The sequence below is a fragment of the Tenrec ecaudatus genome, chromosome 7, assembly GCF_050624435.1.
Source record: "Tenrec ecaudatus isolate mTenEca1 chromosome 7, mTenEca1.hap1, whole genome shotgun sequence".
NCBI classification, from domain to species: Eukaryota; Metazoa; Chordata; class Mammalia; order Afrosoricida; family Tenrecidae; genus Tenrec; species Tenrec ecaudatus.
The window spans coordinates 165171874-165314772 of NC_134536.1; the positions used below are offsets into that span (position 1 = coordinate 165171874).

General features: G+C 47.1%; 4 protein-coding genes across 6 annotated transcripts; 1 reads left to right on the plus strand and 3 right to left on the minus strand.

Moving 5' to 3' along the window:
* Nucleotides 1–5473: 5473 nt before the first annotated feature.
* Nucleotides 5474–13361, plus strand: HMGA1 (high mobility group AT-hook 1). Of its 2 annotated transcripts, none has more exons than XM_075555487.1 (6): nt 5474–5619; nt 5869–5979; nt 8853–9026; nt 10616–10699; nt 11230–11283; nt 12124–13361. In XM_075555487.1, exons 3-6 carry the CDS (start codon nt 8892–8894, stop codon nt 12175–12177), a joined length of 327 nt encoding a protein of 108 aa, XP_075411602.1. In that variant the 5' UTR covers nt 5474–5619; nt 5869–5979; nt 8853–8891; the 3' UTR covers nt 12178–13361. The 2 variants fall into 2 exon arrangements, with proteins under 2 accessions (XP_075411602.1, XP_075411603.1); XM_075555488.1 differs by having other exon boundaries at nt 8853–8993.
* Nucleotides 13362–13474: 113 nt separating this feature from the next.
* Nucleotides 13475–16191, minus strand: SMIM29 (small integral membrane protein 29). Of its 2 annotated transcripts, none has more exons than XM_075555490.1 (5): nt 16113–16191; nt 14872–15010; nt 14610–14635; nt 14240–14345; nt 13475–14069 (listed from the first exon to the last, which is right to left on the minus strand). In XM_075555490.1, the coding sequence occupies exons 2-5, from the start codon at nt 14920–14922 to the stop codon at nt 14004–14006; spliced, it is 249 nt and encodes an 82-aa protein (XP_075411605.1). In that variant the 5' UTR covers nt 14923–15010; nt 16113–16191; the 3' UTR covers nt 13475–14003. The 2 variants fall into 2 exon arrangements, with proteins under 2 accessions (XP_075411605.1, XP_075411604.1); XM_075555489.1 differs by having other exon boundaries at nt 14812–15010.
* A 15735-nt stretch (nt 16192–31926) lies between these two features.
* Nucleotides 31927–115417, minus strand: NUDT3 (nudix hydrolase 3). Its single transcript, XM_075555491.1, has 5 exons — nt 115040–115417; nt 64855–64965; nt 35555–35599; nt 34616–34700; nt 31927–32519 (listed from the first exon to the last, which is right to left on the minus strand). The coding sequence occupies exons 1-5, from the start codon at nt 115136–115138 to the stop codon at nt 32341–32343; spliced, it is 519 nt and encodes a 172-aa protein (XP_075411606.1). The 5' UTR covers nt 115139–115417; the 3' UTR covers nt 31927–32340.
* Nucleotides 115418–129680: 14263 nt separating this feature from the next.
* Nucleotides 129681–135043, minus strand: RPS10 (ribosomal protein S10). The gene is made up of 6 exons (XM_075555492.1): nt 134899–135043; nt 133938–134087; nt 133572–133743; nt 132239–132316; nt 130185–130240; nt 129681–129774 (listed from the first exon to the last, which is right to left on the minus strand). Exons 2-6 carry the CDS (start codon nt 134085–134087, stop codon nt 129733–129735), a joined length of 498 nt encoding a protein of 165 aa, XP_075411607.1. The 5' UTR covers nt 134899–135043; the 3' UTR covers nt 129681–129732.
* Nucleotides 135044–142899: the final 7856 nt, after the last annotated feature.

Genomic DNA, 142899 nt, shown 5'->3' on the forward strand with positions numbered 1-142899 from the left:
CACCAATGAAGAATACAGCTTTCCCCCAGATCCTGGATGCTTCCTCCCCCCAGCTACTATGATCCGAATTCTACCTTGCAGGACTGGATAGGGCAGAGGTTGTACACTGGTGCATATGGGAGCTGGAGGCACAGGGAATCCAGGGTGGATGATCCCTTCAGGACCAAGGGTGTGAGGGGCGATACTGGGAGGGTAGAGGGTGAGTGGGTTGGAAAGGGGGAACCGATTACAAGGATCTACATGTGACCTCCTCCCTGGGGGACAAACAACAGAAAAGGGGGTGAAGGGAAACACTGGATAGGGCAAGATATGACAAAATAATAATTTATAAATTATCAGGGGCTCATGAGGGAGGGGGGAGCGGGGAGGGAGGGGAAAAAGAGGACTTGATGCAAAGGGCTTAAGCGGAGAGCAAATGCTTTGAAAATGATTAGGGCAAAGAATGTACAGATGTGCTTTATACAACTGATGTATGCATATGCATGGATTGTGATAAGAGTTGTATGAGCCCCTAATAAAAAAGTTTAAAAAGATGAAAAAAATGGAAAGAGAATGAGGTTGTGTCAACTAAGTGCACACGGAAGAAATATACGAGCTGTGTGATGCAAGGACTGCAAATAATAAAGCCCAAATCTGAAGGAGGGAATCGTATCAGAACTTACATTGTGAACAATCAGTTTGCAGAGGCTATGGATGACAACAGAAACCCAAAATCCATTTCCAGGATCCACACATGGATCGAGTCTCAGGTGAACCCTCTGACCGCAGCCAACAAGAACAGCCTTCCTGTCGGACAGAGAGCCTGGGAGAGTCAGCTAGGACGGATGTCCTCAGGTGAAACGTAATGCTCCACCATCTGAGCTCCCATTTGACCCGTCTCAAAGTTGTCTGAGGTTTTAATCTTTTCCGCTTTCTCTGATGGAGGCTTTTCCGTTTTGTCTAGTTGTCCTTAGTCTTTGTTTGCTTTGCATAACGCTGTTTTGTTTTGTATGATTTTCCGCATATGAAATCCAGGTGAGGAGGCTCTTTCTGGAGAGTAACTGGAGGGGGGCAAGGCTGGGGGGGTGGGGAGCTACAACAGAATGAGAAGAACAGGTTCTAAAATTGATTGTAGTGATGACTGATTATATGATCGTAATGTGATTGAACTATTACGTTGTATGATATGTGAAGTACATGCCAATGAAACTATTAAAAAAACTCAAAAAGTTAACATTTTCTTCTCAATCATTTTACTGGGGGCTCTTACAGGTCTTATAACATTCCATACATCAGTTGTATCAAGCATATTTGTACATATGCTGCCATCACCATTTCTAAAACATTCTCTACTTGAGCCCTTGGGATCAGTTCTTTTTTGCCTGCCCTCCCACCCTTGTGAATCCTTGATCAATTATATATTATTATTATTTTGTATCTTACACTGCCATTGGCTCCCGCCATCCACATGCCTGTTATTCATTCCCTTGGGGGGGCTACATATCCAACCTTGTGATGGGCTCCCCCTTCCGTCCCTGATAATGAGCATTTCGACCGGCTCACTGGAACCCCTTTGTGGTGTCCGAGGGTCTCCTTTTGCAGTCTTCTGCAAACTGAGCGTTTGGTGGGACCACTGAGGGATGATGGGACACAGGCACAGGGGGAGAGGGGAAAGGGACCCCGAAGGAAGCCTGGGGGTGTGGGGTGCAGGGTGTCAGGACAGTTAGCAACATTTTGAAATAAGTGTGTGATCATTACCTACTTCCCTCCTTGTTCGTGTCTGTGCGAGACCCAGCATTGGACAGAGCTTGATCAGACCCGATTGGTATGTTCACTGCCTGGGAAGAGGAGAATCTTTTCTTCACTTACATCATGTATTGACCCAGTTATGAGGATTTTTCTTAACATTAAATGATATTAATAAGTATGTTAAGAGGATACAACCCTGATATATGCCTTTTCTGATCGGAAACCATGAGTACTCACTCGTTCTCTGTTGGCACAATGGTTTGGCAGTTATGTAGTTTGGCTGTTCTGTATCCTGTAATTGCCCCTGTACTTGATGGGCCCATCAGTTGCAAAGATATTACAGCCCTCATCTGACACAGGGGGAATTCTCCTGAGGCGTAGCCTGGAGCACCTATTATCTTGTAAGAGAGAAAGAGAGAACCAGCAGAGAAGGAGGGAGGAGAACAAATCCTTTGGGTTCAGAGTCCCTACACTGAAATCCTCCTAAATCCACAGGAAGGCTCTGGTGCAAAAACACATGGAGATCTCTCCAAGGGGGAGAGAGTGTTTCCCCCTAGAGCTGGTGCACTGAACTGTTTTGTAGCCTCTTCCACCGTGAGGGAATTCATTTCCGTCTGTAAATACCATCCACTCGTGTCTTTCTGTTACAGCAGCGCTTGACAACGAAGACTCTGGTCGCTCCTCCTTTTCTCAGAACTGCACTTGCCTGAGAAGAGGGAACATGATAAGGCAACTTGTTGGCTGGAAGGGATGTTGTTAAGCAGAGACAACTTGTGTCCCCAAGAGAATGCCCAGGGAGCCTGCATTTCCCAGGCGGGCACATCAGGAAGAATGTCAGAAGATTAGGTAGAAATGAGTTTAGCCTTCGGCTGTCCTGAAAAATAAAAGTGGATCTGACCTCTCAGTTTCCTGGACATTCCTGTCGGGTTCACTGATGTGTTTCTTGTGGCGAAGACTAGGTATCAGTGAGGTTCTCCAGCCCTGTCGGGGGCCTTGACCAACTTGGGTGACTTTAGGGCTAAGCGTGGTCTACAACAGCAGCTCCTTCCCCGATCCCTGCCTTTCCATCCAGGCCTGTTCAAACCTGTCTCTCCCAGAATTTCCTAATAGCCACAGGCTCCCAAGCTCTCCTTTGGCATCTACCTGGGTCTTTCTGTGAGCACCCTACCTCAGTTAGTGACTGGAGTGCAGAGAACTTGGTTTTATTATTGATCATGCACCAAGAGTTTGGGTCAGTTTCTAATACAACCTTCCTCCCTCCCCAATCTCACTGCTACTGAGTCACTTCTGACTCATCGTGACCCTCTAGAACGGGACAGAACTGCCCCTGTGGGTTTCTGAGGTGAAATCTTTATGGGAATAGGCAGCCTCATCCCTAGGTGGTTTTGAACTGTTGACTTTGCAGTTAGCAGCCTCACTCGTTCCCCACCACTCTACGGGCCCTCAAGGGAATACTGACTGATCAGTGAATGCACGAATGCGTCCTGTCTCATGACGCCTCCTGGATTAACTCCATCGCGATCTCTTGCAGTCTTGGTCAAGATTTCCCTGCACATGAAGTTTGTCTTCCTCATCGTGGTCCTACTACCGCTCAGCTGACCCCTTTGCTTATTCATACCTATTTTAAAAGACCAGGAGTAACTCCAGGACGCCTGTCATTCAGACAAGTGAGGGTTGGCGGCAGCAGGTAGAGCGTTATTTGGGTTTCAAGGTGTGGGTAACCCTGACGGAACAGCCTATTGCCCACAGGTTTATTTATACCTGCCTCCTTCCAGAGAGGGTTTAGGTGGTGTACCGAAATACACAGTGAAGCAAAAACAAAAACACCCTCAAGCCAGGGAGGAAAGAAGGATATGGGGGTTAAATATGAATAGAGAAACTATCAAGTTGGCTTGCTCAGCGTGGGCCCACAAGTTTCCTGTGTCCTATAGGCCACCGAGGGCCGAAGTTCATCTCCCGCCCCTCTGGGAAGGCACCCACGGCCAGGGGCGGGTGGCCGAGGTTGTGTGTAGAGAAGGGAGCTAACAGGACCTTCGCTAGCCTGTGACCATCCTTGCCAGAGCCTAGGTGGCTTTGGGGAAGGCAGTGTCCAGACATCCTAAGGCTGGGTGTGTGTTTGCCCCAGACGTGGGGTACTTCGTTGGTAGCAGTGGCCTGTAACCCTGGGGTACAAGGATGGGCGCTGAGACCGCGCCACCTTGGCCCTCCAGCCAACTCTTGGTGCGGCCTACTAAGCGCGCGCTCCTGACACAAGGGACAAAGATGGAGGGAGCCCGCGCTTCACCCCGCCCCACCCCCACCCACCGTCTACAGACAAAGGGGCAGGCCGCCCCTCCCCCAGCGTCTCCCTCGCTTCCTCCTCCCCTCGCCTCCCCCGCCCCTCAGGCCGCCCCACGGTGACTTCCTCTCCCTCCAGGGGCGGCCCCGGGGCTTCCCAGCCACTGCAATCCACCTGGGCGCAGGGCGGGGAGCCCGTGCGCGGGGCTCGGCCTTCCGGGGCCCACCCCCGGCCAGGCTAGGGCTAGGCCCAGGCCCGCGCCCTCCCCTCTGAACCCCGCTTTCCCGGGCCGGGCGCCTTCCCGCCTTGGCGCCCCTGCCCCCACCCGCCCGAGCACGTGTCGCTCGGGGCCCCCAGCGCCAGCCCCCTGCCCCCGGGTGGGGGCAGGGCCCACTCCGGCCCGGGCTCCCCACCCCCACCGGAAACATTCCTGAAACATTCCTGAAACCGGGAGGCCCAGCCCCTCCAGCTCCCCAGCCCGCCTCCACCGCCCGGTCGCCTCCTGAGGAGGGGGCTGGGCTGGGGCCCGGGCCGCCCGGGGAGGAAGAAAACCATGAGTCACGGCCGCCGTGTGTCACTGGGCCGCGTCGCCAGTCCCTGCCTCATGGAAGGTGCGGAAGGCCGCCGCGGGGTGCTGGGGTGGGGAGCGCGCCCCCCGAGGGCCCGGGCTCGGCCTGCTGGGCGCGCCGCTCCGACGGCGCCCTTTCTCCCGCCACCGCCATCTTCCCGCCCGGGCTTCCCACAGGTTTCTGGGCCGCCGGGCGCTGAACGCAGGCCCTGCCCTCAAAGCGCTTGTTTGCCCGCGCGGTTTCACTCAAAGGCACGTGGAAGGACCCTCAGCAGGGTGCTGGGACCCCCACGGGGGCCGGCCTGTCCCCCGGCCACCACGCAGGCCCACGCCTCGGACGGGCTGGCGAAGGAGGCGGCCGTCCGTCGCGCCGGGAAGCGGGCCCTTGACTTGACAGTGGCTCGCCCGTGGCCATGCGCCCCTTGGACTCCACCAGCGAGCCGCGCGCAGGCTGACGCGGAAGTGCACGACACCTGTGCGCCCGGGGGAGCCCTGGGAGCGGCGGGCGGGCGCGGGGCGCAGGGCCAGGCCTCGTGCTCCGCGACAGGCTCGCCGCCCTCCCTCCCGTCGGGCGTTTCGCGCGCATGGACGGCCTCCCACGCGCCGAGGGGCCACGGCCCACGTGCGCCCAAGGCCCCTGGTGGCGACTGCCGCGGGGCGCCCGGAGCAGCCCTCCCCGCCCTCGCGCCCAGCTCCTTCCGGGCTTCGCGCCGCCATCCCAGCCCTGCTGGGGGCGGCCCGACCCGCGGGCCTCGCGGTCCGCACGCAAGGCCCGCGCGCGCTCGCCCCCCGCCGTCGGGGCCGCGAGCCCCGCCCCCCGCGGCACCCACCCTCGCGGCGGCGGCGGCGGGCGGGGCGGCCGCCCTTTTAAATCCCCGGGCTCATTTGCATGGCCCCGCCCCTCGGTGACTCGGCTGGCGCGGGCGGGCCCGTCCCCCCTGCCCCTGGGTCGCTCTTTTTAAGCTCCCCTGAGCCGGGGCTGCGCTCCTCTAATTGGGACTCCGAGCCGCGGCTATTTCTGGCTCTGGCGTGGCTCCAAGAAGGCGTGAGTTCGCGGCCGCTCCGGTGGCTTCCTTTTTTCCCCTTCTTTTTGAATATCTAGAATTTAATGAAATCATTTATTTGCTCAGGCCGCGCTCGGGCCGTGCCCAGCTTCCTGCCCCTCGCCATCCTTCGGGGGAGGGGGACGACGCCCCCCCCCGCGGGATGTGACATATAAATACCCCACGGGGGCCAGGGCGGCGCGCACGCGGCGGCCGGCAGATTCCGAGCGCCTCTGCTCCCCTGCTTTCAGATCCGCATTTGCTCCCGGCGGCAGCGGCGCAGCCAGGCCGGTCCTCGGCGCCCAGCACCTTCGCTCCCGGCAGCCTCGAGCGCGCAGCACAGGCCGGCGGCCGAGCTCGCGGTGAGTGGTCCCCGGGGGTCGCGGCGGCGGCGGAGGGGGGCGCCCCCGCCCGCAGCCCCCTCTGCCCGCCGCCCGGGGCTGCAGCGCGCGCCGCCGGCTTTATTCCCAGGCCGGGGCAGCGCGAGCCGCCGGCGGGGGAGGGCCGCGCGGCGCGGGGGAGGGCGGCCGGGCCCGGCGGCGCGGGGTGGGTGCCCGCACCCCTTCCCCCGGCGCGGCGGGCGCCCGGCTGGGGGTAGGGACGCGGGAGAAGCGCGCGGTGGGGGAGGGGGCGCGCGGTGGCGGCGAGCGCGAGTTGTGCACCCGCTGCACCTCGCGCGGCGGCCGCTCTGGGCCCTGGCGGGGCGGTGGGCAGAGCGGCCAGCTGCGGCCCCGCGGGAGAGTTCGGGCGGGGGGGTTCCCGGACGCCCCCCCTCAGCCTGGGAAGTTCTGGAAGTGGGGGGGATGGGCAGACACCCCGCAACCCGTTCTTAACTCCCCGCGGCCATTCTCCTGCTCCCTCCTTCGCGGATGAGGCCGAATCGAGGGCCTGGGTCCGGGGCTTCACCCTGACCCCACTTCTGGCCCGGCCCGCGCCTCTTCAGCCCCCAGGGCCCGACCTGCCCTCCGCCCCCACAAACTGGTTTCTCTGCTTTTTCTGGGCTCTGTCGGAACTAGTCCCTCTGACGCCCCGTTTTTGGGGGGTGCGTGTTTGCTGGAGGGCGCCGAGGGAGGTGGCTTTCTTCCTCCTGCGCCCGCGCGCGCCAGGTTTCCTGCCCCAAGGCGGGCTTGGGTGCCCCCTCTGGCAGGAAATGGGGCCGGGTGCACCCGCGTGGCGGGGCGTGCGGGCCGGGTGCGCTGCTTTCCCGCGCCCGCCGAGCGGCCTGCGCCCCTCCCCCCGCCCCTGCTGCCCGCAGGTCTCGAGCCCGGCCCGGCCTGCAGTGGTCGGCTGCACACAGTGCCGAGTCACCTTGCAGAGTGGTCGTTCGCAGGCGGCGGAAGGGGATTTGTAGCCCGTTTCCAGGTGGAGGAGAAAAGTGGCGGGCTGCGGGGGCTGCGAGCTACCTACCCCTACAGCCCCGGCAACTTCCTGTGCGACCCTGGGCAACGCACTCGGCCCCTCTGGGCCACTTTTCCACCGGAAAAACATCTAGTGGGAGGCCTCCCAAGAAGAGCCCCAGTCCTTCCTGCGGACGTAGCTAAACACTGGTGGAGCGCACAGTGTATATAGAGACGTGCTTGAGGTTCTTGCAGGTTTATTCCGAATGGAGGGATTGAGGTCAGGCCTTTGTACATGTGGCTTTTCCACGCCTGCCCTGCCTGGTGCTTCAGAAGCAGGTGGAAGAGATAACCATTTCTTGGTCCCGCGAGAGAAGGCCTTAGACTTTCACGGTGCTGGGGAGTGGGGAGGAAGGGTGGGTGGGCTAAAAGCAGCTAGAGGTGCGTGTGTTGGGGGATGTACCTGTCTAAGCAGCCAGGGCCACCAGGCAGGCTGAACTCGGGCCCTGGGAGTCCTGGCTCCCCTGACGGAGCTGGATCCTCCTTCTGCGAGGGGGGCCTGGCAAACCTCATGTGAGGTCAGCCCTCATTTCGCTGATTAATTTTGATGTTTAGTTTTTAAAGGAGACCTGTGGTGTAATGTAAGATTCTAATCATTGCCTGTAATTACAGAGCAGGCCAAGCCACTAATGACGGAGCACGATAAATTACCAACCACCTTGTTTAAAAGGGTCTCCCAAGTCTGAAATATTATAAAATGGAATAATTACCAGACAAAGTCTTACCGTCTGGAGGGTCTCTTGAGGCTTGAGGATGTGGGCCTTGGGCCTCCAGAAATCACGAGTTGAAGACGGGGAGTTTTCAAATGTTGATGCTCATTTCTTTTAAAATGAAGGGTTGAGCACATCCTGCCTTCATGTAGCACCGTTGAGACAAAATTGTTAGAATGCCACTGGATGTCGGAAACTATAGTTCTGCCCCGTTTTATAAATGAGATTACAGAAGTTGAGGCCAATGGTAAATACCAGTGCGAGCCCCGGGCTTGCCAGTTTCCCTGCCAGTCACTTGGGGGAGCTGGGGAGGGGAGCTTCTCTGCTCCCAGGAAAAGGGCCTCAGCCTCGGGATGTGCTTCCTTGCACTGGGTGATCCCTGAGCACTGGCCCTCCTGGAGACCCTGGGGCTGCCTAAGTTCTGTCATCAGAAGTTTGTCTCCGCTAGAGAAATCACTGTCCTTCTGGACAGCCAGCATCAGGAAATTTCCCCCCGACTCTTGAGTGTTAGGCCCAGGAAGAAGTCCACCTCTCAGCGCTGAGCTCCTTTATCTCCTGACCCTTTGGGGGTTCAGCCCTTTCCCTGTCTTGACCCCCTGCCTTTGACGTTGCTGACATAGCCGCCAACCAGGGTCCTGTGACGGCTGTGGAGTGTCAATGGTGGACCTATTGACCTTCCTGAACGGGTTGGGGCTTCGGAAAGTTTTGTGGGCAAGTGGAAGAAAACGAGAAAGGCTTGTCAGCAGGGTAGCCCCTTGTCAGCAGGGTAGGCAAGGCTGGGTGTAAACATGGCCACCAGCTCCCTTGGCTGGCACTTGCCTTCCTTTAGTTCTTTGTCAGTAGTGCCAGGCCAGAGGAGACCGGAGGGCACCAGACCAGTGTTGTACTGCTAAAAGGACTTAATAAGGGAGGGGGCCGGCCAGTGTGTCAGACCCAGGCATTTGCCTCAGAGTGGCCTCAACCCCCACAGGCAGGCAGGCTGTGGGCTGGCCTTGCTGCACGGGCCCGGGTCCTCTGGGGGTGGAGGTGTTGGGCCACTGTTGTTGTCCATGGCCTTGCCTCAGCCGGTGCAGGCAGGCGTTCAATCTCAGGAAAATTACCGCCGCCCCACCCCACTTGCTTTTCTAGCGTCGGCCATCGCTCCATCTGCTACCTAGAGAAGAGAAGATGAGCGAATCAAGCTCAAAGTCCAGCCAGCCCTTGGCCTCCAAGCAGGAGAAGGACGGCACTGAGAAGCGAGGCCGGGGCAGGCCACGCAAGCAGCCTCCGGTGAGTCCCGGGACGGCGCTGGTAGGGAGTCAGGTGGGTGTCTGCACCTTTGCTTTACCCTTTGGGCTGGGCCAGGGGGGAGGTGCAGGTTTGTAAGAATGGGCATAGAGGTGTGCATTTCTGTCCGTATGGTTCCCCCCCCAAAAAAAACAAAACCAAACCAAACCCTTATACATTCTGACCCTGCCTGGAACCTCCTGACACCCCCGGGGACTGAGGACCACGACCACAAAATGAGTTTGTTAGAAAGTCTGATCCAGAAGGGACCAGAAGTCACCAGACCCCCCCTCCCCCAGTGTTGGTGTGCTATTGATAAAGATTAGTTGTAGATCAATGTGTGGTGAAAATAGTAAATGAATGAAACACCTGGGTAAAGCCTGGGGCTGTTGTTTATTGTTTGCTCCGGTGCATCAAAGATTGCTCTGGCCAACTTGGCGGGAATGTTTTTAACCTCCGCACGTCTCATCTTGGTCCAGGCCAAGCCCGAGTTCCCCAGGCTCTGGGCTTGTGTATGCTGGGGAGTTGGTTAGGTGCAGAAGGGCCCTCAGAGCCTTGGTCGCTCCCTTGTGAGCACCCAGGAGTGAGAAAGCTAGCATTGAAGGGGCACCACCCTAGGGAGCCATCCATTGGTGGGAGAGAGATCTTGGCTTTGCTCAGAGGTGGCCGCTGGCACTGCTTAGTTTCTGCCCTTTCCTGGGAAGAGGTGGAGAGAAGGAAGAGCAGGGCGGCTCATCCTTTGCACACTGGGCAGGTTCATCCTGTAGGCTCAGTCTTCGAGCTCCGTGTGCACCAATTTCTGCACCTTTGGGTTACAGAAGCTGGGCGGGCGCGGGGCGGGGGGTGGCTCCTGTCTTCATTGCCTGCTGCCCTACAACAGGATGCATCCCCTTGTCTGACCTTTACACTCCTTGACCTCTGGTCCTGAAGGCTTCTGCTGGCAGCCTCAGATTGGGGGTGGGTGTGCAATGGCTCAGTGAAGGTTGGGCGAGCAAACCATCCTATAACCTGTCCACAGGCAGCCACGCTGGGAGCTAGCTGGCTACCTGACTGCCCTGCTCCCCTGCATTGTGTGCAAGCTTATGACTATTTCATGGTGGGTTCCTGGGTGCTGGCTATGAATTCCTTTTCCCCTGGGAGGCACCCTGGGTGAGTGGGTGGCCCAGGCTTGCTGGCGGAGTGGACCTCCCTCTTTCCCTTCCCACATTCCCAGCAGCCTTGGGCTTATGTACCATCAGGGGCTAGGGGTGGGCAGAAAGTGGGGGCAAACCACATAATTAGTAACTTCACATTCCCTGCACTATGGAAGGTAAGCCACCATTTTAGAGATGGAGAAACTCAGGCTTGGGTATTAAAGCATCCTGCCCCAGGTAATGCTTGCAACTCAGTGACAGGTGGGTTGGGAAACTGCCTCAACAGTGCTTCTTTCCCAGAGGGTCTTGCTACCTCCTAGGGAAGCAAGGGGGAGGGGTGTGGAGCCCCTTGGGCCAAGCTGGCCCAACTGAGGCTTGCCCGCCTGGACTTGGCAGTTCTTGGCATGGCTTGACCCTGCTGGTGAGGGCACAGTCTGTATCTTCCAACGGGATTGGGGTGTGCCCATCTCACGGCCTCCTTTGCCCTTGCAGAAGGAGCCCAGTGAAGTGCCAACACCCAAGAGACCTCGGGGCCGACCAAAGGGGAGCAAGAACAAGGGCGCTGCCAAGATCCGGGTAAGGCTTGAGGCCCATCCCTCCCAGGGAGCCCCTGCTGCCGGAAGGGGCACAGCTGTGGGGAGGATAGGAAGGGACAGGCTGTCCCTGAGATTCAGAGTCCCCACTGGAGACAAGCGGTGACAATGGAAGTCTCATTTCTAAGGCCTTGAGCCACAGAGGTGGGGTGGATATCAAGTCAGAAGCTTGCTCTTGCAGCTTGTAGGGACGGGATGGGGAAGAAGGTTCCATTCTGTCCCTGGGCTCTGGTAGGCGGGTCAGAAGTCACCGGGGCACCCATCTTCTACAAACCCTTGTTTTGTTTGCTGTTTTTCGAAGACACGACTCATTTCCTCTTTGAGTCATGGGTGGAGGAGGGAGTGGGTGTGGGTGGGGGGCAAATGGCCGGTCCAGTCATTCCTAACTGGCCTGGGGTGGGCCTGCTGGCTTGCGTGTCCTGAGCTGAAGTGGGGGTTACCTGCTGCTGACCCTGGGGCATCGGGTGAGCCTTTGGGCAGGTGTGGCTGACTGTCCCTCACTTGACCCTTCAGAAAACCACCGCCACAGCTCCCGGGAGGAAGCCGAGGGGCAGACCCAAAAAGCTGGTAAGTGGAGAGGCTGAGCTGCGCAGGCACCTGAGAGGGGGGGTCTTCCTCAGGGAAGGGGGGGATGGCCACGACTGAGGGTGCCCAGGTCTAAACCAGCTGCCTGTCTGCATGAGCAGTGAAGGCGTCCAGTGTTGCTGTGCTAAAGAAATGGAGGCCGGGGGTGGGGGGAAGGGAGGTCGTCTCCACCTTGGTATTGGCTGAGGGAGCCCCTCCATCCCACCTGGTGGGCTGCAGCTGGGGCCACACTTCCGGCCTCCAAGCAACCCCCTCAGCTTCCCAAAGCGCCCACGCCCCAGGCTCAGCCACCTCGAGGGTGGGTTAGTAGGGCTCTGGCTGAGCCCCAGGAGTGAGTAACAGGAAACCAGCTGTTTTGGAGTTTGTGCCTGGCACGGGCTGGGGACCCATGCGGTGTCCCGACATTCCCGCCCAGTGAGTGAGCCCCAGGCCCCCCCGCTGCCCCTCCTGCCAGCCTGGGACCACGTAGCCCCCCTGGCTCCCACCCCTGCCTCTGCAGGTTGTCAGCCACTGCTTCCCCATAGACCACCCCTACTACCCTGAGCAGCTCTGCTGTGCTCCCCAATGGGCCTGGGGCTGCCAAGGAACTGGCTCCTGGCTCTGGGAGTTCCATGTGTGGTTCCCCCCCCCTTTAAATCCTTCCTTTTTTATGAATGAAGCCGGCCATGGAGGCTGCTGAGTCATCCACACACTCAGCCCTGACTCATTCCAGAGCCCGGCCCCAACTCCTGGGAGGGAGGAGGGAAGCACGCCTGCCCAGCCAAGGGTCCCTCCCAGGCCTGGGGGTGGAGGCTCTCCTGCTTACCACCCTCCTTCCCACAGGAGAAGGAGGAGGAAGAGGGCATGTCGCAGGAGTCCTCTGAGGAAGAGCAGTGACCGCCCACCCGTGCAGCCTGGCCGGACCCCAAGGAACCTTTTCCTTCCGGGACTGGACCGCTTCACTCCACTCCCACACCCCGCCCCTGCCCCCTGGGCCCACGCATCGTCAACCCCTCCCGGGCACAGCCCTCCCTCAGCCACACTACACAGCACACCAGCCATTGGAGGCCCTTCCCTTGGCTCAGTGGGCAAGCAGTTTTCCTTTGGCTCAGTTCCCAGCGACCGCCCCACCTGCACATACACTTGCCCTCCCCGACAAGGCTAATGGCCCACTTAGCTGCGCTCCCCCCACCCCCACAGCACCTGCTGCCTCCCTGTCCTCAAGGGTCGGGGAACATGGTTGTCTGGACCCACCTGTTCCCACTTGCCCCTCTGGCTCCCCACAAAGGGGCCTGGTGGACTCCCCTGGCCTTAAAGGGGTCCACACCCAATCTTCCCAACACCCCCATTCCACCTTACTGGCGGCAGCAGGTGTGGCCCCTGTGTGGGGGTCCTCTGCCTGAGTGTGTCCCCAACCTACAAGCCCTTCCTCCATCCCTATACTAGTGTGGCCTAGGGGCACAGGAAGGCAGGAGGGACTCAGCCACCCCCACCCCCACCCCATCCTGCATTGCTGGGGTCCCAGGTGAGCTCACAAAGGCCCAGGGTCCCTGTGGCAGCCACTTGTCTGCTTACACTCTAGGCCTCAGTTTCCCCCATCAGATGGGGCCCTAATACCAAGGAGCTCACTTTGACCCCCTCATGCCCCACCCCCAAGGTTCTGGTTCCATCCTCCCTCTGTTCACAAACTACCTCTGGACAGTTGTGTTGTTTTCTGTTCAACGTTTCATTCTTCGACACCCGTCATCATCATCATCATCATCATCGCTGCTGCTACAGTGCCAAACGGTCATCCTCCTCGCCCCCCCCCCCCCAGGTCTGCCCTCCTCCCTCCCCCAGGATGCTGCTTCTAGGGGAAGGGGGCCAGGCCCAGCAGGCTGGGTGACTGACCAGCCAGGCCCAGGCAGGGTGGGGGCTTGCCCCTAGGATGCTGCAGCAAGTGAGGAGGGGTGTGGTCCTGGGGAGGGCACAGGGCCGCCCTCTCGTTCTGTGGGGAGGGGCAGCCATTCTGTCTCACCTGGGGCCCTCCTCTGGTTTCCTATTTGCAGTTACTTGAATAAAGAAAAATATCCTTTTCTGGCTTGGCTTGGTTTGTGTTGGTGAGCGACACCCTGGGGCCTGAGGTGATAGGTAGGGCTGGGAGTGGGTCTTGCAGGGGAAGGTGTTCTCTCAAGGGGAAGGAGGCCACGCTGGGTGTGTCTCCCAGGAAGGAAGTGGGCATGGCCACAAAACGTTTTATTTACAAAATATACAGCAAGTCCTCCTGGGAGTTTACATCAAAGCCAAGTTGGGGAGAGGCAGTCTTGCCAGGGCAACGGTTCTCTTTCACAGGGGTTGCCCGACTAAGTTATAAAGTAGCAACTGAAATCATTGTATGGTTGGGGGCTCAGCACAACATGAACTATATATAAAAGGCCCTAGGAAGGTTGAGCACTGCTGCACTGGGGCAACCCCAGGTTATGTCAGTCTGAGCCTGGGGGTGTAGGTCCCCAGGCCTTCCAAGACCATTCCATCCTAGCACATTAACATCCCCTCCCCCCAAAGCTCAGCTGACAGGGCAACTGAAAGAAGGGCTGCCTGTGAAGTAGGCATGGGAATGGGGTTTTGGGGTGAATGGGAGAAGGGGTTCAGTACTGCGTTCACCCCAGCAGGGGGCTAGGTGGGTGTAGAGGGAGGGGGTGCAGCAGTTACAGGACCAGACACTGCGGGGGGCAAGGTCCAGATCAGGTCTTGACATCCAGCAAGGGCATCCTCTTGTGTTGGTAGCTGCTCTGCCAGCCATGGCCCACCTGCAGGACAGGAGACAGGGCTGGGCCTGGGGTGCCAACAGCACAGCTTTTCAAGGAATGCTCCACTAGTCACTGGGCAGACCCAGGCTCTGGTTTGAGAGGAGACTGGACGTCTGGAGCCTAAGCCACCTCCCAACGCTGCCTGGTTCTCCCCGCCCCCAAGCACTCACCTTGAGGACTCCGACGTCAGCAAGCAGCTCCTGCTCAGCCTCGTGCAGCTCTTCAGCAGGGTCGTAGCTGTACATGGGGAGCAGGTGGTGGCGAAGCCGGTCCACCCTGGGAGATAGGAGACCAGTGTGGGAGCCTGGCTGATGGCCCTGCCTCCACCCTTCCTCCCAGGGTGAGCAGTGCCCATTCCTACAGTGGCCTCTCCCCAGGAGGTAAGCTGAGGTCAAGGCAGGGAAATGTAACTTCAGTGTGGGTGGGGTGGGGGAGGGGACTTTAGGATTATGTGGAGGGCTGGGATGCTAGGGGGTGAGATTTCAGCAGGATGATGGGGAAGTTGCGCTGGGGCAACTAGCTCACCCACGGGAGACTCACCGCTTTTTCTTCTGTATGTACATTACCTGCAACAGAGAAACGGCACTGGGGAGGTGCAGGCCGGAGCCAGAGCGGAGCTCCCCTCTACACCCTCTCCCCCTGAGACAGCAGGATGGCTGAGGGGCCTTGTGCAGGTTGTACACGCCCACTCTGCACGCAGCAGAAGCATGTGGGCGTGCATGTGTATCTCATGCAGGCTTACCACAGCCACCACCACCCCGACCAGGGTGATGAGGAAGAAGGGCCCCAGCACGTAGCCCACCATGGAGTCGCTGTTGGCCTGGGGGACGGTGGGCACCGTGGTGTTACTCATGACATCAGCAGTGGCGGCCCCAGCCTGGAAGGCCAGGTAGTCAGCATGGGCAGTGTGGCGCCTCGGGAGGGCGCCTCTCCCGGGCTCCCTGCAGAGGAGGGTGAGAGGTCATTCACTTTGCAAGGCTGGCCACCCAACTTGGGACACCCCCCCAACCCCCCCTGGAACTGGAGGTCTAGAAATTGAAGATCAGACCCTGGGACTGGGAAACCCCCAGGTCATGCTGAGGGTACTTCTCCAGTAACTGAATGCTGGGGGGCGGAGAGAAGGCAGCAGGTAAAGGCCCTGCCCCAAGGCTGAGTCTAGCTCCTATCCAGCAATCAGGACAGAGCCCGGCTTTGCTGATCAAATGCTTGCCAGCTTGGGAAGAAATTAATTTGGCTCCTGGTGGTTGTCCTTGCCCTCCTGGGCCACTGGACAGGTGGTACCCACCCAGGCGGCAGCTGGGAGACACAGAAAGGCTTGGCCTGCAGCCTAAGGGTGAGGTGACAGCAGTTCACAGAATTCATCTCTGTCCAGATCTAATCAGACTTTTCAGGCCACTGGCTGGCTCTGTGACTGGGTTCTCTGCCCTCCTTGGCCCTGGTGTCACCTGAGATATTCGAGGGGACTTAAAAAAGTTCGTGGAAAATGCAATGAATGAAAAGATACGGGGCTTTCCCCACGAACATTCTGAAGGTCCCTCATGAGCTGGGATCCCTTCTCTGCCAGTATCATGTGCCCCGGGGAAGACAATGCTGTGGTTGCGTGGAACCTGCACAGTGATGTCACTTTGTGGTCCCCACCCCAGGCTCGTCCAGGTCCCTCCTCTCCTGCCTGGAGTGACAGGAGGGGTCAGCACCGAACCTCACAAACACACAAAGTCCCTGTGTGGGAGGGCTGCGCTCCGGTGCCTTCAGGCGCCATCCAGTGTGAGCTCCCTGCCCCGTGTTCGTGGGGCATCGGCTTGCCGGTACCCAATCGCATGCTCAGCGCTCCGGTCGAGGGGGTATGCCGGAGAGTGCCATGCGAGGGCGCCAGGCCGCCCCTATGATGCGAGCCAGTAGAGGTTCCCACGCGCTGGGAGGCTCAGGCCGGACAGGTGGATGCTTGGGGCCGAAGAGAGGGGCCACCCTGCGTCCGGGTATCCTGGCATCACCTGTGTCCCCGCTCAGCAGCCCTACAGCCCCGCCAAGCCGACCATGCCTTACCTCCCACCGCTGCAGCCCCGACAGGAACGCCCTCGTTGGCTCCAAGGCCCCGGAAGAGCCACGAGCCGCGTGATCAAAGGACCCGGGGAAATGGGCGGGGCCTCAGCGCCAGGGCGCAGCCAATCCGTGACGGGGGGCGGGACGGCCCGAGACCTCCGGCGCCGCCAATCCCGGGGCGGGAGGGACGGAGGGAGGGGAGGGGCGACGCAGCCCGGCGTGGCCGGGGCGCAGGGCGCAGGCCGCGGCGGCAGGGGGCAGCCGAGGGCCGCGCGGCGGGCGCGCGCCATTTCCCGGCGTCCCCCGGGGCCAGGCCCCATGCCCGGCGCGCCCAGGAGAGCCGGCCCGGCGGCGAGGGGCTTGCGCGAGTCCGCGGTCTCCCCCTCGTTCCTCCGGTGGGAGGCCCAGGACTGGGCAAGCCAAGGGCTGACGGCGACGCCGGGCGGTTGGCCTGTGCCTGCCGGGAGCCACAAGGCTGCCGTTAGTGTTTGTTGAAGCCTCTCTCCGCCCCAGTGCTGGGCCTTTCGACTGTGCCCAGGGGACAGACCCTTCATCTTTTGTGCCTCAGTCTCCACGTCTGTAAAATAGGCTCTTGGGAAGATTACATGAGGACCATGAAGTCTGGAATGTTAACTCTCTTCTCTTTCCGGTTTATGAAGCACAGACAGAGCAGGGGGACCAAGTCCCCTTGGGTCGCAAGGCAAAGTATACAAGGTTAGAGCAACGATTGTGTGATTTTAAAATTAAACATCACAATTGGGAAAATCAGTTCACAATGGCGGCTTGGTATTAATGGCAACACCTGGTTGTGACATTTAGACTTTTGGCGGAAGCCAGCAATGTCCAAGGGATTTCAATTACTTCTTCCATCTGCAAGCGAATCTGGGATCAATCCTGTCTGTCCATGGCCTTGTACCAGCCCCTATCGGACCCCCAAATCATTTTTGCCACATGGCTTTTTGAGAATGTGGCGTTTGGCTGTGTTAACAAATGCTCTCCTTAGACTCGGTGTGCGTTGTACTTTATTCCCATAATGCATAACCTACTTGGGAACACCAAAGACTAGTAGGTGATATTGAGTGACCAAGAATGGAGATGTCTGGGCACCTGACCAGGCTTAGAGGCCTTCCTGGGGCCATGGGTGGTGCTGGGGATTCAAAGGATGGATTATCTGGGTGGCCCTGTTCTAGCAGAAGAGCCTTTGGGGAGCTGGGCGCCAAGTCTTGTCCAGCAGAAGCACCCAGGGTAGAGGAATTGGGTCTGGCCAGGCAGCCCCAGTTCCCACAGGTCTTCCTCAGAGAAGGCTGGATGAGGGCAGGGCTGCTGCTGAGGACGGCCCAATCGGAAACTGGAGGGTGGGCAGGAACTCTGGCCTCTCACCTTCAGATGTTACCATCTAACTGGGGTGGGGAGTTAGGGATGGAAGGGAGGAAATGAGAAATGTCTGTGTCTAGAAGCTCCAGGTGATTTTTCCGGATGCTAGGCCTTTGGGTGTAGGTAGACTACACCCTCGGGTGGAGTGTGCCTTGCCCTGCCAGGGTCTTGGGGGACAAGCAGTGGGCATTCAGAACTGAGGATTTGTTGGCCTCCCACAAAACTAGCCTTCGCCCTCATCCGTAGGGCTTCTTACCATACCTCTCGAGGCCCTTCTGGAAGCTTATCCAGTGGTTATCGGCTGGTGTAGGGGAAGGGCTGGGTCTTGAGGTAAGAGACTCAGTGTGCATTGTACTTCTTTATTCCCAAAATGTAACAGACTGCGTACTAGGCATAGCAACTCATAAACAGGCAGGAGTTGAGGGTGGGGTGGGGGGAGCGGTTTGCGAGTGCGGGTCTGTGAAGACGTTCCCAGACCCTTGGCTTGATCAGTAGCAGGTTAGACAAGATGTCAGGTGGGCCTCTTCCTTGACAGCTCTATTGGCAGCTGTTCTAGGCCAGGTTTACATCTGAGGCCTGATTGCTTCTTATGATGAGGCTTTGGGTTCCACGAGGATCCCCCAATGTCATGGATTGAATTGTGTCCATGATTCACAACTGGGCCATGATTCAGTGGTTTTAGCAGTTATGTAATGATGTAACCATCCCCCCAGAATGTGATCAAGGCAATCAGTTGTCAGGTTGGCTGTCACTTAACTCGGGTCTGTCAAGACACGATGTTACAGGGACCGCACTGGGGGGTGGGATGGTGGGGCACATCACCTTTTACAAGAGATAAGAAGCAAGGAGAGAAGGAAGTACCAGGAAGAAAGAAGAGCTGGGAGCAGAGTGTGCCTTTGGATCTGGGTTCTCTGTGCTGAGAACCGCCGAGACCCAGGGGAAGATTGAGGCTAAGACACTTGGAGACCTCCAAGGGATGCCGAGTACACAGATGTTCAAGGGAGACAAAGACCTTCCTCCAGAGCCAGTCTCGAGAGAAAGCCTTCCCTTCAGGCTGGTGCCCTGAAGTAGGACTCCTAAGCTGAGAGACTGAGTGTCTGCTTGTTAAAGCCCTCCACTTGGGCTGCTTCTGGTTCCATTAACTAAAGTGATCCCCCTTTCCTCAAGTCCAGCGGGGGGATGCTTCAGCCCTGCCTATACAGCTAGGTGATGAGTGAAGACAGGGGTGGTGACTGGGGTTAGGCTGCCACAAGCCAAGGAATGCTTAGGACCTCCGGAAATGAGAAGACATAAAACTTTCAGAGTATGACCCTACTGGACCTCCAGCCTCCACAAAGTGTAAGAGAATAGATTTTTGCTGTTATTTTCAGCCCTTCCTCTTGTTACAGCAAGACTAGGAAAATGAACACAAATACTCACAATAAATTGACTTGACACTCCACCCAATAAGGGCAGAATACACACTCTTCCCTGATGTACACAGAGCATTGCCAAAAATAGCCATCTTAATAAATTACGAAGGACTCAAGTCCTATGTTCTTAGATGACAATGGAATTCAATGAGAAATCAGTCAGAGAGCAAGCCTTGGAAACTTCCCAAATATTTGTAAAAGGAACATCTGGATCAAAGAAGAAATTAAACAATCATTAGAAAGTATTTTGAATGAATACTGAGTAAAAAACACACCCGATTTTGTGACATGTCTCTGAAGGAGACATCTAAGAGATTTTACAGTGCTAAGTGACTCTTAGATTTTAAAGTCCCAATGATCTCCTTTTCCATCTTAAGAAACTCAAAGAGCAAATTAAAACAGAGGGAAGCAGAAGAAAGGAATTGACACAGATCAATGCAGAAGCCAGCAACATTGAAAAAGAGAAATGCAATGAAGCCACAATCTCATTCTTGAGATCAACAAAGCGGGTAAACCTCTAGCTCCACTGATCAGGAAAGGGAGGAGCCGACCCCACTACTAGAGTGGTCAGCATCACCGCAGGCGCCACAGGTGATGTGAGAGTACTGTAAGGGAAGCCCAGCAATAGCTCCGTGCTCGTAGATTTACCACCTAGATAAAATGGAGAAACGCACCAAAAGGTACACACTACCAAAGTGCATTCCAAGAACTCAATCATTGGAATGATTCTCTATCAAAGAAATGAAGCCACTTACCCTTCCCTTAGGGACAATTTTAGATCCAGATCACTTCTCTGAGAGAATCTAACAAATACTGACGAACAAAACCGTTACCAATAGACATGATACAGAAACTAGGGGTAATTAATAAAATAATACGAACAGTACAAAAATGCTTCTAAAAATTCAGGAGGGGAGGTACTTTGTGACTCATTGAGGCCTGTACTATCCCTCATAAACTTAAATACAAAAATTCTAAACAAAATTTTAGTAAATGATCTATTAGAAGGATAAATGAGCATGACCAAATGGGGCTTCTCTCAGGAATTCAGGCTAGGCTTAATATTTCTTAAAAAACAATGCAAGTCATCTTCTGAACACACTAAAAAAGAAAACCCATAAGACCATCTCAATGGGCGAAGAAAAATCCAGCATTTATTTCTTTTAAAAAAAAACCTCAGCAAACAAGGAACAGAAGAGAACGGCCTAACTTGATAAAGCGCACCTATGAAATATCTAAAGCTAGAATCATACCTACTGGTGAAAGACTTGAATACGTTCTACCTAAGATCAGGACAAGATAGGGATGTCTGCACTTCCCACCACTATTTAACATTGTGTTAGAGGCTCTAGCCAGAAAAAGAGGAGGAACCCGGGCAAGTTGGACATTGAGTAAGGAAGTCAGAAGAGGAATCGATGCATTTGAATTGCAGAGTACTGGAAGTGCCGTGGTCTGTTCATAGCACAAACCCATCTGTCCTGGAAGAGAGTACGACCTACGGCCAGAGCGCTCCTTAGAGGCAAGGATGGCGAGGCTTCATCTCACATGCTTTGGACATGTGGTCAGGAGGAACCATGCCTGGAGAGGGGCATCATGCTTGGTAAAGTGGAGGGGCAGTGAAGAGGGGCCCTTAGGGAGATGGATTGACAGCAAGTCTCAACAATGGGCTCAGGGATCGGAACAACTGTGAGGCTGGCAGTGTTCCGCATAAGGTCCTGGAAGCAGCACAGAAAAGTCCTCACCGGTGTCGATATGAAAATTCAGTAGCAGCTATTAAAACATAGAGACAACTCTGACCTTATTCTGATCAAGTTCCCCCAAGTGAAAAGAATTTCTGTGACTCCCTCATCCTTCCATCCTCAAATAGCCCTAACTGTCCCTCTTTTCCATTAATCTCAACCCAAAGGAGGCTTCCCCTGCCCACCCCAGGCCCGGGCCTGGCAATGAGCTCATGGGGCTGGGGAAGTTCTCCGCATCTTGGACGGAGTGATCACAAGAGGCACACCCAGGGGATTCTTCCACTTGAAAAACCAGAAACAGCTGGTGAAGGGGCTTTGGAAGGAAGACCCCACCCCAAGAGTATTTGTTCTGACTGGTCAATGGGTGCCACACAGACCATCAGCCTTACCTCCACCAGCTCCAAACTTTCTCCCCAGGGTCCTGGGGGTGGTGGTGGTGTGTGTGTGTAGTGCTGAGGACAGGTTGACACTGGACGCGCCTTCTCTTGTTCTGTGGCCCTAAATGCCCTTTGGGTTCCTTACGTTCTCTAACCCACATTTCCCAAGCGCCTGCTTGGCACCACTTTGCTGGCTATCACGGGGAGGGAACAGTGTTTTTCTTGATGGAGACAGATCCTGCGGGCCACACGGCCCAGTCCGGGGTGAGGGCACCTCTAGGATGGCCCTCAAGGAAGGCTGCGGCATGTGTGCTTTGGGCAGGTGTGAAGGCATGTAATGTACCTGGAGGGCTGCAGGAAGTCCTCAGAGGGCACAGGAAGAGAGAAAGCTAGAGAGGTGAGCAGGGGCCTGGTCACAGGGAACATTACATACTACTCGTAAGGAGCTGACTTGATCCTGAAAACTTCTGCTTACCTACGTGTTTAGGAAAGCTCAAAAGGACAGGGAGGAGCAGCCTCCTCAGGAGACCACAGCCAGACCCAGCCTCGAACTCCTGATAAGGCTGGAATGCCTCCTGGCCCGAACTACAGTGATGGCTGTGGGAAGAGGAGATGGGGCTGACGTGTTAAAGGCGAGGCTGACTTTGAGCCGTGAGGGGAGAGCTGGGGTAAGAGAGGAGGCTGAATGACAAAACCCATCAGCTCACAGGTCCTGTATCCTTGGAGGAGCCTATCAGGAAGAAGGTAGATATTAAGAAATGCTGTGGAACACCCCACCCAGCAGGAAGCCTGGAGGCCCACTTGGAAGACAGGGCAAAGGCTGAGCTAGGGACACCACAGAGGGAGCGGTCAGAGGAGACATCAGATGAGAACAGCTAATTGGCCTCTGGACTTGCCAATGTGGGGGCCACTGGGGACCAGTGGAGGGGCGTAGAAGCCCACAGTGACCTCAATCTGCACTCAAACAAAACCAAACTTGCTGCCATCAAGTCATTTCTGACTCATAGCAGCCCGTAAGATAGAAAAGGACTGCCGCTGAGGGTTTCTGAGATTGCTGGTCTCTGCGGGAGCAGAAAGCCTCAACTTTGTCCCACTGACTGGCTGGTGGACTCAAACTGCTGCCTTTGCAGTTGGAAGCCTAACTTTTAACCCGCTATGCCACCAGCCCCTTCTCTATGAGAGACAGATGAGGCGGCTCCTGTGAAGACCGAGTCTCGGAAGTCCACAGGGGCAGTTCTACTCTGGCCTGCCGCGTTGCTGCGTCAGCATCGACTCAATGGCAGTGAGTTATGGTGTAGGCCAAGAACCTAATTTTATTTTCCATTTGGCCCTCGCTCATCGGAGTAGCCACCTTCCCTCACCCAGGTGCACGTCTCCTCTGTAGGTGGGGGCCTGTTACTTGCCCCAGCCCCCAATCTAGTACCTCTTCTCCTCTGTTACCCACTGGCCCCTGTGCATCTGTGTTCTCATTGCTACAGCTTCCCACCAAGTCCTGACACTGACGGGGACAGGGCACTCCCCACTTCTCTCCTTCTCCCAAACGGTCTTGGGCACCCTGGGGACCTCTCGTTTTTCACAATTAGCTTGCCAACCTCCTTCCCAAAGCACTTAACATCTAGGCCTCCATTTCCTTTCTCACGGGCTGGTGTGGACAACAGGGCCCATGTCTTACAGGAGGCCAAGGGGAAGCCGACAGGCACCCCGTGTCTAGGCCTCACTTCTTTGCACGCCACACATGGGGTGGTGGTGGTTAAAGCAAGGGCAAGTTTCTGGCACCCCTGTTTCGAGCAAGCATGTGGGTGCCATCTTCCCAACAGCAAGCACACCCTCTGTGGCTCTGGGGTGCATTTTGGTGGTTCTCACCCACCCTGCACACCCAAACTGAACCCACTGCCGTGGAGTCCGACTCCAGAGAGGGCGTCCGAGCCGTCAGGGAAGCAGACCACCTCCAACTCCTCCCTCAGAGTGTCTCATAGCCCGGGGGTTAGCAGGCCAATGGTTAACCCAGAGCGCGCCAGCAGGGTCCCTTCATAGACTGCAGTCTAGCGTCAACCCTACTTTCTGATGCACGCACTGGGAGACCCCAAAGTTCGCCAGGGCGCCTAGTGCGACAGCCTGGACCACGAGGGGCCCACAGTCCATCTGACAAGATCATCTTTCAGCAACACCCAGCCTGATGCCATCGCTGCTGCTTCCAGAACACAGTTCAGGCTCTGCCTGCCAACCCACCTGACCCCAGCACCCGGACCTATCGGGTGTCAGCCCCAGCAGGTCCCTGAGCACAGGGCCTGTCAGCCACTCATGTTCCCCCCACAACCAGGGCGCTCCTCAGCTGAAGCCCCCACTGGGAAGGCGTCTCTGACCTTGCTGGGAGGGCCTATTCCTCCTTCAGCCCTCTCAGGCCTCTGTGTCCTGGGACCCTCGGTGTCTGTTTCTGTGAACTTGGCATACCTCAAACAGGCAGTGACCACGCCTGCAACATGGCACCACACACCCGTCTCTATGGGACGCTTGCAGGGCAGACGCCGGCCCCATGGGCTAGGAGCCAGCCGGAATGGGAATTTACTAACGGGGCCGCTGAGCGAGGCCCTGTCTGGACCCAGTGGGCATGCCTTCTAGAACACCGGGTGGCCTTCTTCCCTTCTGTCAACCTCTTACCTCCAGCCAGTCCCGTTACCCTCCCGCCTGAGCTCTCTCCAACACTGCCCGCCCCCAGGATGTGTCACCTCTCCCACTTCATGCCCAAGCAGGTGCCTTGGTGAGGACTGTGTGTCCTGGATTAGCACTCTGCTGGTATTCAGGGCACAGGACACAGAGCCTCATGGCTGTGTCCTCAGAGGCAGAGACATTAGCTGGGTGTCACAAGACCAAGGAGAGAAAACGAGCCCTTTACACCTCAATCTGTCTGCAGTGCAGAAAGCGAACAAGGCCGTGGCTTTGAGCACAGGCTCTCCTGGGCACAAGTACCAGGTCTCCAGGGAGGGTGGGCAAGGCTCCGGGCGCTGCTCACAATGGCACAACACTGGTGTACTTTGGGCCAACTCCCGCCCAGCCGTCACTTGTGCTCGGAGCTTTGGGGGTCGATCTAACTACAAGATGTGAGTGTAGGCTGCTGGGAGACCGGACTGCAGCAAGCTCGTTCCAAAACGTGCACCCACCTCTGAGACTGTGATGGAAACCAGCAACAGCAGCTCCTGTGTCGGCTCACCAGTAAAATGGCCCACAATGATCTGACAGGGAGGGCGGCGGACATTTCTGGAACACCCACATCCCAACGAGAGGGTTCTAGTTGGTGGCTTCCTGGATGGAGTAGTGCATTTGCAGCTAAGCTCTTTCCCTCACCAGGTGCTGAATCTGGCAGAAGAAAGCTCTGATAGGGGAAGGAGTGGTCAGCACTAGATGACCCAAGGGGAGAAAGGGGCCCTGGCCAACTGATGGGGGATTTGCCTAATGGCAGAATAAAGTCACCAACTTTCTACTTTGGGCTATAGCTCAGTCTCTTGTGAGTTAGGTTAGTAAGAGTCTTGGCCCCCAGGAGTGACCCCCTGGATACGCCTAACCACTACCCAGTTCTCAGGCTGGCTTACACAATCTGCTAAGCGATGATGCCATCAACAGCCACACCCTGGAGAAGCCACCTGGCCTTTGGGCAGACGTCTATCTTCTCAGTGACACCATTTGCTCTTGGTCTGCTCTCTGCTCCTGGACTGCTCCTCTTGGCCCCTTCCTGCTGATTCGCCCTCAACATGGATGGCGTCACAAGACTGCCCTGCTCAAGAAAGCTGCATAAGCTGAAAGCCCAACCCCTCGGTATGGTTACTGTGGGCTTCCGTAGATTGGCCTCATCTACGTTTTCATTAGAAGTGAAAATGCTCTTCCTTCTGTCATCTGGCTTAGGAGCTGCCTTAGTGCCGTTCTCCTCCCCCACAGCCTGCCTGGTTCTGAGCCTTTCTAAACCAGCCAGGCCCTCACCCAACTGCTGCTCTAAAACAGTTAAGCCACGGCCTGCCGCCTTGTTGTGCCTGAGTCTGCTCATCTTTTCCCCACGTGCTTCTTTGGGGTGGGTCTCACTACTGCACAGGGATCTCCCTGGGCCCCTCGCAACAGGACTGATTAAGAGGAAGCCAACCAGCCCACAGGCTCCCCCTTCCCCACTTGATCCTTCACAGGCATCCCCCCAAACAAGACATTGTCCCAAAGCTCCTGAAGAGGAGGGAGTTTGTAAAAGCCCAAGAGGACTAGGCCAAGGACAAAGCTCTGAAAGAAGAGACCAGACTCTGGCAGGGATGTGTGTGAAATACTGGATTTTATTGATTGGCACAAGATTACAACCTACAGTTCCAATGCCCTTCCCTCCTCCCACATAGCTCAAATGGAAAGAAACTGAGTCACACAGGGAAAGGGGCCGCACACTAACAGGTTAAGCACTGTACAGAAAGGAGTGGGATGGGGACTTAGGGGGAGGACCAAAGCTCCATCTAGACTACAGGGGGGAATGTCTGCTCTCTGATGGCTGCTGCCACATCACAAGGGACGCTTTAGTATGGAAGGGCAGCTACACACAGCCAGCCAGCAGAGGAAAGCGGGCCTCCCATGGGTGGGCATGGGTCTCAGACCACACCAGAGGGCGGGATCCTACTTGCCTTTCTATTCACTCTCCTCCATACTGGACGGCCTCACCAGACCTGGAGGCACGCGCCCAATGCAAGGGAGAGGCAGGGAAGGCGGGCCAGACATCTCCCTCAAGAAAAGGGACCGGGAAAACACAGCCCTCACCTCTGGCCTTCTCTGGACCCAACCCTGCTCCCCCCAGGTCAGAGCACTGCGAGGCCTCCCTTACAAGGACTGGGATGCTGCTGGGGAAGAGGCCTGGCCCCAGCAGAAAGGAAAGCCCGATTTTCCATGCAGTGCCAAGCAAGGCTGTTTTGGAAACAAGGGAGGGGGGGTGGAGGGGAGAGGTCACCCCCCCCCCCCAAATGGGAAACAAGTCTATGCGCCCGTGGGGTGAGGCATTCTGAAGTCATGGGGCAGCCCTGGATGGAGGTAGGGCAGTAGTATTCTCATATCCCCGCATCCTGAAACCCAGTAGCAGGTTGGAAAAGGTCTAAGGAACATAACCAGCCCTCCCTCCTTCCCTGCAAGTGCCATTCCTTGGATTCCTCAGGGTCTGTTTTGAGCGCAGCAAGGGCTATTCTGGACACCCCTGCTCCAAGGCTGACTTAGCCTGCCATGCCCGATGGCCCATGTGCGACCCTCTCCACAAATATGACTCGTGCTGCCTAGGCACTGCCTCACACACTCGGCCTCTGTTGGCCAAGGGACTAGGTGATCTGATGGGAGGTCCTTTCTGGGCCCCTACTGCTCTGCAGCCTTTACTGGTTGGGACCAGCTGAGCCTCAGCTAAGGCGCAGAAACACTATGGGGAAGGCGCAAGGACGTTCAAACAAACTCAGATACCCTGTGATACGTGGGAGGAAGCAGGTCTAATTCTGAGACAGGACTGGTAACCTTCTGACGCTGATGGCAGATGGAGAGGAGGTGATCCGAGGGGGGATGCAAAGCCCTTTGAAAACCGTTAGGCCGTTTGGATACCATGCCCTGCAGCAGGCAAACCGCCGTCACCGTGGCTAAGCCGCTGGCGAGGACAGAAGACAAGCCCTGGAACAAAGGCTGGGCAGTCAGGAGCTAGGTGGCAGATGCTGTTGCTAGCGGGCGGCCACTTCCTGTCCGACACTGACTGAACTCGCTCTGCACAGCCTCCAAGGACTTCACTTGAGCACCTGGCAAAGTGGTAGCTCTTTCCTGTGATGTAGGCACCAGTGGATGTGTGGCTGTGCTCCGAGTTCCAGGGCCCAGTGGGAGCGTTACTGCCCCGCACAAGCTCTGCCGGCCAATCTCTCTCCCACAAAAGCCACGCCACCACCAGGCTCGCATCCCTGCACTGCAACCACCGCCACATCTCTCCACCACAACACAACTGAAGCTCATCAATGAGGTTTGGAGGGGGTGAGTGCCCTGGAAAAGTGCGGAGGAGAGATGTTCACAGCCGCATGGTAAGAGCTCTGATACCTGCCATCTCCCTTCCCTTCTCCCCTCCCTCGGGCTTCAGGAGCACAGGCCCTCGATGGCCTCCCCTTAACTCAGTGCTCAGCTCCTAAGACCTGCCTACACCAGATGTCTCTGGACCATTTACTACCGACACGGTTTCTCCCTAATAGACAGAGGCTAACACACCAGGGTTAAGACCCTGAAAAGGTTCCCCCTCCCCGCCCACAGCCCAATGGGGCAGCTAAGAGAGCAAAGAGGCTACAGAGCTCCGCCAATGCTTTAAGCTGACATTTTCAATTCTGCCTGAAAATGCTTAGGAAGACAGGCTCGTGGCCGGATAGCTTCCTGGAGCGGTGTACAGGCAATTTCACTAGTGAAAACATATTAGAGGATTTGGATAAATGCACCTTGCCTTCCTTCCCCTACGGAGCGCCAATGACCCAAGACTGCTCTAAATGCCCGGCTGGACCGGCTCAGGTGGCGGCAGCAAAGCAGTCTGCCACAGCAGGTGGTGTGGCAGAGGTCACTATTTGGGAAGCAGTGTGTCTGCTTGCAGTGCAGCGAGCTAGCCTGGCAGAGGTGGCGGTGCCCTGGGGAAAACGGTCACCGTGCTACTGTTTGTGCACAGGGCCTTTCTCGAGGGGTTTATGTGTGTGTGTGCCCATAAGAAGTCAGATCAGTTTTGGGGTCAGGAATTGAGAAAGCGAATAGAAGCAAGTTTTAAGTGATGAACTGCTGCAGGACAGAAGCCATGGCTCTCTCCACCTTCTAACCTTTTGGGTCAAAACACTGCCTTCTTCCGTCACGTCCCTCCCTGGTCTGCCGTGTCCCCAGCCAGGCTTCCTCCCAGATGGACTGTTTCCGTTTCTAAGACGGCGCAATGCTGCACCCAAAGCTCCCGGGTCAGGGCGACCTTTCTCAGAAAGCTGCTCAGCGTGGCCTGAATCAACAGCCCCCTTGATGAATGTCTGTGAGGAGCCCGGGAGGACACACGAGTTGATTATCTGGAGGGGAGAGGGGCCTTTTCTCAGATGTCCTCATTAGGTTTCTCACATCCCTTGTCTGTATCAGAGTTGCCAGGGCCAATGGTCCGAGGGTGAAGCTGCCCTTTCAGGGCCATGGAGGGAGGCTGCTGGCCCCACTGGAGAGGTGCCCAGAGTCGGCGGGCTCCCAGGGCCTGCAGTGACCTCAAGCAACCCAATACAGGACAAGAGGGGTTGATTTGTTTTTAAAAGTTCTTTTTAAGTGGTGCGGACCACACTCCTGAAGTGCAATTGTTACCCGACAGCCCCACTTGTCTCGCTGCTTTGGGTGACATGGAGGCTGAACCCTTGGCCTGCAAGGACAGTGACCATGGCAGCCAGAGCAAGCCTTCCCTCAGCTGTCCTGAAAGGTCAGGCCTCTGTCCACAGGGTGCACCCAGCGTGCTGAGCCGGGCTCTGGGTCTTGTCTGTCTTCTGAGGGCATGAGGGGGCAGAGCTAGGGCTCAAAAGCAACGTCCACCTCCTCCGCTGGGCAGTGTGACCTGCAGAGCCTGGGCTGCCCTGCAGGGCTTTGAAACATGGGGCCACAGGAAAAGCTACATGCCGTCCTTGTCCTTAGTCTCTTCCCCCAGAGCTGCCTAACTACCGCTCAGCCCTGCACGGCTCCTCTTTTTTGTCAAGATGTGGATTATTTTCTCAAGTGCAGATGGGGCCAGCAAGGAGCTATGTTATCAATTACCCACAGCTCACATTTCCCTCAAAACACAAAGGCCTCCAGTATCTCCCACAATTCTCAATCTCCTCTCAACTAGGGCAGCTAGAGGAACATTTGAGAAATGCCGAGATCACACTGGTGGCAAAAATCACGTGGTGCTTCTTACACCCTTCTCGTGAACCAGGAGGGAGGGTGGCCCCAGTGAGGCCGTTTTGAGGAAGAGGAGCAGGAAGCCGACCAAGGCCCTGTCCGGCTTCCCGGCAGCAGCCTGCCCCAGAGACCCAGCATGCCGCTAGCAGGGAGGTTTGAAGCACAGCTCCGTGGAGAAGAGGATGGAGAAGGTTCTCTTCTTTTAGAAACCACAAAGGGTGATTTTTTTTCTTCTACGCAAGTTTTCAGAGCTTATGCGAATTGACTCCTAACATCACAAAAGTCACTATTTATTTGTCACCAAGGAACTCAGCTATAGAGCAACCTATTTACAACTGACTGCAAAACACTCCCAGGGGGCTGAGAGCTGCCTCTGCTCCTCAGAGGCCAGGTCTCCCTGGTTCCCTGGAGACAGGGACCTCAGGGCAATGCAGAGGGCGGAAATCCTGCTGTGACACCACTCTCCAGGCCAGTGGTCTCGGAGGGGCCCAAACGCCCACCCCTTTGATCCCACCAGATGGCCTGGCTCAGACTCAGCAATGAGGGAACCCTCTACATGCAGGGCAGATGGGGCAGTGACCACGTGTAAAAACAAAACAGAAGTACAGCCAACTCATGAACTGTTCCTGTCCCATTTGCCCTGTGAAAGAAAACAAGGCTTGTTTCCTGGGTGGTAAGGAAATAGAATGCAAACGTGTGCTCCTGGTACCGCTCTCTCAGGCTTACACATGCACACCCCGGTCCAAGAGAACAGCGCAACCTCACCGCTCTGTTTCCAATGGCTACAATCCACACATGCGGGGGAAATAGAAAAACAGAACTTCCTCTTTTCTGAGTCGGATGCCCTCTGCTGGGGTCTTCAGAACTGAAGACCTCACACTGGCTGTACGGGAGAGCCATGCGACCTGCGATTTCATTGGGCCTGAGCAAGACGAGCAAGGGCGGAATCAACGGCACACCTCTGCCTAAGCGAGCGCCCGTGCCCTTCTGTGACAAGAAATGCTCTCGAGTAGTGCAGTTTTTGTGCTTCCTTTGGGGAGAGCCAGGCAGGTTCTGGTACTCACAGGTTTACCAATCCATCACCTAAGGGGTGTGCTGCCTGCCTGGGAAACAGCCACGATGCGAGGCCTCAGCGCAGCGGCTCCTCACAATCCTAGTGCAGCAGGAAACGCCCCGCTCCCAACAGGTCCAGGCCAGACAGCCTCCTGGTCAGTTACAAAGCCATCAGCACCGTCTCTCTGGTAACCGGCACGCATAGGGTCCACTCGGGTCACTGGAGATACTTTCTGGGCACCATCGCCTTCCTGACCCAAAGACACCATCGGCGGTCGGAAGCAGACCTTTGGGACGGTGTATTGTCACACCAGCCTAGTAAAGCTGTCTCCAGGTCATTCAAACACACACGCTCACAATCAACACTGCTGTTCAGGGGATGTGACTGGCTGCTTTCCTGTAAAGCACTTTCAACCCAGACCATAAAGGGACAGTTTAATAAGAACGCTTTTCTTTTAGAGGAGTTTACCTTCTTTTGCTCTTGATTCATTTGGACAGACCCTTAGGCTGCTCCAAGTCCGGCAACCAGGCGCAGTGTGCTCGTTCTGAAGGAGGTCTTGTGGACCTCCTGGTGCTGGTTCTAGCTGGGGGACCTGTGCCTGGAGGGGCGAGGCCGGGCAGCTAGGGAGAAGGCCAACACAACGTGCAGCAGCACTTTTTCATGCCCACCAATTCAGGATGCCCAAATCCAGAACACTAAGTGCCCGGCCAACCAGATACAATCTTTCCTTCCTTTCTTTCAATGAGCGTTTCTTTCAGAGAGAAGAGCAAAAGTGTTTGGAAGTTCAAGTATTACCAGAAATTTCAATGGAGGGGGCTGCGGCTTTAATTTCACACTATGGCTCTGTTCTGACAAAGGCGGTGACACCAAGAGCAGAGAGACACACTCCTGTCCAGAGCCAGGGCCCATCAGTGCCCGGTTCCCCCCGCCTCACCCTCTACCAGCTAAAGACTCCTCTCCTCTTACTTAACAACTAAAGGACACTAGTGACAAAAGAAGCCAGTAGGACACGGGTATCAAATCCACAGGGAGTCTCTGCAGTGCGCCAGTGCCAGTGCCTGATGGCGTCGTCGTTCCTGTCCGGAGGAGGCATCCTCTCTTAGCACTTCTCAGAAGATGGCCCTTTCCGACTGCAGTGGGAGGCAGACTTTAGTAGGTCTGAACAAAGCCACGGTGCAATGCCAAGTGCTGCAGGGTCACCAAGCCCCTGTGGACATCTGGACTTTTCCCCCGTGCACTTTCTAAAACTTAGCACAGTTACCCAACACAGGGACAGGGCTGCAAAACTGCACTTGCAAAACACAGTCAGATGCTTTAAAGAACACAGACAATAAATACCCCGTCAGCATGGCCTAAGGCATATATATGGACAAGATGCTGGGGGGTGGGGGGTGTGGAAGGAACAACTCCAAACCAGCAGGATAGAAATGGTGCTTGACGTCCTAGTTCTTTAGGCAGTCACCCCAAGAATTCTGTTTCCATCCCTACGGTCAACATGGAGGGCAGGCTTTAAGAGTTATCACTGTGTTTGTCTAGATCTGGGCTCAGGCTTGGTAATTAAAAAGCAAGTTGGTTTCTTCCGATTCCTTCTTAACGTGGAAACAGGTCAGAGAGAAGGCCACGAATGCCTGAGTGCTAGGAAAGCAGCCACACTCATCCCCCGGCCTCCACGTCCCTCTGGCCATGACCTGAGGACAGACAGGAGACGGGAAACCTGGCCCTGCCGCCAGCATTGAAGGACGCTGTAAACCCAACACGCAAAGTAACTGCGAGGCTGTTTTACAAATAGCCTGAATTAGAGGGGAAAAAAGAGGAAAAAATGAAACAGCTATATTCCTTCTTTCTAACTCATTTATTTACATATTATATGCTAAGTATATAATGTGTAGATAAATGTAACCTGTAGTGAAAACCACCATCCTACTGGACAGAAACAACACATTCTAGGACAGATTCTTAGAAAGGTTTATCTCACATTGGTATCTTTTAATAATAATAATAAAAAAATTAAAAATCAAAGAAAAACGTCTGGCCAGGTCTGGGATGAGACAAACAAGAACTGCTTCAGAATCCAAGGCAGAGAGGGAAGGCTGCTTGCCTCTCTCCAGAGAATGGTAGGGATGTTTAAAGGGAGGGACCGATCATGCACCAAAAGTACTTTACAAATTACCCTCACCCCCACCCCCACATAAAAAGAGAAGAAAAAAGCCCACCACTTAACACCAAACAGCAACATGATCAGCACCCCCTTCTTGGCTGCCCGGCATGCCTTAGTGGGGAGAGGAGGCCTGTGAGGAGAGGTGGGAAGAGCAAGGGCGGGAGGGCAGCACTGCGTCTCAGTCCGTGTCCCGTTTCCACTCTCTGGCCGGAAGTCTTCAGTCATCTGATGCCGGGCATGGAGCTCTGAGCAGACACCGAGTACGCGGTGGCGACCACAGGGGTGCCGTTGTTGGCCGAGTAGCCTTGCCTCAAGGTTTCAAAATAGGACGCCTGCACCGGTTTGTGGTACTGCAGCACTTTAATGGCATCTTCGATTTTAAACCATTCCCTCTTCCTTCCTGTGGTGGGAGGCCCAGAGAGAAAGAGATGAAGTACAAGAGAAAATGTAGAAGATTACATTTTGAAATAGTTTCCTTCTTACAAAAGTAAGGTGAGCACACCGTAGAATGTACAGACACGCCGAATGTAGAATAAGACAGTGTGACATCTGAAAACTGCAGTTAAATAGTGATTGTGCTGAACCTGCCCTCCAGCGATAACCACACCAGTGGGCCCTCAATCTGGGGTTTCCACAGCTCACCCAGGAAGGGCCCGAGCCTGGCCAACGTCTCCATCTCCTGCAAAATCAGTGTCCAGAACTACTAGGACAGCTGACTTTCAATTCATAATTTATCTTTAACATGTTTTGTGAGAATATATTTACACATTAGAAAGCAAATTAAAAAAAATCAGAAGGAAAAACAATCTTAACACATCACTATGAAGGTTTTAGTCTATTTTCTTACTTTCCCCTAAATATTTATTTTAAAACTCCTTCATTAATTTTTTTCTTCTACTTAAAGGGGGAAAAAAGCCAGTGCTTAAAAAAAAAAAAGCCGAGACAATGGGGGAAAAGGAGAAAGAGTATAAATGAGTATGAATAAGAAACGACCACTCAAAACCTTAGTGCGTTCAGCGTCTCCTTCACGTAGACTGGAAAAGTACTCTGTGCGACTCTAACTAGAGCACTTTGTGGCGCTCCGAAACTTCTGACACAACGCAGGGGTAGGAAGGGGCTCTCAAGCTGGGCTCCCATCACACGGACCACCGATCCAGCACAGCTTGTTCTATGCCCCGATTCCCTCATCATCAAACAGGGGTCATTAGTAGTACACCTCTCGCAGGTCTTCGGGAGGAAAATGGACTGTATCTATGTAGAGTATCTGAATAGAACCTGCCACTTATCCTTTACTGCGTTAAGGACCAATGTGTCAGGTCCAGAGGCTTGTTCCCTGCACTTTCAATTTCGTCAGGATCAGCATCTGATGCAGAAGCAGGAGAAAGTCTTGTTTGGATATTGACAGAGCACTGGTACCTTGAAGTCGACTGTCACAAGAATGGGACTCCCACCCGCAGAGAGGGCTCTGAAGATGGGCACTGTGCATCCTCGCACCAGCTCTTCCTCTACAGCCCTATCTGTTTCAGTGGGCCCTTGGTGAATTCATGTTCCTAGGCATACCGTACTACTAGGACCCAAACCCACCAAGAGTGGAAGGGTGGTGACTGCCCAGATCAACACTCAGGGGCAGAGCACTGGTTCACGATACAGGCAGGGAGGGGCTTAGGGCACGGAAACTAAGCTTGTCAACTGTTATCAGAAATTTAATTAATATTACACTTTTCTAGAATCTACTTTCCTTCAGATGTAAAAGATTGAACCAACTCAGTATTTGGTTCGAGATAGACACGGAATCGTGATCGAAGACATCACCAGACATGGCTCATGATGGATAGGAAGGAGAGCACGAACAGACCTGCAGGCTGCTTCCCTCGCTCTAGTTCTGCTAACCCACTCGGGGGACAGGCTCGTCCCCCTTTGCCCCAACATGATGACCAACCTCAGAGCAAGCCCATGGTCCTGCTCGCACCGCAAGTCTCCAAGCCTCGCGGTGGGCCTGGCTTTGGAGAGACCTGTGATCAGGACTCACTGTCTGGAAGGATACAAGTAGAACACCTTTTGGGGAGGCTATATATGGCTTTTTCCAACTCAATGCCACTGAGCCAATTCTGACTCACTGTGACCCACAGAGCAGGGTAGGACGGCCTGGGGGCTTTGGAGTCTCTAACTCTTCTGGGAGTGGCGAGCCTCGCCTGCTTCTGAAGAGAGGCTGGGAGTTTCCACAAACTGCTGACCTTCTAACTGGTTAGCCGCCCAACTTGTACCCACCACACCACCAGGACTCCTAAACACCTTGCTTTTAGAAACATTAAAAACAAACAAACATTGTTTTCATTTGTTGGGTCTTTCATAGTATTCCCCTAACCCCCCACCCAAAATATTAATTTCCTTAAGTTCAAAAATGCCTGGGTTCGTTAAAATTCAACACACCCTCTCTAGATTCAGCTTCTGGGTAAGGCTTGTGGCAGCAGCCATGGCTGTCGGGTGACAACTTACCAATGCTGACAGAGTCTTCCCAGTCTTCCAGCACTTCTGTGACAATAAGCACATAGACATAGGTGCGGTGCTTCCTCTCCTGGTTCTACAAGCAGAGAGAGCAAGAGCTGGTCCCTAGGCTGAGATGACAGACACACCCTCCCGCACTCATGTTCAGAAGACCCTCACACAGGGGGCTCCTACACTCATGGAATGTGCTAGATGGCCTATTTAAAATATGCCACACTTTGACCCGAGTATGCTCTTTGGTGACATTATACATAGACACATGCATACATATATCCACAGACACATGTGTGTTTCCTTACTACTCCTCTAGGTGCATATTTCCAAGAATGCTGAATGTTCTTGATTGACCTCTCAAAAAAAAAAAAATGCACCGTGTGAATTCGAGTAGCAAGAACCAGAAATCTGGAGAAGACATTGTGTCCAACAGTGGCACCACTGTCAGTGGTGTCGGTGACCTTTGAGACCTCACCCCACTCCCCTTTTCTTCAAGCCAGGCCTGCGTTTGTACTTCCTCCACGTCCCTCCAAGTATGCAGCACAGGCGAGATCCTCCGTTACAGCCACTTAACCTTCAAGTCTTCTCTGTCTACTCTACACTTACCTACCCCCCGACAGCTTGGGAGAAGAGGGAGCGAGACTACACGGGAGAAATGCTACTCACAAGCAGCTTTTAGGATTAAAATAAGGAAAGCCAACCATTGGTTTGAAAACTCAAAGAACCCAAAAAGGCAGCTTTCCTCGATGAAACCATATATGGTTACTAATGTGATACTACTCTCAGCAAAAATACTCAACAAACCCCTAAGAAGCCCCTGGCAGGGGGTCAACTCCAACTCAGAGGGACGGCGAGGCGGCCTGAGCGCCTCGGCGACGCAAAAGGGAAGTTCTACTTTGTCCTCTGGGGCCGCTGGCAGAAGATGTGAGCAGTTACCTCAAAAATTCCGACCAATCTTCCCAGTGTCCCTTTTACTCCGGCCTGAAAAGTAAAAAGAAAAGGAACACATTGGCATTGCAACACTGCTGGTTCCATTCTGAAGTGTCCTGAGCAATTCTAACGAGGCTGCAGCGTGGGAGGACTCCAGGCCGGTGGCGAGCCCATGAAGATCATGTCTCATCTCCTTAGTGCTGCGGTTCTCAACCTTCCTCATGCCGAGACCCTTTCATCTAGTTCCTCGTGAGGTGGTGACCCCTCGACCATAACACTATTTTCGCTGCTACTTCATCACTGTCATGAATTGGGGGACCTCTGTGAAAGGGTCATTTGATCCCCAAAGGGGTCGCAACCCACAGGCTGAGAACCGCTGCCTTAGTGCAAAGCTGGCCAGAGAGAACGAGATGACCAAGGACAAGAAGTTATACCAAAAAAAGAGAGGTTATAACAAAGACACGACGTTTTCAGGTATTGTTTCATTTACTTATCTTTCAGTCAAAACACACACACACACCACACCCCCAGAGCAAGTAAAAAAACGCATTGCTGCCAAAACATGGAAATGTTTAATAAAAATGTCAAGCGACTGTTTCTCAATATCGCCTTCATCCATCCATGTCCATACACTTGTGAAGGCAGTGTTTCCGTCTTTCTAAGCCTCCTCCCAAGAATTCTGTGTTTTGACTTACACCATGTCAAGCAGCAGCGAGGATCTTCAGGGGCAGGCTCAGGCTGTGGGCGCGTGTAAGGCCCTTGCTGCCCTCGAACAACTAGCAGGGCACCGTCCTGGTGGGGGACATTTTTTGGTGTGACTTTCCTAGTTTTTCCTCATCAATGTAATTTTCAATCTTCTTAAAATTTTCACCTAATAAGCTGCAGTGATTGTCCTGTATCCTTGGAGAACATCGATCAAGAAGACTACCCTTTTGGAAGCCCCAGGTAGTTACTGTAATCTTTTGAGCTGCCTTGAATGCCAAGTCAATCTCCTTGGAAAGCACTGTTTTGGTTGGATCTTTTTTGGGGGGAGGAAGGTACCCTAAAGAGGGAGGAGTTCAGCTGCTCCTTTGGGAAAGGTGGGGGCTTCTACTCTGATAGAGAGTTAGTCTCAGGAGCTCACAGGGGCAGTTTGACCTTGTCCTATAGGGACACCATCATCAACCTGACGGTGAGTTTGCTTGCTAATTTGACCCTAAGGAGACTAAGGCCAGCTACCAGCAGCCATCTACGGGTCACATAAACGTGGGGAATAAACGCATGCATGACTTGGCAAGGAGCCCTGGCAGGACTATCAGGTAAGTTATTGGGCTGCTAACTGCAAGGTTGCAAGTTCAAACCACCAGTGACTCTGTGGAGAAGGATGAGGCAGTCTGCTCCTGTAAAGAGGACAGTCTCTGCTTTCAAGTTTTGGGTTAGAATCTTACGAGGGGACCTGCAGGGTCAGAGCAGCGACTTTGACAGCAGAGGTTGAAATCCTGTATCAAGTGCCTAGGAGTCATAGGGACTCGGTCGCAGTGGTTTGGGTCGTGGGATGAACTGGAACCCAGTAGCAAGACTTTCTGACTGGCCCGCCCATTAAAGCCCAACTCTTGCACGCGGCACGGTGGGTGCCGAGGCATAGCAATGAACAGGCTTGGGGGTTCAGCACCCCTGGGGCAGGACCCATGTCAGACTTGCATTGGGCTGTGTGCACCAGGTCTGGAACAGAGCTCAGTGTCCTGCAGTTCAGTCCGGCAGAAGTTCACAAACACACCACGGTCATTTCATAAATGATATATGTGATTTGACAGAGATGAGGAGAGTGGCAACTTCATGCATGGCCTTGACCTTTACTTCGTGGTAGAATATGAATGCACCAAAACACGGTTCATTCCAACATTTTCGATCCAGTGACGTCAACTACAGCATTAATGTGTAACCACCACCACAATCTATTTCCAAATGCTTTTCATTACTTGTAAGAGAAACTCACTCTTTTTGTCCACCACCTCCCATTCCTCCACTAATCAACTTTGTCAAATTAGAATTCTTTCATAGGAGTGGGGCTGTACAGTACTTGTTCTTCTGTGACTGACTTGTTTCATCCAGGATATAGTTTTCAAGGTGCGTTCATACTGTCGCGTGTATCACCACTTCATGTTTCCATGACTATTCATTGTGTGTAGGGACCGCAGAGGTCTTTTCTCCATCCATCTGTGGACAGACATTTCGGTTCCCACCATTTGACTGTGAACAGAGCTGTAACAAACACCAACATACAACTGTTTGCGTCTCTGCTTTCAAGTTTCGGGTTAGAATCTTACAAGGGGAACTGCGCGGACATCAGAGGTCGGTCGTTACTGCGCCCCTTCCGAACCTGACGCCACATGGCTCTTCATACAGTCTATCTTCTTGTGGGACCAGCTTTCGACATTCAGACAGTTAAAGCATACAAGCCTGACACCTACTTTCCTGCTCTAAACCCTCCCTTTGCACTATTTGAATGACCGTGTCTTGGTGTGCCGACAGGCTCCATATGACGACAATGAAGGTCTGCAATTCCAAACTCTTCTCAATGCCATCCACCTAGGTTGTGACCTACCATCGCTGGATGTCTTTGCATAGTCACTAAGACACAGGTAAAATGTTCGTACTGTTTTCAGCTAAGGTATCTCCTACACTAACAATGATATGCCCTGTTCCTGTCCTCTTTAGCATATGGCTTGAATTTCTGCAGTTCCCTGTGTGTGCACAACTGTCACCATTTTAGAATGCTCTTCAGTAAAATTGTACATGGCTGTGGCATTGTTTGATAATTTCTAAACTTTGCTGGATCGCCTTTTTGTGGAATGGGCACGAATAAGGATTTCATAAAGTCGATTGGTCAGATAGCTATCTTCCCAGGTGTCCAGGCTTAGATAAATGAGTAATTCTAGCACTGCATCCATTTGTGAAACATCTCCAAAGGTATTACGTCACTTCCTGGAGCCTTGTGTTTTGTCGATGCCATAGCATTGTAGCTTAGACTTTCCCCTACAATATCTTAATTTCTTGCTGCTGTGCTACCTCCTGAAACGATTGTCAATCAATTCTTTTTGGTACAGTGATTCTTCTGTGAATTTCTACCATCTTCATTTGATGCTTTCTTGGTCGTTTAATATTGACCTATAGAATCCTTCAGTAAAGCAACTTGAAACTTAATTTTATTTTGTTTTAAAAACAATTTATTGGCCTACAATCCACAAGTTGTACAAGGTAATAATTTAATCACATTAAGCAGTAGCTTAATTTTTTTCCTTTTCAGTTTGCTCACCTTGAGAAATGCCGAGTGCCTCCTTCCCTTCTGGTTTTCTACACTTGATCGTAGCCAAAAGGCCAAGAGGCGATGGACAGTTCATGATAAAGAGCAGCCTTCTCAAGCCACCCTTTGAAACCTTCTATTCTGTTCTTTACTGTCAGGAGCATTTTTTAGGATTTCTTCTGACATGCATTTTAGTCTTTTAAGTGTTCAATGCATCAGAGCTATTCCTGAGATAGCCTCTAAATTCAGACAGAATATACTCAAAGGTTATCTTTCGGCTCTCAAGGACTTGCTTTCATTTTCTTCAGCTTCAAGTTGAAATGTGCTTATAAGTAACTATTGATCTGTTCCATAGTTTTCCCCAGCCTGGTTGATTGTATATATACACACAGACTGATAATATTGAACTTCTTTCTCTTTTCACAGATGTAGCTGATTTAATTTCTGTATATTCCATTCAGAAAGTCAAGGTGTGTAGCTGCTGTTTATACTTTTGGGGAAAAAAAAGGACTTTCAAAGAATAAGTCACGAGTCATGCTCCCTCCACGTCATTTCTATCAGTAAGGTCATATTTTTCCTAACTATGGATCTTTCGGTTCTAACATTAGCACTGCATCACTAGTAATTTAGCACTGCATTTTTACGGCGTGTGATAAATTTCAGATGGCAGAAATTGATAAAAACCTCCTGCTTCACCATCACTGGCATCAATGGTTGGTCTATTAGCTGCGCTTCCTTGTAGGTGCATGGACTGGATCCTATCACTGCTGCACTTCTGGATGGGTCTCGAAGTGTTCTTGCTGACAGTGAACGTGACACTGCTCCTTCAGCTTGTCATTTCCAGTCTACTAGATCAAAAATCTTCACAAGAGGCCAATAAGCAACACCAAGATGAATCGATTAAAGGACTAATATTGGTCAAGGATTTCATTTTACTCAGATCCACAATCAAAAACCATGGAAGCAGCCAAGAAATCAATGAACAATGTACTACACTGAGCAAGTCTGCTGCAAAAGTTATCTCTAAAGTGTCTAAAAGCCAAGATGTCACTTTCACGACTAAGGAGTGCCTGACCAGAGGTACGGTATTTTCAAAGACCTCACTTATTTGTGAAAGCTGGGCAATGCATACAAAAGACTAACGAACAATCCATGCGTTTCAATGATGCTGTTGGGGAATATTTGAAGTTCCATGGACTGTCAGCAGAAAGAGCACAGCGGTGTTGGGAGAAGTACAGCCAGCTTACTCCTTAGAAGCAAAGACAGACACTGCATAGCACATACTTTGGACATGCATCCTACATGGTAAAGCAGAAGGTCAGTGAAAAAGAGGAAGGCCTTCAATGAAAATGGCACACAACAGCTTTCAATCTGTTGTACACAGGGTCACCATGAGTCTGAACTGACCCAGAGCACCTAAAAACAACAATAGTCATTCGATGTCTAACCTTCTGAGGCACTGACAAAACTGTGTTCCATAGCATTTGCACTTCTACTTGCAACGGATAATGGTTCTAAGATGTGAACACTTGTTTCCTGATTACAGTCACCCTAGATTGGTAAAAATGGTGCCTCGTTCATTTTCTTTTTTAATTGAGGTAAACATGTAAGTAACAAAACATTTGCCATTTCAATATTGTACTGCATGTACAATTCAGTGACACTAATTATGTTCATTTGCATTTATGGGGGTTGAGGTGCATTTCCCTAACCTTGAGGCACTGGTGATTTAATGGTAGAATTCTCATCTCCTGTAGGAGACCTCTATTCAATTCTGAGCCAAGGGGCATCACACAGACCCACCACCTATCATCAGTATTGGGTTGCTAAGATGCTGAACACACCTCCTCAGTGTCCAGTTTGAGGCAGTTCAGAAAAAAGGTGGGGCAATCGACCTCTGGAAAAACAGGCAATGAAAACCCATTCGGCCCACCAAGCCTTGAGGACAATATCCCTGCTCAGAGCAGGCAATCACAGAGAGGACCGACCATATGGCATGCCCCACTACGAGACGCGACATCCCTCATTGATCCATAGTCCTACAGAGGACAACACTGGACGCACAGTGTGGGAACTGCGCCTGATCTGACCCCACCACACTGAGGCAAAACACTAAGGGCGGGCAAGAGAACAATAGGGAGAGCAGAGAGGAAGTCCCGAAGGAGTAGCAAAAATAGCCTTTGGGGCCAGACTCCACCGGAAAGCACTCCTAAAGGTCAACAAACAGACCTTGAACCATATACAGACTTTTCTTATTTTGGTCATTGGTTTTGTGTGTTGTTGTTTGTTCTTTTATTGCTTTGTTTTGCTGTCTTGTTTTTGTGCATATTATTATCTTTGCAGGTCTATCTGGATAAGATATGCTGGATAAACAATCTGGAGAAACCAACAGGACTGAGGGTTCCAGGGGGACATGGGAGAGGGGAAGGTGAGGGAAAGGAAGTGGGTGTTAACAAACCCAGGGACAAGGGAACAAGTGATCTAAAATCGGTGGCGAAGAGGGTGTAAGAGGCCTGGTAGGGCTTGATCAAGGGATCAACCAAGAGGAATTACTGAAACCCAAAGAAGGGTGAGCATGATAGTGGGACAAGAAGAAAGTAAAAGGAAATAGAGGAAAGAACTAGGAGGCAAAGGGCATTTATAGAGGTCTAAATACAGGCATGTACATAAAAATATATTTATATATGATGATGGGGAAATAGATTTATGTGCATATATTTATAGGTCTAGTATTACGGTAGCAGAGGGACATTGGGCCTCCACTCAAGTACTCCCTCAATGCAAGAACACTTTGTTCTATTAAACTGCCATTCCATGATGCTCACCTTCCCAACACGATCACTGAAGACGTTTTGAAAAAGCGGGTGCATAAGCAAATGTGAAGAAAGCTGATGGTGCCTGGCTATCAAAAGATACAGCATCTGGGGTCTTAAAGGTAAACAAGCAGTCATTTAGCTCAGAAGCAACAAAGCCCACATGGAAGCACACCAGCCTGTGTGATCATGTGGTGTCAAAGGGAACAGGTATCAGGCATCAAAGAACAAAAATCACATCACTGTGAATGAGGGGGAGTGCAGAGGCGACCCAAAGCCCATCTGTAGGCAACTGGACATCCACTTACAGAAGGGTCTCAGGGAGGAGATGAGCAGTCAGGGTGCAAGGTAGCAACAATGAAACACACTACTTTCCTCTAGTTCTTTAATGCTTCTTCTCCCCCACTATCATGATCACAATTCTACCTTACAAATCTGGCTAGACCAGAGCATGTACATTGGTAGTTAGGATCTGGAAACACAGGAATTCAGGACAGATGAACCCCTCAGGACCAGTGGTGAGAGTGGCGATACAAGGAGGGCGGAGGGAAGGTCAGGTAGAAAGGGGGAACCCAATACAAAGATCTACATGTAACCCCCTCCCTGGGGGACGGACAACTGAAAAGTGGGTGAAGGGAGACGGACAGTGTAAGATATGACAAAATAATAATTTATAAATTATCAAGGGTTCATGGGGGGACAGGGAGGGAGGGGAAAAATGAGGAGCTGATACCAAGGGTTCAAGTAGAAAGCAATTGTTTTGAGAATGATGATAGTAGCATATGTACAAATGTGCCTGACACAATGGATGGATGTATGGATTGTGATGAGTTGTATGAGCCCCAATAAAATTATTTAAAAAGAAAAACAGGGCTGGAAACACAGGGAATCCAGGATAGATAAACCCCTCAGGAACAATATTGCGAGTAGCCACACCAGGAGGGGAAGGGGTAGGTGGGGGAGAAAGGGAGAACCATTCACAACGATCTACATAAAACTCCCTCCCTGGGGGACGGACAAGAGAAAAGCGGGCAAAGGGAGACATTGGTCAGTGTAAGACTTGAAAAATAATAATAACATCAATTATCAGGGGTTTGTGGGGGAGGGAGGTAAAAAAAATGAGGAGCTGATACCAAGGGCTCAAGTAGAGAGAAAATGTTTTGGAGATGATGATGGCAACAGATGTACAAATGTGCTTGACACAGTGGATGCATTTCTTGTTTGTGATGAGAGTTTTATGTGTCCCCAATAAAATGATTTAAAATAAAAGAAAACCCAACTCATTCATAAGCTGTGATCATGGGGATGGCTGGAAGTCAGGAAGAGTTCTGTTCCATGAGTGGGGTCGGCCAGAAGTCTGCAGTAACTGAATGGCAGTCACTAACAAAAACCACTGATTAGATCTATCGTCATTTCACGGACTTGCTGGCCAGCTGTATGTCATTACTGGCAAATGGTGTCATCTGCCTATTTTTGGATCAGGTTGTGTGTCTTTTTGCTTTAAGATTTGCAGAGCATCTTATAAGTTGTCTCTTCAATTGGCAGATAAAATTCTTCTGATGCACAAAACCTTTTCATTTTGGTCAAGTACAGTTTACCTAGTGTCGTCTCTTGGGCTTCTGGCATTCCATTTAGGTTTCCGTTATAAAAACCCCGGATCCTGAGGCATCCCGCGTTTTCTTTCGTGAGATTAACAGCTGTAGCAGTTAGGCCCTTCTTAGTCTACACTGGTATCTACCTGCCCTTTGACATCTTTTCAGTTGTGTCTCGTGTATCAGAGTGGAGTTTTTCAGTCTATTCCTGTTTGCTTATGTTCTTTTCAACTGTATCTAGGGTAGGGCTATCCCATCTCTAGCTTGCTTTTCATTTAATTATACTGTTTCATTTCAACCTACTTCCCCCTTCATTCCCTGTTTCTACATGCCCACTTTCTTTTCCATACCTTTTTGTTCTTTTAAAATTGAAGCTATGGTTTCATTTTATTTTAAGCCTCCTGAGCTTGTTTGTTTCCGTTTTTGTGTCAGTTTTGTGGAAGTTCATTTCATCTGAAGCGTATTCACGGTCTTCTGATTGATGAAGGGCTTCCTTCTCATTACGGCCGTTTCCCCCAGGCTTTCTAAAGGCTGAGTTTTAAGATGATACATGCTTGGGCTCCTGCTCAGATGCCATAAATCAGCTGAGCCACAGACTCTAAGGGTGACTCGGCGTCATCGTGCACTGCACCCGTGTCCTCTCCCTGCCTGGACCCACAGCTTGCTGGAAACTAGGAGTTCTCCACCATCTCAAGAGGAACTCTTGGACCCCCTCAGTCCACGGAGTTAAACTCTGATCTTCAATGGTCTTTCTGGTCTTGAGGTCCTGCAGTTTTGCTCTTTCACAACCAGGGAAGTACTCACTTTATTTGTGAGTCTGGCTATGTCTCTGTTTTGTCTGTCTTTGCTGAGTATTTGGACAGACGAAATGAGAAGATGAACTCATGGTGCCATCCCGGCTTCCTGTTAACCTGTGTTGCTACTTGTGCAGTAAGTTAAACATTAAAGCAACAATACTTTCTAAACAGAGCTGGTGTTACATTTTTATACAATGAGCACACACGTGAAGTTAGCACTTTAAAAGCTCTTGAGCGATACCAAACATAAAAGGCTCAACTACCAGGTAAGCCATATTTTGAAATGACTTGTGGGTATTAATCAGCAAGGAATGAATTCCCTTTCTCTGGTCAGGGTGTTTGTGTCCACCACTGTTTTACATCCGTTCTTTTCCTATGTGGCTTTCAGTCTGCTTAAAAGGAAAGGTCTTCCTTTTCTCATTCAATTTGCCTCCTTGCATTTTCACAAATAAATTGCTAAGACCAGCTGCACTACGCTTTCCGACTCAGTCAGGGAGGCTGTTTGACCACACGGGGCGAGCCGACGGCAGCTGGTCAGAGCATCTCCTGAGCCACCACCCGTGCTCTCGCCCACCGCTACTATCCAACTCATTTTCTTTCTGTAAGTCACAGTTGGGGAAATAGAAAAGGCACCTTTCTTTGTGAAATGGATTAATTCTTTAAGAGTCTATTAATCTTTAATTTGTAAGAGCAAATCATAGTTCTATTTGTCCTTTGGTCTTTCTTTCGGGTTCTAGACGAGTATTTGGAGGACCTGTTCGGCAGAAATTTATTTAAAGTGAGCCTAAGAAATATTCCAACACCCACCCATTTTATTTTATTATTATTATTTTATTAATCATTTTATTGGGAGCTCCTACAAATATTATGAACAATCCATAATTCAATTAGATCAAGCATAATTGTACAATTGCTGCCACCATCAGTTTCAAAACATTTTCTTTCTTCTTGAACTCTCTGATGTCAGCTCCCCTTTATCCCCTCCCTGCCCCCCAGGAGCCATCATCATGATTATTTTTGCTCTCTCTTACACCATCCAATGTTTCCACCTACAATTCTGGTATTCGTTCGGCTTGCATGGGTTTATACAGTCATCGTTGCTATCTGCTCCCCCTTAACATTCACCCATTTTAAAGCCAGGGAGTAGCAAGCAGTCTGCTTAGGAAACTCTCTTTTACAAAGAACCTTTTTCTTCCTGGGTTGGCCATTTCCACTACGTAAGGTCTTTACAAGTCATGGCACGGTGCTGATAAAGAGAGCATCTGTAAGCAAAGATCCTCTAAGACAGAGTTCCCTTTATGACCATTTTGCTTCGCCCCACCTTCCCCCTAGTCCTGAAAGCAACTTTCAATCCCTAGCTCTCTCCAGAGTGCTGTCCTGGCAATCTGAGAGTGGTTATTTTTATCTCTCACGTGATTGCTGCATGCAGGTCCTGGTAGGTGTCAGGGTCACGCCTGACAGATTGTTGGCTCAGACATTTGGGGCTAAGATTTGATTCTGGGTATAAGTAAGTTTGGGCCAGCTGCTATAGACCCATCTTCCCCCAAATCCCATAGAAGCAGTTTTAACTTCATTGGAATGTCAAAAGCTCCAAATCCCGAGGAGCGTTTATTTGAAGGCCGCTGTGGCTTGCAGCAGATCCCTTTCATTACTCGGTGAGGTGGCGTGCTCTCCTGGCAGAGCGTCACAGCATTAACTGTAACGCTTTCACAGCTAGTCAACAGTAACAATTTGAGCAACTGCCTACTTTTAGAGCCTCCAAGGGCTTCCCTCCAGTTTAGAGGATTATCATTTTTGTTGTGATTGGGTGAAAGTCTGAGTACATTACAGCTTCCCCATCAACAAGTAACACTCACTCTGTTCTGTGATCTTAGTTGTAACAGCACGCCTGGGCCCCCATCTCCATTTGTCCTTCCTTCCTGCCCCTCTGTCTCAAAAGGCTGGGTGTTGTGAGTACTGTATTGTATTGTTCCCCTTACAAGCCTTTTGTTTGGTTGGAAGTTGATTCCAGGAGGTGGGTTCAGTTCCAGGATGGACAGTGTCTAAGAGTTGAGGTTGTAGGGGTTTCACCAATCTCTATCAGACCAATTTAAGTCTGATTTTTTTTTTTTTATGATTTTGGATTTTTGTTCCCCATTTTTCTCCTACTCTGCCCAGGACCTTCTACGTTTATCCTGGTCAGATGGGTCAGCAATGAAAGTCAGGCACCATCTAGTTCTTCTGGTCTCAAGCGTCATGGAGGTTGCAGGTGGTGCTGTCCATTAGCCCGCTGGGGTAATTGTTTCCTAGTCTTTGGTTTTCTTACCATTCTGTCTTTGTTCTAGGTGTAGGGAGGCCAACAGTGGTGTTTTAAATGGCTGCTTGACAATCTTTCAAGATGCAGTCAGTACTCACCAAAGATGGATATAGATTGTCTTGGTGGACCATGTTCTTACCAATTGACCTAAATTGCCTCTCTACACCAGTGTTTTCCAAAGTGGGTAATACTGTCCCATGGGGGCACTGGAACAATCCAGGGGGCTGCAAAAGCAGGTATCAATATTTTATCCTAGATTGATGATATAGTGTGAAAGTTTTTAATTGCTGGAGGAAGGGGGGAGGTAGTGAACTAATTTTTTGTTTTTGAGTAAGAGGGCAATAGGCCTAATTGTGGGAACCTATGCTCTAGACTACAGCCTTAAGCCCTCAGGTCCAGTGACTCGGTCCCTTAAGGTGTTTGGTTATGGCTAGGACAGTTTCATGTAATAATGCTCTACTACAGATACATTTGCAGTAAGTAAAATACACATGGAGATGTATACTGTGCCAAAGCTATATGCACATTGCAACTGTCTACTTAACCAAAACCAAAATAAATGTGCTTTCTTCTTTGAAAGTGCTGTACTGGGACTGAACTATTTCTCTGAAAAGGGCTGGGCTGACTAGGGAGGTCTCGGCGAGTCTCTTTTTCCTGGTAGTCTCCCCTCATGCATGATTGCAGTCTCTGGGAGGCCCTAGATAGCTAGCATGGTTGGGGTCTCGGGATTTTGAGAGAAAGCCTGATTCCACCACACTTGGGAATACCATTCCCCTTGACTGTATTCAGGGGTGTGGTATGTGGCCCGGTGCTGACAATGGCTCATGAGAGGCCGTCTCTTGGGGGCTCCTGGGAATGATGTTCCACTGTGATAAAGAGTCACACAGCAAGAAACCTTACTCTTCTTTGTGCGTGTCAAGTGGGGACCTGAAACTTGGAGCTGCTACAGTCATCTTGTGAGCATGAGCAGAAGGCCAAGAAAGCCAACGGGAAACTGACCCAGGATCAGGTGCCGCTGAGCTAGTGAAGCAACTCAGAAACGACCAACCTTAGGCTTCGTGTGTGAGACTACGAACCAGCAGGGAGGAAGCCACCTTTAGTCGGGTATTCTGTTACTTGTAGCTGAAAGCTGCCCCGGCATCCTCCTAAGGTGGTGCGTTCCTCAACAAAAATTCTCAACATGCAAGGAAAACTGTCGGATTGAAAACTTCCTGCTAAAGAAACAAGACCAGCTCCAAAGGAGCTCAGACAGCAACTCTACTCCAGTGCAGGACCGAGGAAATACACACACACAAACTGGCCAACAGTTTCTGATGTACATACCTTCCTGACATCCGGCAAGCCTCACAACTACAAAAGGCAGGGGTCACGGTGAAGATGGGATGGAAACTGGTAGGAAACCACTCCACTGCTCTCAAGTTGATGTGGGCCCAAGGGGACAGCACATGACAGGGCAGAACTGACCCCGTGAATGTCCAAGGCTGAAGCTCCTCTGTCTTTCTCTCGAGGAGCTGCTGGTGGTTTCGAACTGCTGGCCTTGCAGCTGGCAGCCCAACTCGAAACCACTACACAACCAAGGCTGCTTGGAAAGCAGTGGAGAGACAGTGTAATCTCACAAGATTGTTTTTTCTATAAAGCATTTCAAATACTGGTGAAGGTAGGAAAACAAATACTGATGTCCCAACTATTTGACTTTATAAATGCCACGTTACACAGGGTTTTTATGGAAAAACTACTATTTGGTATAACGGAAGCCCAGGTGCACTCCCCACTACCTGCTAGAAGCAGCCACTCATCTGAAGTGGGGATTTATTACTCTCCTTTCTGCTTTTGAATATTTCTATTAATTAGCACATTTAACTAACTGGAACCAAGTTAATTTTATTTAACTTGGAAACCCAGCTTTTTATATGAGCCACTCAGCGCCCTTTCATGAAGAGTCAGAAGCAAAGTCCTGGCATTTACTTCCCCGGTGGCACAGCGCTCAGCACTTTGCATTTACAAACTCACGGGATTAGAAGGAAGCTGTTAGGTGGCACCTCCCCCAGCTAAGTTAGACCTCCCAGGGTCAGTGATGGCAGTTTCCAGAGGCTAGGGTCGCTTTTAATAGTGCTAAAGCCATCGTGAACTGTGCTGGAGCCAACAGAAAGCCAGCCGCGGCCCCACTTCCTGATGACTGAAAGTCCTTTCCTGGAATGTGGAGCTGGATGGGAAAGCACATACAACTGTTTGGAAGAGTTTTCTGGACTCAGTTCATGTAGCAGAAGACGACTGGCTTCTCTCCCAGCGATTCAGCCTCTGTTCAGGGTTCCAACACAAACCAGCTCATTTACAGGGCTATACTCTTTAAAGGGGAGATTTGAATCTCTAGGGCAACGAAATGACTCATCATGGGTGGCATTCAATTATGTACATGAATGCAGATAAGCTAAATCAAGTAAAATGATATCATCATCATCTTTGGTTTCAATACTTTTGTTTGAGTCAATGGTTCAAAAAGTCTTAAAAGTAGTTATTTGTCGGAAAAGTGAGCTAAGGGAGTACCTTGGGAAAGGTTGGTGGTGCAATGATTAAGTGCTCGGCCGAAGAAAGACCTGCAGCTATGCCCCCATGAAGATCACAGCCTAGGAAACCATGGGCAATTCTCCTCTGTCGCGTGAGGACATAAAACAGTGCCCCAAACGAAACTCTAGTGTCAAACATTTATCTATAAGTAAAATAATACGATGAAAGAAAGGTCTTCAACCTAAAACTGTTCCAACACTTCAGGGTTTAGTGCATCCTCACCTGTGATTCCGGCAGAATACCCCTTTTTTCTAGGCCCAGGACCTAAACCTCAGTGTATGTGATTCCAGAGCCTTTACCAGCCATGCTGCTGGAAGAATAAAGTAGGGCACTTCCTGGAGGCCAAGCTTATTTAAATAGAGCCTTATTTTTTGGATCAGCAAGTGTTAAAGGGCACATTACATAAATCTCTTGCCTGTTAGAGCACTAAAAACCTGAATAGTCTGTATGAAAACCAACTTTAAAAGGGGCAGGGGTGGGGGTGGAGGGCACACAAACACTAGAGAAAACCGTGTCTGTGAATCTTAAGTAATTCTGGTGTTTTTGCCTGACTGTGGTTGAGTCTACTCTTACAGGGCAGGAGAGAAGTATTCTATAGGTTTTCTGAAGCAGGGTGTAGAACAATAACCCAGCTTTAATTCTACAGGCAGAATTGGTCATTGCTGTTTGAATTGACAAAAGGAAATTTCAGTTTTGCTAACTATCACCAGAAAAGTGATTTTCTCTTTCTGAGACAGTTCATGTTGCATTACTCAATTCATTCAGGAGAGATGAACCATTTTTGAAAACAGCAACAATTTTCAATCTACTGCTATATGGCATCATCTATTTATATTGCATCTAAGAAGGTATTTTGTTGTTGTTGATAATATGCAGAGCAAAATAAACACCAAATTCAACCATTTCTTCATGTACAATTCAGTAACACTGGGCTGTTTTCAAGATCTGCAACCATGCTTATCCTCCTCTGCTGAGTTCTTCCTCCTGCATTCATGCAAACTGCCCCAAGGCTCCTAATCTTTCAAGATGGTACTGACATTTTGATGCTATGTACAAAGTTCTTCAAAATCAAAAACAAAAACTCAAAGCCATCGACTTAATTCTGACTCAGTGACCCCATAGGCCAGGGGAGAACTGCCCTTGTGGACTTCCGAGACTGTGACTCTTTACGCAAACTGAAAGCGCCATCTTTTACCAGTGGAATGGGTGAGTGGTTTTGAACTGGTGACCTTGCAACCGGTTAGCAGCCACACCACCACCAGGGCTCCTGAAAAAGTTCTTAGGAGAACATGATATTCAAGACAGATTTTCTAGTTCAGTTCGACAAATCACTGGTTTTATGAAGACTTCAAGAAACATTTTTAGTTTAAGGTTTAAAGATTGATCTCAGGAGAGCATCCTCCTTTAATGGCTCTAGAGAGTTTGGATTTCATGGGAGTTTAAAACTATTCTGCATTTTCCCCTTTTTGATCAGGATTCTCTGTATAATCCTTGATCAAAATGTTCAGTAAGGGTGGTCAGGTGCCATCCACTTGTCCTGGACTCACAGCAAAGGTGGCAACGATTCACTCTATTCCCGACTCTCCCTCTTTGCTGTACAAACAGGTTAGTTATGCATGAACACATGCTTACAAGGTTTTTGTGTTGTTTCGTGAATCATTTTATTGCGGGCTCCTACAACTCTTATCACAATCCATTTATCATCCATCCGTTGTGTCAAGCACATTTGTACATTTATTGTCATCATCATTTTCAGAACATTTTCTTTCTACTTGAGCCCTTGGGATCGCTTCTCATTTCTCCATGCCCCTCCCTCATGGACCCTTGATAATTTATAAATTATTATTATTTTTCCATGTCTTACACTGACCAATGTCTCCCTTCACCCACTTTTCTGTTGCCAATCTCCCTGGGAGGGGGTTATAGATAGATCATTGTGATCGGTTCCCCTTATCTCCCCTGCCTAATCCTCCTGGTATGGCTACTCTCAACATTGGTCCTGAGGGGGTTATCTGTCCTGGATTCCCTGTGTTCCCAGCTCTTCTATGTCTAGCCAGATTGCTTACAAGGTTTCTAAGACCATAGGCACTACGCACGGAATTGGGAAGTACAACAGAAGAACAACACATTATTGGGCCAATTAACTAGGATTTCCAACGGGGTTTTGGTTATACATTAGGAGCCTCAGCAGCTACTCCACCTTATCCCCAATGTTGAAATATATCATATCATTTATTCAAATCCAACTTTTTATAGGGACAGCACCCCCCCCACACACACACTTTTTGGGGAACTATTCTAATAGGTGTACAGTGGCCTTTCATTGTAGGTGGCATTAAAAGTCTTTTCCCCAAAAAGTAAAGTTACTAATTTAGATACTGTTAGCAATATATAAATATACAAAAAGGGGGAAAATAGCAGAAAGGTTTGAACAGTATAAATTATATTTTATCAAAAGTGCAGACTTAAATTATATAATCTCTTGATGTCCTTTTACAACAATGTGCTTCTATGACCTAGTAAAAATAAATTCCACTTAACAGTATAGTCCCTATATAGCAGGCACCCCGCCCCACCGCCAATGCTCTCAGTAAAGTGCTGCCCTCAAAGCTTTGTTCGTCATACAGTCATAACCAGTCTTATCTTCCTCGTTTAGCTGCCACACATCTGTGTTAGAGCATGTCATGTAGACACTCTGTCCAAGTTGGGTGAAAATGATATACTCTCCTTCTTTAGCTGCCTCACTCTCCATTGTAAAAACCCACTCTGAAAGCTTAGTTCTTTTGAATGCTTTTATGATCACCATAGGGTCTAATACAGAGTCCTACCAAGCCCCTCAACTGACAGAACTGGTTGTTCAGATGATTCCCAATTGCCCACTGATGGAGCGAAGCAAAAGAAACGTTTAGTGGTATTCAAGGAGGCAACTAACAATTGCTACCCTGTGTGAAGGGCAGGATTGCTTAATATGGACAAGGTCTACCTGAGCATTAACAGGGAGGAGATAGGAGAAATGTATTCATTTGGCACTGATATGTTTGAGCCTGCTCTTTTTATAGTATAAAATACATTACCTCTCTGTTTTCTGAAACTGCTAATGTCCCATCAATACCACGGCATTTCATAAACATTAAAAGGCACTTATATTAACCATTAAGAAAAACCAGTGGGATGGAGTATTCTTCCCGGCTCAATGTTTTAGACTATGCATTTCAAAACACATAAAACTTACTTTAAACAAGACAACAAAAAAAAAGAGGACCTGATGCAAAGGGCTTAAGTGGAGAGCAAATGCTTTGAGAATGATTGGGGCAGGGAATGTATGGATGTGCTTTATACAATTGATGTATGGATTGTGATAAAAGTTGTATGAGTCCCTAATAAAATGTAACAAAAAGAGGAGAAAAAAAAAGAAAATGATTAGGGCAAAGAATGTACAGATGTGCTTTATACAATTGATGTATGTATATGTATGGACTGTGATAAGAGTTGTATGAGCCCCTAATAAATCGTTTTAAATAAATAATTAAATAAACAAGACAACAAAAATTACTCTTAGAACACCCAGAATATAAATCCTCAGTCTCTGGAAGGGGGTGGGGGGTGTCTTTGGACCAATCAACCAAACTAAAATTTTAGTTCATAAGAATGTCTTTCAATCATAAAATATGAATGCAAAAGAAATCTTATTTTTTATAACCAGTAATTTCTTTTAACACCACAATACAAAGCCACAGAATTTAAAATTCTTAAAGAACCTGGGGTTCATAGAAAATACATTTGTGGGGGAGCTGATACCAAAGAGTGCAAGAAAGAGAATGTTCTGAAAATGATGGCGGCAGCAACTGTACAATCCTGCTTGATCTAATTCAACTATGGGTTGTTCTAATCTCTGTGGAGCTCCTAATAAAATGGAAAAAACATACATTCTGTGACCCTTGTTGATGGTTAAGATCTAAGTGTAGGGCAGGGAATGTATGGATGGTGGTAAGAGTTGTATGAGTCCCTAATAAAATGTAAAAGAAGAAAAAAAATGATTAGGGCAAAGACTGTACAGATGTGCTTTATACAATTGATGTAGGTATATGTATGAACTGTGAAAAGAATTGTATGAGCCCCAATAAATTGTTAAAAAAAAGATCTAAGTGTATTTTTATAAAAACATTGATAAGATGCTTTTAATTAAATAATATTTAACCTCATAATTTCCTCAGTAAATTCTATTTATATTTAACACCTATAATAATTTTTAAAAGATTTCCATGTCCCTGTAGACAAGGCATTGTTGAAAAAGAGTTGTGGGAACTATCTTAAAAATCTGTTGTATTTAGACTTCGGTTTTCTGTGATCCTTTCTAACTTTCCCAAGTTTTTCTAGCCAGTGAGTTAAACTGCTGGTCATCGCACTGAGGATCAGGAAGGAGCCTCTGTCTGATCTTTCACTGTCTTGAGCATGTATGTACTCTGTCCTCCCTCCTTTCCTCTTTACAAAGCACCGACTATGTGCTAGACAGTTTTCAGGTGCTGAGAAATGGCAGTCACTGTGAACAAAGGGACACAGAGTTAGAAGACTGGGCCAGGCTCTCCACGGCTGCAGCTGGAAGGGAGACAGGCTAGGAGGCAGTGGTGGCAGAGAGTAAGTGCAGAAAAACCTGCGTCCTCTTTCTAGTTTACATTTTTTTATGAACCTCTCATTTGATATTTAAGAATACTTCTGATATGCGCACGCAGTCGCAGAGGAAAGATGCCAGGCTAAAGCTCACACCGAAAAAAACGTGCTCCTGCTGGGGAGGTTCGTGACATTTATCGTTTTTCCTTTCCCGGTTTTGAGCATGTTCGCATTTAGTAAAAAGCATGCACTAACTTTAGTGTTGTCCACCTTTTCCTGCTACTAGAAACAATGGGCCACGCTAGTGGTCAAGCACTTCATCAGTGATCAAACTTGGCCACACTAGTAGTGTCACTAAGTACTTAAAAGGAACACTTAGGCCCTCAGAATAAGAGATTCTAGTGTTTCTTTTTTAAGATGAAATTTCCTAGGTCAGAGCACCTGTCCATACAGGTGGCAGTAGAGGGCAGTCACTAACACGCCATGTCACAGAGCGAAGCCACCCTGTAAGCTGACAGCCTGGGAGAGGCCTTGCTCTGGGGCACAGGCTTGCAGTGCACTGCGGCCCCGGGAGCACAGCGGAGTGCCACAGGCGCTGCAGCCAGGCCCTTCACAGGGGCAGCGTCGGTGCCACACTTTTCTTCCAGCCCTTTCCTGCCAGGGACAGGAGACTCAATGCCCAGGCACTCCCTAAGGGCGTGAAAGCTATCGTCGGAGAACTGCTGGATTTGTCCCGAACTCACAGCCACCTCTGCCGCACAGCAACTAGGGCAGCTGCTTCACTTTATACTGAGGGATCCAAAATGAACTTTTCTTACAGTATGTTCTTTAACTTCTACCCTGTTTTCGTGTCAACGTGTGTCCACCCTCCCATAGGGAGGCTTTTCTGAAGTTTTAGCACTGCGGCACATCACCCCCAAATTAACTAAGATCAGAACATGACTGTGTTAAAGGACATGACGATTCTTATCTATTACAGGGCCATGGCCAAAGGACCTGTAATGACTCTGGTAAAACCTGCTGCCATCAGGTGGATTCCAACCCTAACGACCGACCGCAAGGGCGTGGTAGAACTGCTGTGGGGGGTTTCCAGGGCTGTACACCCTTATCTGGCTGCAACCCTTACATGCCACAGAGCTCTCTTACTGAGTGGTGGGTCTGAACCATCAACTTTGTGGTTGGAGCTAAGTGCTCCACCACTGTGCCTCCGAGGCTCCTTCAAAGGGCCTGGCTTACATGAGCCTTCCCGAGCAGTTTGTCTTATACAGAGTGGTGCCTGCACATAATGGTCTCTGGCTTAAGATGCTGAATATGGTTGGCACACAGTAAATACTTTAATTTTCTACCTAGTTTCTTGTTTTGGAAGATTTCCAACACAGAATGCTTACTTTTCAACAAACACATGAGCCCTGGTGGCATAGTGGATTAAGGGTTGGGTTGCTAACAGCAAGGTTGGTGGTTTGAACCCACCAGCCACTCTGCGAAAGAAAGATGAAGCTGTTTGCTCCTGGAAAGATGTTGGCCTCTCTTGATTTATAGCAATTCATATACATCTGGATAAGTTTTAGCATCTTAATATTGCCATTAAACAACAAAATATTTCCAGTGTTTTGCTTTCACTTACTATTCAGGATATTCACCCACCCCACACCCCAAAAAAAGCTCTCTTCTTCCATGACTGATGTTTATCATTCTGAAGTTCAAAACAAAGAAAAAATTCAGAACCGCTCAGGGGACTCAAGAGTCACTTAATTGGGAACAGACATTTTGGCTGCGTTTTATGATTTACCTTTTAGGATATTATTGTTGCTATTTTCTGTTAATATATGATTTGTATTCACATTAAAAATAAAAAATAGAAAAAGCATGAATTTTTTTTTCACAAGAAAATCGGCTTTCAAGCTTCTCTGGAAACAGCAGAGGAGCTGATCACATGGAGCCTAACTGCCATTTGCTGATTACTGGGCCTGGAAGCAGGGTCCACCCTGCCAACTAGGGCACGCTCTCAGTTGTATGCCAGGGCCAGGTCCATAGCCCCATCCCCACAGCCTAATGAACTGGTACTTCCTCCATAATTCTCTAGATTGCTTTCCTTATCCTGCTGAAGTTATAAAAAAGGATTCTTGTTATTCACAATTAAAATTTGTACTATTAAGTGACAGGTATTTTGTGGTGAAAGTTCTTGGATTTGGGGGACAGAAACAAGACCCCTTGTACTTCCCCTCAGAAATGACATCCATTGCTCCTCACTTTCCATTCACAGCTGCTCAGACTGGGCCATAAAGTTAGGATGAAAATACAACACAGCCACACTAAACCTGCACTTCTTTTCCACTCCAAATAGAGTTAAGCATTTAAGAGCTTAAAAAAAGTGACAAAAGAATATCTTAAATTATTCCTACACACTCGCAGACTTTCAAAATGTCCCTTCTGTAACATGAGACAAGAAATACCATTTCCTGTTAGATGGTTCTGAGAGGCCACATGAGTTTTCTGTGACAGGATACCAGGAAGTCTCAAAAAGTTTGTAGAAAAATGAAAATAAAAGGCAATGGAAATCTACCAACTTTTAAAAATCCCCTGTGTAGATAGATAAGAAAGAACAACGGCATTTTACAGTGATAGGGAGGTGTATGGGTTAAGTTTTAGGGAAGATACAGATATTAAAATAAAGTTTACAGCTGTAAGAGACCCCAATAAAATGGTTTATTAATTAAAAAATAATTAAATTAAATAAAGTTTACTGTGGCATTCCCACATTCTTATCTGAAACTACAAATGGGATCGAGGAGGTTTTGAGGGTGTCTTTGACAGAGCAATGTAAAACAGATCAGGGGTAACTGTGAAGCAGCACTGAACTTCTGAGGTGCCATCAGAAGGGCAACCATGATCCCTGGCATTAGAATAAGGCATCTAGGGATTTCATAAAACTTTCATCAGGGGGAACAAGTCAAACATGTGTGACCAAAAAATGCCCGCTTTATGTGCAGTACAAACTAACCTATGGGCATTCCCAAGAAGGCCCGTTTATGTGGCAACGCACAGGAGAAGAGCTAGCAGAGTGGTCTAAGAGTGTGATGCCAGGACCTGTCAACACAAAACAGAGACGATGTTAAAGCTACTCCTATATCACAGACTAAGTCTCTGCATACCCACCAAGGTTGGCGAGTTTATATGCTGAAAATAGTCCAGTGGGTCGTGTTCAGATGTGAAATAGCAGGAAAACGAAAGTGGCCTTTAGCTACATAGTCTCAGTTCTCATCACGAATAACCCTTCTCTAAAGAAGGTCCTCATCCTTGTCATCCATGAAAAGGATGCAACTGAAGGGATGCACAAGATTTCCTCCGTCTGCTTGTTTCCTGAGGTTCTCTAGCTTTACAGATGAACACTTGGCTTGGCTGGGCTGAGAATGGGTTAAGATAAGGATGACGCCAATAGCAATTCCCCACCAGTAATGTGACAGATGAACAGAAAACAGTGGTTGGACTCCACTTTTCTTTCTTGTCAGCCAACAATTTTACCTTCCCACTAAATTAGCACGGGGCAGTCACATATAAATGTGCTCTTCTTTCTATTCCTCGGACAGTCTACCATATGGCTGGCACAAGTCTTTGCTACCCTGGGCTAGAGGTGCACTGTGACCAAGGCCCACTGGCAGGCCCTGGGGAAAGCCGGGCCTCCTGCCCCTCTGAGGGCCCTAGACTAGGATTTTGACTGTAAGTCGCTAAAAACAGAGGCCAATCTATAAAAAGGAGGGATCTTAGTTCTTTAAATATGAATGATAGTATTTTTAGTGCTACAGGTTTATCTGTTTCAGAAATCTGGCAAATATGTTGGAATTTTAAATCCAAGTTGCACAAAGCTTAGAACAGGTTGAGATTAAAGATACCTAGGTCTCACAAGAATATGATTAACTACTTAGTGATCTCATTTATGTTTATATACAAAAATTGTTTAATGACAAAATAAGGATATTAGAGGACCTGATGCAAGGGGCTTAAGTGGAGAGCAAATGCCTTGAGAATGATTGGGGCAGGGAATGTATGGATGTGCTTTATACAATTGATGTATGTATATGTATGGATGGTGATAAGAGTTGTATGAGTCCCTAATAAAATGTAAAAAAAGAAAAGAGGAGAAAAAAATGATTAGGGCAAAGACTGTACAGATGTGCTTTATACAATTGATGTATGTATATGTATGAACTGTGATAAGAATTGTATGAGCCCCTAATAAATTGTTAAAATAAAAAAAAAAACAACTATAAAATATTATTAAAACTTTACACTCAATGTAAAAAAAAATAATAAGGATACTAGATTGTAACTGGGCAAAGCCAATTAGATTCTATCCCTGGGGAGGGCTTAATGTGAGCAGAGTCAACAGACAACTGAGTGGAGCACCAGGGAGGACGAAAACAAAACCCAAAGTCATAAGCAGAAGCCAGGAGGCCCAGAGAGCAGAAAGACTGCGTCCCTCCCACACTGCAGGCACAAGTCTGCCTGTGAACTCTGACCTCTGTTCCCAGCTCTATGTAGATTGGTTGGGCAGTTGCCGTGACAATGTTAGGTTTCACTCACTGAAGTACCTGATCCTAACAACCTGAGAAAGCCTCCGTCAACAGCACTGCTGTGGCTGCCCTAGAGTCAGGCCAATAATTCCAACACTTATTTTAGTTAGTGCTCAACTCTGTACTGGGTATTTAATAATGCACAAGCAAGAATGGCCCATGACCACACAAAGTCAGAAAGCGTAAAGTTGAGCTAGAAGCTAAGTAAATAGACCGTATGACAGAAAGAAAATAAAACAGTATCACCGCCTAGCTTCTCCACGCCACCTCAGAAGCTGGAGCTGTCATACCCCCTCTCATCAATGCCAACAATAAAGCCTTCGAGGCATTAAAAAAAAGTGCAATATAAATACGATGACACTAGAAGCACAGCCTGAAACACAATAACAAAGATATTAAGAGGAATCAGCCTTCGTGAAGGAAATGACCTCCAGGTTGAAGTGCAAAGTTACAAGTTAGCTGGGTGTGACAGACACTAAGGTTGGCTTGCTTAACACCCATTTCAACCTGTGTGGGTGCCACCTTTGATGGAGCCACAGTGGACTGGCTCAGTGTGCCCTATCAGGCCACCCTGAGTCATATTCATTAATGGTGAGCATCTGTCAAACCTGAAAATATTTATAATTGAATATAGAAAACATCTAAAAGTCAAAAAATCTAAGTCTAAATAATTTTACATGAAGACAGAAACCAGGCATACTTGTCATTTTATGTAAGAAAGAATTTGGTGGATTGGATTCGGTTTAATCTTATAAACTCAATTTCAAAAGTATAACTGAACAAAAAATTTCTTTGATTTGTGATCTTATGCTCAAAATCTTAATATGTTTGTACATAATATTGAAATATCTAAAGAACCTAAGATTTGTTTTATATCTAAGTTTGAGTATATGAGATTTGACTTTTTTATTGAAAAGCTTCATAAGGTTTTGCTTTACTTTTTAAGCCAGGTATCAGAAGTTTCAAAAAAAGCAATCAACTAGTTTACAAACAATGATGGCAACATATGTACAAATATGCTTGATACAATCGATGTATAAATTATTATAAGAGCTGTCAGAGTCACCAATAAAATGATCTTTTCATAAAAAAAGAATTTCAACCTTTTTATAATTGATAGATAAAATTAAAATGAGTATAATTTTTAAAAAGCAATCAATAATATTAAAATCTACAAATTCAAACAGAACCATCTTAAGATATCTAAGTAACTGAGTTTTTAAGTGGGTCCAAGTGTTCTCTAAATACTTAAGAATGCCTATTATTACAAAATCATCTGTAATAAGGCAATCATATCTGTAAGTGCAAGAGATAGTTTATTGTGCCATCCTGGCCGATAAACACAGGTGGGGTTCACTGAAGGGCAGAGGGATAAATGGCTCAGTGAGCCTCGCCTTTCCAATTCTCGGATCTCTTGCTCTTTGATGGTAGGACCAGGGTGCAGCTGCCTTAGCCAGTTCCCTGAGTTAGCTGGCAAGGCTCACTTCCTGCCAAGACATCCCTGAGGAGAAGCCACATGGATCTACCCTGATGCAGCAGCAGCCGGGTATAGACCCTGCCAGCACTGAGATGTTTACACATTCACTGACTCAGCTTTCCTCCTGCAGTCGGCACCGTCCACTTTTCCCCTACAGGAGGATGGGTGTGAGTCCCAGGAAACATAAGTGGAAGCAAGTTACCTTACCCTAGAGCAGTGGTTCTCAACCTATTTCCTATGGTCTTAGGAACTGAGACCCCACTCCTCTCCAGGCGGGTCCGCCCACATGCAGAGACATGCAGAGACGCCCCCGTATGAGTACCCAGCGTGAAGATTGTTAACCATGCTATATACACCATGCTTCAAGACAAAATTTTATTTATTTGTAATTAGAAATAAATATTTCACAATATATAATTACATATTGTTTTGTGATTAATCACTATGCTTAAGTTCAATTTGTAACAATGAAAATACATCTTGCATATCAGATATTTACATGACGATTCACAACAGTAGCAAAATAACAGTTATGAAGGAGCAACAAAAACAATGTTATAGTTGGGGGTCACCACCACATGAGGAACTGTATGAAAGGGTCTCGGCATTAGGAAGGTTGGGAACCACTGCCCTACAGCCTTCCCAGTTCTCTGACCGCATTTCCTACTTCATCTGTAGTTTTTCACATTTTGTTGTACTTGCACGATCCAGGAACAATTCAATCTTCACACTCAAAAGCAAAGTAAAACAATATTAACAACTACCAGCTTCGCTGAGACAGAGCCAAATTCAACTGCGCTCTGTAGAGTTCCCTTACCACCTCTAAAACCAAGCAACAAATCTTTGTGTAAACTTTCTCCTTTCTCTCCATCCTGGAAGCATCGCTATTTCCCTGTGAAGCCACTTTAAAAGTCTTGTGCAAGTGTGTCTAGTTAGCTGAACTTAAATCTTCTCACTCAATACTGAAAGCCATCGAGTCAATTCCGACACATAGTGAGTTTACAATAAAGGGCAGAACTGTCTCTGCGGGTTTTCAAGACTATCAATTTTTATAGGACTTCTGTAGAACGCCTCGTCTTTCTCCCGGGGGAGTGATGGGTAGTTTCAAACTGCCAACCTTGGCGTGAACAGCCCAGTGTCTAACCCTGCCGTCACCAGGGCTCTTCCTTAGTTGCATCAGTCATCAGACTTTGGGGAAGGGACTTTTAGCTTTCTGGTATGCTCATGTCAGAAGAGCATTAGAACAGATATGGAAATAGCCAATTCAGGCTATCCCTCGAACAGTTTTCTACGCAATTCCATTAAGTGGGGTTCTCAGGACATTCGTGTGTAAGAATTCACTTCTCTACTGTAGTGGTTATCAAAAATCACCCGGGGATCCTGTGGAATCTGAGTGTGATCGTTTCTAAGGACGGGGAGGGGGAGGGGGCTGAGTTTCCGTTTCTAATATGTCCATGCTGCTGCTGCTCCACCAGTCATTCATTCTCTTGTTTCAGCAAGGGCTTACACCAGGGAGCAGCCGAGCAGTTTGTGGAAAAGAAGCCTCTGGAGCACAGCTCTGCCAACTCCTTCCTCCGTGTGCTCTGGTTGTGCTCCAATGGCAGAGGTAGGTGGCTGTGGTAGACTGTGTAGCCTGCAAAGTCTGGATTTCAGTGACAATTCCGAGACTGGCTGCACACTGGAACACCATGGAAGCTTTCAAAGGAATGATGATGCCAGGTCCTATTCCTCCTAGAACTTCTGACTTATGTTCTGGGGTACGCACAGCCTGACCACTGGGATCTGACCCGCCTCCCATGATCCTCAGGTGGGTCTGGTTATTAAAAGTTTGAGAACTGCTGGCTTAAATAGTAAAAAGGTCACCTTTCTTTCATTCAACAGCTCCCAAAAAATGCCGCTGTAATGCTGTCTTCTTTTGTAAGTTAACAACCTCAAAGAATTAGCTTCTTTCTACCCTCAACGGGAAGGTTTGGCTCTCAAACTAACACTTCCTCTCTCGAGACAACAAGGCTCCCACACTCCAAATATCACTAGCAGGCTCCATCAAGTCTGATAGGCAATAAATAGTTTTTTCCTCAAGCATCTTCTTAATAATGAGGAAGCCTTTGCTGGACATTTCTCAGTGCGCTCCTTGGGACAGACTAACCAGGGGGAGTGGGAGTGCTTCAGGGGCTGAGGCCAGGGGTTTTGCAGAGGCCGGTGCCCACAACAGAAGCAACATCAGCTACCTCCTAAGAGTGTGCTCACAATTCCCATCCTGGGGCCTCCCCCAGGCCACAATGAGCAACTTTGGGGGGAGAGCCTAGCAGTCGGTATCCTTACAAGTCCTTCACGAGATTCTGATGCAGGTAGGTGTTTGGGAATGACTACTCGATAGACTTACATTTGTCTCTCTACAGCTTTCTCCTATCCATGACAAGAAAGACATGGTGAAGTCTAAATAATAATAGTTTTTTCCATTCTAAAGTTATACATAATGCTATTCTTTTGTATTAAAGGGTAAACAGTTATGTTTTGATACACATAAATTTCTATCAAAAGAAACCAGGGATTTTATCTCTTCCTATTGGTTTTTAAATTAGTTCAATTCTAAATGGCTATTGAAAGAAAAGCCTGTATTAGTCAATGCTTAGCTGCCAGGAAGCATAAACAGGAGACAGGATCTTTGTTTTCAGAGATTCCAGCTCTATGTCAGAAGGAGGGAGACCTAGGCAATGTGAATCTTCTATGAGCTCAGAACAAACAAACAATCACTCAAGAGTAGTCTGGGAGGGGTTTTAGCAATGGCTGGGCTCCAAAGAAAGGAAAGATTCAGACTTGTCCAAAGTGGTATTTTATATACCTTTACAATTGGTCTTAAATCCTCTGGAACAAATAAATAAAAGCACGGGCTATGTGGCCAGGGGAGTACACAGTGGCGTTAAAACTTACACCACCGACTTGAGTCTTCCTCCCCGCTCCCCACAATACAGAACTTTATTGTTCTAACAATGGAGCTCTTACTTGAGTATTTCTTCTTCTTTAATCATTTTATTGGGGGCTTGTACAACTCTTATATCCATCCATCCATGTGTCATCACATTTGTACATTTGTTGCCCTCATCATTCTCACCATATTTTCTTTCTACTCGAGCCCTTGGTAACAGCTCATTTATCCCCTCCCTCCATCCATCCCTTCCCCCCAACCGTTGATAACTTATAAATTATTATTTCTTCATGTCTTAACACTGTCCGATGTCTCCTTTCACCCACTTTTCTGTTGTCCATCCCCCAGGGAGGGGGTTATATGTAGATCACTGTGATGGATTCTCCCTTTCTTCCCCACTTTCCCCTATCCTCCTGGTATCTCTACTCTCATTATTGGTCCTGATGGGTTTTTCTGTCCTGGATTCCCTGTGTTTCCAGGTCTGATCTGTACCTGTGTACATTCTCTGATCTAGCCGGATTTGTAAGGTAGAAATGGGATCAAGATAGCGGGGGAAGGAAGCCTTAAAGAACTAGAGGAAAGTTGTATGTTTCATGGATGCTATATTGCAGTGACTGGCTTGTCTCTTCCAATCAACCATTCTGTAAGGGATGTCCAGTTGCCTGCAGATGGGCTTTGTGTCTCCCCTCCGCACTCACCCTCATTCACAGTGATGTGATTTTTTTTGTTCTTTGATGCTTGATATCTGATTCTATCGACAACTTGTGATCACACAGGCTGGTGTGCTTCTTCCATGTGGGCTTTGTTGCTTCTGAGCTAGATGGCCGCTTGTTTACCTTCAAGCCTTTAAGACTCCAGATGCTGTATGTTTTTATAGCCAGGCACCATCAGCTTTCTTCACCACATTTGCTTAAGCACCCGCTTTGTCTTCAGTGATCGTGTTGGGAAGGTGAGAAACAAGGAATGCCAGTTTAATAGAACAAAGTATTCTTGAATTGAGGGAGTACTTGAGTAGAGGCCCAATGTCCATCTGCTAGCTTAGTACTAAACCTATAAATATATGCTCACAGATCTATTTCTCCATCATCATATATATTTACATGCCTGTATTGAGACCTCTAATAAATGTCCTTTGCCTCTTAGTTCTTTCCTCTATTTCCTTTGACTTTCCTCTTGGCCCACTATCATGCTCAGCCTTCATTTGGGTTTCAGTAATTCCTCTTGATTACATTGCCCTTGAGCAAGCCCTGCCAGGCCTCCTACACCCTCCTCGCCAACAATTTTGGATCACTTGTTGTTTCCTTGTCCCTAGGGTTGTTAACACCTACTTCCCCCCCCACCCCACCCCCACCCCGCTTCCCGCTCTCTCATGGCCTCCCGGAACCATCAGTAGCGTTTTCTCCTCCAGATTGCTTATCCCGCCTATCTTATTTAGACAGACCCAACTTGAGTCTTAAATGAGATAATAGGCAGAGTGGAGGATGACGGCACAAGAGGCCCTTGAGAAACAGTCCCTTCCTCCTGGTTTTGAATGGCAATGGGTTTTTCAGTTTCACCAGACTGTATACTTTAAGCATAGGTTCCCAAACTTATCTGGCCTACAACCCCCTTTTCAGGAAAAAATCGGAAAAAAACAAAACACAGGAATTTAGTCAGCACCCTCTGGCAATGGAATTTCTTGTACTATATGCCCATAATCTAGGATTTCAGGTAGGCCATCTGCTTTTGCAGCCACCCCCCTGGCATGGCGCCACTGTCCCCTGGGGGTGGTATCAGAGTCTAAGGTTACAAATATCTAGTATGCATACTGGGCATAGTCGAGAAACTCAATACAGGTATGCTGACCACCACCTGACCCTGGACAAAGTAGACACCTGGATCTCCTGACTTGAACCAGTAAATGCTCTAGCTGACTTGCCATTGCAGCCACCAGCCCATGGCCCAGGTCTAAAGAAAGCATGGAGAACAAGAGTCTCTTCTTACTTATCCAAAAGTCAAGGAGAGTGCGATCTTTTCATTAAATCACCTGTTCCGATTTAGGAAGGCTAACGAATGATTTGATTCTTGATCTTCTGCCCTAGACAACCAAGGCCATGCTGAAACAGAGCAATGGGCAGTCAGTCACAGGAATGTCTAGTATAATTACATATGGTCGGTCACTCCTACAAGCACACTCTTCATACAGTGTCTGATAAACATTACCATGTCACAACCCAATTGCCCCTTTAATCAAGGAGGCACATGGTAACTATTAAAGGCCATCATTCTGCGGTCAGGAGCATGTTTATTTAGCGAGTGGTGATAAATTAAAGAACTGCATGGACAGGACATGTTCATGATTACAAGGCACAGCTGTGCCCTTTCTTCCCTGTGCATACCTCCTCACAGACTTCACGGACTGCCGCCACACTTGGCTCCTCCTCGGGCTCCATGCCTCCTCCAGGGACAATCCATCGGTCTGGATGGCGACTACTGCTCACGAGGAGCACCTGAAGCACACAAGTTATGCGGGGCATTAAACACTCAGAAGAGACACATTCATGCAGACTTAAAGTTGAAACACCACAAGCAGGAAGTAACTGAGATCCATCCTTTATTTACATCTTTCCAAATCACTTCTTGTCGGGTAATTTTCATACCCTTGTTTGACAAAGTAGGTAAACAAGACAATATGCCTCGTAAAAGCAGGACACTGGAACCAGTGGCCATTACCTCTGCTCAGACTCTCGGTGGTTTTCCTCGTTCACCACTTCCTTTCTCTAAAGTCCTTTCAACAGAGGAGTTGACAAGGTGACAAAAGGCTGAAGAATTTTTTTAAGAGCAAGAGACTGTCCGAGTTGTGCCTCTAAGCACTGTGAAAGGTCAGCCAGAAGGAACGCAGTCCTCGGCCCTGGTTGGCATCTTGGTGCCAATCAAAGCTTTCCCTTTGGAGTCCTCACTCCTGTGTGCCCCAGCTCCTGCTCCTTCAGGTGGTCACAGGAAGGTTGAGAACCACTGGCTTAGAACATAGGGGTAACGTTTCATGACCTTGGATTTGGCAATGGATTCTTAGATATAACACCAAAAGCATGAACAAAAGGAAAAAGTTAAACTGAACTTCATCAAAATTAAAAAGTTTTCTGTGCATCAAAAATGTTATCAGTGATTAACTATTGAGTTGTATGACATGTAGATTATGTGCCAACATAATTGTTTTTAAAAAGCATTAACTAGGGTGGAGGGAGGGTGCGGTGGAGAGGGGGACCCGATTACAAGGATCTACATACAACCTCCTCCCTGGGGGATGGACAACATAAAAGTGGGTGAAGGGAGACGTCGTACAGTGTAAAATATGACAAAATAATAATTCATAAATTATCAAGGGTTTACGAGGGAGGGGAGAACAGAGAGGGAGGGGGAAAAATGAGGAGCTGATACCAAGGGCTCAAGTAGAAAGCAAATGTTTTGAGAAGGATGATGGCAACAAATGTACAAATATGCTTGGCACGATGGATGGATGTATGGATTGTGATAAGAGTTGTATGAGCCACCAATAAAATGACTGAAACAAAAAAAAATGTCCATAAAAGTCCTAAAAAAGAAAGCATTAACTCCTTAAGAGAAACAGGCTAGATTTGGGGCAATGGAAGTGTTTTGTCACTAAATAATGGTGGTAGTTGTACATTGTGAGTCTCCCTGCTGCTGAATTATTTAAAAAAAATTTTAAAGTATTAAAACTAAAGAGTTAGGAAGCACTAAATCTGCAGGATATATAAAGGGGCATCAGAAAGCTGGTGGAGAAGTGGGGGGGAAAGCTATTTTAAATTTCCATGAACTTGTTGATGCCCTGGCCTAGTGATGCTTCTGTGTCTAGTGAAGCTGAAGTCCTTTACCTGTACCTCTGAGCTAGCCAGCATCAAAGGCACTTTTCACAGTGGACCTGTGGCCTTGACAATGGGCACCTCCTGGGACAGCCGGTTTTTAACCTGTAGGTCCCACCCTTTTGGGTGACCCTTTCACAAGTCGCCTGATTCTCATAACAGTAGCAAAATTACAGCTATGAAGTAGCAACGAAAATAATTTTACGGTTGGGGTGTTCAGCATAACATGAGGAGCTGTATGAAAGGGTCATGGCATTAGGAAGGTTGAGAACCCCGGTCCTAGGAAACCTCCTCTGCCAAGAAGCTCTGATAGTTGGAGAGAGACGCCGGGCTCTTCTTTGGGGCGGGATGCGTACTCAGTCCCGAGCACCTACTTACTATGCGCCGCTGCTTTCCTTATCCCAAGAAGCTACTACGCGCCCTTTCAACTTCTCACACCCATTCCAGCGCCCCGTCCTATGGCCTATGTTCACCCCTAAACAAGAGCTAGGCCCTGACTGAAACTCCAGTTACATGACAACCCACTATTTTCTTCCTTAGAGTCTACACCCCAGGGGTGCAGCCTTTTAGAAAGCTCACTTTATTTTTATAATAAATTATAAACCTAAAACAATATACTATTTCCCCAAAAGAAAACATTTGCAACCTGAAAATTGCGACCAAGATTTTATTTCTTGGAACTATATTTTGTCAAAAAGAAAATAAACTAAAATATAATGTTTGTTAATTTAAGTAAAAAAGTAGGGACTTCACATAGTGACTTAGACAATGGCACTAGAGTGACGGTTATCTAATCTACATAGAAGATTAAGAAAAAATAGTAGACAACAATGAATACAAGAAAATGCTCTGAAATTTATTGGGGTGATAATTGCACAATTCTTAATATGATCAAACTAAACTATAAATTTATGTGATATGTGAATTATATGCTAATAAAATAATTTTTTAAAGAAGTACAAAAATGAATGAGTTAGCCCTTCACTGATTTCTTACATAAATAACAACAGTCATTCTTGTTAAAGAGTTCTCTCACTCCCTAGCAAAAAGTTTACCAGCCATTTTAAAACTGTGCATTTGCTTCAAAGGCTAACAAGGGCCATCTAATTTATAGTGTTAATGAGAGACCTTTACAGGAACATTTCAAAGCTAAAAAAAAAGAGAAAGAAAGAAAGAAACCTTCTGGCATAAAATATAACCATTTAGTTTCTAAATTTCAATCAATGTGAAATGCTAATTAGTAAATTTAGTCAGCGTTACTGCTTAGCACATTCAAAGCATGACTACATGTAATAATGGGCTGGAAAAAGTCAGACTCATCACTTTGCAGTCACACTTCAAAGCAAACACGGTTACTTGTAAATAGCTCTTCTTTAAGTTTCCAGGACAACCCATTGAAAATGTAGAGTTAAAAAAGACAAAAAACTTTAGGTCAGAGCTTTCACTCGCATCTTATAAAATAGTAGCCAGTAAATTCTTAATGCTGAAGTTTGAGTTTTAGACGCAAAGTTTCTACGCAGGAACTGGGGTTCACAAATTAAGATAACTTCCGTTTTAAAGCAGATCAGGGTAGGGATTGGCCAACTAGTGAACGATTTAGGAAGCTCTCAAGTCACTGACAGGTGTTACCACCTGTTGGGGGACACTTGGATCAATGAGACAAGTTGCTCCATAGAGCAGAGGAAGGGCCACAGGTGGGACTGGGAAAACTTGCTATCCCAATGGAAACAGAGGGAAAACACTATGTTGATGGAGGGCACCTGTGTGTGGTGACAGGAGCCCCCAGAACAGAGTACAAGGGCATGAGAAACTAATAGAGGGAAGGATAAATAATACATTAAGGACTTCAGCTGCCATCAGTAGCGTTTTATTTCTCAGGGTTTTAAAAAAATTACTTTAGCATGGCTTAACACAAAGTTTTAAAATAATATAAAAGCTCCGCGAGAGTGGGGGAGGGTGGGGTGGAAAGGGGGAACCGATTACAAGGACCTACATATAACCTCCTCCCTGGGGGATGGACAACAGAAAAGTGGGTGAAGGGAGACGTAGGATGGTGTAAGATATGACAAAATGATAATTTATAAATTATCAAGGGTTCATGAGAGGGGGGAGCAGAGAGGGAGGGGGGGAAATGAGGAGCTGATGCCAAGAGAGCAAATGTTTTGAGAATGATGAGGGCAACGAATGTGCAAATGTACTTTACACAATTGATGTATGTATGGATTGTGATGAGTTGTATGAGCCCCTAGTAAAATGATTTAAAAAAAGAATATAAAAGCCACATCCCTATCCTGTCTTATAGGGTTCCTTTAAGTCAGCATTGAGTTTGGTTTTTTTGTGAGAAGTTAAATTACTATCAAATTAAACCAGATTATTAATATAAGGTGTTAAATGTAGGCTTCATGTAAACCACAAAGAAAATAATTTTAAAGATATACAAAAAGGGGAAAGGAAACAAAACCATCCACTACTAAAGAATACTGCACACCAAAGAAGGTAATCCCTAGAGGAAATGAGGCACAAATATGGTATAATATACAGAAAAAAACTTCTAACACAAAGGCAGAATAAGTAATCATCATCAATGAAACTGCCATAAATATAGATGGATTAAAAACTCAAATCACAAAGGAAGAATAAAGAGTGGCATGTTGGATTAAAAAATACCTGAGGGGAGGGTTGGTGGACTCATTATTAAGCAATGTTTTTTTATTTTTTCCTTGAAAATGTTTATTAGTAGATACAAAATATAACTACCAATTCTCAATACTTCATTTTCACATTTACTTAAAAAGTATCATACTTCAGGCATTTGTGCCACAACGGATTGCTATGCAGACGATTTGTTTGGAGTTCAACTACACGTGGCGGGAGGGGAGCCAGCACACCCTGGAGAAGTAGTGACTGCCTCTGCGCAGCAGACTCAATGGCACTGAGGGGAGAAATCGCACTCTGAACTCCTGTGTACTGCTCGAATATTTGAGAGTTAGCATTTAAGATGTTGTAAGTGGCCAAGAAGCATACCATGTATTACTTCCTAGGAAATGTCTGAAAGCTAAATGGGCTAGGTAAAATATCGAGCATGCTAAAATTTCTTGAGGTTATTAAAACAAATGAAGCCACAGCAACAAGCATTCCTCACATCCACACACTTGCTCATTTTAACTGCTCCAAAGGGGTGGCATCTAGCCTGCCAATCAGGTCATAGGCAATGAGGCCTCTGTGTAGGCATTGCTTTCTCCTGAGGATTCTGGGAATTCCTGTCTTCCTCCCTGGAGGTGGGACACACATACTCTCTCTGCTTCACATTCCTGATGACAAGCCAGATGGAGCTAAGCTGATGGAGCCAGAGCCGTGGAGCTGGAGGAGCCATGCGGAGACCCACACAAGCACTGAGATGCCTCCACCATTACTGGATACACAAGATTTTCCACCCACTGGCCTGTGATCTTCCTGCATTTGGCATCATTGCATGTGCTGCATGTGTCTGGAGGAATTTATAGACTGGTATTGGACATTTGGGCTAATTGACAGTTTATGGACTTGATCTGGACTGGGCAGGGATGTTTCTTTCAATATACAATTGCTCTTTTATATGAAGCTCTTTCTTATACAAAAATAAACAACTGCTCCTTCGTCCTTTTTTTTTTTTTTTGCCAAACCCTGTACCAAATGATGTCCTCTTAAATAAATGTTCATATAAGATGATGTTTGCTGTAAACTTAAATAAAGGCAGGTCTTATGCCCCAAGGGAGCACTAACATATTAGTCATATTTACATACACAAAAGTTTAAATCACAAATGAAATCTGTCTACTTGATAGAGGAGTTAGCAGACTCAGGCTTGTGGTGTAACTCACACACCAATCAACCACACAATTGCAAAAAAATTAAATATCATTTCTCTCCTGACTTCGGCCTCTCCAGTTTTAAAACTCCCTAGAAAGCACTTCCAGTAGAGATGTTCGATTGCTCTCCATGTCTACAGGCCTGTGTGTCTAGAAGTATGGTTCTTTGTTTTATTTTCAGGGCACCCTGATGAACAGTAAGTTAAGTGTCAGGCCGCTGACCACAAAACCGGCAGTCTGAGTCCACCCTCCATGAGCGAGAAAGACGAGGTGGCCTGCTCCGAGACCCGAAAAAAGGCCAATGTGAGTAGGAACCTACCTGAAGGCAGTGAGTTCATTTCATTTGTGTATCTATTTTTTCTATGGTAGAGCCTGCATATTTTAAAACTCACAAAGGACACAACGAAAAGCACTTCTGCCTACTTCCAGAGGCATTTCTTGTGAATATTCTAGCATACCAGTATACATGGTTTTATACATGTATAAAAAATATATATATTATTTATTTCTTCATTTTTAACCCAAATCATACCTTTTCATACATACTGCCCTTCACTTAACATATAGTACAGACCATTTATTTCATCAGCACATAAAGAAAAGTCTCTTTTACTCTTCAGTAAGGTATTTTTGAAAACTTTTACTATGGAAAATGTTAAGCATACACAAAACTAGAAAGAAAAAATATCATGAATTCCCAAAGTAACTACCAGCCAGCATTACCAATTATTAACACTTGCTTATCTGGTTTCTTTATCTACATCCTATCAGGTCCTCTAGCAGTGGGTGAAGCATGGGCTGCTAACTGAACTGCTGATGGGCAAAGGCTCAGACTGACAGACTCAGAAAACCTATGAAGGTTCTACGCAGTCCTCTAGGGTCACGAGGAGTGGGAATAGACCTGCCAGCCACGAGGGGGCCGCCTCTTCTCCCAATCCCAGGAATGTTTTAAAGCAAATCCCAGAGATTAATTCATTTACCCATTAAATACTTCAATACGTATCACTAGTAGATAAAAGTCTTTTAATGCCTTTAGTGCTCATTTATACCCATGATTTTATTATGAAATGCAAAATGATGGCTTTCTAATTCTATCATCCCTTTTTATATTTATTTAGCAGTTGAATTCTATTAGAAAGACGTTTCCTTCATCAATTGCCTGACTTCTCTAATACAGGAAAGGTAAGATAAATATATAACCGTTTCTCTTTATTAGTTTTCAGAATAACGAGGTAGCGTCCAAGCAACCTCCAATTTTGGGGTATGTGTGTGTGTGTATACTGTTATTGATTACTAATGGATTTTTTTTCGTATTTGATGCTCAGTCACTATTCTTTCCAATGTTCTCATTTTTTAATAAGCAAAGAGACCCTTCAGGAAAAAAATGAACAGAATTTTGAATTCTCCTGGAATTTAGACTTTTTTTCAAACCACGAAGGCTGGAGGAACTCCTGAAACTACTGCCCTGAGATAATAATCATTAGACCTTATGGCAAAGACATTCCTGAAGGCTTCTTAAGACCAACTAAGAGTCTGGAGTAACTAATAAAGAATGCCTGCCTTGAGCAGTGCACTCTCTTATGACAGCTCGCTAAGGGGTCAAAGCTTTGGTGACACTGTCTAGGAAGTATAGGGCTGCTAACCTTCCTAGGGCCTCTCACCGTGAGTCAGAAGGACTTGGTTGTAGGATATGGGATCAAATTGGCAGCAACAACTCAAAAGATCAGATGGGCAGGACTGGGCAGTGAGTCTCTGTTAATGGAGGAAGACCAACTCAGAGAAGGAGGTGAGGATGGTGTACAACTAGAATGTAACCTGTTACTGAACTGCAAATGCAGAAACTGGTGAATGGGGTATGTTCTGCTATGTATAGCCACAAGGAACGTAAATAAATTTTAGAGAGAAGAAGAGCGACTCTGCAGAACTGGAAATCTCCCGTTCTCTCCTGCACTTTTTGATGAAAACATTCAAATAAACAAACACAACAAAAATGTTCAAACATACAGCAAACTTGAAAGAATTAAAGTGACTATATACTTTAATTGTACCAGCAATGTTTCTTTCATACACTGTTTCTTCAGTCTTGGATGGTTTCCTTGCTTTTGTCATTATATGATATCTCAGACTCATCTTAGGCATTTCCTGCCCCAGATCTAAATTCAGCCATCTCTCCGATTCCTTTTAATGGGAAATGACATTTAGAAACCTCAATTTAGGCAATGGCTGTGCTGTCATTACTTCCGAGCCTTTTAAATGACAGAAGGAAATACATATCAGAAAGAGAAAAACACACTTTGGTTCATACTGGTATTTCCATTTCACATTTACGGCTTCAGGGCTTTTGTTTAATGGGCTTTATATTCACATCTCTTTTATGTGGAAAATAACACTAATAGAATTATCTATTTGATTTATCCTGCAATATCATTTAATAGTTACAAATGAACAGTACTATTAGCCATAAAGCTTCTAAATACATTAAAATTTTTTTGTGTGTTCTTTATAAGCTTGAGGCTACATCCCATTCAAGGTATTCACTCAAACACTGCTTTACAGTTACATAAAAAATTATTTTCTATATGATTATAACACCAGCTTGATATACATTAAATTCATTTGCTGCAGTTTGCTTTCCATTTTTAGAAATGGTTTTCATTATAGTTGAAGGGTAGTTAATATATGCTGAAATGCCATTTGATGAGTCTGACAAATGCATGGGCCTGAGCCCACTCCTATAGAGATATATATTGCTCTCTCTCCAGAAAATTTCCTATGCCTCTTTCCTGTCAAATCCCTCTCCAGAGGTAATCACTGATGTGATCTGTACTAGCATATTTTACCTGTTGTGTATGTTCACCTAAATGTACTCGTATGGTAACTGCTTAGTTGTGCCATAATTTAACCAGTCCTTTTCATGATCACTTTGGTAATTTCTAATATTCTGCTATTAAAATGCTACAGTAGATAACCTTCCTTATATACAAACCATTTCCTTCATGTGCATTTATTTATTGACAAATTCATCCACTTTCTCATTGAGGTAGTTAGGTTATTGTGCCAACCTGGCCGATAAACACAGGTGGGGTTCATTAAAGAGCAGAGGGATAAATGGCTCAGTGAGCCTCACCTTTCGAGTTCTTGGGTCTCTTGCCTTCTGATGGTTGGACCAGGGTGCACCTGCCTTAGCCAGTTCCCTGCTTCAGCTGGCAAGGCTCACTTCCTGCAAGACATCCCTGAGAAGCCACATGGATCTACCTCGTTGCAGCCATGGGTGCTGGCGCAGCTGGGTGGAGACCCCTGCCAGTGCTGAGATGCTTACACATTCACTGACTTGGCTTTCCTCCTGCAGTAGGCATCATTGCGTCTGTTTTGTGAGATGGAGGAGGACTTTGTGGATAGGTGTTGGACATATGGGTTAATGTTGGACTTGTGGGCTTGGGCAGCACTGGGTTACCATGTTTTCTTGATCCACACTTAACCTTTATATAAAACTCTCTCTTATATATGAGTTCCTGTGGATTTATTTCTTGAAAGTACCCAAACGAACACACTCATTTACAATAAATAAAAAAGATTCTGCTCTTGTGGAACATATCTAGTGGGAGAAGGGACATAAAAAACAAAATTAATGCCAGGTGGTTATAGTACTAAAAAAGTAAGGCAGAAATTAACGGGGTATTCTTCTACATTACAGCCCTGATGGTGATGTTGAATAAGCATTGCATTGCTAATAGCAAGGTAGCTGGTTCAAACCTACCAGAAGATCTGTGGGATGAAGATGAGGCTATCTGTTCTCATAAAGATTTACAGCTTTGAAAACCATGTAAATGGTTATTGTGAGTCAGAACTGACCTGATGGAGTGGGTTTGGTCCGTCCCCCGTACCGCCCCGCCCCTTTAGTTAAGCTCATAAAAAGTATTTGAGTGGAGACAGGCTCAAAGTAAGGAAGCACTACTTTGGCTCTCTGTAGGAAGGGTAGAGGCAAGAAAGAGTAAAGGTCCTACCTTACAGCAAAAATGTACCTGGATAGTCAAAGTAAAAAGGCCAGTGTGGCTAGCTCCAGGGGGAGTGGTAGGGGGGGGGGTCACAGAAGACAAAACACAAAAGAAAGAGGTAAGGACTTAAGGTATACCTAAGCAAATTGAATAAGCACCCTTCTGCTAGGGTTTCAACAAATACTTTACCATCAATAGGGGCACTCAGTGGACTATGCAGACAGGAAGTGGGGCAAGGATGGGTGTAGGGAAACGAGGAATTGGAACAGTCCAAGGAGAGATGTGAACATGGCTTAGACGAAAGAAGCAATGGTAGGAATTGTGAAAACTGTTAAGAAATACTGCTTTGATTGCTGGAAGCTGACCAGAATAGTAACATCTTACTTTTAAAAAATATCTATAGAATCTGTACTGATGTTCCTCTTGTCTTCGATATAACTCATTCATGACCAGGGCAGGAAATACATGCATGAGGTTAAGTCTGAAATATCTTGTCAAAACCAGGTATTGAGGAAGCTATCCAAAATCTCTTAAACCCTAGGAACTGGAAACACAGGGAATCCAGGACATACGAGCCCCTCAGGACCAGTGGTGAGAGTGGCAATACGGGGAGGGTGGAGGGAAGGTAGGGTAGAAAGGGGAAACCGATCACAAGGATCTACATATAACCCCCTCCCTGGGGGACGGACAACAGAACAGTGGGTGAAGGGAGACGTCGGACAGTGTAAGACAAAACAAAATAAGAATAATTTATAAATTATCAAGGGTTCATGAGGGAGGAGAGGCAGGGTGAAATGAGGAGCTGATAACAAGGGCTCAAGTAGAAAGAAAGTATGTTGTTAATGATGATGGCAACAAATGTAGAAATGTATGTACACCACGGATGTATACATGGATTGTGATGAGTTGTACCAGCCCCAAATAAAATGATTATAAAAAGCTCTCTTGAATCCAACACAACCCATGGCTACTGAGTTGGGTCCAACTTATAGTGACCCTATATTGTTCTAAGACCAAGTCTTTACGGGCACAGACACGCCCACTTTTCCTGGTGGGTCTCACCTGCCAGCCTTGCAGTTATCAGGAAAGGGAAATGTGGTCAGGGATAGCGATAGAACAGGATTGGCCCTGAGGTGCTAACAGTTAAAACTGGGTGAAGCATATACTCAGTTTTCTTTTGTACAGACTTGAAACTTTCCCTTTTTTGAAGGCTCTTTCTTAATTCACAATTTTAGTAAACTGGAATCATTGAGGGACACAGTATCACAGAGACTCTGTGTTCAATGGTCTTAGCAGGAAGGCTGCTTTGGAATTTGCTACAATCCAGGCCACTGTTTTCATGGGTGCAAGTTCCCTCTCTTGGGATTACTCTGGTTCTTCGAGGCTTGCTGCCCGACACCACTGTGGTGTCCAACTGCTTTGTACGCTAAGGACATCTCTTGTCTAAATATAATTTGGTTTCAATTCTGACATAAACATCTTACACTTTAAAGAGCTGTGGGCTTCTTCTGGTTCTGAAGATCGATCCCATTTACAGAGAGCAAAATGGTTCCGGACCATTTTTGGTGTACAACCGTCCCGAAAGTGTTCACTGGCTTAGAAATCATGAAGGATTCACTGAGTTGGAAGTGATTCGATGACGGTGAGTTGGTTTTAGAGAAATCCTGTTCCCCCCAAACCTGCACAGAGTTAAAGGCTTGTTTTGTTTCCCAGTCTGTACTTCTGTACCGACTTTGAATTGAGCAGCGTCCAAACTCCTGGCTGTGATTCTGTCAACATGCTTTCCCCATGGCAGAAAGGTGCTGCAGTCTATTTTTCCTACCTTACGGGCAGGTCTGTTCTCTCACTGATCGCTAATGAGTTGGAATTGACTCTACAATAATGTACTTGCCCCACTCCAAAATTGTAACAAAAATATTTCGTGCTTTTGTCTAATAATTATTTCATTTTAAAATGCTTACATTTCCTGTCCACACAGAAATTACCCTTGTACAAGCATCAAGAACCCAACTTTATGTTCTTTTCACCCCCAGATGACCTGCCATCACTTGTTCTTATACACGTGAGTCTATTTTTGGACTCTCTTTGTTCTATTGCGTCATTTGCTGACTTGTGGTCCTAGTTTACCATCATTTTTTTTAGTTTCAACCCTTGCAATATGGTTTAACTGGCCAAGCTAGCACCAAGCTTTCCTTCACTCTTTTATAATTTACCGTTTACTTTCTCATTATTTGTTTACCTAGTGGCACTTTAAAAACCGCTTGAATAGTTTTTTTTTAACCTTGTAATTTCTACAAGGGTGGATTTTAAATTTAAAATTGAGCCAGAATTGTCTTCTTATGATAGTGAACCTTCTTAAAAATAGGCTTCCGTTCTGTCAAGTCAGTCCTCTCAAAAACATTTTAAGTTTCCTTTTCACGGATCTTGCCTATCTCTTAGGTTTATCTTTTGTTGTTGTTACTGTAACAGACATGAGATTCCATTCTATTATCTGTTACTTTACTGGTCACATGAGCTTTTTTACAGATTACTGAAAGGAATATTCATTCCACATATAAGCACATTTGAATGATTAAAAGGAAATTATTTTAAAAAATGAAACAGTTGTTTTGGGGTTGTTGTTTTTTTTTTTGCTTTAATCCATGTACTACTATGAATCATAATGACCTCCCCAGCTAAGTCCATGAAAATCTACAGAAAATCCAAACGCTCTGGTAAATCCACGGCCCCCCAAATAAGACACAAACTCCCTGTCCCTGAGTTGGTGCCGACGCACAGCGACCTATAGGACAGGGTGGAACTTCCCCTGTGAGTTTCCAGACTGTAAGGCTTTGTGGGAACAGAAAGGTCCATCTTTCTCCTGAGGAACAGGTGGTGATTTAAGACTCTGATCCTTGGAGATCGCAGCCCAACTGGTGAACACTGAGAACAGGAAGGTCAAAAATAACTGCTCGTGCTGCAAAGCTGGGCTCGGTGGTGAGGGGCAGGTGAGTATTAGCCGACCCACTCGTTTTTGTCAGGAAAATTCCCTGGACCGTGGCCTCAAGTGAGCAGTGTGGCCAGGTACAAGGGCGCACCCACTTTTAACAGAGACACTGGCTTTCCCAGAGGAATGACTCGGGTTTTGTTTTCTTCAGGGCAGGAAAATCACATTGTCGATAGAGTAAAGCTCTAGGTTCTAGCTCTGCGCAGGGAACCAAGCACCTGATGAACAGATTTTTGAGAATAACCACTCCCTATTAGATAAAAAAATGAAAGTCAAAAAAATCAATAGATATAACTGCTCTTTGTAACTCTGACATTGTGTGTGAATTCAAGTTCATCAGTCTTGTAAAAAATGAAAACCCCCCAAAACAGAGCTGAGAATATGTGGTAGTTCAGGAATAACATAAATATTTAATTATATAGGAGAAAATAAGATGGGCAGGTAATTTCATTTAAATTTTTAATGTAATTTCAATTAATACATTTTTACAAATTTAATTTCGTTGTCAAATTCTTTTTCTTTTTTAGCCCCTTCACTCTCCCCCGTCAAATTCTTATTTTACTATAAATGACACTTCACTTGACTCAGAAAGATAGCATCATTACTAGACATCACAGAAGAATCTGTGTAGTAATACTATTGAGACCCAGAATTCTAGGCTAAGAGTTGGTTTGGTGAATTGCATTGACTTGTTGGTAGTGAGTTTCATTTTTTCCATTTTCCAGTATTTTCTGACTCTGAAATTGTTATGAAAGGCCTAATTCTTTAAAATAAGTTTACCTTAACTTTAGCCAGCTTAGCTCGCCTTGTTTATCTTCAAATCAAAAAACACCACCCACCACCCTGACTACAATCTGTCTCTTCCTCTCAGTTTTCCTATTTTTTTCTTTTAAAAACATTTTATTATGAATTGGATGAACACTTACAGCACCAGTTTTCCATTAAAAGATCCATACACAGTTTGCTGCAGTCATTGATTGTAATCCCCATGAAATTACTTAACCCACTTCTTTCTTGCATTGTCCCCCATCTGTAAATGGCCTTTTGATCCCAAATGATTGGTTATCTTAAGGTATATGCACTTCTTCCTCAGTGTTATTATTTCTTTTAATGTACCTATTGCTTGGCTAACCATTGAGCCACAGGGATAAATTCATTGCCAGACGTGGAAGGTAACTAAGGGCTAGTCTCAAGGGTCCCACCAGTCTCTATGCAACCACTATGTCTGTTTTTGTTTAAATGATTTTGAGCTTTATTCTAACTTTTTCTCCTGATCTATTCTGGACCTTCTTTGCTAAGACAATTCCTTGCCTCCATGATTCACAGAATGAGCAGGAATAAATGTGAACAAAGAAGGTTCATTATGGACCAGATGTTGCACTTCTTCCAACCCTGTGGAACACTAATATAAATCAATCGTACATAGTCAAAAGTCCATGACAGTAATCTTTAGCAAGTGGTAGTATGGACTGCCCATGGGAAAGGTTTACTTGTGTTTTATTGACTGTAATAGGCTGAGGCATTTGACTGTGTGGATCATCACAAACTATAGGTAACCTGGGGAAGAATGGGAATTCCAGTACACTTCATTGTGCTCACACTGAATTTGTACATGAATCAAGAAGCAGTTGTGCTCATGGAACAAAGGAATACTAAATGGTTTAAAATCAGGAAAGGTGTGCTACAGGCTGTATCCCCTTACCATACTTATTCAATCTATATGCAGAGCAAATCGCCAGAAGCTGGATTATGAAAAAGAATGTGGCAAAAGATTGGAGGAAGGCTTCTTAACGTGTGACATGCAGATGACATAATCTTGCTTGCTGAAAGTGAGGAGGATTTGCAACACGTGTTGATGAAGATCAAAGGCTGCAGCCCTCAGTGTGGATTACAACTTAATGTAAGGAAGACTCAAAGCCTCACAACTGAACCAAAAAGCGACATGATAAGTGAAGAAAAAAATTAGAAGTTGTCAGGATTCCATCTTGATTGGATCCATAGTCAATGCCATGGAAGCACAAGTCAAGAGATCAAAAGAGAGTTTTTAGGTGAATGTGCTACACAAAACCTCTTTATAGTACTGAAAAGCAATGATGGTACTTTGAGGAGTAAGGTGCACTTGACTCAGCAATGGTTTTTTCAATCGCCTCACAGTGCACGTGACAGTTGGACACTGACTAAAGAAGAGCAAAGAAGAATGGATGCGTGTGAACTGTGGTGCTGGAGGAGATCGGCACCATGGACAAACGAGCCTGTCTTGGAAGAAGTACAGCCAGAGTGCTCCTTGGAGGGAAGTATGGCAAGGCTTGTCTAACAGACTTTGGACCAGTCCCTAGAGAAGGACAGTGTCTGGTAGAGCCGAGGGGCGCGAAAAGGCGGCGGGCCCTCAAGGGTGTGGACTGGCACTGTGGCTGCAGCAACAGACTCCAGCATGGGAACCCCTGTGAGGCTGGCGCAGGGCTAGCCTGCTTCACTCTGTGGTGCATCAGGTAGCTGTGGGTCTCAATATGCTTTCTGAATTTTGACCCAAGCAAATGTATTGCCTTTTCACAAATAAGTTTAATTTTTAAAAGTCTATTAAAGATAAACTGACCATACAGAGAACAATTTGGAACCTCCTAAAAACTAAAGACAACGTTTAGGTTCAAATTCCTGTTTTAAAACACGGTTAGCTGTTGTCGGATGGATTGGGACTCACAACACCCTATGTGGGCAGAGTGGGTGGCACTGCTTCACTGAGTGTCCAAGGCTGTGATTTCTGAGGAGCAGATTGTCAAGCCAGTCTTCCAAGCTGCCACCCTGTAGGCTAGTTAGTAGTCAAGGGCCAACTGCCTGTATCAGCTTTAGATTCCTAGACTACTTCTAGATTAACTCATATGCATTCTTTAAAAAGCCCTTAGTTAGTCCCCATAGCCTTTCCTTTTTCTTTTTAGCTACTGTGGAAGAGAGCTAGATTTAATGGATAATGCTCCGCCTTAGAGTATCTCTTCTACTGATCTTTTCACATCTTTAATAGTCCTTTTAATATATTATTTTTAATGCAAGTTCTGTCAAATCCTCTTATGAAAGAAAACCAAAATTACGGATTGTTTTGACATTCCCTTTTCCAAACAACGAGGCCAAGGCAAAAACTGCTCTGGCCTCCCCTGGAAAAGCGTTCTTCCTGAAAATGTCAGTTATTTAGTTACATGTGTGCAGTGTCCCTTAACACTTTCACTTCAAAGTCTTGATATTACATTTGCCTGTTAATTATACTTCAAAGTGTCTGGAGAATGAAACTGCCTTACTACGCCCACCCAATCAAGTATGTAGAAAACAAAACCGTTTAATACATGTCATAAGTTGCCATTTAATAACAGGCCTAAAAGGAAATCTTTTAAGGGAATATCTTTTTTTAAAATCACTTTATTGGGGGTCATACAACCCTTATCACAATCCATAAATCTATCCAGTGTCAAGCACATTTGTACCTTTGTTGCCATCATCATTCTCATTCTCTTTCTACTTGAGCCCTTGGTATCAGCTCATTTCCCTCCTCCCTCTCCCACCTCCCCTCCCCTCCCTCATGAACCCTTGATAATTTGTAAATTTTTTTTTCTTGTCTTACACCGATGTCTCCCTTCACCCACTTTTCTGTTGTCCGTCCCCTACAGGGTTAAATGTAGATCACTGTGATCGGTTCCCATTTTCCTCCCCACCTTCCCCTTCTCCTCCTGGTATCTCTACTCTCATTATTGGTCCTGGGGGGGGGGGGGATTATCTGTCCTGGATTCCCTGTGTTTCCAGCTTTTATCTGTACCAGTGTACATACTCTGGTCTAGCTGGATTTGCAAGGTAGAATAGGGATCGTGATAGTGGAGGGGGTGGAGAGGGATATCTTTTTAAAAATGTTGTGAATTTAATTTTTTTAATTGAGGTGAATTTATATCCATGTACTCCTTGTATATCGACTATGTTACTATCCTAACTAATGTGCACATTAACGGTTTATGTTTGGCAGTAACAACTGCCGAGTCGAAAGTTTAGACTGTTAAGGTCCTATGTCAACTTGGCTGGGCCATGATTCTCAGTGTTTTGGCAATTGTATAATGATGTAACCTGCAAGTTATGTATCAATCTAGTCATCCTCCATTTTTTCAGAACATGAATTTTCACATGATGACCTGATAATTTGAAACATAACCTTAATGATAAGTTATGGAGTAAGTGTAACATATAATTAACCATTTTTAAATGACCAATTGTGTGGTATATAGTACACCCACAATATTTCACAACCAACCCCTCTATCTAGTGCAGAACATTTTTCACCCCAAAAGGAAATCCTGTATTCAACAAACCTAAACTTTAGCTCTGCCTTTAAAGCCACGTTCCTTCTGCTGTACCCTCCACTTGACTCCTGAAGCACACTGGGTTCCCCCAGCTAACAATCAAAGTGGTAGACCTAAGGCTGCTGCTCAATTAAGAGAAAATGATGCTCACTGTAGGTTCGATTCTAAAGCACGTGGATATTAATGGTTTAATATCAGCAAAACAAGTTTAGTATGTAGTTACAATTAGACACATTTAAAGCAGCAAGGACCCTGTTTTCCTCTCTTTTTCGGCAATAATTAGAAGCTGATACGCATTTGTCATTGGTTTATCAACTGTGGGATTACATCACATGAAAGCCGTCAAATCAGGGTTCAACCAGCTCTGATCCAGCAGGCTGCATCCTCCAGAACTCCTTACTCACCTCTAGGGGGATGGCAAGTCCTTAGCAAGTGAGCAAGTACTGGCATTTCCTCAAGGAGCCCTAGCGGCATGTGGTAAATAAACTGTGGGCCTGGATGAGACCTCATGCAGCTAAATCATGCATGCTCACAATGATGGGCCTGGAAAGCCAACTCCAATGGGGGAAGACCCTCACGGTTATGAGATATAAATAAGTCTTAATACACATTCTCATGACTGAACACAGTTGTTCCTCCCCCTCATCAAGGAACTGTCATAAAGGAGCTATCACATAAGACGTCTCATCCTTGCGTCTGGCTATTCTCTGTGCCTGGAGGTTCTCTAATAGATGAGAGCAATTAGGTTCTATAGCAAACCCACATGATATGTTGCAAACCCCTGGGGAGGGCTCAGGGGTATTCAAGGTCAGCTAGCACTATATCAAGATGATGATTCACAACTCACTGCTTGTTTATTATGTTACCCGCTTATGACATTACCCACTGACTATGTAGTATGTTAGCCATATGACTGGTATGCCTTTTTTTAAAAAAGATTTTAAACCCCATTATACATAAACCACTGGAAAATACATTCCCTCTCACAGTCCTGACATGGGATGAGGAGCCCCCATGCCCCACTGTCTGTCTGTAATATTTTCCACAATGCAAAGTCTCTCCTGAGGACCCATTCCAGTGTTGCGGACCCGCCCTATATAGCCTGACAGCAGCCTAGTGAGTTAACCATTTGGGCTGCTAGCTGCTGGGCCAGTGGTTCAAACCCACATACTGCTCCACGGGAGAAAGAAAAGTCCCACAGGGTCCCACAAGATGGCTGAGTCAGAATCGCCTTGAAGGCAGTGGGTGAGTAGGTGGGCATTTAGTTACTTCCACTTGAGAAAGGCAGCTATGGGAAATGTTCGGTACAGGAGGAAAATAACCACAGGAAAATCAAAACATCAAGGGCAGAATTGAGCCCTTATTCATCTGCAGCAGTGAAAAATAACAGAATTTTTCTCCCAGCCCTTCAAAGGGGAGTGAGGGAACAGGCTTGTCATTTAAGGGCAAGAGGCACCCTCAGCAGTTACAAGAGATTAGGAAGCCTTGGCACTGGCAAAAGAGGGCCCAAAATAGATGCATTAAACATAGCCAGGTTAGAGTTCCGATCAGCAATATATTTTTAGTAAATGCACATTTTAACTTTCACATGTCCTGCTAGTTCCTAATTAATCTAGCTGTCTTCTGAGATGTCCAAAAGTCCCTCCTGTTCATCACTCATCATCCTCATGATGAGATATATCACAATGTGAAAGAACCGCACACACAGCCAAAGGTCAGCCCTGATTTGTTTAAAGCCCTTCCATAGGCACCCGTCGTTGCCTCTGGACTGAGTCTACACTCCTAGACCAGCTTTCTGTGGTTCTCTGTTCTTTGGTCCCAACCCACCTAGACAGTTAGTGTTTTCACTCTCACCTTTTACATTCCCCCACCCTGGAACCCCAGCCCAGATAAATAAGTGACACATTGGTGGGTGTGATGGTCAGTGCTCTACTATAACCCAAAATGTCGAGGGTTTGAACTCTGAAAGATGTGACCATCTGCTTCAAACGCACTTTCCCTTCTCGGAGTCTGAGAAGATTACAGCCTTGCAACCCCCACGGGGCAGCTCTTCTCTGTCCTTCAGTCTCTCGGAGTTGGAATCAACTCTATGGCAGCAGGCTCAGATTTATCATTCAGATACAAACAAACGAAAACAATAAACTTGCTTTAAATTATTAAAAAGGTTAAAAAACAGGACTAGTATTGAAAACAGTAACAGCTTATAAATTGTCTTCATTGTGAATCATTGCAAATGTAACAGAATTTAAATTAAATTCAGCCCAGATTTCTATCCATCTAGAAGCTAAGCCCCATTTAATATATAAATTCCAATAACAACTTAATCTGTTTCCATCTGTAAAACTTTCCTTGTTTTTATTTTCCTAAGTAGTTTTTTTTTTTTTTTCATTAACACAACTGCTAATGACAACTTCTAAATCTAAGGAATGGTTAGTCAGTATACAAATCCTACCCCTTTGAAGCTCAACACAAATACATCTCTTTTGTCCAACCTCTATTTGGAAAGTGCAATTTCCCCTCCAAGCTCTTTCAGGCAGTGCCAGGCCTCAGTCCCTTATGGACCACTGACAGCATCACACACTGTGCATACGAAGTACAACCAATACTTACTAAAAGACCCAAAAGGGTTTGACCGGTACTTTTTAAACTTAAAGATTTCACAGATAAGGACACATTTTAAATTAGATAAGATACTAATACTTGCCACCATACTTTGCCAAGTAAAAGTTGGAATTCAAGTACCATCCATAAGCACTACTGAGTTCAAAAAGAAAAGAGCTTTTTAATACTAGAAATACTGAGTAGGACCCAATTTTAGAAAAGACGAGAGGCAACCTTCCAATATCTTTATGTACACCAAAACAAAAACTAACACTCTCTACAAGAAAAGCCAAGCAACCCAATTTAAAAACCGGCAAAGGGCATGAAGAGAAACTCCACCAATGCACACTGGTCCGGGGGCTCCTTAAAACATGTGAAACAGATACCATGTGATTAATAAGTACAGATCCTACAGAGAAGTACTAACACAAACGGACATAGGCATTTCTATGTTTATAGTGGCATTATTCACAACAGCAAGAAAGAGGGATGTGCCTAGCAATGGATACGTGAATAAGCCAAACGATGGTACATACATATACAATGGAAAACAACAGTGTTCAGGAATAACAATATAATATATATTATAATAATATAACAATATAAAATAACAAATCCTCAAAACATCTCATAACATAGATGAACCTGGAGGACATTATGCTAAGTGAAATAAGAAAATCATAAAAGGGAAAATATTTTATGAGACCAGTACTATAAAAAACCCAAGGAGATTTACACTCAAAAAGAAATCTCTGAAGAGAGTACCGAGGATGGGAGAGGACGAGAGGGAAAATGACTAACTAGATGGTATTGTTCTTAGATCTCAAGTAGGTGCTCACTCAGAGACCCTTTGCACAACGGGGGAAAACACTACCTGGCTCTGTAACATCCTCACAACCGCTAATGGTTTGCGCACGTGTGTTCAATCCTATGGAATGATGGGTTGTTAAAAAGATTTGTAAGAGCCCCCCAGTAAAGTAATTAAAAAGCAAAACCGTTATGCTTACGCCCACTGTTACAGCCACTGTGTCAGTCTATTTCTTGAAGGGTCTCTCTCTCTCGCTGACCTTCCACTTTACCAAGCATGATGTTCTTTTCCAGGATAACACGCCCCCAGTTCATGAGATGGAAGTCTCACGGCCCTCCCTTCTAAGCAGCACTCTCGGTGTACCTCCTCCAAGAGCGATGGGTTGGTTCTTCTTGTCCACGGTACTTTCAATATTCTTCTACAGCACCATCGTTCAAATGCACCAAATCTGTTCAGTATCTTCCTTGTTCCCAGTCCAGTTCTCATGAGCACATGAGGCAAATGAAAATACTATCGCTCGGGTCGGGTACACTTGGTCTTCAAACTGACATGTTTGTCTGTCAACACTTTAAAGAGATCTTGGGCAGCAGATTTGCCCAATGCAGTATATAACCTGATTTCCTGACTGCTGCTTCCATGAGTGCTGATTGTGAATCCAAGTAAAATGAAATCAACTAGGGAAAGGAAGTATACAACAAAGGGGAGGTTGGTACACCACGATCATGGCAAGAGGGCACTGGGAGGTACTAAGAATTAAGGCAACAATGGTAAATACTATTACATAAACAATCCTGCAATAACATTAACAACCAATTATAAGAGTGGATATATATGTAGGTATGTAAGGGGAACAGACAGGGGGTAATATACGTCTACAAGGAGATAACCCCCCAAAAATTAGATGTGATGTGAGGGGGATCAGACTGTTAATCAAGTTTTCTATTTAGAGGTTCTGAAAAGATTGCCTAACAGTGTGTGACAAAAAAGGCCCGATTTGTGGCAGACAGGGGACTGGTTTTGCCACCATGACAATATACATGTTCGCAAAGCCAAAATCTCAGTGCACCAGTTTTTGGTAAAAACCAGCATGCCTCGCTTGCCCTACGCACCTTACTCACCTGACCTAAGGCTCCGTGCAACTTGTTTCTGCAAATGAAGAGGAACATGAAAGGACAGTGATTTGACGTAGAAGAGGTGAAGAAAACGAGGCAGGTGCTGTCAGCCATCCAAATGGATGAGTTTGAAAAATGTTTCCAAGAATGGAATCGCAGATTTGACAAATGTATTAAGTGTAATGGAGAGTACCTTAAAGGTGATTAAGTTATATTGTAAACAAATTTAAATATATAGCTTGGGTGAGGGAGATCCCAGGTTGTTGGTTTTGGGTTTTTTTTTTCAGGTATCCCCTGGTATATAAGCTTGGCAGAGGATATTTCTACATATGTGTTTACATATGCTACAAATATATTCAAGCAAATAGTAGACCATACAAACAAAGGGATGGAAACTTCTCTGCCATAACCAAACACCTTGAAGGACTGAGTCACTGGGCCTGGGGCTTAGGCTTATTGGCTTAACAGAGTCCATAATGACAATGTTCTACATCCTACTTCCGTGAGTAGTGGCTGGAACCTTAAAAGCTCTGGAGAACCAACCCATCTAGGATGCTAATGTTGTCTCCCTGTCAGGAGCATAGCAGAGTAAAGAGAGCCAGATACAGGAAACAATTAGTCAAAAGGACTAATGGGCCCCACAAAACACAACTTCCACTAATCTGAGGTCAGAGGAATCCAGTAGTGCCCAGCTAACATCACCAACCACTAATACTGGAATCACAATACAAAGTCTTAAGAGTAGGAGAAAAATATAGAACAAGATTCAAAATCATTAAAAAAAAAAGAAAACAGACTTGCTGGTCTGTTAAGAGACAGGTAGGACCCTCAGACTACAACCCAACCCTTCAGGCACCATTCAAACCTGGAGCTTAACCCACCCCAGGGGGATCACCTTTCAGACAAGCAATAGGCAAACAGGTGTACAATGACACCCATGAGAGCCTGCCTCAGAACTATCAATCCTGAGAGCAAAGCCCAGAGGGCAGAGAGGGGCAGGAAGAGAGGGAGGCAATGGGGAGGGTGCTGTTACATGGAGGGGACTGCATCTGTCACAGAACAAGTCATGCATAAATGGTTGAACATGACACTAATGTGCTTTGTAAGCCTTCACACGAGTCACAATAAAATGCTCACACAAAAACAAACCCAACAAACAAATTAAGCCCTTGACTGAAAGTGACCCTGCAGAGCAGAGAGAAGTGTCCACTGCGTTTCTAATGCTGGTCATCTTTTTGGAAGCAGCCTGCCACACCATTCTCCTACAGAGTGGCTGGTGGGTTTGACGTAGCGGTCTTTTGGCAGCAGCCAAGGACCTAACCACTGTGCCATCAGGGCTCTCCTTTATATCGGGGGGCTTCCAAAAGTCTATGGAAAGATGGAGTTAACTGACATCGGATTTCCCCCATGAACTGTCCTTCACAATAATTTAAAAGTTCTTTGAGAGCCATTATCTTTCATTGTTTTCCTTCAGAGCAACTACATACATGTACTGAAGAGCTGCACATGGCTCAAGAGCTGCAGTCTGTGGACCCTTGAGCTCTAGACCAGTGACTAAGGACGCAGGGGGCAGTTGGCACAAAGAATGAAAAAGCTAAAAACTCCATTTTCATGGGGAATATCTTTTTTTGGATCATGCTTTCTTTCCTGGATGTTTTTCTTTCAGGATCATTCCAAACTCTCTGTTCTCTTCAATGTGGCTTGACCAAGGGACGGCCAGGCTCCTTACAAGGGATGACTAAAATCTGGCCCAGGAGGAGCTGGAAAAACTGATAAAGCAAAGAACAGCAGCTTACTGTATACTCCCTTGGTTCTGCGGTTTGGAAAGAAACGTCTTGTTTATCTAGCTCTCATGAAGTTACGTCATCAAAATACAGTGTGGGGAAAGGAAAAATAAAAACAAGAGAAGGTATGAATCTCAGACATTTGCCAACTGATGCTGCTGCTAACCGACTCTGAGAGGGTTAAGCACATGTTTCAAAGAGTAGTTGAATATGCTCTCTCATTTTATTTTTGGCTGGGTACAGTGTACTTTATTGATGGTACATGACAAGGTTGGTTCTCTAAGCCCCTCCCCTTCCTTCAGGGGGTCTGGATGGAACATTCTCAGTGTTGGGGGATTGAATTAGGGGCAACGACTCCCCAGCAGCTGAGGGCCTCTCTTCCTCTACCTCTAGTGCTGTTGCTGGGGCTGCTGGTCCAGGGGGCTCTTACTCCTTGGAGGCCATGTGGACCATGAGGTCCACCACCCTGTTGCTGTAGCCACATTCATTATCATACCAGGAAATGAGCTTGACAAAGTGGTCGTTGAGGGCAATGCCAGCCCCAGCATCAAAGGTGGAAGAGTGGGTGTCACTGTTGAAGTCACAGGAGACATCCTGGTCCTCAGTGTAGCCCAGGAGGCCCTTTAGGGGACCATCGGCCATCTGCTTCACCACCTTCTTGATGTCATCGTACTTGGCAGCTCTCTCCAGACGGCAGGAGAGATTCATGACGGACACAGTGCCAGTCAGTTTCCCATTCAGCTTCGGGATAACCTTGTTCACAACCTTAGCAGCGCCAGTAGATGCGGGGATGATGTTCTGAGCAGCTCCATGGCCATCACGCCAGTTTCCCAGAGGGGCCATCCACGGTTTTCTGGGTGGCGGTGATGGCATGGACTGTGGTCATGAGTCCTTCCACGATGCCAACATTGTCACAGATGACCTTGCCAGGGGGGCTAAGAGTTGGTGGTGCAGGAGGCACTGCTGACAATCTTGAGGGAGTTGTCATACTTCTCGTGGTCCACGCCCATCACAAACATGGGGCAGCGGCAGAAGGGGCAGAGCTGATCACCCTTCACGTGAGCCCCAGGCTTCTCTAGGGTGGTGAAGACACCAGTGGACTCAACGACATATTCGGCACCAGCCTCCCCCCACTTGATGTGGGCGGGAGCTCGCTCCTGGAAGGTGGAGATGGCCTTCCCATTGATGATAAGCTTCCCATCCTCAGCCTTGACAGTGCCATTGAACGTGCCGTGGGTGGAATCATACTGGAACATGGAGACCATGTAGTTCAGACAATGAAGGGGTCATTGATGGCAACAACATCCACTTTGCCAGACAAGAAAGCAGTCCTGGTGACCAGGAGCCCAATGCGGCCGAATCCGTTCACTCCGACCTTCACTCACCATTGTGTCTCCAGAATGTGGTGGGGACTACATGGGAACGGGAGAGGCGGCTGTCTGTCGCACGAGGAGGAGCAGAGAGCCCTTTTATCTCATTTCTTTAGATTTTTTTTTTTAAGTCATACATGTTATGCCCCATGGAGAACAACTCCCTTGGCAGCCTAAGGGATTTTTATTGTTTTAATTAATTTTAGTCCAATATTGTTTATCGTGTGCCTTCAATAAATCACTGGTTGAATATACTATACACAACACTAGCACAGAAATGTAAACAATCAAACAAATAAAATAAAATGGTGACTTGTATGCTACTGCTGTGAACGCTAAAAGCCATGTCAGTGATATTCAAACACCAATGGATTAAGCAATACCAGGATTAACTAGGGTTTAGGAAGAAAAGCCTGGCAGTCTCGATCTGAAAAGGAACCAAATGAAAACCTATAGCCTGAAACAGACACTGCCTGACTTGCTTTGGACACAGCATCAGGAAGGATCAGCTGCTGGAGGGCAACATCCTGTTTAGTGAAGAGGGCTGGAAGGTGAGGAAGAGCATCATTACAAAGACACACTGCAACATGCTGGCCAACTGTGGCGATGACGCAGGACGGGCCACATTTATTCCGGTGGTCATCAAGTCAGGGCTGTCTCAACAGCAGCTATCAATCTTGCTCGCTCTCTCTTTTTTTAAAAATCATTTTATTGGGGGCTCGTACAACTCTTGTCACAATCCTCACATTCATCCATTGTGTCAAGCACTTTTGTACATTTGTTTCTCTCATCATTCTCAAAACATTTGCTTTCTACTTGAGCCCTTGGTATCAGCTCACTTTCCCCCTCCCTCTGTCCCCCCCTCCCCCATGAACCCTTGATAATTTATAAATTATTATTTGTCAAATCTTACACCATCCGACATCACCCTTCACCTACTTCTCCGCTGTCCATCTCCAGGGAGGAGGTTGTACGTAGATCCTTGTAATCTGTTCCCCCTTTCTCCCTCACATTCCCTCTATCCTCCCGGTATCACCACTCTTATCACTGGTTCTGAGGGGTTCATCTGTCCTGGATTCCCTGTTTCCATTTCCTATCAGTACCACAACTCGCTCTCTTTCTTTACACTTACATACACACACACACACACACACCCAAACCTACTGCCACTGAGTCAAATCCTACTCATCGCTACCCTATAGGACAGAGTTGAACTAGCCCTTTGGGTTTCCGAGGCTGTAAATGTTGAAGGGAGCAGAAAGTTTTATCTTACTCCCTCCGAGCAGCCAGGGGACTAGAACGATTGACAGTTCTATTAGCAACTCAACAGCCAACCCACCTTGCCACCAGCGCAGTAACATAGCAATTCATTTATTCACTACTGTATGCACCAGACCTTTAGCTGTGTGCTGGGGCTACACTGAAGACTGAACTCCTGTGGACCTACCATTAAAGACAGGGTGCCATGTAAACAATAAAGACAATACCAGACAGATGAGAGAAAGAAAAGTAAAAAGCATGCTGACAATGTATGGCTGGAAGGGACATGTCAAATACGGCCAGGGAAGGCCTCTTTGGGAAACACCAATATACTGATCTAGAATGATTCACCTTTTACTTAAAATCATTTATTACATAGCATCCAAGCAAGTGGAAAAGTTTTGTTTTAATTTCTACATTAGATTGCAGCCAGCCATATCTTGGGCATGTGCCTGAGGGATCTTCTCAGGAACGTTATGTAGTAGCAGGCAGAAAGAAACTCCAAGGACTTGGAGACCCTAACCCCACCTCTTCATGAAATGATTCACACGCACTTATGTGCTACGCTGTATCATATAATCTAGGAGGCAAATCCGAGAATTCCTAGAAGCACTTTACTACCTGAAAGAGTAAAAAGAGAAAGAAATATTATTTGAGTAAGGCCCTGAAATCTGATGTTTAGAACAAGTTATAGCATTCTTAGTTTATTTTAAAGAATTGGCGACTCCTCAAAGAATACCACAAGTATCACCCAATCCTCAAACCTAGGACGTTTCTGACAACCTGCACCTGCTCCAACAGGTAAACTTGCTTTGCCACTTGTTGGTGCCAGTCGACAAGTCATCTCCATCCAAGGATGTTCTTTCCACCTAAACAAGATCACATCCTTTGCTCTAGAGAAGATGAAGAGCAAAGTTCAAATGGAGACTCCTTGTTTGGCCCCAGGGAGAACCCTGACTATTCACTGACGTAGAAGCTGGGTAAGGTAAGAAGAGGACACTGGCTGGTGTCTTTCTTGCTTTGCCTTGTTTTCACACGTTGGTGCCATCAACCCTCCGGCTGTCCTAAGCCAAAGGGCCACTGGAGTGTCACCTCTTCCCTCTTTGCCCCTGGTATTTGGGCTACCACCAAGTCCAGGGCCATTTCTCTCAATGACTCTGGGATCTGTTCACGTCTCTCTGCTCCACTGCCACTAGCCTGTCTCACAGTACCATCATCCCTCGACTGATTTACTGTAAGAAACTGTTGAAATCGTCTCCCAACGCTCTGTGCGCTCCCCTCTTCAAGTGACCCTCTATTCTGCAGCCTGAGCACAAGCTTTCAAAAACCAAGGTCTGGTCAAATCTACCCTTGTTTTTATGAAAACCCTTCAGAGGCCTCCTCCAACTTTGTTTATTTTTCCCTCCTACTAAAGACTAATCAGATGGGCTGGAATAGAGATAAAACAAGATAGGACAAATACCGATTCAACTGGAGGATGAGAACACTGAGTTTATTATACTGCTCTCTTTTATACATATGCAAGATATTTTCACAATAAAAAGCTTAAAAACAGGTAAACCTACAACAAAACAAAAAATACCTTAGACCCAACGCTATCCAGCATGAGTACTATAGCACTGTAATCTGGTCCTACTGACCTCACTTCAGGGAACCCTGATGGAGCAGTGTGCAGTGTTGGGCTGTTAACGACAAAGCTGATGTTGGAATCAACTTTTCCACACCAGGTGGTTGACCTCACTTAGCACCTGTGCTCTGCTCCTCCACTTAGACTGGCCTAATTTCCATTCCTCAAATGCACCCTACTCACTCCCCGTTTGCTACAAAGTGTTTGCAGATGCTGTTACCTCAATCTGGAATGCCCTTCTCAATGGCTTAGCTAGCTCCTATTCATCCTTCAGAGGACAGGGCTGACACAGCCAAGACATACCTGCCCACCACGTCCAGCTCCAATTCTTTAGTCAAATAAGCTCACTGACGGTGTTCCTTTCCCAGACACTATCACCTCCATTTATGACCATTTATGATCTCCGTTGCTGAGTGTGATTATCCATACACGTCATCTGAACAGAGTCTATGGGTTTTTTGCTCACAGCCATCACAAGACTGGTCAGGGAACCAGTGCTGTAAAAATAGCTGTTGAATGATCTAAGGCAATCAAGGGAACTGCTTTCAGATTTTTACCATAAGATATTCTCAAATTCTTACAAATGATATACTATTTTGGGTCTCAATTCTTCTCAAACTGCTACAGAGAAATCACTCTTATTTATTGCCTTTATAGTCTTGCCTCTTGTACACCAGAGTCCTTGGCATTCCTGTAATGGAAGCATCATGGCTACTGACCAAAAATAACCACACAAATCCCCATCCCAGTCTCCTTCTCTCGCTTTGTACTTGCTTCTCCTCCCTTCCTCCCCTCAAGTCCACTTCAAAGGGCTGGAAGGCACTGGGGCTAACTGCCTGCCAGACCCCAGGCACTTCCTTTTGGTTCCTGCTCCAGATGGCCAGCAAGCAAGAGCTGCTTCAGCAGAGGCCCCAGGACTTCCCTCCATTCTGCTGCCCTCATGATCACTACTCGGGCGCCTCAGTAGTACACTCCTGCCATCAGCACCGCCACAGCACGGTTTCACTTGTAGCATGTTGTAAAGTACAGTAAAGGGACATTCACTAAGCTTTTCTTTATCAAAACTTCTGGGTGACAGGCAGACCGAAGAGACTAGAATTTAAATCTGGTTTGAAAAAAAAAAAAATCTGGTTTGATAAAACTAGTTTACATTTGAGAATGATGATGGCAACAAATGTACCTATGTGCTTGACACAATGGATGTATGTATGGAGAGTGATAATAATTGTACGAGCCCACAATAAAATGATTTTTTAAAAACCTATTTTACAGTGTGAACATCCATTTTAACAAACAATTCCTATCATCTACCAAGTGATACCTTGAGTGCTCATTTCAATACTTCTGAGAAGTACAGTGCTCACTATTAAGACGCTAAAAAAGTCAACCAGTAAACTAAATTTATCACATTTTTTAGCACAACCGTCACCAATTAATTCAGACATCTTTACTTTAATTCTAGGTCTACAACTTGGGAGCTAAGTAAAAGTTTAACTTTTCTTCAACTACATAAATTCATAGTTAAGTCTTTTAAAATATAAAAACTCACAAGTGCTTTATATTAAAATAATCCACATTAACCAAGCAATCACGTCACTTAAGACTGTCAGTACTGACGCTGGGGGGAAAAAAATCACTATGCATGTATGCATGCATAAAGCTCCATGTGCAGCTTAAGACTACGAACTAGCACTGCCTCTTCAATCTAAAGTAAGAAAGCAAACAACACTGATGGGGCGCAGGACCGGGTTGTGTTTCGTTCTGTTATACAGAGGATCTTTATGACTTGGAACAGACTTGACAGCACCTAACAGCTAAAGGCTCAGGAGCCGTGATACAGTAACCCAAAGGCTGGTAGTTTGAAGCCACCAACTGCTCCCAGAGAGGAAAATGTGGCCAGGTGCCTCTATAAAAGATTACTGCTCCACTGTCCTACAGGGTCACTCTGAGTCACAAATGGGCTGAGTTACTACACACCTACACCATATTTTCAAACCCCAAATTAGACTTTAACATCACTAACAGAGCAGAATAAATAAACCTGCAGTTTCTTTTTAAACATTTAGTGTAATCATTCCTTATGAATTTAAAATAATTATTAAAATAAAGGACTATTTACTCCAAATCAGAATAAGGAACTTTTTTGCCAAGTTCAATAAATTACCTTCCGAATCAACTGCGGCTTGGAAACTCACAGGGCAGTTCTACCCTGTCCTCTAGGGCCCATAAGAGCTGGCATCGACTGGATGGCAGTGAGCTTAATCTATTAAGGAGAGGTTTTATGGCTGCTGTATCATATGTTAGTTATAAAACTAGGGCTAAAGGGCAGATCATACACAAAAAAGGAACACATCACCTGAAAGCCAGATCATTATCTACCAGTAGACAAGGCAGCATTTCAATTTCAGACAGATGGAGCCTATCTTTAGAGAAAGACTGGTACCTTTTAGAAAAGACTTGCTAACCTATTAACAGCAGTTAGTTGCCGTTGGTGTCAGCTGGTTGCCCTTGCATGTAACTAATTCCTCCTGCAACCACCAGTCTGATTCCGTGCTTCCTGGAGGTTGAGCAAGCTGGCTACATATACCGGAAGGCTTCTTAAGTAATCCCTTGTCCTTAGCAGGAAAAAGCTTTTCGGATAAATGTTGCCATTTCTTGTACACATGGGCTCCTGGGTAGCTAGTCAGTGTTTGTGCCTACCGTTCTTCAGAACGACCCTTCCTTTGGTCCAGGAGTTTGACGGCACAGTCATTCTCCTACTGTCCAGGGCATCTCTTGAAACATGTATGGCATTCTTTTGCCAATCTGCTTCCTCGTATCTAGCAGCGTACTGGGTGAACTGTGGGGCATGTTTCGGCTCTTCTGCACGCACAGGCGGGAACGTTGCCTGTCCACGTGGTTTTGTCCAGGGAAGCCTGAGCTTTCATCTCATCTTCAGGGTTGCAGTCAGTCCACAGTGCAGTAGAATGGCTTGTGATCTTGTGAACAACTAAGGCAATTATTATTACCTAGAAGCTCCTGGATCGTCATTCCAGATGGCAGAGAAAGCACATCCAAGGCACTACAATCCTACAGCAAAAGATAACAAACCAAACCCATTGTCATCGAGTTCATTCCGACTGACAGGACTCACACGACAGAACTGCCCCGCTGAGTTTCCAAGACTTTAAATCTTGACAGGAGCAGCTGGTCTCGCTGTTACCAGCTCCATGCATAAACATCCTAGAGCACTGTGAGCAGTGGGGTTCAGAGGGACCGTTGCAAAGGTCAACTGAGTCTTCGTTTCAGCAGGGGAAGGCAGCTCTTTCTTTACATGGTCACTGTGCCACACAGCCATCCAGGACCCTCCAAGCAGGTCTATAATTCTAATTTAGCCACACAGCAATATGAACTCTCCATAGAGAATTAGAAAAGAACTGTCAACTTGTGTGGAGTCTTTTCAAATGTATGCACAAAATAATACTGTCTACAGCATCATTTTTCAGATAAAAAAACCAAGACACTAAATACACAATATGCTAAGGATCGAGAACAAAGGACAAGAATTACAAAAGCAGAGATTATGTGGGGGTATTTTTTTTTTTGTTGCTTTCCTCAAAACTCTTTAAAGGCTTTAGCTTAGTGTACACACACACACACACACACACACACACACACACACACACACACACACAAATACTACACCCCCCAGCTCAGAAGCAACAAAGCCCACATGGAAGAAGCTCACCAGCCGGTGTGATCACGAGGTATTGAAGAGATCAGGTATCAAGTATCACACAACAAAAAATCTTATCATTATGAGTGAGGTGGAGTGCAGAGTGAGGGACCCAAAACCTATCATGATCCCAATTCTACCTTACAAATCTGGCTAGACCAGAGGATGTACACCAGTACAGATAGTAACTGGAACCACAGGGAATCCAGGACAGACGATCCCTTCGGGACCAGTGGTGTGAGTGGCGATACTGGGAGGGTGGGGTGGAAAGGGGGGAACTGATTACAAGGATCTACATATAACCTCATCCCTGGGGGATGGACAACAGAAAAGTGGGTGAAGGGAGACATAGGACAAAATAATTTATAAATTATCAAGGGTTCATGAGGGAGGGGAGAGGGGAAAATGAGCAGCTGATGCCAGGGACTTAGGTGGAGAGCAAATGTTTTAAGAATGATGAGGGTAACGAATGTACAAATGTGCTTTATACAATTGATGTATGTATGGATTATGACAAGAGCCCCCAATAAAATGATTTTTTTTAAAAAGGGCTCACATAGAATGTAAATGTTTAAAAAATGATGGCAACACATGTATAAATATGCTTGATACAATTGATGTATGGATTGGTTTTTTTTTTAAACAATTTATTAGGGACTCATACAACTCTTATTACAGTCCATACATATACATACATCAATTGTATAAAGCACATCTGTACATTATTTTCCCGATGTATGGATTGTTATTAGTTGTAAGAGCCCCAATAAAATTATCTTTAATAAATAAAAGAAAAAGAAATAGAAAGGCCACTAATTGAACCACAAACAAAGTGTTCTTCTTGGAGAGCAGGGAACACATCCACCGGTTTAAACATCTTCCAGGCACCTAGAACAGTATGCTGCATGAAGTAAGCACTCAAAAATACTTAACCAAGATGAAATCTAAAGCCTACAAGACATGTATTTTAAGAAGCATCCTACAGTTTTCGTTACTTGGATTTTTAAAAATTAATTTTCTGCCTGGCCCTGACACCCACAGAATTTAAAATATTAAAAACTCACATATTCAAAAAATATCCTGAAAGACAATTCTAAAATGGGAGTCTGTAAGCAGAAAGTGGGGGCTGGAGATGGGAATGCATGCTGAGCTGGTAACCACTTGATAAGAAGACCCACTGCAGTGCCATGGCTTGCTGTTATATGGGCTGGGCTCGCTAACCATGGTCTTGCAATGCTCCCCAAATGACTGGGCAAAAATAAGGTACTTGCGGCCCACCAAGGGGACTGGACAGCTTACTAGTAATACAGAGAAGGGACATTGCACCCTTGTGAGGGGAGGCCCATGTAAACAAGGTTTATGGTACCCTAACAAAGGGATTAGTTGATTTTGCCATCCTGCTGGGCTTAAAGTGCATCATGTGAGAGGTGCAAACCACCAAGACTCAGAAATTACTAGACCCAGGAGAAAGAGAGAGAGAAAACATACGAACTGTAATACCAGAGAGACTGCAAGATGGAGAAGCACCGGCAGAAAAACTGTAGCAGCAGAACCAGAAGACCAGGTGAGACTGTGCTGTATGTAGACTTCTCAACGCATGAAACAATTACAGTAGACCTGCCAACCTATGAAGCAAGAGAGCTGAGTACAATCAGGCTTCCTGGCAGAATGGGATGCCTCTGGGTACTACTGGCTGAGCTGAAGAGCTGTAGCACTTGACTGGGCAGGGCAGAGGCCAATCTGTGGCCACAGCTGAGGAGTTGTCCTGATTGAAGAACTGTATCCTGAGTGTTCTTGATCATGAATTGTAACCTGTGACTGCCTTAACTAACCCCACAATCCTAAATACGGTCTGTGAATTCAGAGTTCAGTGTAGCACTGCGACAAACTATGGAACCCGAAAGAGTACAGACTGCTGTGAGGGAAGAGGCGCAGTGATGAGCTGAAGCAAGGGTTTATAAGGGGATGTGCGGGGCATACAGGGAGGGTGCGGGGGTTGAGGAAACAATGTATGTGGGAGGGGGAAGGAGCACTCTCTAGAACTGATGGTGATTACACAACTCATTTTTAAAGTGATTTAATAATGGAGGGGAGGAGGATGTTCTAAAATTGAATGTAGTAATGATTGTACAAGTCTTCTTGATGTGACTGAACTACTAAATTGTGTCACATGTGGATTAAGTGCCACTGAAACTGTTCAAAGACAAAAGAATGCTGTGAAATGATGGCTGGTGACAGAATTGGTCAGAAAACTGGTAGGTGGTGGTATGCCTGACCTCACTCCAGGGGAACGGCTCTGGGTTGATGCGATCCTTGCAGGCCGGTAGCAACCCCGTGCTCTTCGTGTGCACTACTAAATAAATACATAATCTGCCCCACCTGCCACTAAAATCACCCTGAAAGCATTAAATGACTCTATTCCAAGATGGCCATCTTCACAAATCACACTTTATTATAGTTGCTGGCTCAATTACAGATTTCCACAGCTAGATTGCAGACATGAAGACCAGGGCTATGTCTGCCTTGCTCACCAGAATGCTACATAGTGCCTGGTGCCCCAAAACCACTGCTTGAATGAATTAACCACCAAAAACAACCCAGGAGGGTGCAGGAATTCTCCTAACTTTTATCCCATCACAATTTGCCACAAGCCCAAGTTACAAAGAAGCTAGAAGCTGCCTTTTTCATAGCGTTATACATCTCCTCTGTGGTCAGAGTGGAACTGGCCTGCAGAAATTTCTCCGCTGCAGTCTTTACAGAAGCTGGCCTCTCTCCCATCAAGCCCATGGGCCGGCACGGACTGCCAGTCTCTCGTGCACTTTTCCACTTGTAAAGTTGCTTCTTTGAACTCTCACTTACGCCAGGCAACAGGTTAAATGTTCTACATATGATTTCGCTTAACCCTTAAATAACACAATTAAATAGATTGCTGTATGTCCTTATTTTACAAATGAGAAAATGGCCGAGGAAAGTAAAGCAATTTGCTCAAGATCAACTGGCTGTAAGAGCCAGGCACCCCCATTGTCAAAAGCCAAATTCCATTCTAAAGGGTCTGGGCAGGGGCAGGCATTATAAAGTCAGCCAGACTATTAGGACAGTGAAAGCATACCTCCAAGGGAACATTTCACCCCAAGGAAATAGCCTCCTTTCTGTTTCTCTTCAAACATGCAGTCCCCTTTGGTTCTTCTTTCATTTTCCCACTTTGGAGAGCAAGGCAAGTGCGGGGACAGGAAACAAATGACCTTCCTCTTCACTCTACCTTTACAAAGCAAGGCCACCATAGCCATCACAATGCATGTGACAACCCTGGGCCTCTGTATTAGATAGAGGACCAGAGAGATCGCAGATGTGGTCAATAAAGACCAAGGCCAGGTAACCGTGGTGGGCGTCGAAGGTGCAGCCAGGTCATCACATGGATTGCTGACCCAGTGCTGCCATATCCTGGGGTTTCCAGAGAAATCTGAAGACTGGACTTGAAAAACATCTCAGTACTAAAATGTAGATGACTAATTAAAAAATAATTCATCACATAGTCCAAACCCAGCCAGGAGTCATCACCTTCTGGCTCCTCTCGGACTTTTTGTTTGTAATTTTTACCGTGAATTCGGTGGGGGTTTACATATCAGCCCATCATTTTTGCAGCCAACAATTTAAACAAATTGACACCTTAACAATTTAACAAATCTTCCCTAGGATTCCCTATTCCCCCCCTACACAAACTCCCTACCACCCTTCCTCTCGCACCTTCCCCTGGGAGGACACTGTCTTCCCTTTGGCCCCTCTACCTACTCTTCTGCCTCACAGACTTTGAAAAGCTCTTTCCTCCACAAGTCCGAGCAACAAAAGAAAAACAACTGACAAATTAAAATGAAAAAATGTGGGTGCATCAAAGGACTTTATCCATCAATAAAGAAGCTACAGAATGACTGGGAGGAAATACTTTGTAACCATGTACCAGACAGGGGTTCAATATTAAGAACACAGTGGCTATTTCTGCTGCTGATTCTGACCCATGAGGACCCCAGGTATGTACATCAGAGCTGTGCTCCACAGGTGTTCAAGGCTGTGTATGATCTGTCAGACTAGCTTCCCAACACAAATCAAAACCGCACGTCACTTCACATCCTCTAGGATGGCTCCAGACCAAACCAAGCTCATTGTCGTGTCCATTCCAACTTACAGTGACCCACAGAGCAGAGTAGAATTGCTCCTGAGGGTTTCCTAGACTCTCTCTTTGTGGGAGTAGAAAGCCCCATCTTTCGCTCACAGAGCAGCTAGTGGCTTTAAACTGCTGACCCTGGCTATTACGAGACACATCAGAAAACAAGTGTTGGGGAGAATGTAGACCAACTGGCATCCTTGCGTATGGCTGGTGGGAATGTGAAGTGGTACTATTGCTATGGAAAAGTTTGTTGGTTTGTCAACAAGCTAAATCAATTACTATATGATCTAATAATTCCTCTCAAGTCTATACCCAAAAGATTTGAAAGAGGAACTCAATTTGAAGTCAGGGACTCAATCAGCTACTTGGTACATCAATGTTAAATGTCCTATCAGTAGATGAACAAACAAAATGTCGTATAGACATATCCAAATCTACTACCGTAGAGCCAATTCCTACTCACAGCAATGTATACGACAGGGCAGAACTGCCCTACAGAATCCTCATACCTATAAATCTTTGCAGAAGCAGGCTGACAGATCGTTCACCTACAGAGCAGCTGGTGGGTTTAAACTGCTGACCTTAGGAGCTGAGTGCGTCACCACTGTATTACCAGTTGGTTACTGGTAATCAAAACCCATTGCCAATCAAATCCATTTGACTCATGATCACCCTTTAAGAAAAGCTGAAATGCCCCACAGGGTTTCCAGGGCTATAATCTTTATGACAGCAGACTGCTACATCTTTCTTGCTCAGGATGCCTGGTGGACTCGAACCACCAACCCTGTGTTTGGTAAGCACTGTGCCACCAGTGCTCTCGTGTTAGTGCTGAAAGGGTACTGAATTTCTGCTTGGGGTGAAGAAACCTTTGGAAACTAACAGTGTAATCACATGATAATAGTAATTAATGTCACTGAATTGTACAGTTAAAACAATGTTTTTATCATATCTTATCATAATAAAATTTTTTTAATTTTAAAATATAATTATACATCCAGGTCTCTGACTGCACTGCATAGCCTGGATGGCCCAATGTCCTGCACCTGAAATACTCTTCTCCCACTACCCTTGTCCAATCAAGCTGGCCCTAGTGCCTCATGAAGTCTCACTGGACACTCCAGCTCCTCTCTACAGTCTCCTCCGGCTCCTGTACACTCTCCCTCTCCACCATTTCCCTAATTATTTTACACTCTACAGTGCATCTTGCCAACAGAGCTCAGATTCTGCATTACCACCCATCGTAAAACCCCTCTGCTTGAGAGATTCTTTCGAAAGAGCACAAATTACTTTTATAATCAATAGAAACTAACTCCCTTTGAAAAGAAAAATTCCCCAAATTGGCTGGCAAAAGGATGAGGTCATGCTAATTCCTATCAACAAGTTGCTGATGTATGCAAATACCACAGAAATGTAACTACTGTATACAGGAAAACACTACCAATAAACATCTGAAATCTGTCTCATGAACAACAGACCACACACACACACACACACACACACACACGCGGCAGATCTGCTGCTCCTTCCGGCTGACCCCGGAAGACTTCGTCACTGCAGAGACAAACGGGAGCGCCCACGTCTGTAAATGACGGCCACACTTAACTCTGCAGGGCAAGTCTTTTCTGCAAAAAGAAAGCAAATGGCAACAATGGAAGAGTGCCACTTCCAAGCATAAGCACAAGGACCAAATATTTAAATAGATGAGGCCGAGGTACTTACATATGAAAAGCACCTATGAGTGCACATACCTTTCTTCCTGCATTTAAAGTTAGGTTTCTTAGATATTAAAAAAGCCACTGTCCTTTCTCCTTTGATTAGACAAATACCTGATTAATTTCTATTCGGCATTACTAGGCTGCTCTGATAAAGCACATCGGAGATGTGTTCAATAATCAGTGCAGTGAAGATTCCTGTAGTTCTATAAATGTTCTTTACAAGGACTTTATTTTATGAACAGAGAGACCAACAAAGAACTGCTATTTGAGGAATCATTTCTTTATGTTTATGAACTAAACCAACTAACATCATGCTTTCTGATGCTTGAGTAGTAAATTTTCCACTCTGAAACTGAGCTATAAAAGGCTTCCTACATTATGAATTTTCAAAGTATTTTTGATAAAGGACAAATACAGGTATGGCCTTATCTTGGCTCAGCAATTTCAGAAACGTAACTTACTCTCATCTGTAAACCAGATTTCCTGAACAGTCGATAGTTAATTAAATGCACTAAGAAAGCAAAAGCATAAAATGTCCAAATGTCCAATACACACACACACAAGGCTTCAAGAGTTCATGGAAAACTTGAGCGAAAAGATACAAGACTGGAAGGCTGAGTGAGGAAAAGCACGGAAAAGTCACAACTCCACCTGCTCCCTGTTCCACAGCTCCCCTGGGGGGGGGGGGGGGACATGGGTCAAGTCCATAGGCCCATATGTTACACCTCAAGAAGGAAGGTGTTTGGGTTTTAAATGATTTACCAGGAAGTCTAAATAATGATACCATTTAAGAATCAGCAAACCCAGTCTGATCCCTACAACCGCTGAGCTGCTTGGTAGCAGCTTGCAGGCCAGTCAGACAAGCGGTGGCCCACACCTTGGCCCTCTCCTGACACAAACTGAGCCCCCTGTGAGGACATCTTGAGAGTCATAAGAATTACCTCGACATGCCCCAACACCCTCACTCTATCTCCAGCAATTGCTCACTCAAGAAGACTCCCTGACACTTAAGGCAGTCAAACCTAACTAAAACTACTAAGCATGCTAAAAAGCATACTCAATTGGCTTAGTTCAATAAAATTTAAGCAACCTTTGCTCTTTTAAGCAAAAAAAGTGTCCCCAATTTGTATTTGCAATGCACCACACCAATAACTTTTTACAGGCTAGCATCTTTATTTACACATGTGCACAACTTGTTCGCTACACACCTGTGAAAAAACAGTTAAGAAATTGGTAACTGTGGAACTAGAACATAGGAACCATTGCAGGCTACAAAAGAGGAGATGTGCGGGTAAGAGAGTAAGGAGCTGAATGTGGAACTGTCCCTAAAGTTGTCAAACTTAAAATCTGGTCATGAAACATAGGGCTGAAGCAAACTTCCAGACTAAAATTCTCTAACATGCAAGAATATTTCTGTGAACCCATTTTGGGACTCTCTGGCCTAAAGTAACATGGAAACTGCTCAAGAACAGCCAGTCTTCCCCAGCTTTCCTGAAGTCTTTGCTTTGTGATCCTCTGAATAGGGGAAATGGTCCTTCCTTATTCCCGTCCTCTTCCCCCACCCTTCCTTACCCATGTGTTCAACACACTCCCACTGACTGGCCCAGGATGGACACTGTTCTGGTGACACCCACCTAACTCACTGTCACTGAGTCAATTATGACTCATAAGGGCCCTATAGGACAGAGTAGAACTGCTCCTTAGATGTTCAGAGAATGTAAATCGTTATGGGGACAGACAGCCTCATCTTTAACCTGCAGAATGGCTCGTGATTTTGAACCACAGACCTTGCAGTTAGCAGCCAAATACCTAACCCAAAGTGCCACCAAGTCTCCTTCTGGTGACATGGTAGTATTCAAAGAATGAAAAGTCTTGCAGTCCTGTGGAACATATGGTAGTAGTTGGAAAAAGAACCAGCAAACTAATTCTGTAGTGGTAGAAAGTAAGTGTACTGCATGACTGCAATGGACAGGCAGGGCAAATTTCTGGTGGGTCTTGCCAAGGCTGACAGTAGTCATAAAGGCCCTAAGGTGGGCTTGTGTCGAACAGGGAAGAGCAATGGAAAGCATGCCTGCGCAGCTAGAAGCGCAAGACGGGGGTGGGGGTGGGGTGTGTGTGTGTGTGTGTGATGTGAGCGAGCTTGGAGGGGTCCAATCATGTGGGGCCTTGTTTCCCTGCCTCCATCACCTAAAACAAGCAAGCAAACTAGTCTTTGTCTTGAATTGAGAGGGGTGAGATGACTGAGAGTTCCTTTAAAGAGGTCAGTCGGAAAGGACCCAAGGCGAATTTGAGAGGAAGGAGAGCATGAAGCCGGAAAAGGAAAAGAGACTCCATGAAAAGTATGGGACTCCTTTTTGTCTGACAAAGGAGCCCTGGTGGCAGAGTGGCCTACACATTGGGCTGCTAAGCACATAATCAGTGATTGGAACCCACCAGCCACTCCTGTAAAGAGTTTAAAAGTCTCCAGAGCCGAGAGGCAGTTCCACCTGTCCTATATCGGATCACTGTGCGTCCGAACTGCCTGAACAGCACCGAGTCCGGTTTGAATTTTGTGTGACAACCCTAACGTTCCTTTGCACTCTTCCTGGGCGGGCAGTGCAGGAAGGACGGATTTCAGTAAGTGATACATGCACACAGTCCCACATTCTAAAGATACAAAGGGGAGGGAGGGAGAGGTAGGTTTCCTACCACCAGTCTTACCCCGTCAGCAGTTCACTGCCCACATTCTACCACGGTTACCACTCCTTCTATGTTCCTGTAGAGACAGAGTGTGTGTCGCTGTTTGTGCACACTCCTTAGTCAAGTAGCCAGCGTATGAAAGTTACTACTGTGTCTTGCAAATAGAAATTGGGGGGCACTTTGTTTCAAGACTCAACATCACAGACTTCACATCATGTTTCTTTCACCTTGATCCAGATCATGGGCTCCCAAACTTATCTGACCTACTGCCCACTTTTCAGGGGGAGAAAAATTACTATACTCAAGTATAAGCGGACCTCTCTATCAGGCAGGGCACCTAATTTTACCACAAAAACTACTTTAGAAATGTGCTGGAAAACGTGGTTTATACATATATGGTACTAAGCACCCCCCTGACACTTTTGTACTATAGCCCATGATTCAAGATACAGGTATCTGCTTTTGTAGCACGTCCCTTACCCCTGCCCCCCTGCTCCTCCATCATTCCGGCACCCTCAAAGGGGGCACTACCACCCGCTTTGGGAAACAGTGACTAGATAAAGAAGGAAATGAGGAGACAGAAATTTTATAACCATCCCTACCAACTTGGATCTCAACTATTTTAATATCAACTCACTTTAAAATCCCACTTTGACATACACTGTTGGCTATGAACCACTTTCAACAAGCCACTAATTCCATACCGTAAACTGGGCCTGTGGAGGCTCAGTCCCCGGAGTCTATGGCCCTGAGTTGCTCTTCAAATCTTGAAGCTACCTCCTCAAGTCACCTTTAAACTAAGTAACAGTTTTTCCCAAAGAACAAAGATAGGCATGTTTGAGTACTGCATTTTTAAAATTACATAAGATCAAAAGTCAACAGCTATTTCACAGTTGTTGTGGGGCAGAGAGATTAAGTAAATGGAAAAAATGGGGACAGAAATAACTAGACAGTTGACACTAGAAATAACAAGAGAGTGAAGAAGGTAACCAACATCACTGATCATTTTCTCTAGAAACAGGAGTGAGTTTTGCTGTGGATATTTTCACCAGGGTGGTAGTTTGACTGCACCGAATTACTAAAAAAGGTTCAAGGTTATCAACAATGTGGAAATCCTCTTGCCTTCAGGTACTGCCATCACTAGGTTGGTAATCTGTTCATTATCATCAGTCACCTAACACAAATCCTTTGAGAAAGAAGATTCTGATGTTGGACATCTCAAAGAAATAATTTATATTCTAAAATACATGCATCGTCAGGTAAGCTAATACTTACTCAACATTATAAGACAACCCGTCACAGTTGGTGGCGCTGGGTGCGTCCAGTGGGTTCCAACTCATGGAGACCATATAGGAAAGGGTAGAACTGCCCATGTGGCTTTTCAAGGCTGTAACTTTTTTTAAAAAATCATGTTATTGGGGGCTCGTACAACTCTTATCACAATCCATACATCCATCCATTGTCAAACACATTTGCACATTTGTTGCCATCAGCATTCTCAAATCATTTGCTTTCTGCTTGAACCCTTGGTATCAGCTCATTTTCCCCCTCCCTCCTTGCTGCCCTATCCTTCACGAACCCTTGATAATTTATATATTATCTTGTCATATCTTACACTGTCCTAGGTCTCCCTTCAACCACTTTTCTGTTGTCCATCCCCCAGGGAGGATGTTATATGTAGATTCTTGTAATTAGTGCCCTCTTTCTACACCACCCTCCCTCCACCCTCCTGGTATGGCCACTCTCAGCACTGGTCCTGAAGGGATCATCTGTCCTGGATTCCCTGTGTTTCCAGTTCCTATCTGTACCAGTGTCCATGCTCTGGTCTAGCCAGATTTGTAAGGCAGAATTAGGATCATGATAGTGGGGGAGGAAGCATTTAGGAACTAGAGGAAAGGTGTATGTGTCATCGTTGCTACCCTGCACCTTGACTGGCTAGTCTCCTACCATGACCCTTCTGCAAGGGGATGTCCAGTGGCTGTAACTCTTAACAGAACAAAACATAGGGTTGGAATTGACTCAATGGCAATGAGAGCCTGTCATGAAGATACTAGAAATTAGGAAAGAGCCGGGAGGCTTCTCTGAAACCTACACAAAATAAGTCAAAAGGTACTGTTACAAAACCATAGAAACCTGTATTAAACTATCAAAATGCAAAATTATTATTTCTTAATAGATCCTCCATTTAAAACCATGCATATCCTCCTCTTAAGACTTTGCACTTGGGGAGGGGAAGAAATGAGCTGATACCAAGGGCTCAAGTAGAAAGAAAATGTTTTGAAAATGATGACAACATATGTACATGTGCATGACACAATGGATGGATGTATAGATTGTGAGATGTAAGAGCCCCCAGTAAAATGATAAAAAAAAACAACTGCACTTCTGAAGATAATGTTTCCATCTCTCCAATCCTGCCCCACCCCACTCCCAATTCTACACTTTAATTTACACCATTATCTAAATGGCAGTTTCAATCTCCTCAAGGGACTCAAATCGTGTTTCTTTACAATGGTCTTTGGGTTGGGGAACAAAAAAAGCCCGAGGGCTGTAGGTGGAACAGGGTATGGTTTCCCAAAATTCTCATAGAACAACCATTGAAGAATGAGGTTATGGTGACAGAAAAAAAACTCCTTGGCCTAATTTTCCTGGCCTTTTTTGTACCAATGCAATTTTCAAATTTCTTTTAACAAGAAAAACAACTTTGCATTGTGATTTGGGTAAAGGTTTATAGAGTATATCCGTTTTCCATTCGATACTTCATATTTTCCTTTATGCCGCTGGTTACAATCCTCACACAATGTACTAACATTCACCTCACTTCCTCCCTGTGTTTTCCATTTCTATTTGTCCTTCTTTCCCATCCCTTCTAGTCTCTGGACTTTATTCCTGAGCAAATGCCTTCTTCTGATCTCAAATGACTCATTGTTCTAAGGAATGTGTACCTCCCTAGTATCGCTGTTCACATTAGACACCTGTCTGCTCTCTGGCTGAAAGCTAAACCACTGGGGTAGGTTCAGTTCCAGGCTGGAAGGGTGACTAGGGGTCATAGTCTAGGGAATTTGACCTGTGTCTATCCAACCAGACAGCCCAGTCTTTTATACAGTTTTTAAAGCTCGCATCTTTCCCTCCCTCACGTTTCCAGTCTTTTCCTATGGTCATCCCTGTCAGAGCAGTGGTAGCAGTGGCTGAGCACCAGCTGGTCCTTCTGGTCTCAGAGCTGTGTGTGCTCAGTCCACAGGACCAACAGTGTCCCCACTCTTCTTTGCTCAGGGCAGGGAGGGACCAACTGTTTCTTGTTGGCTAGCTACTCATAAGCTTTTAAGAGCCCAGTCACTACTCACCAAAGTAAAACGCAGAAGCCGTTCTTTGAGGGCTACGCTGTGTCACTTGACCTTGATGTGCCCCAAGACTATGATCCTGCATCCCCAGGTCCTTCCAGGTACTCTCTCAAGGTATTTGATTATGGCAGTTTTCAATTGTCTTAAAACTTCTTCCTAAGTCCTAAGAACTATCCACTGATCCAGAGACATTGTTAAAGAAGGTATTTATTTATTTTTAAAGACACCTGCTGTGCATGTACAAACTAGCAGTAATATACTGTTACTTACCCTCCTCTATCAAGGCATTGCTAGTAGACATTAGCATCACTGTACTGTACCTTCTGTCACTTTGTCCACTAGATTGTTGGCTTCTTCAAAGCAGGGAATTTGTAGCCATTCATTCACTGAAAAAATTCATTGCGTGTCTAGAACATTCTAGGCACAAGAGCTAAAGGAGTGGAGAGCAAAAAGCCAAAGCTTCTAGCCTCGTGGACTAGCTTACATCCTAGAGAGGAAATAAACAATTAAAAAAAATGTATACACAGTATGTTCAGCAGTAACACATGCTACTTAGAAAAAGAAGCTTAAGAGACCTGGTGACAATGAACTACTGTTGCCACCATATGTAAGGTAATCCTGAAAGACCCTTCTGCTAAGGTGATAGCCAAAGACTGAAGTGAAGGAACACACGTGCAGACGTGTGAGAGAAAGCAGCATGGGGGTGAACTCAAAGCCACAACAGAGACATGATATTATCCAGGGCCTGAGTGGTCATGGTCAAGTTTTAGATTTACTCTAAGTCAGAAGAGTGACATGATGAGATTTATGGGTTAGAAGCATCCAGCAGCTGGGGTATGAGAAAAGAGAGAGAGAGAGAGAGAGAAGCAAGGGCAGAAGGCTGGAAGAAGGGGATTAGGTTCTGAAGGTTAGGTTTGCTGCCATGAGAATGAGAAAGAAAGAAGCCAAGACTGTCTCCAAGGGTTCAAATCTGAGCCACCGTTGGTTTAAAGAAAGGGAAAATTGCAAAAGAAGGTTTTCCTTGTTTGTTTCTCATTTAGACTCAAGAGTCCGATGTGGCCGTTTTATGCTTGCCATGACGTCTCATAATCCAGAGAGAAATACTGAGTAGGTGTAGGAGACTTACGTTCAGGAGAGAGGTCAGGGCTAAAAATAGGCGTGTGACAGGAATCAGCAGGAAGATACTAGGAGTTACAGATGGGCCTGGATGAGACCGTCCACAATGTGAGCAGAGGGTCAGGTATGAAGAGGTGCACAGATGGCGCCCTCAGACACCACATGGGAAGAAGTCAGGAACTTCAAGGAAACTCTCCAAGAAGATGAAGGGAAAGCAACTAGAGGGGAGCACAGAATTGGAGACACGATGGAAAGCAGGGTACAGAAAGTGTTTAAGGGAAGGAGGCAGCAATGATCAGAACCATGAGAGAGAGGGGTTCACAGTTACCGAATGGGAGAGAAGGCCGTCTCAATGGAGAGAGCTCAAGGAAGAGTGGGATGAGGGGGAGTGGGCCCGAGCACACAAAAAGCTCAGCTATGAAAGGAAGCGAGAAATGAGTGGTACCTGGAGAATACTGGGTCAAGAAAGCATTTGATAATACGGGAATTTGTACAGAATGTTTGACCTGGAAATGACAGGGTAGAGAAGGAAATGCGATAGTGCATTATCATATCGTGCTCTGGGAAATCGGATGGGAATCACTGGCTATTAACTGGAAGAGGAGGCTGCTGGCTAGGCCAGAGGGGGGCTGAGTGCATGGGGGTAGAGGGATCACAGTCTTGGCTATCTGCATGTTAGCAGGCTACACCACCACCAGTTCACTCTGTCGGGTTAATTCTAACTGATGGGGACCCACACGCTACAGACGAATACCGCTTCACAGGGTGTTCAAGGCTGTGGCCAGCCGGTCACCAGCCTGTTTCTGAGGCACCCCTGGGTAGGCTTGGCCTTAACCATATGTACCACTCAGGGACACCTACTGCAGGTGGAGGACCGACCCTCAGAAGCGGTGTGCTAGAGAAATGAATAAACAAAGTTATCTTGAACAAGGGCCCTTCTTTCTGGTACTAAGCTACTAAGAAACAGATTCCACCACCTCCCGTACACACCTAATTCATCATTTAAATATTCATGTTTTAAAAAGGAGAAAGATACAGGTGATATCATACATCAAATTGAAAAATGAGAATCTTCCAAAAGCAAAAAAGAATTGTGGCAAGCAGCAGAAGAGAAGAATAGAGATTACATATGACTTTGGACCAGAAATCACATCTCAGGAAGCAGCAGGCAGGATATAGGAGAAATGACTGACTAAAAGTAGCAGACAGGCAGGAAAAGGAGGAAAAGAAACTTATAAAAAAAGGTTCTGTAAAGACGTAGAGGAGGGGGAGGAGCAGAAATGTTCACTCAGATGCCAGGCCCAGCCACTCGCTCAGAGCTATGTAATATTGACAAGACCGAGATCCTGCTACAAAAGGGCTCCCTAACCACACTGGGATCTCAGGGAAGATCCTTCATCATAGCTGTGGCCTCTGGACTCCCACCTGGGCCGTACACTGCTCTCCAGAGCCCTCTGGAAGGTGTCACCTGCTGCTCCTCGGGGACACTTTTACCAACATACACTCAGGCCACCAGAGTGGCTCAATGTGCCATCTCTCCATCCAACTTGAGGGAATGAGAAGCAGCCTCCCTCACCAAAAAAACCGAAAGCTTATTAAACCGCCCACCTCCTGGTGTCAGGTCCTTCAAAAGCAGTTTACCACACAGGGAAATCTACCTGACCTCCTGTTGTCTGTCGGCGGGCGCCTTTGATTCTATTTTCACTCCCGGAGCAGAACTATGATGGCTTTCACGTCTTTCGGAAGCGCATCGCCAGGCCCATCTTTAGGCTGCTCTGGGCGGGTGGTAGTCAAGCTCCAACTCTGTGCCACCAGGGTTCCAGACATCATAATGCTATCAGTATTCATTCTCCCCCCCCCCCACCCCCGCAAATAAAAATCAGTTGTTTGGAGCAAGTTTAACTTCCCTAGGCATTGGAATGTCAGTTGATATATATTCTGTACCACTAGTCTTTCTAGACAATTACTTCATACCCTTAGATATTTCAACTGTCAAAAATTCCTGCTGGACACACACACCCCTTGCCCCCCAGAGAGTAACAAGCAACCCTACCCTCTGTGATCAGAGAGGATTCACAAAAGGGAGAAGGGGAAAGAGGGGAATTCTCACTTGAAGTACTCCGGAAGGCCAAAGTTGAATAACAGAACAAAGATGAATGTCACATTACCCAATTCAGAGCAATAAAACCGTACTTAAGTTAAAAAGAATGAAGTCTTGGTTTTTCATTCTGTTCGTGATAAAATATTAACTGGAGGATACAGATAAAAACATGTATATCTCTTCGCTTATCTTTGTTTGCTAAGCAAGACCTCGTCTTGAGCTGAGTCCCTACTGTTGAATTGCTAAGCTGCCTTTCTTTCCTGGCCCAATGCTTAAGATAGCATGTTTTACACTTCTTTCTAAACAGAGCAAAAATCTGAGACTGTTCATGAGGTAGACCATCTGTAAGTAGAGCTCTTCTTGACCTTTCAGTCCTTCTAGTGACTTGGATTTAGGAATTATGGGCTCTTTCCAAGGCATTAGAAATATATTCATGGTGGCGATATCGGGAAGGTGGAGGGAGGGTGAGGGAGAAACGGGAACCAGATGACAAGGTCTACATGTAACCTCCTCCCTGGAGGACAGACAGCGGAGAACTGGGTGAGGAAGACGTCGGATGGTGTAAGATATGATAAAATAATAATTATTTATAAATTATCAATGGTTCAGGGGGAGGGGAGCGGGGAGGGAGGAGAAAATGAGGAGCTGATGCCAGGGGCTCAGGTGGAGAGTAGGTGTTTTGAGTATGATGATGGCAACATATGTACAAATGTGCTGGACACAAATGATGTATGTACGGATTGTAAAAAGAGTTGTATGAGCCCCTAATAAAATGATCTAAAACACAAGAAATGTATTCATGAAAAAACAAGAAATATGTTCATAAAAAAACAAGAAATATATTCATGAAACCTTTCTTTTTGCACTCAAATTTCACTGGCTTACATAGTGTTTAGTTAAACTGCATAACTATAGTAGCAAGTCCAATGAATATTAACAGAAACAGGAATGAATACACGATTCAAGGGTTGGGAGGCCCCACTGTCAGTCAGGGTACACCAGACCTGAGATGCGTGCCAAGTGACAGCAAGCATTCAGAGCATCTAGTTCATTAAGGTGGAGGTTAAGAGACTGTCTGATATACCCCAGATTCAAAGTATTGTAATAAACATTAATTATCACAAATATCCAAAACTTGAAAGATTTCAAAATGTCAATAGCAACAGAAGTTTTAACAGGACATTGTCTTGCTGTCAACTTTTATCTGTCAGCAGGAAAAGAAGCCAGCGATGTGGAGGCTAAGGGGTCTCATTTTCATGTTCCGCCTCTCCTCCCACTGGATTCTAGGCTCCCCACACGTCAGTCCTTCTCTCCTCACAGAAGCAGGCCCTCATGCTTGCTGAGTGTGTTCACTCAGTCACACCAGGATCAGGATTTTGGCCACAATCCCTGCTAGCCTGTAAATTCACTTTTCTACGGCTGAAACTACGGCTGAAAACAGAAATGGTTTGAGTCATGTCTCCTATATTCTACATTTTCATCTTTTTTTCTCCACACTGCATGTATGTTTTCTGATACAGGTTAATTAAATATATAAATCAGGATGCTGCCTACAATTCCACTGCTATTATGTTAATGCTAGCAATGTTCTGTAAGCTATTACCATCTTGATTTAAAAAGTACTGGTGTCCACTACAAAATCAAATTAGGGTGAACGTGTTAACAAATTTGAATTTCACATCTCCCTCCAAGTATGACAACTAAGACTTCCAATTTCTGGCACTTCTAATAAGAATAACAGAGTTCTCCTGTAACTAACAAATTACTTCCCTTCCCAACACATTTATAATAATTTGATAATTAAATGACACCCTAGAGATTATTTCGTGGTCCCAAACCTCTCCGAATTAAGGCATCACAGCTAGAAAGAACTGTTCAACCTTTTGAACAAGGAGGGATGTTTATCTTTAAATCCCACATGACAGAGCGCTGCAGAGCAGGCACTTAATACTTGCTAGTTTAATTCAACTGAGTGAGACCAAAGTGGGCCCATTTTATTAATTTTCTTGTTCTTCCCAGGCTGTAGCTGTAACACCCACTGAATCCATAATTAAAGATTTGCACAAATCTTCTGCTCATTAACCAATGTTCAAAAACAAACTCAGTAGCAGAAACTTCATGAACCCTCAAATATCCAAATCCACCAGAAAAGCTTCTTTTTAAGTTTAAGCTTATAAACGAAAAGGCTTACACATGAAAGTAAACATGTAACAAATGGGAATGCTAATGTTCATTCTTATTAAAACTTAAAACAGGAAATGGAAAATCGAGTCTTCATTAGTTTGCTTATTATCTTTAATAAAGAGTTTCCAATTTATCCAATATGCTCACGTTTTCCTTTTCTGGTATATGTATGTGTGTGTATAAAATCTTAAAGCAACTCAAAGTTCCTACAACTAAGTTATGTATCCTTCTGTTTATAGTTGGAAGGGGCACAGGCTTACCTACCCATAGTCGTAAGACATATTATGCTAATTATTTGCCCCTCCAGTCAACAGCCAGTGACTCCCATCTGATTTCCCAGAGCATGGTAAAATAATAAAGAAAACAAAGCGTCTGAAGGAGTAACCCCCACCAAGAATTTTATTTATTTCAAAACCACAGTATTTTGCAAGTTGGCCTTGTTGACTAGTCTTCCAATTACACTGCATCTCTTTTGGGGACTTCACGATTTTTGCTATGACACAAAGTATTCATTTCCAAACCCTGTTCCCGTTCTGTTGTGCTGGAGGGAGCGCACAGGATCCCTCCCTAACAAGACAATTAGTGCTTCCCTAACTCTTTTCTTTTCTTTTTTTTTACCCCCCTCTTCAGGCAATAATTTAAATTCCCACTTCCTCCTAAATCTCTCTGGACAGCAAGTCCTGGCAATCTATCGGCGCCTTTCATCGCAGCTTCTTTTCCTAACTAGTGGGTCAAATTCCTTTCCTATTTCAAGCCCGTGTACTGTACACTTCACTCGCCACCACAGCCCACTGCCGAACGCAGGAATAGACAACCGCTTCAATTTCATGTCCTTCATTGTTTCCCATCTAACTGCCATTTTAGCACCATGAACCACGGGAGAAACGCATTTCCACCGGCATCTTATGAATTTCCAAAGCAGCTCTTCTTTGTGGATTTGCACAACATGTGCCTTCTCTGAATTCCCCTCATCACCACAGAAACGGCTTTGAGAGGCCCAGGTTTCTGAGGGGTGTTTTTTAAGTAAGCACGCTAAGCGAAACAGAAGGGCTCCTGGTGGCGCGGTGGTTAAAACGTGCAGCTGGCAGACCCAAAGGCCGAAGGTTTGAACCCTCCAGCCCGCTCCGCAGGAAAAAGATGTGTCAATCAGCTCACCTAGAATTTCACAGGCTTGAAAACCCAAACTCTAAAGACGAGGCAACTCGAGCCCGTCCTACGGGGTCACTAGGAGTCAGACTCGACTCCCGGACGCTGGGTTAGGTTAGGTTTGGTTTGTTAGTTTCAAGCAAAAAAAGAAAAAGCTGATTCTAAGCATTTTTTAAAATTTCCCCAGCAAATTACATTTTGATCCCTGCCCTTAATGCAGCGGAGGAATGTTGGGGGCAAGGATCGTAACCGCAGCCGTTGGCGTTCCCCACTACAATGAAACGGTATCAAGGCACGAAGATTATCGTACTACCAACCCCCCTTTCTTCTCAGGCCGCCCCGTAAGGGCTACTCAGCCGGCTTTGGCCTCTGCGTGAACCGCTCCCCCTCTGGGGTGCACAGCACCTTAATCCCTCGGCCAATCCCAAAGCCGCCAACGAAGTGGGCTCAGCCTCGGCCACAAAGGACCGGCCTGGCCTCGTGCACGGCGGCCGCGGCACCCATGTGCGGGGCGGACGGGTGCGGAACTGGCCTTCGTGGAGCGGAAGCTCGGGGGCCGGGGCCGAAGCCCACTCTTCCCGATTCACCGCGGGCCCCCTGACAGCCGGCGACCACCGGGCACCCCCCGCCCCCGCCGCCCGGCCAGTCCCAGGCGGCCACGCTAAAACCCACTTCCCCTCGGCCCATCGCCGCCCCCTCGCCGTCGCCCCGGGAAATTCCGTCGGAACTTCCTGAGGGCCCCCGGCGCCCCTGCCCGCGGCGCCGCCACACGCCCGCCGGCCGCGCCCCCCGGCCCCGCGACCCCGCCGCCGGGCGCCTCACCTCCTCCTCGCTCTCGCTGCGGAAACACAGGCACGCGGCCCGCTTCTTGTAGCCGTCGCCGTCATAGGTGCGGGTCTGGTTCGACTTGAGCTTCATCATCCTCCGGGCCCGGGTGGGGGTGCGGTGCGGGTCGCGGGAGTCGAGGGATGGGGAACTCGCGCCGGACGGCCGCGCGCGCGCGCGCCCCCGGCTCGGCCGAGGGGAGCAGGGAGGGGGTCCCGCCTCTTCGCTACGCGGCACCGCCACTCGCCCGCCGCGGCCACCTCATTCCCCGCGGCCCAGGCCCCGCGCCGCCCTCACGGCCGCCGTCGCCGCCGCCGCCACGGCCGCCGCCCCCTCTGCCGCCGCCGCCGACGACGACGACCGCGCCGCCATCTTGGGCGCGCTGCGTCAGCGGCGTCAGCACGCGCCGGGCCGGCGCACGGCCGCGCGCTGGCGGCGTAAACGAGCGTCCGCCGCGGGGCCGCGCGCCCAGACGCCCGCTACGCCGGGAGCGTAAGCAGGGGGTTGCGGACGCGCGCGCGCGCGGAAACCGGGGTTCGGAAGGGGGCGGGGCGAGCGCCCCCCCCCCGGCCCTGCGCTGTGGCCGAAACCTCGAGGTCCGCCCGTGGTGCGAGGAGCGGGGACTTCCCCAAGGTCACCGCGGCCACCAAGGGCAGGCCATCGGGTCTGTGACCCTGCCCGCCCACCTGGGAAAGAATGAGGGAGAAAGTCTCAACCCCGAGCCGAACCCCGTGCGACCAGTTGGTTTTGACTCATAATTCGGGTTTCTGAGACGAAATCTCCCCGGCGGCAGAGAGCCCTAGCTTTCTCTGGTCGGCCGGTGGGTTTGAACCGCCGCCCTTGAGTTTAGCAGCCCAGCGCCTAACCCACAGCACTACCAGAGCTCCTGAAAGGAGAACATAAAATAGATTGAAAACACAACCCGTCCTGGCGTTGGGAACGCAGGAAACCTGGGTTGATGGGGGTAAATATTTATCCTGCAGCCCCTCCTTGGTGCAAATGGAAAATGCTTCCCCTTAAGGCAGCCAGGAGGGCTCGGAAGGAAGCGAAGACTTGAGTGTAGGTGGACATCCTAAGACACCATCATTTCTGGCAATAAATAGGGTCTGTATTGTGGAAAGTCATTCTCCAGGAAAAGATATGACAGGCAAATGCTCTTGAAAAAGGAAACGGGGATGACCTGTGAATGCTCTCGGAACCCAAACAACTCTAATACCAGACTGATGCCCCAAATCCCATGACGGATCGTGTGAGCTGCTCTATCGCATGTTAATGTACTGTTTTCCAATCACTGCGATCAGTCAGTCCTGACTCAGAGCGACCCTACACCCCTGTGAGTTTCCGAGGCTGTAATTCTTAACGGGAATAGAAAGCCGCCTCTTTCTCCCACCAGCAGCTTACTGTGTCAAACTGCTGACCTTGGGATTAGCAACCCAACTCGTAACCCACTACCACCAGGGTTCGGCTTGTATTTAGTAGGGTGAAAGAGCCACATGATGGAATTTCAATTGTGGTATATCCTTTGCTCCCTCTAGAATGGGGCTAGTTAACCTCCTTGCACCTGGTACCTAGCAGGCACTCAATAAACTGCAGCTAATCTGGTTGCTTTCTCACTCAATCCTTGTCACATAAATTGTGGAATTTTCCTCAATCTTCATGCAACAGAATGCCCAACTCTTGGTCACTTGGGCTACCTTTGTAATTTCCTCGCTGCCATGTCTCTAAAGAGGAACGAGGCAGAAAGCAAAGGGGGAGAGAGAAAGATTGTACAACTTGAAGAACGTAATGTCACTTAATGGTACACGTAAAAACTTTTGAATTGGTGTTATGTTTTGCTCTGTGTATATTCTCAACAATTTCTAAAGGGGGGAATAAAATTCTAGTTGTAGGAATCATGCGTGCATGTTGTCAAAAACTTTAAAGTGGGGAATAGAAAAAGGTATATGGATGTTTTTGAGAATCATTAATATTTTTACAATTCTGTAAGATAACTGTATCCTGCTCCCCCCCCCCCGGTCTTTCACAGTCATTAAAAGTTATTTTTAAATACCATTTCTAATTATTACCTAATACTCCATCATAGGTTTGGACCATCAGTTATTTTACTATGTCTCTATTAGTTTAGTTAGGTTTAGGGAGTTTAGCTTATAGCCCGTCTCATTAGAACTACTGCAGGGAACATCCTTGTATATAAATCTATATACCCTACCTCAGAGAGTAACTCCAGCTCAAGTTCAGAAGTAGATCAGAGGGATGATTCCTGCTGCCTGTTGGTAAAGCCTTCCCAGAACAAAGAGCTACGCTGTACCATCTGCGACTTAAGATTGAGAGCAGATTGTAAACAGTGTTCTAGGTTTCAGTGCACCGGAGTAAAAGTAATAACCCAGTTAGATGGTAGCCTCCCTGAAGTGCCTTACTTTCATGTCTCTGCTTCCTTTTTCAGAATAAAAGCTGAGTCGATGCTGAACTGCATGTGCAATCAGTGACACTGGTAATTTCTACATTTGGTTGGATCACCATGTAAACGGAGCTCTTCCAGTCAGTTGGCTAGGTAGCTGTCTTCCAAAATGCTTGTCAAGGATGAGGGAGGGCTTCCAGCGTCGCCTCTGTCTGATGAAACATATCAATTGGTATTCCATCAGTGTCTGGAGTGTTTGCCAGTGCGTTCCCAGTGCAGCTCCTGCCCCTTTCTTCATTACCATCAGTTCTTGAGCGTATGCTACCTCCTGAAATGGTTTGTCAACCAATTCTTTTTATCAGTGACTCTGCATTCTTTGATTCCAACTCAGTGACCCAGTAGGACAGTCAAACTACTTCATAGGTTGACAAAACTAAATCTTTATAGGGTCAGGTACCCTCATCTTTCTCCTGCAGGGTCTGGTGGTTTTGAACCTTGACTTTGTGCTTAACATTCCGACACGTATCCCACCATGCCACCAGACTCCTTATTTTGCCCACAGAATCCTACATTAGTGCATCTCGGGGCCTGGGTTTTTTCTTCTTTCAGTTTGAGTAATCTTGAGCACGTCTTCCGTTGGGTTGTCTACCTTCAGGTCTTTGCACGTTTCATTATAATACTTTGCCTTGTCTTCTCCAGCCATCCTTTGAAATCTTTTGTTCAGCGCTTTTGCTTCGACACTTCTTCCATTTACTTTAGGGACAAGTTTCAGAATGTTTATGATAGCCATTTTGGTTCCCTCCCCCCTCCCTTTTTCTGGCTTTTTAGTAACTGTGTTAGACAGGGTTCTCTAGAGAAGCAAAACCAGGACACTTTTTATTTTATAGATAGATGGATACAACATAGAAAATAAACTGCTAACTAGTCCACAGAGCAGCACAAGTGGCTCAATTCAACTCGCTTCCATGAGATAGTTAATACACTGGCTGCTGGGTGCAAGTCAAGGAGGCAGACAACTGAGTCTTCTGTACAGCAAGACAGGCAATCTGGCCACGGGCAGCAAACAGCAGGGCAGATCACCAACAGTTAGCCAGTTGACGGGTCCCACAGTCCCTAGCTCAAGTGATGTATACACCAGCGGTATGGCGAAGTAGGTCTCCAAGGAACCTCAAACTAATGACACGCTCCACAGGTCGGGATTCCCACAGGGAGTGTAGCTCCCAAGTTGAGGAAGAGAACTAGCTAAAGTAGCCGCACACTGGTCAGATCATCAGAGAGCAAGAGACAGAAAGCTGAGGCTCGCTGAGCCATTTATCTCTTTGCCCTTCAATTAAACTACAACCTTATTAACCCCACGTTTATTGGCCAAGTTGGCACACTAATCCTATCACAATCCATCCCTTGCCATCTTGGCACCTGCACGCAATTCTTTAGCCATATATGTAATTTCCAGACATTAATGAGATCACACTTATACTATTGCCTTTTACTTTCTTTGTATATGATGTCCTTGACATCATCTCCAGTCATTAGCATTCAATGTATCAAATCTATTCCTGAGAAGGTCTCTAAATCCAGGTGGCTTCATACATCTGCTCTCATTTTCTTCAGCTTCAGCTTGAGCGATTGATGTCTGCTCCACGATCGGGCCGGTCGTGTTCTGACCAGTGATTTTGAGCTTATCCGTGGTCTCTTTTCTCAGATACAGCCTTTGCTTCCTGTGCATCCCATCTAGCAAGGGCCCCTTGGAGAGTTGCCATTATGTTGTTGAACAGGCATCTGCAAGAAGTTGTTGGTCTTGAAAACTCGCATGCAATCGCCTGCATTATTGTCACCAAGGTTCTGTTTTTCAAATAATGATCCTGCCTCTTTGTTTCCAGCTCTTCCATTCCAATTACCGATACTCACCAAAGCATCTTAAATGCATGTTTGATTAATTTCAGACCCCAGAGGATGGGTGTGAATTTGGACGCCAGTTTGCATGCAAAAGCTGGACAATCAATAAGGGAGACTGAAGAGTTGATGCGTTAAGAATTACGGTGTTGGTGGAGAATATTGAATATGGACTGCCAGAAGAACAAACAGTTGTTTTGAAAAGAAATACAGCCAGAACCCTATTTCACGTTATGTATTTTGAATGTGCACCCGGGGGGATTAGGCCCTGAAGAAGGGCATCATGGGTCATCAAAGAAAAAGGTTTTTAATTGACCCAATGGCTGCAACAGGAACCCACTGCCATTGAGTTGATTCCAATTCATTAACCCTATAGAGAGTTTTTGTCCTGCAGAGAGACTGGTGGGTTTGAACCACCCACCTAACGGTGAGCAGCCCAAGGCTGCAGCCCGGGCTGCAACAATGGGCTCAAATACACCAGTGGTTGTGGGGATGGTGCAGGTCTGGGCAGTGTTTCATTCAGGTAAACATAAGAAAGCTGTGAATCAGGACTGATAGCTCCCGACAACAACACAGGTTGAATGGAGAGATGGATATTGTTTGTGCTTGTTTCTCATTTCTTCCCTAGATTTTCATGGCCATATTTAGTTACAAAAGCCCCATAACTCCCAGATGTAGAGCCCTTTCCTGAGTAGAAAATTACTTTTCCTTTGTTCAAGAAATATTAACTGAAGGACCCCTGATCTGGAAGGTACGTGGTAGTAAAATTTAATATCTATTACCCTTGTCACCGTACCCTTTGCCACTACCTTATGAAGACTTCCTTTGACCTTGACCATGGCCTCCCATCTGGTCTCATTGTTGTCCATTCAACTCCACCCACCCACTGCAGCAAGAGGACTCTTTCCCAAGTGCAGATCTGATTAAGCCATGGCCGATTAGAACTCTTTAGTTCCTCCTCAGCGTTTTGAAGATAAACTTTAAACTCTACCAGATGGGGTTGGCCCTTGCCAGCCTCACATCTAAACATTCTAGCAGTTAAGGAGGGGTGGGGCTGGTGGTCCTCTGGGGAATCTCCTCTGAACACAGACCAGGGACGTGACTAGCCTTACTCTCATAAGAAAATGCATTGGAAGGTGGACAGATACAACTAGGTTAAAATCTAATACCTTATCATTTGATCTCTCTGACCTCCTTTTAAGTTGTTCTAGTTTTTAATATTTTGTTTTCTTCCCAACTGTGGTTTTTCTCTATCTTATTTTGTTATTGTGGTTAGCTTTTTTAACTCATTATACATTTTTTTATGTTTCTCAGTATATGAAATCTAGGAGGGGCAAATCGATAGACAGTAACTGGATTCATGGCTCTTTGGGGGTGCGGCAGGGAAGACTGGGGGGATGGAAAGCCTATAACAAGGGATACAAGAAAAACTTTGAAATTGTAATAATTGTACAGCACTTTTTGATGTGATTAAACTATTGAATTATATATTTGGATTATGTGCCAAGAAAACTATTTATTAAAAAAATTTAAGTCACCACCCTTTCCTAACTGGCTGTGCCCCCCCCCCCCCCCCGAAACCTGGGTTTGCCCTGAGTTAGTGTCTCACAGCACGGTCCTTTTCTTGCTGCTACCCTGCCACGTTACAAACTCCGTAAGGACAGGGTCTCTGTCACTATCTTTGCTCATTTTAGTTAATAATCTCCAGGGCTGTGAGAACACAGCTCAGAAAATGGCTCTCCCCTCTCATGCAAGCTGGACCTGATCTGGTTTCCCAAATTTTCTGTATTTTGGTTTTGTTTGTTCCTATTAGGGTGCATCTCAGTGGTGCCATATCATTTGGAGGTTACCCTCTTGAAGTTGTGTTACATGTTTTTCGTTATTCGAAACCCAGAACTGATGAACCTATAGGGACAAGCAGCAGCATAAAGGTTTCAGGGGAGAGGGACCCAGAAGTGGGTCAAAGGGAGACGATGTCGAGGAGTCCAGGAAAAGGAATGTTTGTAAACCGATCGTGGTTGCAATTGTACAGTTCTACTCGTGATGGAATGATGTATTAACTCCCAGTATTTTATTAAGTTTGTTAAATAAGAGTCATGGCCTTGCCTGAATCTCATCTTCGTTGTGGAACCCAGTGACTCTCCCACTGTGAACGAAGAAATGTAGCTGCATCTTTCTCCTGCGAGGCTGGGGGTCAGTGGAAGCATCCATCCGCCACCCTCAAAATCTGCCTTCTGAAGGAGGGGCCTAAAGAATTAAGGGACAGTATATAGTAGCTTCTTAGGGCTAATCCTGGATAAGCTAGTGAAAAACACATAAAATTGTGTTTCCTTACTCAATCCTGCTCCCTTACGTCTCTCAACCTTCTACCCCTACCCACTAAGTCCACCTTGTCATGTTTCATCAACCCCCCAGGAGGACCGTCTGGTTTGTTTGGGATTTTTTAGTGCCCTAGTACCTTCTGTTTTTTATCTTTTTGACTCTCAACAAACCATGGTGCCATAGTGGTTTACGTCTTAGGCTGCTAAGAGGTTAGCAGTTCAAAACCACCAGCCACTCTGTGGGAGAAAGCTGAGGCTTTATGCTCCCTTAGTTACCATCTTGGAAACACACAGGGGAAGTTCTATCTTGTCCTACAGGGTTGCTGAGTCAAAATTAACTAGACAGCTGTACATTTGGGTTTTTTACTATAACCTTTTCTCTCATTTACCTATTCCTGCCTGACAAACCTCCCCCCAAAGTAAAATGATTTTTTTACTGTTTCTCTTGGCTTCCGAGTTGAGAATCCTGAAGTGACTGAACAATTCTGGCTTGCAGTCTCATGACTGTGGTCGGCTGGTAGCTGGGGCCCAGACATCCGAAGGCTCACCAGGAGCTAGATCCACTCCTAAGGCGGTTCTTTACCACGACTAGCCACTAGCTGGAAGCTTCCTGCCTTTCCACATGGACTTCTCCATGGGGAATGTCCTCATACATGGTGACCGGATTCCTCCTTGGCCAAAGATCCAGTCCCAGGCTGGACTGCCATGCTTCTCTGGTCCTTGCCCCCTTACCTGGGCTTGTGAGAACCAAGTTATCAGTTACAGGTCAGATGCCAGCCTGATTCTATGTGGGAGGGAGTTGGGTAAGGGTGTGAGATGGTGGTTGGGTAGGCCCAATTAAAAGGTATCACATCTCCTATGGGACTGTGGGTCAGTTATCCATCATTCCTATGTTCCAGGCTGCATGCTTCACAGACAGAAGGCAAACTCTTCCACAGACGACTGGTCATTTGTAGCTATCACGCGAGCCCTGACTCGTGGCGGCCCTGTACGTTGCAGAGTGCAACTGTGCTCGATAGGGTTCGCAAGGCTGTGACCTTTTGGAAGCAGCTTGCCAGGCCTCTCTTCTGAGGTGCCTCTGAGTGAGTTCAAACCGCCAACCTTCGGGCTAGTAGTTGAGCATGTAAAGCCTAGAAGGGAAAGAGGGAGGCGGGAGCCAGAGGCAGAGAAAAAGATGTGGGAGCAACGGAAGGAGGCCTGAGAGAAAGGGCCTTGAAGAAGTTAGGCTGCTGGCTTTGAAGCGGAAGCCACGAGACACGACCAGACCAGAGCTCCCCTCCGGTCAGACGAGGAACTCAGCCCTGCTGACCCGTGAGGGGCGTCTACCTCCAGAACTGAAAGATAATATGTATGTATGCCTTTAAGCTACACGTTTGTGATAATTTGCTACATCAAATGTAGTGAATTGATGCTCAATAAAAATGAAATGCAGGTCTACAGAGCCTTGTATAAAATGTTTAGCCACTTTATTACTAATAGCCAGGCAGTGTCCGTCGGAGGCTATAGATCCCACAGACCTTATAAAGAGCCAAAGCAGCCAGACACGGAGGTACATTTTGTAAGATTCCATTTCTAGAAAATTCTGAGAGGTAAAGTGTATCTGGTAAGTGAACTCTGAATAGCTATGGTGACTAGTGGGGGGCTGAGTGGGGAGCAATGAGGGAACTTTAAGGGAAAATGAAATGTTATTACCCTCCAGCCAAAGTCCAGCAGGCACAGAGCTGCAGCTGAACAGTTTCAGTGGCTTGGGGCTCACTTGAGGTGATTTTGGGGGAGGGTACAGGGAAGCGGGGCTTTGACCCGGATGGGATGCTCTCAGGAAGCAGGGACTAGTATCTGGATTTTGGGACTGAGTATCTCAAGTGGCGGTGGGAAGCAATGGGGTCTGCCTAAGCTGTTAAAGAAAAGCAGGGGGAGGGATGGTGATGGAGTGCTAGGTCAGTGTTCTCACTGCCGTCAGCTGAGCGCGACCCATAGTCTGCTTAACCAAGGTCAGAACCTGGTCTCGGTCAGTGGTTTTGCCCAGCTCAAAGTCACAAAAGGAGGTTTTCTGATGTTGATGAACGCTGACATTATTTATGGTTTAAGTGTTAAGCCAGTTCCTGGATGTCACCAGAGGCTGCTTCTTTCTCAGCAGTGACATGGGTGTGTCCATTTGTCAAAGGGCGTGGTTACGATTTGTAAATGTCAAGTTTATCCCCCAAGGCTTCTACATTACAAAAACAAAACTAATGAACAAAGGAACACCCATACAGTAACACCAAACACGTCATTCAGTCCATGTCTACCCATAGCAACCCCACAGGGCCGGGTAGAACTTCGGTTCTGCGGTTCTGAGTTTTCAAGGCTGCAACCTTCACAGGAGTAGAGCTTGTCTTTCTCCCTCAGAGCAAGCAGCTGGTGACCTTGCAGTCAGCAGCCCAGTGCGTAACCACTACCTCACCAGGGCTCCAGACCTGCGGAAGACACTGAAAACAAGCAACCGGTAACATGCAGCACCACGAGTGCAGCCCCATGCAAACAAGGGCAGGCTGTGAGATCCCAGTTCTGCGACATCCTAGAAGGTGCTGATGGCGCTGAGGAGCCAGCAGGGCAGGGAAAGTTTGAGGGTGACAGCCGTGGTCGTGGCTCCAGGACTCTAGGAGCTACGTACGGGCATCTTGGACTGCATGTAAACTAACACTTCGATATACTTGAGCTGGCGATGGAGGAGAGTGGTCACAGGCATGCAGGTAGTAAGAATGGCAGGAGGTTGAATCTCAGTGATGAGTGCATGGGGACCATTCTATCCTTAGACCCTGGTGGCACAGCGCTAAACCTGGGCTGTTCACTGCAAGGTCAGCCATTCAGAACCAGCCGCTCCTCAGGAGAAAAACGAAGCTTTCTACTCCAGTAAAGAGTTAGTCTCAGAAACCCACAGGGGACCGTCCACCCTGTCCTATCCTGTGAGCGTCGAGTTGATGCCACAGCAGTGAGCTAGACTTTCACTGTTGGAAACCTTCCATTAAGCGATCCTCTGCGAGGAGTGAGAAATCGGGCTACTGGAGGCGGATGCCAGGCAGCAGGCACATGAGTGATTCCCAAGCTGACCTCCTGCTTCCCCCTTAACTTAGTAATTGCTCGTTTCCCTTGCCCTTTCTGGCAGGTACTCCTCAGTCTCCTATCCCTCTGGACACGTAGCTTTGACCAGGTTTGCTGTTTGCGGCCTCCTACTCCTTCAACTTGGCTTTCCTCTCCCATTTAACATGCATTTTTAAAGATGCCCTTCCCACAACGGCCCCTTTGATGCGTCAGTAAACCATGCCTGGCCTATTTGTCAAGTGGGTGTTCTTCTGGATTCCCGCCACTCATTTATCACAGGCTTCCCATCAAGTGCTTCCAAAGGAACTGGGCTCCCAGCTCTCTATGGGCTGTGACTTTTCGACAACCCCTTTCACTTTCCTCATGCCCTCATTCTGTCCTAGTTTCCTTTAATAAAACTGAGCAATCAAATGATGGATAGGCCCCCCTCCCGTTCTCATTAGCAGGCTGTGTCTTGTGGTTACTCTCGGCTGAGTGCCCATGACCACGCAGTGCCCCGGTGTGGCCACCGCAGTCCCAGATTCAGTGTGGGCTGGCTCTCCAGGGTTTGCCAAACATTCAGAGCTGTGTCACGGGTTGACCTTCATAAGGCTAATTGGCTCACTAGAACCTGAACTACTCACACCCGGTACTCACAAACCGAAAAGTCCACTTGCCACAGAGTGGATTCCAACTCAGTGACCCTATAGGGCATAGTAGAAGTGCTTCTTAGGGCTTATGAGACTGCTGTACATCGTTACTACAGGAGCAGGCAGCCTCACTCTCCTGAACCAACTAGTGGCCTGGGACCACCCCGGTCTCGTGGCTAGCAGCCCGACACTTACCCAGGGCCCCTCGCACGCCTGTCATTGCCACGAGTCAATTCCAACTCCCAGACTTTATAGGACAACTGTCCCTGTGTTTATGAGGCTGTAAATATTAAGGGGAGCAGAAAACCTCATCTTTCTCCAAAGAGCTTGATGTTGTTAGCAGCCAGGCTGTAACCTATTACATCACCAGAGTTCCTTAGACCTACGGGTTGAGTCAGGTCTACGGTTGGTAGATGTGAAGTGATGCCGTTTTGGAAGACAGTTTGGCTGTTCCTCAAAACGACACCATAGTTTACCAGACAGCCCCACAATTCCACTCCTGTTTGTACCAAGAGAATTAAAAACATATGCCCACAGCCGCCCCCCCACAAAAACATGTACGTAGATGTGCATAGCAGCTGCATTCAAAATAGCAAAAGCTTAGAAACCTCTCAGACAGGTGACTGGGTAAGTACATCGCAGTGCATCTTCGCCGTGGAGTATTACACAGCAAGGCAAAGGGACATTACTGATGTATGCAGTACTACTGATGAACCCCAAACAATACCACCCACTTCCCCCAGAAAGCATGTAACTAATCCCAGTTATACAAAACTAGAAAATACAAACTCATTTTCAGGGACAGTAGGGAACTTCTGGAGTGATGGGTATGTACATACCCATGTCAAAACTTAACATGGTATAGACAGTGACCCACTAAGGGAGGGATCTTCCTTCATACTGGCCCCATTCCACGCCACTAGTATGACACTAGCGATAGCCATTAGGCCACCTGCCACCTGATGTTTCCAGTGCCTTCCCAAAGCTGGGCAGAACCACTAGGGCAAGACTGTAGACCAATTTCTTTCATCAGACCAGCTCCTCATGAGGCACCATTCATTTACTAAGTGACAAAGGAGCTACTGGGTGTGCGCACTGAGGCACGTGCCCAGCACATCAACTGTGAAGATTACGGGAGGGACACTTTAGAAAGCTTCTTCAGAGACTAAGAATGACCCCCAAATGTAGTGGGGGATGGGAGTAAACGGAGAACCACAGGCTAAAAACGCCTAAAGCAAAGGAGCGAGTTCGTAGTCATGCAAGATTTCTGGCATTGGTTTCTAGCTGGCATTGGTTTCTAGAAGACTCTGGGAGGCAATGTGGAGGCTTTGAAGGATTTTAAGTTAGGGAGTTCCTGGATACGCTAGGCTCCGGCAGTGAAGGGTTGAAAGCTGGGCAGAGCTTTCAGAGGGGACTGCAGTGCCCTTCAGTAAATGGCAGGCCGGGGCAAGGTCAAGCAGGGATGTGGGAGCTTGATGGGACCAGATCACCCCCCTTTTGGGGGAGACTCCCAGCTTCCCTCCTTAGCAACCAAAAAGGCTCCTCCAATTAAGTCATGGTGCCCCACAACCATGGGTTTTGAAACAATGGCCTCAATGGGTGCTTCCAGCACGGTGGTCCTTCCATCTCCCCTAAGGCCTTGAGAGCAAAAGCAGCGCTGAAACAGACTGAAGCAGCAGCAACCCAGAGCCCCAGCCCCACCTCAGAAGCAAGCTTGGAGGAACTGAGCCCTTTTCCAAGCTCTCACTTTGCAGGCCTAGTTCCTGGAGACCAGTGTGGGACAGGCAAGCGCTGTCCTCTGGAGCGGTCTATAAGGACATAACTTTAAATCTTGTCTCCCCAGCACCTAACATTCGACTCAATCAAAACTCAGTTACCACTTAAGGCGATTAGTTTTAAATTATTGCCACTGCCCTGCCTTCAGGGTGTTAAGAATTTGTGTAGTTTTCAAAGAAATGTACTCTCAAACCTCTGGAGCCCTTCCAATGGGGAATTACTGGTGTGGTGGGAGACGGGTAGGCAGATTCAAGGGCAACAGGGCCAAACATCAGGACTTTTTCTTCCAGGACTGGCTATGCCAATGCAGCTGCCAGATGGATTTTCCTGGTCTCTTGGGGGAAACAGAACTGGAAAGAGGCTGAGGACAAATATTCACTTGTTAAGGAGTCTGGAAGGCCAAGGCTCCCGAGGGAAGCTTCCCATTTGTGGGTTGCAGATACGACCCACTCACATTCTCCAAGGAAGTTATTTCCCATGATGATGCCACATTTAAGGTGATAGCTGTTTGGTCACTATGAGCTTGAAGGTCAAGTGCTCAAAGGTTATCTGCCATTAAAAGCAATCAGACCCTACTGCTGTCCCACCCTGTACAACCCACTCCCTTCTGATAAGGATGTTGGATTGTTGCCCTGAAGAGTTCAATGTTGTCTAAGGTCAAGGGAGCTCAGATGGCCAAGGTTAGGCTGCCATCTTGGTATGAGCCTTCCTGTCACATGAACCTGTCCAGTACCACCCTTCCCATTGTGCATATACTCCTAGCACCTACCCCTCCTGTCATGTGTATGCCTTTTATAAGCCCTTCCTGTTTGGTCTCATTCTTGTTATTAAACAGGTGGGCCCTTGCATGCTCTATCTTGTCTAGTGTGTCTTTAATTTACAACTCAATGTCACACCGCCCCTTGGGCCCATTCGCCCTGTGAGTGACCTCACCCACTCTGTCCTGCGGAAGCATCTGGCAGTAACAGAAGGCAAATGTTGCTTTCCTACCTTTGCTTGAAAGTGCTACTTCCTTAGGAAGTTAGCATCACAGGTTCTTAAGGGGCTGCTTTCATGAACGTGAGGAGGTTGTCGAGAACACCTGAACTGTTCCCCTGAGCACTAACAGGATGGTCACTGGCAGAGGCCAGTCAATGTACAGAGGTGGTGAGGCTGGTGAGCAGCAGCTGCAATGTCTTGCCGACATCACTGGTTTTCCCCAAGTCCATGAGCGAGCAAGTTGTATTCCAGAGCCAACAGAATGAAATCACGAGGGAAAGGGCTGGCAAGGCACTAGGGCTGGCAAGAAGTGACATTTGGGGGCCAGACCAATGCTAGCGAGAAAACTCCAACTGCCTGTCAACCTCAGAGGGAAACAGCAAAGCCGGGAGCGGAGTCCCATTCCACAGTAGAATCCAGGTTAAACAAGCAGAACGTGCGAACACAGGCAAACCACTGGACACAGTGGAGCCAGCAGGAATAAAAAAGCCTGGGTAAAAGCCATCTCTGGCAAGGCAGCCCAGTGGCTCTGGCCCAGCATCCTCAAATGAGACCACTTCCTGCCAAAGCCAGCTTCCCTGAAGGCTGGTGCTGGCAACGCAGTGAAGGGCTCTCAGGGCGGCCGATGGCTGCCACCTAGTGGTTTCCATGACAGCGGTGAGTGGTACAGGCTGCAGCAGGTGGGTACCCACACAAAACCACCTTATCAGTTACAAGTATTTTGATCTCAACAAGCCACTCTCCAACCACAAGAGTTCTCACTCTTGTCAGCTACCTGGTTCACAGGCAGAAAAACCTTACCTTTTTCAGGGGGTCCGTCTGTCTGTAGAGCGTCAGGACTAACTCACTGACCATCACCACCAGGAGTCAGCCAGGGTGACTGACTTGGGAAACCAAGGCCAGTAGGATCTGGGCCTGCAGGATGGTCTCCCCGGGCTGCTCGCCTCAGTCCCGCCCCTCTTCCACCAGCACTAGCGATGTGCGTTAGGCCTATGGTTTGCTATTACAAAAGACATCAGGGATTCCTCCCACCCACCCCAGGCCCCCAGAGTGCCTCGAGGTGGTATGGATTCATCACCAAAGGGAAACGGAAGCCAGCAGAACATAGTTTTGAGTCCTGAACCCAATGTTCTGGTCCACTTCCTCCTGTTGAAAGCCGAGCCACTGCTTCTACAGGCCCCAGGAAACAGCATGTTCAGGAGCCTCAGGAGAGCAAACACCAATTGCCTAGTGTTTATTTTACTTGGAAAACGGATTGGCCAGAAACCCCATTTCTGTGCTCCCCCACCCCCCTTAAGTTAATTTGAGCAGGGTTGTGTGAAATTATTTCTTTGGCTTTCAGCTCACCAGAAATCTTGGACAGCAGACTTAAGGCAGTAAAGATGCTCAGCTCTCTACTGCCTGCCCGCAGCTCAGTACCTACAGGGACACTCTAGGACAGGGAAGCACCTGCTGGAGCCCAAAGGCCCCACATCTGGATGGAGCACTCCTCAAAACCAATCCACTCTCACCCTTTCACGCTGACCCTCCGGTGAAGACAAACGGGGGACACTCAAAACCACTTTTTCTTTTCTGGCTACAGGTTTATTCACCACAAAAGCATCCCCTCCGACTTTACTGGGGTGGCTGACCACGTCCACGACCAAATCCGCCTCTCTGCAAGAGAAAACAAAAGCGCTCAGTTCCGGCAGCGTGCCCAGCTCTCCCTCACCATGGGAGGGACCCCAAGTCTGAGCAGCTAGGGACAGGCCGTCAAGTCACCCACGTCCCTTACTGATTAGCGCCAGGGCCACCTTCACATGGGCACCCAGCGCACAGTCGAGAGGTGGGCCAGACCACACAAACACTCGAGGAGGACTGAATTCCAGACTCTATTAGCTTTCGTTTATGGAAACCGTAGTAGGGGCTTATCACCAGCATTAAGTGCATTGGGAAAAGCCTACATGCCACATTGACTCTCAATGCAAAGTTTATTTATAATCTGTAATTTGAGAAAAGGACAAAAACCCACTATGTACCCCCCCCCCCGAGTTTGTAGACCCACAGGACATTTAGGGAGCACTTACAAACTGGAATTCCGTTGCTGACCCAGCCCCAGCTTCGGCTTTCTTGTCGGCACCAGCTGCAAGCAAACCACCAGTTTAGATCCCTCATCGGTTCTGAGGACTGCAGAACCCTTAGCCCCCACCTTCTCTCCCAGTTGGGGCAGCCACAGCAAAGCACTTCCCAGCGCTGACAAGTCACTCCTAGGGCCTCAGCCTCCTTCAGGCAGTACAATGCCTGGACCTGCACCAGCCCCATCCCATCCCCCAGTCCAGGAGCCCCTCAGAGGTGCTTCAGGTCAGCCTCTGGAGGACAGTAGCTCAGTAAGGGAAGCACTAGGAAGTGAGGGCAAAAGCTAAACACGCCGGGGAGGGGCCCAAGCCCACCTACTGCCATTGGGCCAATCCCAAGGCACAGCAAGTCTACTTAGGGCGAAGACCATGCATCTTTCCTAAAGCACAGACTCATCTTTCTCCTACTGGTGACTGGTGGTTTCAAACTGCTGACCCACAATGCCACTCCACGACTGTTCAGTTACCAAGATGTAGAGGAAGCCACAGCAGTGCCTGCCATGACCCCAGAGCAAACAGAACCAAATCTAGTGCCACACAAACCAGTTCAAACCGACAGTCGAAAAATAGAATTCAAAGACTTAAAAACAAAAATCTTGTGAAAACACTAGATCCTCTTTTAGACCCATTTCATGGTCCTGAAGCCCTGCCAGGTCCTTTGCTGTTGACCAAGTGTACCTGCCCCTTCTCGTTAATCTTCTCTTCAGAGTGCTCGCCCCCCTATAGCTTGAGGACAGACGGACCCTCGGATGGAGGCCCATCCCCCTGGTGCCGCTCTCCCGGGCGAATGTGGTCACCCCAAACATGAGCAACCAACCCTACCTTCCTTGGAGCCTAGGGCCCGAGAACACAAATTCCCCTGGCCTGAAGCCCCTTTCAGAAAAGAAACCCCCCAGCAAGTCAGAAACAACACAGGCACACATTCACTTTAGAAATTAAACCTGCCTATTACACTGTGAGGGCCTCGGGGTCAAGTGCCAGCACCTGTTTATGTATTTTTTAAAAACCAAGGAAGCCTGTGTCAGAGACTTTCCACTCCCATAAATGTATATATCCTTGGAAACCCACAGGACAGTACTGTCCTCAAAGGCCTCTGAGCCAGAATCGACACGATGGTAGCGAGTTTAGTTTTCGTTCTTAACGCCACGATGCTTTAATACAGTCATGTTGTGGCGATCCCAAACCGTAAAATTATTTTCGTTGCTACCTCAAAATTGTAATCTTGCTATTGTTAAGAATCGGGCAACCCTGTGAAAGTGTTGTTCGTCCCCAACCCCCAAGGGGTCACGACCCACAGGTTGAGAACCACTATTCTATAATTACTAAAAAATTAAACTAAATAGAAAATAAAACTCACACCATTGCTGTCAACAGATTCAGGCTCATACAGAGACCCCGTGAGCCAGCAGAAACTGCCAAACAGGGCTTCTTTCTAGCATGCTCCCGGAGTGGTCAGATGGTCTGTGCCACCAGGAGCCTGCAACCAACGTGATGGGCAGGGCGTTTTGTTATGTTCACCAGTTCCCCTTCAGCTCAGGCTTGCCCTACAATAGACTGATGCTCATCCCCGTGTTTGCTGAGTAAACAAACATCTGTTGTCCCAACTCAATGCCACCATCCCTCACACAAAACAAGATGTGGCACCACTTTCTGCAGCCAAGCAACTCAAGGGGCTCACAATTTATGGAGGGACACAACAGTCGAACGGAGAAAACAGCAATCTATCAAGTTTACCTTCCTCTACAGCAGTGGTTCTCTACCTTCCTCATGCCTCGGACCTTCAATACAGTTCCTCATGTTGTGGTGGCCTCCAACCATGTAATTATTTTGGCTGCTACTTAACGGTAATTTTGCTACTGATATGAATCAGGCAACCCTGTGAAAGGGCTGTTCGACCTCCAGAGGGGTCACGACCCACACGTCGAGAACTGATTTTATAGGGTTACTTGTGGGAGCTGCTGCCAAAGCCCACCCAGCACCCGTGAAAGAGATGGCGCAATACTCACGCGGCACAGCGCTCCGTCTGTAAGTGTCTCTGTCGGCCTCTCCTCTGGTCAGTCTGGCTGGCCGCTCACCCTCCAGACCTGCAGACATCAGACCACACCGTGAATGGAGGGCAATACAGGACCGCGGTCCCTTCTAACGCCAGGGCACCCCTAGTCTCACGCGCCATTACCTTCAATTATTAATGGGGCCAGAATGGCCAGTGACAGTTTAATTCCCTAAATGAGCTAAGGAAAGCCCCAGAGTAAAATGCTACAAACCCTAAAAAAGGTGCTCATGGTTCTATAGTACCTTTCAGCAGGACACACACAACCCAATTACTTAACAAACGCAGAAAGCCAGGCCATTTTACAAGCATCCAAATAGTCAATTGTGGCATCGGAGCTACAGATCAAGGTTGATGACACAGTGAACCTCCACCCCCCACTAAACTATAATAAAGACAAAGGCCATGTGACTCGGCCTGTGGAAGAAATACTAAGGCACAGATTCATTTTTAATGGCGTTAACAGTGATCTTACACCTAGCATTCCCAAGACCTCTCCCCTAGATGAGAACACCGACCATTAGACCTCGGGGATGTACATGTAACCTCCTCTCTGAGGGATGGGCAACAGGAAAGTGGGTGAGGGGAGACGCTAGGCAGTGTAAGACAGGACAGGGTAATAATTTATAAGTTATTAAGGGTTCGTGAGGGAAGGGGGAGCGGGGAGGGAAAAAGGAAAATGAGCTTATTCCAGGAACCCAAGTGGAAGACGAATTTTGAGAATGGTGAGGGCAATGAATGTATAAGGGTGCTTTACTCAATTGATGTATGGATTGTGATAAGTTATACAAGCCCCAATAAAACAATTTTTTAAAAATAAAGAACTGGTAAAATTGGACTCCAAGATGCCCAGGGAGTTAATACAATCCACCCAAAGAACCAAATGCCCCAGCAAAGCAGGAAGACACTCGCCCTGCACCCAGCTGATACCAAGGCACAGTCAATCGGAACCTTTGGTCTAAAGATACAGAATCCTACATGGCCACGTCCATCTTTTAGAACGCCTTCATTAAAAAAACCCACAATACTTCCTCACCTCATAACTGAAATAAGTCAGTCCCCTCCAACTCTGTTTTAAAAATCGTTCAGGGATGATGAAGGCCACCTCATGGGCTGGCCTGAAGACCGGAACCCACTGCCCTTACACTGGGAGGACAGAGGTTCCCAGACTCGACCAAGGGTCCCCATGTAGACATGAAAGGGTGCTAAAGGTCAATTTCATCGCTCATCTGATTCAGGACCAGTTTCACACCAGAAGGCAGCTCTGCGGACACAGGTGGGCACCATACCTTTGGGCCGTGGCCGGCCAGTCTCGGGGCGACTGCGGCGCAGGGTGGCAGGCACAATCTCAGGGGGCAGGTGAAGGTAATCCCGGAGGTACTGAATCCCCTCGTTGGTAAGGTACCAGTAGAAATGTCTCCAGGCAAACTGCTCCTTCACGTAGCCTCGTGACTTGAGAGACTGAAAAACAGGGAAAGCACCCTGTCAAGACACTACAGGTTTGGGCATAAAAATTCAGTGCAACAAGCAGGTTTCGCCTCCTCGCGACCCTTCAAGGCAGCAAGCAGCTGTCCGATTTCTATGCTCCACTGGAGGGGTCTTGAACTTCGGTGGGAACCGGCCCATCTCCAACCATCTCCCAGGCCCTTGACTACCTGCATGGCCTTCATGACGTGAAGGTTGGGCACGTTCTTGTCCGCCAGTTCGGGGTGCTTGGGCATGTGGACATCCTTCTTGGCCACCATTACCCCCTCCTTGAAAAGGAGCTCATAGATAGCGATGCGGTTCTTCTTGGGCATCAACATCTGCAAGGAGAAAGCCATTAGTTACCAAAAGCACTTCCGAGCAACCATGTGAATGCATGACTCTGAAGGGCCACACAAAACCACTGCTCCCCGGGGCTAAAATCCCAAACAGCCTAGAGAACTGCCAGGAAGGAGATACACCCCCCAAAACTGGCGCCCACCAGAACGTTCCACCCGCCCCCTGGCAAACACAATCAAGTGAACATGGGTAGACAGCATACTTGAAAACAATGGCTTTTATTCAATGAAGGCTTGCACAAATCTTACAGCCACGGGCGCAGTAAGGCGTGCAGTCCTTCGGGTAGTGCTCGGGGACCATCGGCGGCGGCACCTAGTTTAGCAGCATGCGGCTGCACCCAAGACGACGCGGGAAGGGCCCAGAAGCTCCAGCACGAGGTTCCCGCACGCTCGCGTCCCTCCACCTCCCTCCCAAGTTAGAACTTCGCCGGCAGGACAGCAGGCGGCCTGGGCCGCGGAGTCCTGACCCCAGGGAATGTGGGCAGGCCGGACGCTGCCTCCCGACCCGCGCCAGCCAGCCGGGCCCTCAGCCTGCCCTGCATCGCCACCACTCCGGCCCCTGCCGAAGGCCCCGCCATAGCGACGCCTGTCTTCGCCCGACTAGCCTCTGGCCCTCATCCCCACTCCGCCAACCCAACGCAAAAGTGCGTCCCCGATTCTTGTTGGACCCCAAATGGACGTGCAGAACGAAGGAGAAATGCCTCCTGCCCCGATCCCGGGGAGGCGCGGGGACCACGAACGCAAGATGGCCCGGATGGGGGGGAGATGGAACCAGCAGTGCGAGGGGACTCACCGCGGCGACCGCTGCGTGCTGAGCCGGGACGGGAAAGGAAGGAGCATGCGCAGAGCGGCGTCTCTTCCGGGCTGGCGCGGCCCCGCCCCCCGCCAGGACCCGCGCGCCGGCGGGGGTGGCCTGAGCAGTGCCTGCGCAGCGCGGAGGCAGCGGGTGGAGGCGGGGCCCGGACGCCTTGGCGCGCGCGTGCGGCCCTACGCACGGCCGTGTCCTAGCCGCGTGCGGCCGCACGTAACGCAGCCGCGCCGGAGCGAGCCTCGGAGCCCGCGTGCTTCATCAGCAAAGGGCCACTTTGTGTTTGCGCTGCTACTTCTTGCCCCACCCTACTTCATCCCCCAAACCCAAAACCTCATAGTCATCTTCGGGGCTGTGACTGTTTTGTTTTTTCTGTGTGTGTGTGTGTGTGTGTGTGTGTGTGTGTGTGTGTGTGTGTGTGTGTGTGTGTGTGTGTGTGTGTGTGTGTGTGTGTGTGTGTATATTAGGGGCTCTTATCACAATCCATACATACATCAATTGTGTAAAGCACATTTGTGCATTCATTGCCCTCATCATGCTCAAAACATTTGCTCTCCACCTAAGACCCTGGCATCAGCTCCTCACTTTTCCCCCTCCCTCATGAACCCTTGATAATTTATAAATTCTTATTTTGCCCTGTCCGACCTCTGTGCATCTTTATGCGAGCAGTTAGCCTCCTTTCTGCTGCAGGGCTGAGCAGATGGTGGGTTTGAACTGCTGACCGTGGTTCGCAGCAGTGCTTGTCTTTCCCACCGACAACTGCACAGTGTGGTGCGCTCGTGCACGCGTTAAACTGCAAGGTGTGGGTGAGTCGAGCCCACCAACCCCTTTGGGGGAGGAAGAGGAGACTGCGCCCGTAAAGATTTCTCCAAAATATGTCACTGCCATCAAGTCCACTCGGACTCGTAGCCCCATGTGAAACAGTAGACCTGCTCCTGGCGGGTTGCCATGCTGAAAATCTGGTGGTTTTCAACTGCTGACCTTAAAGTTAACATCTCAATGTTTAACCCGTTAAGCCATTAGAGCACTCAAGCCACAATAATAATGGAGTAATTAAAAAAAAAGAGGCACCCCTAACACTAGGTCTAACCCTAACCCTAACACTAACCCTAATCCTAACCCTAACACTAGGTCTAACCCTAACCCTAACCCTAACCCTAACCCTAACCCTAACCCTAACCCTAACCCTAACCCTAACCCTAACCCTAACTCTAACACTAACCCTAAAGCTAAAAAAAAAAATTTTTTTTAAAGGCACAACAGAAAACACCAAACAAACATAATTACTTTTTACTATTTTGGTATAAGAGGGGGCTTCAAAAGTTTGTGGAAACTTTCATTATCTTTTCATTAAAATTTTCCACCAAGTTTTGAGAAAATGCCTGACATGTGCCCACACAAATATATTTTTGAACATGTCCATAGAAACTGAGAAAATGGCTCTTTCTCCACAGAGGATGAAGTTGTCTGTTGGCTTTCCAGGTGCACTCTGAATCACCTTGAAGGATTTCCTATCCCAATTTTCTTTAGGGTTTTCATCAAAAAATAATTTATCAAATATTTTTTCTGCATCGTCAAGACGATCATGTCCTTCTTTCCCTTCGTTCAATAGATGGGATGTATTAGGTGAATTGATTTTCTTTCCCACTGGTCGTACTCTGTTCATATGTATGCTGTTGGATTCGGTTCGTGTTTTCGTGAGAATTTTTGCAAATATTCATAAGGCAGACTGGCTTGCCATTATCTTGGTGTGTCTTTGTCTGGTGTGGGTATCAGGGCTGTGTCTGCTCCCTGGAATGGAGTAGAGAGTTCTTTCTTTATCATTTGGAAGAATTTAAACAGTTTTGGTGTCAAACCTTCTTTAACTGTTTGCTAATTCCAGAGTGAAGCTACGTAGTCCAATATTTTGTTTTGAGGGGAAGATTTTTGCCACGGATTCCATCTCTTCGCTTGTTGGGGGTCTGTTGGGGCTTCCTATGTCCCTAGAGTTAGTGTGAGTGGGTGTGTGTGTCTGACAATCTGTCTATTTCATCTAGAGTATCCAGTTTATTGCCATCTGGCTTTTCAAATTATTCTCTGATACTTCTCTATTTCTATTGGATTAGTTGTAAAGTCACCTCCTTATATCTTTAATTTCCTTTGTCAAACTAGGTAAAAGTTTGTCAATGTTACTGATTTTTCCCCCAAAGACCTTACTTCTGGTTTCATTTATACTCAGTGTTGCTTTTCTGTTTTTAATTTTTATTTCTTGCTGCTCTACCGTTGATATTTTCTCTTTGGAAGGCTTAGGCTTACTTTCTATTGTCTTTCTCCTTCCTGAATTTTCCAGGTTTGTCTGTTAATTTGAGTTCTTTCTTCTTCTCTTCTTTTTTTAAAAATCATTTTATTAGGGGCTCATACAACTCTTATCTAAATCCACACATACATCAATTGTGTAAAGCACATTTGTACATTCATTGCCCTCATCATTCTCAAAACATTTGCTCTCCACTTAAGCCCCTGGTATCAGCTCCTCATTATTTCCCTCTCCCTCCCCATTCGCCCTGCCCTCATGAACCTTTGATAATTTATAAATTATTATTTTGTCATATCCTACACTGTCTGACGTCTCCCTTCACCCACTTTTCTGTTGTCTGTCCCCCAGGGAGGAGGTTATATGTAGATCCTTGTAATCGTTTCCCCCTCACTACCCCACCCTCCCTCCACATTCCCAGTATCACCACTCTCACCACGGGTCCTGAAGGGACCATCCGTCCTGGATTCTCTGTTTTTCCAGTTCCTATCTGTACCAGTGTATATCCTCTAGTCTAGCCAGATTTGTAAGGTAGAATTGGGATCATGATATTGGGAGTGGGGTGGGGGAGGAAGCATTTAGGAACTAGAGGAAAGTTGTATGTTTCATCATTGCTACATTGTACCCTGACTGGCTCATCTCCTCCCCAGGACCCTTCTTTAAGGGGATGTCCAATTGCCTACAGATGGGCTTTGAGTCTCCACTCCGCACTCCCCTTTATGCACAATGACATGATTTTTTGTTCTTTGATGCATGATACCTAAACTTCAACACCTCGTGATCACAGGGGCTGGTGTGCTTCTTCCACGTGGACTTTGTTGCTTCTGAGCTAGATGGCCGCTTGTTTACCTTCAAGCCTTTAAGACCCCAGATGCTGTATCTTTTGATAGTCAGGCACCATCAGCTTTCTTTACCACATTTGCTTATGCACCCGTTTTGTCTTCGCCAATCGTGTTGGGAAGGTGAGCATCATGAAATGCCAGTTTAATAGAGCAAAGTATTCTTGCATTAAGGGAATACTTGAGTGGAGGCCCAATGTCCATCTGCTACCTTAATACTAAACCTATACATATATGCACATAAATCTATTTCCACACCCTCATATATAAATATATTTGCATATCTACATGCCTTTATTTAGACCTCTATAAATGTCCTTTGCCTCCTACTTCTTTCCTCTATTTCCTTTGACTTTCCTCTTGTCCCACTATCATGCTCAGCCTTCATTTGGGTTTCAGTAATTCCTTTCTGTTACATTGCTCTTGGTCATGCCCTACGAGGCCTCCTACACCCTCCTCACCACCGATTTGAGTCACTTGTTCCCTTGTCCCTGGGTTTGTTAACACCACTTCCTTTCCCCACCTCTCTCTCTCCTATGTCCCCCCGGAACTGTTGGTCCCATTGTTTTCTCCTCCAGATTGTTCATCCTCTTATTTTGTTTTGTTGTTGCTGTTGTTTTTAATCATTTTATTAGGAGCTCATACAACTCTTATCACAATCCATACACACATCAGTTGTGTAAAGCACATTTGTACATTCATTGCCCTCATCATTCTCAAAACATTTGCTCTCCACTTAAGCAGCCCCTGGCATCAGGTCCTCATTTTTCCCCTTCCTCCCTGCTCTCGCCTCCCTCATGAACCCTTGATAATTTATAAATTATTTTGTCCTATCTTGCCCTGTCCAACGTCTCCCTTCACCCACTTTTCTGTTGTCCATCCCCCAGAGAGGAAGTCACATGTAGATCCTTGTAATCAGTTCCCCCTTTCCAACCCACCCTCCTAATCCCTCCCAGTATCTCCACTCACACCACTGGTCCTGAAGGGATCATCCGCCCTGGATTCCCTGTGTTTCCAGTTCCTATCTGTACCAGTGCCCATCCTCTGGTCTAGCCAGACTTGCAAGGTAGAATTGGAATCATGATAGTGGGGGGAGGATTGCTTTGTTTTCTATGTAGATATTTCTTGTTGTGAATCTCCCTCTGAATACTGCTTTGAATGCACCCATACATTTTGTTATGTTGTGTGTTCATTCGCATTTGACTCTAAGAAATTTGTGATTTTTCTTTGGATTTTTCCTGTGACCCATGGAAGTTTATTTTATTTTTTTCCCATGGTAGTTTAATATGTTTAATTTCCCTATGTCTGTGTGTTTTTCAGGCTTGTTTGTTATTTGTTTGCTGTTTCTTGGTGTCTATTCCGTTATGATCAGGGAGGATGCTTTATATAATTCCAATCTTGTAAATTGTATCAACAAACACGTAGCCATCTACGTGAGGCGTCAACTAAGTCCGTATAGAAGGAGCACACCAGCCTGTGTGATCCAAGGATTGTAAATAGAAAACCCAAATCCAAAAGAGGGATGGTATCAGAGCTTAGATTGTGAACAACTGTTTGGAAGAAGGCTATGGCAGAGAGCATTGTAAAGCTGATTATGGCAGATGTAGTCAGGTTAAAATGTAACACCTTATCATTTGATGTCCCTTATGACTCACTCTAGTTGTCTCCGTTTTTTTGTTTTTCTTTTCCGGAAGAGGAGAACACCTGTGGATCAACCCCTTGAGCACAGGGCAGGGCTGTGAAGCTCCGCGCATCAAAAAGTGCAGGATGGCAGATGCAGCTGGTCAACATTTAGCACATTCTTGGACGTCCCTTTTGACCCATTTTCATGTTTCCTGTTTTCTTTTCCATTGATGTCTTAATCTGCAATAGCAAAGTACTATTGTTAGTTTTCTTTAAGACTGTGTTTCTGTGTATGAAACCCAGGACGGTAAATCTATAGAGACAGTACCTGAATTAATGGTTCCTTCAGGGTGTGGCAGGGGAGGGGGGAGGGGGAGGGGAAGCAAACAACAATGAGGATAAGAATGAAATCATTCTAAAGTTGATTTTGGTGATGATTGCCCAACTCTTCCTGGTGTGATTAAACTATTGAATCGGGTGACATGTGAATTACCGTATATACTTACCGTATAAACCAGGTTTTTCAGCATATTTTTAAGCCAAATTTTGTGATAAAATTAGGTGCCTCCCTTCCCCTCCCCCCAGAATAATTTATTTCAAAGGATGGCACTGAATCTGCAGCTCTGGGAGAGGGGCATATCTGATCAGAGCACACAGGAGCAGATGAAGGGGAGAAGGAGAGAGTGGAGCACAGTCTGGCCCACCAGGCCTTGAGGATGATATTCCTGCTCAGAACAGCCAATCCACAGAGAAGACCATATGGCCAGTCCCACTATGAGACACGACGTGCATCACTGACCCATAGCCCCACGGGGACCAACACCGGAGACACAGTGTGGGAATTGCGCCCAATCTGATCCCGCCACACCAAGGCAAAACACTAAGGGGGTGCAATGGAGCAGCAAGGGAATGGAGCGGTGAGGTCCCCAGGGAATGCCAAAGGTGGACTTGGAGCCAGGACGTGGTGCCCCAACAGACTGGACTGGAAAATACTCCTAAAGGCTAACAAACAGTCCTCGATCTAAATACAAGCTTTTCTTTCTTGTTGTGTTTTGTTTTTTGTCATTGGTTTGTTGTTGTTGTTTTGTTGTATATTGGTGCTTAATTTTGCTCTGTCTAGTTTTTGTGCATGTTATTATCTCCGCAGGTCTGTCTAAATACGATAGGCTGGATGAACAATCTGGAGGAGAAAACAATGGGACCAAAAGTTCCGGAGGGACATGGGAGGGGGGGGTAAAGGCAGTGGTGTTAACAAACCCAGGGACAAGGGAACAACAAATGATCCAAATCGGTGGTGAGGAGGGTGTAGGAGGCCTAGTAGGGCATGACCAAGGGTAATGTCACCAAGCAGAATTACTGAAACCCAAATGAAGGCTGAGCATGATAGTTGGACAAGAGGAAAGTAAAAGGAAATAAAGGAAAGAGCTAGGAGGCAAAGGGCATTCATAGAGGTCTAAATACAGGCATGTACATATGCAAATATATTTATCTATGATGAAGAGGAAATAGATCTATGTGCATATATGTATAGGCTTAGTATTAAGGTAGCAGATGGACATTGGGCCTCCCCTCAAGTACTCCCTCAATGCAAGAACACTTTGTTCTATTAAACTGGCATTCCATGATGCTCACCTTCCTGACACAATTGATGAAGACAAAGCAAGTGAATAAGCAAATGTGGTGAAGAAAGCTGATGGTGCCCAGCTATCAAAAGATACAGCATCTGGGGTCTTAAAGGCTTGAAGATAAACAAGTGGCCATCATCTAGCTGAGAAGCAACAAAGCCCACATGGAAGAAGCACACCAGCCTGTGTGACCACGAGGTGTCGAAGGGATCAGGTATCAGGAATCAAAGAATGAAAAATCCTATCATTGTAAATGAGGGAGAGTGCAGAGTGGAGACCCAAAGCCCATCTATAGGCAACTGGACACCCCCTTACTGAAGGGTTGCAAGGAGGCGATGAGCCAGTCAGAGTGCAGGGTAGCAACGATGAAACATACAACTTTCCTCTAGTTCCTAAATGCTTCCTCCCCACTATCATGATCCCAATTCTACCTTACAAATCTGGCTAGACCAGAGGACGTACACTGGTACAGATAGCACCTGGAAACACAGGACAGATGACCCGTTCAGGACGAGTAGTGAGAGTGGCAATACTGGGATGGTGGATTGGAACGGGAACTGATTACAAGGATCTACATATAACCTCCTCCCTGGGGGATTAACAACAGGAAAGTGGGTGAAGGGAGACGTTGGACAGTGTAAGATATGACAAAATAATAATAATTTATAAATTATCAAGGGTTCATGAGAGAGAGGGGAGCGGGGAGGGAGGGGGAAAATGAGGAGCTGATGCCAGGGACTTTCGTGGAGAGCAAATGTTTTGAGAATGATGAGGGTGATGAATGTGCAAATGTGCTGTATACAATTTATGGATGAATGGATTGTGGTAAGAGTTGTATGAAAAAAGGAAAAAAAGTTGTATGAGCCCCCAGTACAATGATTTTTAAAAAACCCAAAGCAACGTATTTGTTATCTCACAGGCGGAGGGTCAGAGGCTGGGAGCGACTTAGCTGGGTCCTCGGCTCAGGGTCCCCCCGGGACGCAGTTGAGGCGTCTGGGCCACCCTCTTCATCTGTAAGCTTAACCCAGGAAGACTCTTCTTCCAACCTGACCCAGGTTGTGGGCAGAATTAATTTCCAGTGACTGGGGCCCACACCTTTGCTAGCTATTGGGCGGAGATGTCCTTGGGCCTTAGAGTCTGCCCCAGTTCCCTGCGCGTGGTTCTGTCCACAGACGTTTCACAATATGGCTGTTTCTTTCGTCAAGACCAGCAGGAGAATACCGCCTTTCAGTCTGCCAGAATGGAGTCTTGGGGAACGAAGCACAATCACAGGAGTGACGCCCCATCATCTGTGTTATATTCCCCTGGCTACGAGTAGGTCGTAGACTCCACCTTCACTCAAGGGGTGTGGTTGTGAGGTTTATTGCACCAACCGGGCCAATAGGAACATGTGAGATTAATCAGGTCGCAGAAAGGGGGGAGGGTTGGAGCTGAAAGGCATGTGCTCTTTCCTCGGGCCCTTCTTGTTTCTTCGGCTTGTTCGATTCCATTCTCTACAGCCAGTCTTATCCGGGAGGAGAAACTTCCCAAGCCCAAGCCCAACTCACTACCATCAAGTCAATTCCAACCCATAACAGGACAGGGCCAAACTGCCCCCGTGGCTTTC

Excerpts from the sequence above, each read along its gene's own strand:
- HMGA1 (XM_075555487.1), top strand. The coding sequence starts at position 8,892 with ATGAGCGAATCAAGCTCAAAGTCCAGCCAGCCCTTGGCCTCCAAGCAG. Across the intron at positions 10,700-11,229 it reads AGGGCGCTGCCAAGATCCGG|AAAACCACCGCCACAGCTCC; the intron begins GTAAGGCTTGAG and ends TTGACCCTTCAG. Across the intron at positions 11,284-12,123 it reads GGGGCAGACCCAAAAAGCTG|GAGAAGGAGGAGGAAGAGGG; the intron begins GTAAGTGGAGAG and ends TCCTTCCCACAG.
- SMIM29 (XM_075555489.1), bottom strand. The coding sequence starts at position 14,922 with ATGAGTAACACCACGGTGCCCACCGTCCCCCAGGCCAACAGCGACTCC. Across the intron at positions 14,346-14,609 it reads TACATACAGAAGAAAAAGCG|GGTGGACCGGCTTCGCCACC; the intron begins GTGAGTCTCCCG and ends CCTATCTCCCAG. Across the intron at positions 14,070-14,239 it reads CTGACGTCGGAGTCCTCAAG|GTGGGCCATGGCTGGCAGAG; the intron begins GTGAGTGCTTGG and ends CCTGTCCTGCAG.
- NUDT3 (XM_075555491.1), bottom strand. The coding sequence starts at position 115,138 with ATGATGAAGCTCAAGTCGAACCAGACCCGCACCTATGACGGCGACGGC. Across the intron at positions 64,966-115,039 it reads GCAGCGAGAGCGAGGAGGAG|GTGCTCCTCGTGAGCAGTAG; the intron begins GTGAGGCGCCCG and ends TGTGTGCTTCAG. Across the intron at positions 34,701-35,554 it reads GATTGGTCGGAATTTTTGAG|AACCAGGAGAGGAAGCACCG; the intron begins GTAACTGCTCAC and ends CTCTGCTTGTAG.
- RPS10 (XM_075555492.1), bottom strand. The coding sequence starts at position 134,087 with ATGTTGATGCCCAAGAAGAACCGCATCGCTATCTATGAGCTCCTTTTC. Across the intron at positions 133,744-133,937 it reads ACGTCATGAAGGCCATGCAG|TCTCTCAAGTCACGAGGCTA; the intron begins GTAGTCAAGGGC and ends CCTGTTTTTCAG. Across the intron at positions 130,241-132,238 it reads CAGACGGAGCGCTGTGCCGC|CTGGTGCCGACAAGAAAGCC; the intron begins GTGAGTATTGCG and ends GTTTGCTTGCAG.